Source organism: Ixodes scapularis, unplaced genomic scaffold (assembly GCF_016920785.2).
Source record: "Ixodes scapularis isolate PalLabHiFi unplaced genomic scaffold, ASM1692078v2 ptg002900l_1__unscaffolded, whole genome shotgun sequence".
NCBI lineage: Eukaryota > Metazoa > Arthropoda > Arachnida > Ixodida > Ixodidae > Ixodes > Ixodes scapularis.
Window position 1 is genome coordinate 1 of NW_024610277.1, and position 144,179 is coordinate 144,179.

Below are 144,179 nucleotides of genomic sequence, written 5' to 3' on the forward strand. Positions count from 1 at the left end.
AACGAGAATATTTCCCAAACCGGTTGGTTTCTCAACAAGCTGTGTAAGGTTCAGAGTAAGACACATGTCTAGAAAATGTGCGGATGTGGCCGAGCCTACGGATGATAGGTTTGACCAATCGATTCTCGACTCACTAGTCTCTAATATAATACCTCTTTGTACGCTGTATGTAAAAGGCTGTATATAGTTTCTCCTCACTTTTAGTGTGTGAGCGATTGCTCCTGTTGTGAGTGACCTCATCTGAATAAATATGTACGAAAGATGTGTATTAGTTTCATGAGACTGGAACACAGAGTCACTTCTTGTATAGGGCACTGCTAAGTGTAGGCTTTGAAAAAGGCCTCTACTTTGGGGAGTTGTTTTCAAATTCAAATTCGTTTATTTCGCCGCAAACAGTACATTTGTGACAGGGGAGCGCAAAAAAAAAGCTGCAGGCCTGCAGCTTGACGAGTCCCAGCGCCCCAAAGCAAGGTAAGAGCGGCACTGGCACATACAGACAAAAAAGAACGAATATGCGCACACATACATTTGCATAACCTATATTTCTTTCCCAATAAAATAATGCAACATGTTTCTAATAGAAACGAATGCCGAAATAAAGTATGACAGGGTACCCAAATTTAAGAAAAATCGAAGGTGGTGTTTTTTTATTTGCATCGGAAGTTTTCGTTGTTTGATTTTTTCCCCCTTTTGTTTGCCTAAATATATCCCAACTATCGTATCACTCTGATACCTAATTTATTTTAAAAAAAATAGCCATAATCAAGTAGAATACTACCTGCAACTTATATAATAATGATCAAAATATTTCACGAGATACAGGCCTCCAAATTTTGCCATTTGTCGTTCGAGCAGGCATGTTTGGCACTCTTTAGAAAAATAAATAAAATTTAAATAAATACCATTACTTTATATTACAAACAAACTGTACCCCCAGTTCGGTTTTGAAAAGTATTAGAATTCTTTTAAGTTTATCCTTTTAGTTATTCAGTTTCAAACGTGCTCCCCCCCCCCCCCAATCAGTGCGCATTAATACAACTGTCCCCAAATTCTATTCACCTCAAAGATAAGCGTGCATTCGATAATATCATACACTAGACAATTGCGTATAAAAACATCAGCTGATTTAAAAATGTCGACCAGCCACCCTTTGGTCCATCTTATCTGAAATCACCCTATATACTTCCTTCGCTGTCCAGTTGCAGATTGATCTGTGACATCTCCTGTGCTTCTCTTTTTTGACAAAAATAGCACATCGCGATACTTCAGTTTTATATAGCATAATGTTTTATGTTTGACAAAAATAGCACATCGCGCTATTTCAATTTCAGATGGCGTAATGTCTTATTTTGACCTAAAATAGCACATCCCGCTACTTCAATTTCAGATAGCGTAATGTCTTATTTTGGCCAAAATTAGCGCATCGCACTATTTAAATTTTATATAACGTAATGTTTTATTTGGACCAATAATAGCACATCACGCTACTTAAATTTTAGATAGCGTAGTGTCTTATTTTGACCGAAAATAGCACATCCCGCTACTTCAATTTTTATAGCATAATGCCTTATTTTAACCAAAAATAGCACATCGCGCTACTTCAATTTCAGAAAGCGTAATGTCTTATTTTGGCCAAAATTAGCACATCGCACAATTTCAATTTTATATAGTGTAATGTCTTATTTCCACCAAAAATAGCACATCGCGATACTGCAATTTAATATAGCGTAATGTTTTATTTTGACAAAAATAGCACATCGTGATACTTCAGTTTTATATAGCATAATGTCTTATTTTTACAAAAAATAGCACATCGCGCTATTTCAATTTCAGATGGCGTAATGTCTTATTTTGACCAAAAATAGCACATCCCGCTCCTTCAGTTTTATATAGCGTAATGTCTTATTTTGACCAAAAATAGCACATCGCGCAGCTTCAATTTCAAAGAGCGTAATGTGTTATTTTGACCAAAAATAGCACATCTCACTAATTCAATATCAGATAGCGTAATGTCTTATTTTGACGAAAATAGCACATCGCACTATTTCAATTTTATAAAGCGTAAGGTCTTATTTTGACCAAATATAGCACCTCGCGCTACCTAAATTTTAGATAGCGTAATGTCTTATTTTGACCAAAAATAGCACATCACGCTACTTAAGTTTTAGGTAGCATAATGTCCTATTTTGACCAAAAATAGCACATCGCGCTTCTTTAATTCCAGATTGCATAATGTCTTATTTTGACCAAAAATAGCACATCGCTACTTTAATTTTAGATAGCGTAATGTCTTATTTTGACCAAAAAGAGCACATTGCACTACTTCAATTTCAGATAACATAATGTCTTATTTTGACCAAAGTTATCACATTGTGCTATTTCAATTTTATATTGCATAATGTATTATTTTTACAAAAAATTAGCACATCGCGATACTTCAACCTTATATAGCGTAATGTCTTATTTTGACCAAAAATAACACATCCCGCTTCTTCAATTTTACATAGCGTAATGAACTATTTTGACCAAAAATAGCACATCGCGCTACTGCAATTTCAAATAGCGTAATGTCTTATTTTGACCGAGAATAGCACATCGCGCTATTTCAATTTGAAATAGCGTAATGTCTTATTTTGCCCATAAATAGCACATCGCGCTATTTCAATTTCAGATAACGTAATGTCTTATTTTGACCAAAATAGCACATCACGCTACTTCGATTTGAGATAGCATAATGTCTTATTTTGACAAAAAATAACACATCGCGCTATTCAATTTCATATCGCGTAATGTCTTATTTTCACCAAAAATAGCACATCCCACTACTTTAATTTTATATAACATAATGTCTAATCTTGAGGGCTGTGTGTAATGAGCGATAGGAACCTTTATCAGTTGCACGTGTTTAGGCGATTAGGATCGAGTTTGACGATGATTCGTGTTTCATTACATCAGTTGGAATTTGGCGCCTGTTCGTGTCGTACGTGTGTCTTTTTTCGTCCTGTTTTGTTCGCGCCATTTATCCTTTTAATTATGGCTATCGTCTTTGACGAGATTATCCAGAAGAGCGGGGATGCCAGCCACATCCTTACGTTGGGATTTTTTGTACTTCCAGAGCCCTTACAGACAGCCCTTAATCAAGAAAAAGCTATTACGATTCGGCATTTATTTACATCTCTCCGAAGATCATTAAGCAGGTTTGGGATCAGTGAATCGTGATGTTTCAATATCGTGCGAAAACAGGTTTATTCGTATTTATTGACCGCCCGATTTCCGAATTCATCCAGGGCTTATTTTGCTTACGCTTCGCGCTTACTATCTTGATGGGAACATGAATAGCTACCAAATTCAGTATATTATGTTGAACGATATCACGCGAAGTATTCACATTACTGGACACGCATTTCACTTCAAAATCAGACCGAAAAATTTATGATTTCAAACCTCGTACTCTCGTATTCCCCTTTGTAGAACATATGTCTTTTTTATTTAAGTCATTTAGGTTCTAGCCACCCAATCAGACGGTTGATCGTGTGAACGGCAGGACGTCCATGAAATGTAATTGCATTCTGAGACCGTCCACAGAACCATATGACCTCTCAGGGCACGAAGGAACGGGCGAAGAGAGGCTGAAAAAGAGGTGCCTGTGCAGTGGAAGGCGCGCGTGCAGTGATTGTTCAGGAAGGGTCCTGAAGAGGGTCATTGGATGCATCAGTCGCCGTCAGAGCTTCCTCCCCTGCGAAAGTCGTAATTGGCGAAGATTCGGCCGTTCCATCTCTTGATGCCCCCGAGGAAGCTGAGCGGCCCGCTGGAGACAACCACCTTGTGTCCCTTTTGCTCGAGGTACTTTATAGTTACCTGTGAGGTACCAAAAAAAAAAAAAATAAAGTTCATATGCACAATTTTGTAGCATAGTTGAACACAGTGCAATGTTATGTTGCGTAGAGACAAGAAACTTGAAAAAGAAGAGAGCAGTTTCTCTCGGTATGGCGGTCGGAAAACGGTATAAGGGAGGTGTCGTTGTATATTCGTGTCTTTGTACTTTCTCACTTGATTTCGACGACCTGGGCGCAGACGTCGCTACTTGCCGATTGGGCCAAACATGAAGCACCAAACGTGAAGCAGCGAGACTTTTGTTCCTCAAAAAAAAAAAAAACAGTTTCGAATTAAGCGAGTTTAATTCACGCTTTAAAATACCAATTCAATCCTACCTGTTCGCGTTGTTGCATGTGCTCGTCATGTTTGGTAGGGCTGCATGTGTTGGAATGCATAGGATTCCTGGATTCCTATTGCGGGGCCGTTTGAGCGTACCACGTTTACGCGGTGTTTTTCATGACGTTCTCTAAAGGGGCTCATTCTCGCGAAGACGTGATATTTTCCAATTTAACAATTTTAAATATAACGCAAAAATTTGCTGACACGAAGATATCTCTTTGCAAGCAAGGAACGCGTAGCTTATCACTCCAAGTCGCAAAACATAGTGCCCGCGAAAATTAAACCGTTTCGAGCATTAACCGAGAGCGCTGCTGGGCAGAGATACTAAAAGCCTATTCCAGATTAAAAAAAAAAATATATATACAGGTATTTAAGGCCGAAATAAAGTTGCCGGGATACATTTGTCTCGGGTGTAACCGGATATCCCTGAATCACTTCTGCAAGAACGGGAAAAATATCGCGGATTATAGAGACTGATACATAAAGAAATATATTGTTCAAGGAAAGGACATATAGAGCTACATTTCAGGCGATCGACACATATATACCGTATGCCATAGTGACAACGGTAAGCTAGAACCTATGATTTTGAAGTGCACGGGGCTTCAACCCGCCCACCCTGAAGATGTTACGTTTTTGGCAGTACCACTAGGTTTTGCTTGCGAAGGTTCGAGGACGGAGGAATGAAGGATTATATTAGGAGAAAAACGTAGGTTAAAATATTGATAGACAAAATGCAGAAAATTGACGGGCGAGGTAATGTAACGCCACTAATATATAGCAAAATTTAAATTGGAAATTCTAAATGTTTCTAGACTAGGTAGCGCAAGCAATAACGCCCGATACAAAAGAAACAATCCATAACATCCATCCATTTATCTTTCCCACGATAGAGAATATACGCTCGCTTGTGGTTGCCTTGTGGTTGTATAGGCTTTGGCTGTTTTTGGGCACGCAAAATAAACAAACAAACAAACAAACAATGCCTCACCAAAAAAAAGTCGTCTTTACAACACGTCTCGCTAGAGAACATCGTTTGGCTAGGGACAGAGAAACGAGGTGGGCTCCTTTTGTCATAACCAAAGGCTACGGGACGTAACGAGGTTCAACTTCATTAACTCGGCGAAATTTGATCTTTATAGAGAAGCTTCGACGATAAAGCACCTGAAAAATAAGCACCGATTTCCTAACGGTCATTTCTCGCAAGCTTGGCGCTTGGCCAGAGCGTTTCGCGAACCCTTGGTTTCAACGACTCTCCGGTGTGCTTCGTAGCCACCCATCAGCTTAGTTAACTTCGGTGAAGCTGCGGGTTCTCTTTCTATAAGGAAGTCTTGGCACTTGCGACATCCGTGGAGTCTTCATAGAGTGGCCGCCAATGTACGTTAAGCTCGAAAATCGTTTTTGATTTAAGGACTGATATTCGAAGTAGCAACGGTATTTCTATACACCCACCTCAGAAAAATTCTGTTCGACGTCAACTTCGTTAGGGAGCCATTGGTGGTGTATCCTTGGGGAGTCGATGGCGTCTTTGATGGTACGATCCTGCCACAGGCACCGCATGCTTGCCTATTTAAAGAGACGTGGAAATCCTTGCAGTTAATTACGGTCTTTATCGGTAACTGCGCAAGGAGACCACCTGACCATATTTAAAATTACCAGTCTCGTGGTGAATGCAGAAAAAAAACACGATATAAATACCGCCTACCATTAGCTCCTATGGGACTCCTAACCTATGAAACACCCGTTAATTTTTGAAAATGTCATTCGCATTAAACATGCTATCGTTTGTCTTACGAGAGTTGCAGGAAATGTAAAAGGCCATCTGTCAATCTACCTTCTCCAGCACTCACAATATATCTAAAAAAAATTGACGAAGGCATTTATTTGGATTTCAAGCGTATTAATATGCTTAGACTCTGTAAAGGAACAGTATACTCCAACAGCAAGGGACCTATGCAATTTGACTCGTTTGATGCTTTAACTTTTGTCTATGAGCTTAAATACTTAGAGGTGTTTGCTAATAAAAGGCCGAACTGGAGATTTTTCAGCTGAAATGTCCTCTTTGAAAAACTTGTATGTATATCTCGTCGATACCGGATCGCAGTTGAGCTCGTGATACGTCTGAGGGTGCGCATAAACAAATGCATTGAAATTCGAAGAGGTGGTGCAAGTCGTATCAGCGATTCAGCATTCGCCGCAATGAATAAAGTAGGACTTTGTGCATTGCCTTGTGGTCCCCGTGTCTTCGCTGACGTTTATTTCTCTTCCCCCTACTTGTGACTATAAATATTTTTTGCTGGTACAAAAAGTTTCTGATGCAGCGTACAGTGCGACCTCGCACGTGCAGTAGAACGTGTGTCTGTTTTATAGAGTCAAAAGCAAAACGAATATCCAAGAACATCGCAATGGCTAAGTTCTGAGATTGGCGCTCGTGCTCGATGGTCCTAACAGGGTCAAGGGCCAACCCTATCATGCATTTCAGAGGAAGAAATCTAATATTTTGTTCTCGCAACATGCGATTTAATACAAAAAAAAACTGTGCAGACGTAATTTCACCATCACTTCCATTAGGTTCCCAACACAGCTAGTGAGACTTACGGACAAAATGATTATAGTACAGCTGATCTTTGACCACAGTTGAGTCCTTCATTCTTGGCTGACGCTCAAGAATGAAGGACGTGTGCGGCAGTTGTTCCGCTCCGATATCTGGGCAGCGATTCATTGTGTGCTTGGGCGCGTATAATCACAGCTTTCACTGCGAGTGTGTCGATACTCGTGAAGCTGATTACGACCGCCTCGTGAAAAAGGATGTTAGCGCGTTTAAATGCGATGCGTACACGAAGCGCCGATCCTCGGAGACACTACTGGATAGTCCGGAAACGTCATCTTCGGTTCAGGTTAGTGACGAGCTGTCGGGACTTGTGACGACGGAGGTGCACGGAAGTTGGTGCAGGAGCTCTGCAGCAAAATCGACGGTTTGTCCGAAGTGCGCGCGCTACGAACTGACAACGAATCTTTGCGAGTGAACCTCGCGAGGAACAGCGACCTTTTCCGCAAATGTCTGAACGCCGACGTCCAGGGTTCTGCACATCAGGTTGCTTCAGCACGTACCCGCTTCGAGATGCTTCAGCCGCTCCGACTGTCCTACATGCGGCCACAAGTTGGCCAACTGTTTCCGAAGCTTCTGAACACCCCCCGGAAAGAGGGTATCGCCAGGGTCTACCACCCACGCGAGTAGCATGGCCACTCCAAAACGGTGACCTGCGGCAACGTCAGCCTAGTGTGCGCCGTGGGTCGGCTGGTGCCAACGCAACCGGACTCCTGACAGCGAGCTCGGATCATCGAGAGGCAGCTGGCGCAGAGTGCTCCACGAGGGCGGCCAGTGCAGTCGTCGACGAGGACGACTTCCAACAAGTCCCCCCACGTCGACGTGTGAAGATCCCCGTGGGCTCCGACAAAACCAGTAAGTTGCGTGCCATGGCGAAGCAACCAAGAGAGGAGGCTCTCTTCATTTCACGATTATATTTTGAGACAACATGCGACGAACTTTCGGAAACAATGTCCTGTGCGCTAGGCAGTCAGCGCTTTACTTGCACGAAGCTGTCTTCTAGATTTAACAGCTACGCTTCTTTCCATGTCTCGGTAAACGAGGAAGACTTTGATAAGCTAGTGTGTCCTAATTTGTGGCCGGACGGTGGCCTTTTTCGGCCCTTTTTGGGACGGCTCAGGCTCGATGACAACGAAAGTGCTGGGAACACCGCAACTAGTCATAGCCCTGACCAGAGTCGCCCTTTAGACTAATGAATATTAATGCGAGGAGCGTCGTCAACAAACCGCAAGAGCTTAAAAGTGTGCTCCTGACTTACGACCCCGATATAACAAGAATTACTGAAGCTTGGTTGAACAAGGAAATATCTAATAGTGAAGTTTTCATAGATGGGTTTAATCTGTTTCGGCGAGATCGTGCCTCTAGGGGGGGAGGGGTCGCACTCCTCAAAAACAACAATTTTGAGTGTTCAGTTATCGAACAGAACTCTGATTGTGAAATGGTTTGGGTGTCCGTCCGTTGGAGTTGTCACTCAATGCTTATAGGGGCACCGTACAGGTGCCCGCAAGCTGGTATAGAAGTGCTCACAAAATTATCTGAATTTTTGTCAATCGACCTAATTAATTTTTCACATGTTATACTGGCTGGAGATATCAACTTGCCAGATATTGACTGGGACAACATGATTCCTATAGGAAGCTGTGCACACTCAAGCCTACTTGTAGATATTGCTTTTAGCAATAACTTAAACCAGGTAGTGAGATGCCCCACGCGCCTGTCTAGTGTACGTGCTTCATTGCTAGACCTTGGGTTTTTATCAGAGGCCATTGCCAGAAATAATAATATATCAAATGTAGAGGGCATATCTGACCATGCAATAGTTGTTTGTGATTTATCTCTCCGGCAAAATACGAGCGGCACTAAAGAGCTGAAACGGTTCCGGGATTTCCCTAGGGCAGATGATGTTGGCATCCTCGATATGTTGGAAGAGGCATTTGAAGAATTTTCTGAGATAAGCAATCAGAACGGTGTATGTGTTGATAAGTTATGGCTTTTTTTAAGAATGTTGTTTTATCGTGTATTGACAGATTTTTTCCGGAGCTTTCAAGAAATAAGAAGCAGAGTTCTTAGATTACACGAGATATTTTACACCCGAAACTTAAAATACACCGTATTGAAAGGTACCAACCAATTTTAAAAAGTACGCTTCCTTCCCTTCGCCAACAACTACGAGTACTTGTGCGCACATCTAGGTATTATTTTTACAACGTCAAAATGGCAAACTTGCTCAGGGAAAACCCCAGAAAATTTTACGCACATTTGAATAAAACAAATTTAGCTATCAATGAACTTGGCCACAACGGGAACACGCTCTCCGATGAACCGAGTATAGCAAGTAAAATGAATAGTTTTTTTCTACTGTTTATACCATGAATAATTCCATAATGCCACCATTTACTCATCACCATCGTAAAATTGGCGACTTAGTAGTGTCAGTAAGTGGTATTTTTGATAGCCTTCTCCGACTGGACGTTAAAAAGTGACGCGGCCCGGACCGGATTCCTAACGCATTCCTTCACAGGTATGCGGAATGGAGTGCGAGGTATCTTTATGAAATATACTTTTGCAGCTTAAAAACTGGCGAAGTTCCAAAAGACTGGAAAGTAGCGAAAGTTGTGCCAATTCATAAAAGTTGAGATATAAAGTGTGTTTCGAATTACAGACCTGTCTCACTGTTGAGCACATGTAACAAAGTTCTTGAACATTTTCTCTTTAAACACGTTGTAACTTTTTTAGAATCCGCAGAATTTTTGGTAAAAGACCACCATTGGTTCCGACGTGGTTACTCAACAGTTACTCAGCTGCTCCACACATTCCATGAATTTGCTGCTACAGTGGATAACGATGGCCAACTGGATTCTATCCTCTTAGATTTCGCGAAAGCTTTCGACAGGGTGTCGCATCGGAAACTACTGTTCGAACTTAAGCAGATACTCGATAACGATTACCTTTTACGTTGGGTTGATTCATTTCTTACGAACCGTCGACAGTACGTGACTGTTGGAAAAGCGGAGTCCCTGGATTTGCCAGTCATGTCAGGAGCACCCCAGGGCTCGGTGCTCGGTCCTTTTGTTTAGCGTTTACAAATAATCTGCGTGTAGATAAGCCCTTGATTCAGTGCCGTCTTTCGCCCACGACTGTGTTTTTTTGCCAAAGTGTCACGCACTTTCGATCAATTATGTTTGGACAGTAGCCTACAATCTGCGTTTTCTTGGTGTCAAACATGGCAGATGGATTTGAACGTAAAACAATGCGTGCAAATGACAGTAACACTAAGGAAGCCTCCAATTGTTTTGCTATTCTATCAACTCAGTACCGTTAGAAAATGTCACTTCTTATAAATATTTCTGCATTACCATCATATCTACTTTAAGCTGGTCTGTTCACTTAGAGAACATTATCGCAAAAGCGTCGCGTAAACTGTGGAGTCGTCGAAAAACTATGCGACATTGTACCCCGGAAACTAAGCTTGTTGCGTACACTACTTTGATTCGTCCATTATTGCAATACGCGGACATTTTATGGGACCCGTATTCACAGTCATTGATTGACAAACTTGAGGGAGTGCAAAAAAAAAGGCACTGCGATTTATGTATAATGCATACGGCATGCACACGTCTATGTCATCCCTTTATGCGTTATCCGGATTAACCCAGTTATTGACCCGCATAAAACTGAAGCGTCTGAATTTTTTTGTATAAATTAATACACGATAAGATTGGAATGAAGTTCGAAGACGATCTGGTGTACAATCTCAGTCGAGTCACACGGCAGAAGCATGACAATCTTCTTCGAGAGTTTCAATGTAGAAAATACATTTTTAACTACTCTTTCTTTCTGAGAACTGCCCAAGACTGGAATGGCCTGCCTCACAACATTACAGGCAGTGCCAACTTCAACTCGTTTGTCAGCGACTTAGATGAAGTTTTAAATCCATTTGACTAATTATTTGCCAAGTGTTACCTCTGTTTATTGGGAAGCGTTTGTACTATATGCCTTTTACTTTTTCTCAACTATGTTTTTTGAAGCCATGTATAACTAGAGCTGTGCTGTTGTATATGCCACATATGTAATCACATGCCTTCCCACAAAAGTAGGCCGGCATTATTATTCAAATAAAAAATAAAATAAAGGAATGACCTTTGTCAGCTTCCACAAATCTGGCAGAGTTTTTTTTTATTTTTTATCATAGGTAATTAATATCCTCTACAAGGATAATAATAATATCCTTGTTGTAATAATATCCTCAAAAAGATGTGCAAGTGCTTCCTGTGTTACGCTTTTGTTAATGATTAGGAGGTTTGCGCATACCAATCGGCCTCAATGCATCTTCTAGTCCCGGAATACTGGAATCAAAAACGAGCTGTGAGTTAATTATTTGAGTTAATTACTTCCTCAACGCTTTTTCACTGCGGCCTACTATGATACGTCATATTCTGAAGATGACATCGCTTTCCCACATTGTGTAAGCGGGCCACAAAACTCATTCGCCACTGTAATTTCTTAGGTACTTCGCGAAAGGGCCAAAGCTCGGGAAGGTCTTTGATATCGAACTGTGGACTCCAAAGACCGCACCATATACTCCATATCATTTTGGCCTCGGTAAAAGGGGAGAATCTTGCACAAAGCTTTCTCCTCCTTTATTTATAAGATTTTGCTTAGACCGACGCATTTTAGTGTAGAAACACTGCGCCTCGCGATAACCCTTACTCTCATTAATCGCCGATGTGTTTTGTCAGCACTTCGGCGGATAGCTCGAAGCTTCTTGTATTCACCGTTTACACCACCGAAATCTCTCTGAACTGACACCCTTTTGGTGGCCTCGATGAAATTCTGGCTGATGTCCCGTTCGAATTCTTTGACTGTATTATTTTCTTCGATTTCTCTCGTGCTCAACAACAAAATATATTCCAGTTTGTATAAGGTACGCGTGACATGGTTGTTGCGATCTAAACCGGGGATGGTGATTAAGTTTTGATTAATGATCACTGCAACTGGTGTCTATATCTATGCCCCGTTCCTGTCACGAGAGATGTCCGAAGAACCCTGTGAGAGATAAAGTCAACTGGAGTAGTTGGCACGTTTTTGCTATGCTGAGTAGCCACCGCTCAGGGAGCTTATGTTATAGTAGTCCATAAATATTCTCAGTCATATTTTTTTTATGTTACCTCGTTGAGATTATTTGGCCTAGTGCAATGGCAAACCACATCTTTACGTACACTTTTTATGAATGACGTTGGCACAGAAGTCGGCCAGCACTGTGCGTCGGTTGTCCCGAATGCACGAGTTGTTCTGTCTCGCGCCACTCAATGATCCTTGCTCGCGACGCAAGGCGCACCACACTTCTCGGTCCTGCTAGCGAAGCGATGTCGAGCGTACGTTCTGCTTCAGGGGATGCTGAACCAAACATTTCAGTGTCTAGAATGTTAGAGTTATTATAATGTACGCTAGAGGTTCAAGTGGCGCTAGTGTGCTGACGCAAATTGAAGCAGACAGCAGCCAGTCCAAAATTGACTTCCGGTAATGCATTTCTATGGGTAAGAGTGAGTGCATTTCTCCCCGCGCTCGATCATAAGAGCAAATGTCCGGAATAATTCGTACGTACTTGGTAGCTTGGAACGTTTCTCAGTCAGGCCGATGAAATAATTGGTCAGTTATGGCATTTATCTTTCAAATTCATCGCATTAAAAACAGTGCTTTAACGACTCCATACGTGTATTTATGTGCACTGTCGGACACAGTTAGCGCTAACACGACGCGGCGCTTTTCAGCATAAGGGATATACGTTCCAAACGAACGAAGGACGTCTGGAAATTAAGGGAGATGGCAAGAACTACGCAGTAACACTGGATCAGTAACTACCCGTGCATGTACGATCAAAATAAATTGAAAACCACGTAATCTATTCCGATTTTAAATAACTAAGTACCGCTTTGTTCTTTTTGCTCTTGAAGATGTGCGAAGATGTTTGTTTTGCGTTGAAAACATCACCCGCACGCTCGAAATCTTTGAGAACAAGTGCCCGATAAAAGCTGCCCTTCAAAGAAAAGAATACGAAGAGACACCTTTCATAGCCCACGTACTTTATCCTTTATTTGAATGTTTTTTTATCCGCTCATGCACGACGGGGTCATTTTCAAACTGACAGGACTGGCATATTATGTATATATAAGCGTCACCGGGATGCTGGCGAGCCTTGAACTCACTCTATATTCCTTTTGATTCTTATTTTGCTTTGAATCGTCGCTTGTTTTAACATAGCTGCGAAACACATCTTTGGGATTGAAATGTAGCGAAGTTAAGCATCGTTCACTGATGAAGAACAATGCGCTAACTAAAGCAATTCCACTTTTAGAATGTTAATCAAGGTACATACTATTAGGTACGACCCAAATAAATAAAGGGTTCAGTGTGATTATCCGGCGAAGAGACAAAATGCACGCGCTTTTTCCCATAGGAATGCACAGGAGCCCCGCAAAAGTAGACTGGTTGCTGTCTGTTTCAATTTGCGTCACGGAAGTCGCATAAACACTAGCGCCAGTTGAACCTCCAGCGTACATAATAATAACTCTATGTCTAGAATAAGTGGCGCACGATCTCACGAGCCACCAGCCGCCGGTGGGCGCGAGCACACGCAACTAAGTTGACGTCATAGCTCACGCTTAAGATGACAGTGAAATAATATGTGGGCTCCAGGCGAAAGGAGAATAAATACAAACTTTTCATATCCATAGTGGGGTCTGGTCAAACTAGCACATAGCTTTCACTTGTGTGATGAAAAGGTCGTCTTGATTATCCTTTTTCACTGTCATCTTAAGCGTGAATGGAGGTCAATGACGCCAATTTCGTTGTATGTGTTCGCGCACAACGGCGGCTGCTGGCTCGCGGAAAGAACGTGCGCCGCTTATCATGGACACGAAATTGTTCAATTCAGTATCCCCTTAAAGTCTCAAGTCCGAGCGTGCAGCAATCCTCGTTGAAACCGCGAAGGGTTCGCGATGTGGCCGTTTCCCAGTCTTATGGCCTACCTCCACTCGTGATTCCGAGGGCGTATACTCCTCGGCGATGAGCGTATTTTCGCCTCGAATGGCGCATTCCGCTCATCGCCAACGTATTCTTCGCAGCGTCCCGAGAGCAATCTTAGACCCCCCCAGAGTTGCGTGTTTCCTGACGCGAGCCAATCAGTGTTTGCTGGACGTTGCGTTGAGCGGTGCGTTCTTCCGGTCCATCCTGTTCATTTGTCATCGCTCACGGCTCGATAAACACTCACGTGCCAGGATGCCAGGACGACGAAGGAGGAATCGGGGGCGCTCATTTTTTTCGCGGCATGGATGAATCACCACCGCCTACGGCACAGCTGCTTTGTTGGTGTTCCGCTACATATCAAGTATAGGGCGCACGGGCAATGAATGGTCGTGATTGATCTTGGAAGTTTTGGCGTGATCGCATTGCTAACATGATCGCCCGTGTCTACGTATCGATTCCAGTCGCCTCTTCGAGAAAATTCTACGCAAGCAATAAAACTTACTTACCTTACGACAAAAGGTGATCTGTGTGGCGGTTATTTGAGTTCTACATAAAACATTACAGTATTGCTTTGCGAAGAGCGACTGCGTCCGACACGCAGTAGTCCGACACCATTCAAACTACGACCGGCTTTAAGGAAACACAATATCCAAACACCACAGCCTCTAGAACACAAGAATCAACAGTGGAAACACAAACGAACGAAAGGACACCAGCGGGAACCCCCAAACGTGGTTAGCTATTTGTGCGAGGAGAGTAGACTGGTAACAAAACTTCGCTCGTTCATTCGAGGGGAAGGGGCGAAGCGCCGCCGACGTCGGTGCACCACTGCTTCTTTGGTTTGCGTGCATGTCCTGCTACAGAGCAAGTAGGAGACACCGAATCGTCGTAGTCTCCTCTTCTTTGAAATAGAACTTGACCATGTTGGCGCGGTTCTTCCCGTGTGGCAAAGCGAGCGCGGCGGCGCACGATACAGCGTAAACAACGTTAAGCCTACTTGTACCGAATCATTGACCGGACGTACTACGAGCGGCTCCGAGAGCTTGCCGAGAGTTGCCGAGTGCAGCAGACGACAAGAAATCTCGCGACTTCTCGCAAACGCGACGCCCCGAGAGCAAACGAGGAAACCGCAGCCGGTGGCAGAAACAGATAGATACACATTCGGTTTCTGCTGGTGCCGAATCCGCTTCAACGACAAAAATTGTTTTCGCTGGTGTAAAGGCCCATACGGACATTTGCGTTTGAGCGCGGCGCGTTCCATAGTTGCAAGCGGACGCCTAGCTTTGCAAAGAGCGCTTTCACCATGCTTGTACGCACAGTCGCGTTTGCGCGCAGTCAAGCGCGGCCAAGAGCCAATAACAACGCGCTATCGTCAATAGCGGCTCACCATAGCGAGCGAAATTCACGGCAAGAGGGTGGGTACCGGCGACGGCGTCGAAGCGGTCGATCTTGGGACAATCCTGCTGGCTTCCCCAAGATTCGATCTGGCTTGAACCATCGCAGTCTTCGAAAAAGTTGCTCGCTCGTTCCCCACCGCTTTCCGAAACGGAAAAGCAGGTTCCGCGAACGGAGAACCGGATACGCATCATCGAGTGGCGCGAGCGACCACCTCACCCTCCTTTCCTCTCTCGGCTTCTGATTGGTCGCTTTGGAAACTTGGACGAGTGAGTCTCTTGGCGTCGCGCTACCGAGCGCTGTGGGACGGCGCGCGTCATAGCGCAAGCGACCGCTCCTGGCCGCAAGGACGCTGCTACGCACTCAAACGCGTTCAAACGCGAATGTGCGTACGGGCATTTAATGCCCCATTAGCAGCGACCTGCACAGCCGCGCGTCCGACTTTGGTAGGCGCCGCCCCGGATGAACGAGCGCCAAAGAACCTCGGCCAACCTTGCCCTCGAATTGCCAGTGAAAGCTAGGGTGCCTACATGTTCCCGCCGCTCCGTGTAGGCACCCTAGTGAAAGCAAAAGCGAGCGAGGATGTGGTATGAAGCACTCCAAGCCGTAAATCGAATGCGGCACGGGTTTTCTTTGTGTATCAAATCCCCGTAACGTGTGAAAAATAGGGAGTTTTTGTAGATGTGTTTCGCCGTCCCGCAACGCTGTCCGCAACCCGCTACGATCTCCGGAACTCTGCAATCAAGGCCATCAGCGGGCAGGCGCAGTATCGGCTCTTTGGTCGCGGAAGGCTTAGCGGAGGGGGAAGGGCGGTCTACGGAACCTCCCTGTCTTACTTTGGGCAAAGGGGAAGATATTGCTGTTCGAGGGAGCATGCCCAAAATTTATAAACAAATGATAGAGCACATTCGTCCACGCACAATAGAGAATGCAAATGACAGCCACGCTTCGGTGATACTAAGATTCTAGGTATAAGTAGGGTGCCTACATGTTTCACAGCGGAGCGGCGGGAACATGTAGGCACCCTAGGTATAAGGAAGGAAGCACCCGAACTGCAAGAGGCGCGCGTTATCAGGAAGAGAGGGTTTCACTACCGAGATGTCTTTTATTGGGTTAGCATTAGAACGCTTTGACGAATACCTGGTCTTTCGTTGGTCAGTTCCAGGGACCGAAAGATAAGGAGGACAAGAGGGTGACGGCACTCCGATTGGTACAAAGCGCTGACGTCAGCACGCGTCAGCCCCTCCTTCTCCCGCCTCTCTCCCCGTAGCTGACAAAAACTTGGCCGGATCGTCGTCCAAACGAGCCCTTTGGTTTTCGTCACGCGCGCAGTTGGAGCCCAGTCAGAGAGAAAGAGGCGCCGCGCCCCCCGAGATAACAAAGCCTTAGTGCGCCATGAGTCATCAGAAAAAGTCATTTTTGGACACAGATTGGTACCGCGTCGGCTTTGAGGGAACTTTGAGCCGAACGTTGACGTAATTGTGGTGTTCAATCTGGGCCTCGTGCTTCTCTGAGGACGGCATCTTATTCGGAGGTTTTGTTATTTAGGAGCCTGCAGCGCGGTGGACTGTGGGAGCACTGGCGTCGCCAGGGTGAGCGGCACTAGGGGCCCCCTTTCGATGCAGAGCTGCAGCCCCCGTGACCTAGGGCGGTCTGCCCCCGCCTTTGGGACGCCGCTGTGCACAACTGCAGCTTTGCTATCGCCGGTTTTTCCTCGCTCTGGGTTTTCGTAGTAGCGGTGTGAGGGTCGCCATGTCTTTGTTTATTTAAAACGACGGTTCCCTCCACGAGTGGTATGGCTGTGGTTCTTTTCCCGAGTGATATGAATGAGTGTATCCAAGGGCCTCGACGTATTCTCACAGGCAGAGAGGGCAGAAAAGAGAAAATTCCAGCAAGATCCATTGCTGCATTAATCCGTTAGCATGGCGCTTGGGACATGCCCCTTTTGGGGAAACGCTGACACGGACCCCGTAACGAGGCCACAAAGAGGCAGCAAAAAAAATAAAAAATAGAGGGAGCGAAAGAAATAAGTGAAAAGTCTTTATACATTTACATAAACAGGTTGAAAGGGCGCGTATCCCGGCGTATGCGTAACCTATGTGACGATAGCTGAATCAATACACATACATTTACATCTATCTCCTTTTTCCTAATACAGTTGTGAGTAGCACCTGTGTTTCTCTTTTTCCTTGCGTTCGTTCTTTTTTTTTTTTTGTGCTTTTGACCATGGTTCAAGACGTTCGTCACCAACTAGCCCCCCAACAAGTATTTTTTTGCGTTCACTTTAGCGGAAGTAATTCGGAGGATGTTGTCTGCCGTTGCTGACTTCAGACGCTTCGTTTGCGCACCCGTCTAGAAAAACGTACTTCGTTACCATGGTTACGCTGACCATGGCAGCCGCACTTCATTGTGCGGAAGACGACAACAGTGTGGAGAGATCAGAAGCGTACTTCAGATCTTTTACCCTGATTTTCAATAGATTGAGACGTGAACAAAACGAGCTCGAGAAAATGCCTTAACGCAAATGGCTCATTTTCTTCGGCACATAATAGTTTGACGAGGTTTACATGAAAAGTATAGTTTGGCTAGCAATTGAGACGAAGAGTTTTGTACTGAGACATTTGGCTCAACTACCGATTTGTCAAGAAATTGATGTTGGGGTTTAGGGTCGTACTTTAAACATTAAAGTTTACACAGAAGGAAGATAAGAATAGGAAGACAAAAATTGAACCCGGGAAGTTTGTCCCCACTGGCTACCTTGCACAGGAGAGTGAAAAGAGGCGAATTTGAGGCAAGAAGAGAGAATAAAAAGAAAGAGTATCCACAACGCCAACACAGCAGACACACGAAACTGGATTTAGAAAGGAAACCGTCACCTGCTACATGCTGGACAAGTGAAGAGACACTACAGAGAGATAAGGATTTATGACATGGTACGTTTTCGTATACGCAGAAAAACTGTTCGGCCTGTGTGAAACTCTATTTTATCCTTGAATGGGAAACGTTTATTTTCCTTACCTGCTACCTTATCGCGACAATATATTACTATCCAGGCTGGCCTGGATGAGATCGAAATGAAGATTCCACGTGTTTTTTTACGCTCGATATTATTCAAGATTTAGGGCTGGTCGAGCAAGAAGCCGTCTAGAATCGCCGGACAGTGAGGATGGTCCATCGGTCAAATGGGAACTCACCCAAGCGACGGCGGAGGTGATCTTGGCACCCCCGGAGCCTCCGAGGACGAGCTCCACGTCCCCGTTCCGGTCGACAACGACGCTGGGTGCCGTGGACGACATGGGGCGCTTTCCGGGCCGGATGTAGTTGGGTTCCGAGGAAGACAGGCCCCACGCATTGCTCTCTCCGGGGATCGAGAAGTCGTCCATATGATTGTTCAACACCACGCCTCGGAAAACCACCTGGCTGCCGAAACTGAAAGCGAGTGAGACGCTTGACGATGAAGATTTGACGCTGGTAACCTTCCAGATTTTCGCCCCCATGAAGGGTTTCAAAGCGGCAGGTTTCAAAGGAAAAGTCCTATATAGCTACACTATAAGAAATGTCTGCGCGCCTGCTTACCCGCAAACCACTCAAAGAGCCAATCTCTGCGATCTACGAAATCAGCTCAGCGAGTGATGAGGCAGAACATCCGTTGAGACCAAAATGCTCGATAAAAGTATTTAAGTTAAGTTACTAAATACCTGCGTTATAAAGTATTTAAAATACTACACAAGTTACTTTCACTGTAAGGTATCTTGAGTAGAGCACAAATACTTAGAAATGTATTTCAGTTACTTTAGAAGATACTTCCGCATTGCTTCATTTGTATCGACGTCATTGACAACGACAATTATGCAGCTACGCAAATCTTGGTCACCAGAGTGGTTTATTAGCACGCCACAACACAAAAAAAAAAAGAAAAAAAGTATCGTAGGGCTATTTTATGCAGTCCGACTATAAAGTGCGAAATATTGACACGAATGATAAATGTTGAGGCGGCGAATAACTGAAGAAACTAAACGTTTAATGGGGCGAACTTGTTTACAAAACAAAAGAGAGAAAGGCAGGCGTCGCAGGCGTCGATGTCGGCGAAACAGCAGGAACGACCGCTGGGGCGAGACTGACTCCGGACCGCCACCCGGAGCACCTTTTGTACCCGCGTGTGTTTCTGGAACATTCGGCGTAGAAAGTTCGGCGCGTAGAACATTCGTAACTCGATCAGACGACAAAATTCTCGAACTTACCAGAATGTCAAGTTGAATAAATAAATAAAAGAGAAGTCCGCTTTCTGGTATCAAACCCGGAGACTCCGCGCGAGAGCCAAGCGCGGTAATCATTCGGCCACGCGCTCGCTGGGCAACGCACGTGGCAATATCAGTGATAGATGCCATGTCGCCATCTTTTTTTTTTTTTTTTTTTTTTTTTTTTGACGCGCGCCGCTAAATAGGGGCCAGTAAGTCACTAAACAGGCGCTACATTCGCCACGAAGTCGCTAAAATATTCGCTGATTCCCAAAAGCTTATTAAACCTTTTTAAAGTAAGTGACCCTCAAATAATCGCATCTCAGGTATCTTGAGAGGTTAAACCTACACTGAAAAACAACTAGGATGGTTGTTTCCCAAATAAAACATTACCCATTTAATTGGTAATGTCGACGGTTCGTTGCCAGCTTTGTAGGCTTCAGCTGTGCCAACTCGCCGAACAACTTCTTCTGGAAGTTTGTAGTCGAAAGCGAAAGCCAAGAGCGCAGCCGCCAGCCAAGAGCGGCTGCGCTCTTGGCTAGCGGATAGCAACGTTTGGCTGAGAGCACGTAGGTGCGTGGGCGCGGGAGAGATGATCTGCAGTGTTGGCAGTGTTGGCATTTTATTTAAGCGCGCCGCTAAATTGAGTTTATATCCAAAGCGAACTCGGAATGAGAAGCGGAAGGGTTTAGCCCGGGAGTATCTCTAAAATTGTTCAAAATAACAAGACTACGGTTGAACACCAAAGTCGCTAGCCGCTAAATTAAAAAAAGTCCGTCGCTAAATGTATAAAAAATCGCTAAATCTAGCGACAAAAACGCTAAAATGGCAACACTGGATAGCTTTTACAAAACATTTCTGGGACAACAAGAAAGAGGTCGCTTTAGCTATTGGGGAGGAGGTCAGACCGTGGCGCCCCAAGCGGTTAACTTTAGAACTAGATGGATGGGGGCAACAAATACAATGGCTCAGCGCTCGGCTGACTTAACCGAACGCGGCGTCAGCGTTCGGCTGGAGTTCGTGTTCTCCGGTGAAGGGGAGGAGGGGCTCTTTTGTTACCACTCCGGCCTGCATGAACAATGCAGCATGCACCCTGCCCAGCTCAGCACAAAAGCCCAAGTGGGTCAAGTTCGCATCCTCTGACGACTGCTCTCGGGGGAGATCCGGCACTTGACGTCACTTCACTAATTGTTGGTATTTTTTCATTACACTGTGCCCCGCGCTCTATTAAAAAATATGACACGATCATGACCACAAGGCCTGTGGGCATGTACCTTGTGTTGGGTAAGCACCGAGGTGTGGGGGTGACAACCGGGTCAGAGCGCTTTGCCAATAGTGACATCGCTGAATATCACATCCTGCGGCGCACCTCAGACGCATCGTTTAACTACAATTCATATTCCTTATATGGGGAGTTCACTATAAACGAACTTGGGACGCGGATATGAGTGAATGGATAACAAAGAGAACCCGCATAATAGCCATGGCAGTGGTCGCACCTTCTTCAAGTAGGTTGCGTTCAGCACTCAACGTTGGGGGACACTTCGTTGGCATTTTGAGAGGTCACCCAGCTCCTAGTTTGTTTCCTGTACTGTTCTCTGTTTATCAATGTTCGCTTACAGGCAGTGTTCGCAAGAGCAATAAGTGCCGGATTGACAACACAAAAACCAAACCTCGACGGTTTGCGTTACCGGGGTCAAATATACGAAAAGAAAAACAAAAATGTCTACTTTTTGGTGTGTCCTCTTCTTATTTTCTTCTATTTGTTATTTTTTGACGCTTAAGTCTGCATTGTTCTCGTAGGTCGTTTCCCGGTCTGCTTGCGCCTCAGGGTGGCATCTTTACTTCCGTAAAACCACACCTTTAGTTTGAGGATTTTTTTGGGAGAAACTTTATAGACGCTTTACACACGCGCCAAATTACAGCCGCCATGGCTGACCTTCTCTTGTCCTACCGAGATGCCGAGCAACTGAAACAGTAGTTGACGATCCTCTACAAAGGCTGATGCTTTAGAAAAGGACACAGTTGAATCTAATGTGGCAATAACCTGGCCTGCTATGGTAATGATGAAGTGAAATAAACGAAATAAGAGGAAACAAAAACTGAAGGTCAGTTATGGCGGCGTCCATGCACAGCTGCTGCAAAGCGTCTATAGAAACAAAAGATGCCTTTCGGAAGGCTAGGGGAGAACCCTCATTGTACGAACTTAGGGCTGAAATATGAGTCACAGTCGGCAAAAAAGCGATATTTTCACGAGCTCAGTTAAAGTCACCGTAGCTAATCGGAGCTAGCAACAGGATTCGGTTGCTCGAAAGAATGTTCACGTTTGCCCGTGCCACGCCCACCCCACTTCATACCGGAAAACTCGGAAAATGGCGGAATGTCAAAAATGTATTTAAGATCATGAGTACAAGATATTCGGAATTGTAATTCAGATAGAGTATTAAATACTCTCCATCAAAGGTATTTGCAAGATGCTAAAATACCCCAAAAAGTATTTGAGATACAGTACCTTGAGTAGAGTATTTGAGATAGACGCAAGTCTGGTTTAGACCTAAAATTGAAATCTGCGCTGTGGCATTACGCAATGCAAATCGTCATGCTTGAATTACGTAATGCCACAGCGCAGACATAATTTTGAGGTCTAAACAGATGTTCCGCGTCTTCATTCGCTGAGCTGATTTCGTGGATCGCAGAGATTGGCCCTTCGAGTGTTTTGCGGGTTAAGTAGACGCGCAGGCATTGTTGGAGTGTATGGTGCAGTAGGCGAAACACATGAGCTGGCTGAACCAAATACAAGCCGAGGGTAAAATACATCGTGGGATTCCTCTGGCATTCTAAGACATGGAAGAGGTTGTCGTGATATACATTTTCAAAAAGCAAGGAATATCCAGTGTTTTAACCTTCTTCACATAAAGAAGGCACATGGCAGTGGAAGTAACGACTCCTTTTGAGGACGCGTCTCGTCCGTTTTTTTTTTTTTTTTTTTTAACATCGTATTTGCAAAAAAAGACATGCCAAAGGGCGAGCAAGGTTGTCCGCTCCTCGCGCAGAGTGCCTTGAAGTCACCGAACCACGCTGTGATTGGAGGTATACCGTAGGTAGCCACAAAGTCTCAGCCCCCGAGCCCCAAACTCTTAATTTAGAATAGTGGCGGATAATGAAACAGCTAGCTGAAGTTTGTCTGCTTTTTGTAAAGAAATTGCAGTGGCGTCAGGGCGCCGAGCCGCTCAGTTCTGGCGTCATCTGCAAGTTGTGGCCATGGGCACAGTCATGATCCATATCAGAAGGCGAACATACGACTGTCGACCGCTTCCGACAACGCCACGTTCTGCCGGCCGTGGAGGCTTGTGCGCCTTGCCACGCTTGGCTCGCCGCCATCATATGGATCGCCATAGTGGCATATATATGATCGAAACTCTACGTTGCTTTGTTGGCCACAAACTAAGTAGACAATCTACAACGAATAAACGACTCACGACGGGAGGGTTGCCTGTTAACCCTAAAAGAGAACCGTTGCAGTATTCTTGAATCCACTCACTCACTCTAGGATAAAGGCTTTGTATCCTTGGCATTTGCAACTTACCCACGTCCTGCGCTATCTATGTTGTCGCGTAACGTGAGCAGCCGGAGAAACTAAGCTCCATTCGAGTAAGATTTCAAACACAGCCGGAGTCTGCTGGGTCAGAGCTGCAAAGGCGGAAATAATAAAGACAGGCTTTTCATCTCTACAAGTGAAAGCTACGCGTGCTTGTTAGACCAATTAATCGCTTACCTTTTTACACCAGACACCACTGTGCAGATGAAAAACTTGTCTTTATAATCCTTTGGCCCGAAGCCCATGCATTTCACTGTCCTCTTAAGCGTGAATGGAGGTTTTTGACGTCATTTTTGTTGCGTGTGCTCGCGCACACCGGCGGCTGCTGGCTTGTGGGAAGAACGTGCGCCACTTACTATGGACACTAAATTCCTTGGTTCAGTATCCCTTTAAGACATAGACGCTTAAGTCCTACAAATGAGGCGAAGTCTGAGATTGACAAAAAAAAACCCTTTGTAGTGTTATTCATTATATACGAGGTGTTCCTTCGTTTTACGATAGTAATAAAAATAAAATAAAAAATTATTTCTCTTACTAATCTTTTAGTCAAGCACCGGAGAAAAGGGGTTATGTAGAGGTAACCCATATTTCATGGACATTGCAAGAAGCCGTTTCGCCTAGGAAATTTTTGCCCTCAATTAAACTGAACGTTCGATGGAGACGCATAACGGCCCTTGATCTGATCGTGTTCGTTTGCTGAGTAGCGACAATTGCGCTAATGCACGAATCGCTTCCTCGTGTGGCTCCTGAAAACAAAATGTCGGCGCAGTACTGAAATGAGCACCCATTAGGTACTTTTAATGGTTACGAGTCAACAGTCCAACGTGCATTCTCTATAAATCAGAACGCGCGTGCCCGTGGTTTCGGAAAGTGAGCGAAATACAGCGCCGTGCGCACAAGCGCTAAAAATAGGGCACGTCAGAATTAAGCGCTTCAGATCTGGAGTTACCAAAGCTTTTGTTCTACCGACGTTACACGGGCGCTCTCAAGTGTTGAGTCAACCATACGTCCTTCAAGTTTCTTTGAGACAAACGAAATTGCCTAACCCCAACACCACCGCCAAGCTGCTACAAAAAGGATAACAAACAAGAATTTAGTTCATACGCACTCAGTAGTAGTGGCACCGCGGTAATTTCCCAGGTTTCTAAAAAGTATCTTGGTTGGTTTTCTGTACTTTTTTGTCTGTCACTGCTGCTGAGTGATTTTTGTCAAACGTACCCAAGCTTTGCCTGGAATAACACATGCCTTGAGTGCAATTCACTGCTTCCCGGTGATGCAAATTATCTGTTATGTTCAGTGTAAAGCTATTTATCACATTGTCTCGTGCTACGGAGTAAATATCAAACGTGCAAGAAAAAAAGTTATACTTCAAGAAAAGTTCTGAAAATGAACACCATGCAAAGGGACACAGGCGCGGAGCAGCCTATAAGCACCTCCGAACCAGACGAGGAAACAAAAATGAATCTAGAATGTGAGATCTTTGAGATGCAAACCCAACTTTTTGCGAGGCTTGAAATAGAAAAAAAAAGTGGACACAGTTCTGGGCGTTAAAGGTCCAGTTGAAGGTATTGACCGGTCATTACAGGAATTAAAAACGGTTAAAGCGCAGGCGAGCTGGTGTAAGTTATTCATGATGATTGAAAACCTGAGACTGTGGTTTGAAAAACGGAAACTCGTGGAGGAGAAAGAAAAAGGGTCAGACAATGTCTCAAACTCAGCTAAAAACTTTATTGCCGCTACGCCTTATATACACCTTTCCCGAACGTCGCCACCACCACAACGGTTGATCACCCAACTACAAACAATTCACCAAAATCACAATACACCGAACCTTAAATAATACATTACAATACATACATACATACATAAAATACACAATACCTTAAACAACAATACAAAAGAGAAGCGTGCCCTATCGTTTCCATATTCACCCAGTACACGGGGTCCAATACTAACAGAAACACAAGGTCGTCGCCACCGCACCCGGAAGGACTTCAACGCGGACGACGACGGGGGGTAGGTTTGAAACGGTCATTGTGTTTTCCGGGTGCGGTGGTGACGACCTTGTGTTTCTGTTTGTATTGGACCCTGTGTACTGGGTGAAGATGGAAACGATAGGACACGCTTTTCTTTTGCTTTTTTTATGTATTGTTTAAGGTTCGGTGTATTGTGATTCTGGTGCATTGTTCAGAGATCAACCGTTGTGGTGGTGGCGACGCTCGACGTTCGGGGAAGGTGTATATAAGGCCTAGAGGCAATAAAGTTTTAGCTGAGTTTGAGACGTTGTCTGTCCCTTTTTCTTCCTACCTCACGAGTTTCCGTTTTTAAAACCACAGTCTCAGGTTTCAATCATCATGTATAACTTACAGGAATGTTCGCTGAAGTATGATGAAGTGATGGAGCAGATGAAGGTGCGAAGTGAGGAGATGGCCGGTCTGAAGAAGCGCGTGAAATGACTCCGGGTGAAAGTAAACGACCAACATATTGTTAAACTAAGACAATAAGTAAATTATCTAGAACAATATAGCAGGCGACCAAACTTGAAAAATACACATGTAAACGAATGTCTGCTTAGCAAGCTCAGCCACCTGGAAAATGACCTCGAACATCCACAGCTTCATGGAACGGAGGCCGAAGCCATTCATTGACTTCCCTAGCGATCTGACACGCCTGCCCCCGTCCTTGTACGCTGGACATTGAGCGAAACAAGAGACTCTTAGCTCAAAAAAGCGGGATATGAAAAAAATTAAGGCGAAAAGTTTACTAAATGAAAACCCCACAGCACAGAAACAGAATCTTTTCTGTCTGATGTGGTCGGAAGCTACTGAAACAGACTATCAGTTTGCTTGGGAAAACAATGGTAAAAAGATATTTTGCCGAGGCCCCGGCGTCCAAGTCGTCAAAATCAACTTGGAGGAAGGTATAAAAATGATAAGGAGAAATACACCGGCCTTGAGTATGTTGGGGAGACGTACAACGCCGGGATGAATTGATCCCTAAAAATGATCGTCATGGAAAGGCTGCTAAAGTCTGGGTATTTCTGGAAGTTGACTGCCAGTGTTTTATTGAGCGTTTCTTTCACCTTTCTTATAGGATCTATTGGCCAGGAAGTGTAGGCATTGCTGTCAAAAAGCTAAAGCATCTTTTGGTTGTACTTCTCTATGTCCATGACGACGGTAACGTTTCCCTTGTCTGCCCGCAACACTACGATGTTTTTGCCTTTCTTGAGGCGACGCAAGGCCCAATTTTTCTCTGCCGAAATGTTAAGAGGTTTCCGCTGGACTGCCTGAGGTATGAAACCGATGGTTTTCAACCGACCCTTTTCGCGAGCAGACGGGTCTACCCCGTTAAGACCGTCTTAGATGAACGCAACCATACCGGGGACGGGAGAGCTTGCGAGTGGTTAAATTGAAACCCCGGCCTCTTGCCAGTACCAATGTCTCTGAGCGTGAGAGCTCTCTCGATGAGAGATTGCATACAAACTTTGTATCGAGTCCGCGAAGGCTGAAGGCTGAGTTGTCCGGCTGAAGTGCAGCCAGCTTCCTTGCATGCACCAGTTCTTTCGTCCGAGAGCACGTGGAAGCGGTGTCCCTGGCCAAAATATCCAGGGCCTGGAACACCTCAAGAAACAGGTGGTCCAGTTGTCGTCGGATGAGAAAGAGGTTTATGTCTTTCCTCTTGATGGGAGTTATAGAAGAAAAGTACTCGTCAGCATGGCTTCCTGAAAGGTCGTTCTGTGGAAACTAACCTTTGTTTATGTGTTCATTGATTTGTGCCCTTTATTCTCCCCCGTGGTCATGTCAACACAGTTTACTTCGACATGTCAAAGGCTTTCGATAGAGTAAACCATGAGTTGCTTATATGGTGTTTCTTCTATGCTTACCTAGATGGTTTCAGTCTTGTCTAAAAAAATTGAAGAAGCAGTCTGCGAAGTTTAAACAGCTTCTCAAAACCTTTTGTTCCTTCGTCTGGTGTCTTCCAGGGTACTAATTTGGGACCCCTATTGTTTATTATTTTAATGACGATATTGAAATATGCATAAAAAAGTCTAAGTAGTTATGCGCTGCTGATCTGAAGCTTTCTTGACACGTCGGGTGGCTCGCTGACTGTGGATATTTACAGAATTATGCGTCACGTGTCCACGAGTGGTGTTTATCCAATCATTTAATGCTCAATCCTAATAAAAACAAGGTATTATCAATGTATTGACTACGTCAACAGGTTTCTGATGACTACGTTCTCGGTACCACTCCTTTTTTACGCGTCACTACATTCCGTGACCTGTTCTTTTTTATAGCCATCTTTCTTTTTATGTACTCCAGATTGTTACCTCTAATTTAAAGAGTTGGGCATGATTCGTCATTTGACGAAGGAGTTTAGCAATTCCTTGTCTATTATTAGTCTTTCTGTTGCCTCATTCGTTGCAGGATTGACTTCGCCGGTGTTGTTTAGAACCATCTTACATTATCTGAATTAAAACAAATTGAACATGTTCAGAAGATGCTCATTAGTATGATTTATGATCGGTATTTTCATAGAAAGTGTTTTATGATTATACCTGCATTCTTAGAAATCTCAACTTTCAAACTTTGCCAAGCAGAAGAGTCGTGCGAGACGTATTATTTTTTTAATATGAGGATTCACGGTCAACTTGATTGTGCTATATTTTCTGTGAACTTCCACGCACCTATCCGTGGTAGTGGATATGTCTGTCCATTTTATCCTTTTCATCGGAAGAAGCTGTGTCATTACTAGTTTGCAACTTACTTTTAATGGCATGTCGACTAACTCAATAGATAATATTGTTAACTGCAAACATTTTAAGCGTGAAGCAGACTCGCTATTGTACACATAGCTACCATATCGTTTTTACACCTTTTTTATAAGATCGTATGCGTGGATATATGCATGTCGTCACAGATGCATAACTGTTTGCGAGCATGCTATAGTTAGTACTTATGTTTCTTATTCAATGATTTCGGTCGTTTTGAGGCACGAAGAACCAAATAAATAAATAATTACATAAATATCATTTTCACCGTCCCGACCGGAAGCCCTTTCGAGCAAGCTACGGCATTTTCGCCGAGCCCAGTACCTCGAGGCCCTTGCATAGCTGAAAAGTGGATACAGAAGCTGCCATGGCGACACAAGCGAAGTGTGAAGGCAGACAAATAGAGCTTGTACATGCAGGAGTCGGACGTTGTAACGTAAAATGAGGAGCCATAGAGGCTACAGGCGCGAGCGGTCATTGTTGATTCCGGGGACGAGCGTTCGTACTGTCTACGTGCAACTGAAAGGGAGATGCTCGTGCTTCTAGCTTTGGCTGCAGTGAAATGTACGGCGGAGAGAGAATACCGAAAGGTCACGTACTATGTGTTGATGGTGGCGGTGACAGCGATGGCGTCCCCGTTCTCATCCAGCAGGGACAGGTGTGACGTCCCATGGTCCTGCCTGAAGGCGCCCAGACCGCTGTAGTAGGACGGGCCGAAAGTCTTGTCATCTCGAATCTTCTTCCGCGTTCTGTCCGCGTAGTCGCTTGACGTCATTTGGTCCACCAACTGCGGCCACGTGAGCGAGAAACTGTTAGACGAGTCTGGTTACATTTTGCGCGGCTCCCTTTTTGCTTCATTCAATGGCCGTCTTCCGACATCCACCCCTCCGAATCTACAGGTTTGCAAGTACGACCTCTGGCAATCTTGCTGGTGGAGGCCGTCCGACTAGATATACGCTTCAGAATAACGACCGTTCGACTATTTTTACATATAAAATACCGTTGGCAGTTATAGTCGAACCTTTTTTTGAGGTCACGGAAGCTGTTTTTCGGTCTGCGAAAAATTAAGAAGAAACTAAAACTGTGTCAGAGAAGAAAAATATCGACCGAGCTTCCAGAACTGCATTGATGCAGTTCTGGAAGCTCGGTCGATATCAGTTCGATGCTCGGTCGATATCAGCAGTTCCCATAATCTACCCAGGAACCAAAAACATCTCAGCCTATTGCCTAACGGGCAAGATACCAACACATGTTTCGACACACGGGTTTGCATAATTGTACCCCACTTTCGTAGATCACCTTCTATAGATAGGCAAGCACCTTGAATGGGTTCTGGACAAAGTTTAAAAGGACCGGTCAAGAGTTAGTCATTTTAGACAACAGTGGAAGATGGAAACTGTAGAAAAGGCTTTCACCGGTGGAGGCATAAAGAATTTCGAGGAATCAGGTGGCCCCGAATAGTAAGCAACCTATTCAGATGTTTCATCTGTCGAATTTTGTACGTCTGAAGTAGAGCAAAGTTAATTTGAAGCAGTGTTCGCCGTGGATAAATACAATTTTATTTAAACCTCTTACATCTCGTCGACTATCGCTTGTGATCACTGAAAATTAATCACGATGCTTCCTTCCCTCTTCGCTTCGCCTCCTTCTCATGTGAACCAATTCAACCCTACTTCTCTGACGACCTCTACAATTCTTTTCTATTTTTCTCTCTATATATTTCCGACATATTCTGCGTCTCACCTTTGTGACGTCGACGAAGGCCGAGTCCCCTAGCTGACTCCTCTTGGCGTAGGCGAATTTGCACGACTCCACAAACCTGGTCACGGTGGGCCAAGACACGGAACGTACGTTGGAATTCAAATGCAACATTCTATCGTCACCCGCTGTCTATTTCGAGCGGGATGGACTACATTCGCACTTTCCGGCGGCATAGTGGTCACATCGTCGATTCCCGCCGACGAGCTTCCAGGGGAAATCTGCTGAAACTAGTTCGCTTGCAAAAGCAGACCACGACGATTGTCGCCAAGTCCAGGCACCGGACAGAGGATGAAAGCTGACGGGCGAAGATGCGTTTTGTCCTTCCCCATTGCTTTTGTCTTTCTTTCATAAGTTACGCAATCTATCTTTCTATCTGCGTTGTCCGCTTTGTTTGTCGGTCCGACACGTCGATTTTCGCGGAAAAAGATGCAAAAATATATACAAGGTACTTGTGCAGGTGCGGTTTTCGGTTTGTGCAGGTGAGTTATACGGCCAGGGGAACATGGTACCATGGTATAATCGTAACGATCAGTTGGTGTATAGGCTAAAATATGTAAATTTACGCTTCATTTATTTCAAATAAACATATATGGTTCTAATTATAAACTCCCTGAGCGCGATCAGAAAACACTTCATGAGTGAATATTAGAACGACTCGGAGCACGTAGGAAGCACGGTCTAGTGCTAAAGTGCGCGGGTTTTCTGTCTCGTATCATAGCCCCCGCATCGTGCCTGCTGCACCAGTGGGAACTCACTACTGCGCTTACCACGCGCTCAAAGCCTTTCTAGAAATTTCTTATATAACGGTTTTCATGGACGCTCAGCAAGTTTCTTATTGAAGCCGTGTTTTTTCTCGATAATCAAAAAATATTGAACACATATTAGTTAATTATTTTACTCACGGCGATGATTAGCCTCCTATATTATTTATTTATTTGACTTCTGGTGCTCCTACACAGCCCGTGGGCCTATGGAAGGGTGTAGCGACTGTCACAAACATATCGCATTGACGCAGAACGCTCGTTGCAGAAACAATAAAGAGCAATTGTAGCAGACTGGTGAATTGGGCCAAGTGGTATTTTGACGACATGCGCGCTGTTTGCGCGCTGTTTTTTTAATCATAAAGTAAATGTAAATTAAAAAAAAAATATATTTGACACAACGTAAACGAAATAAAAAAAAAAAAAACAACGTTACTGGCAGCGTTTGCGGAGTATGCTAGAACGTATCTAGTCAGTGTAAAAGGAAATTGCACTCAACAGAGTTGATAAAACAATACTCGCAATTACATACGGTCTGGTATAAACTGTTAAGACACGAAAACCTAAATAAGGAAATTTCACGCAGCAGTTTTCTACATAACAGTACTGGCAAATTCAAAAAAGGTTTAGCCTAAATTGTATCGCAAAATGTTCACTCCAAAATGTATCTACCTCCGAATTTTTTACCACAGCCGACGTATTAAACGCATACTAGGTATGTCCCAGGGTCCGATGTTTTTCGACTCTGCGCAACCAACTACACGGTGAACTGGGAAGAGGCGTGTTACTTACAGCAATAGAAACAAAGAGGTTAGTTTTAGACGGTTAATGAAACCTTGGAGACATTTCTGAAAAGGGGAGAAATCCGGTGCCTGCCTCCTTTCGAGGAGCTAATGCAAGTTCAAAAGTTTCAACAGATGCTCATGACTAAAATAAATCCGCCAATTAAGATGACAATCGTGAAGCAGTCGAACAAACTTTTTCTGTACACCTTCAACTTAATTTTTGTTAGCCTTATTCTACAAGTTACAAATCACACTAAAGAGCTTTAATACAGGCAAGATAAGTGATCGATACCGATGTAGGAAGCAAGAATAATTCTTACACTGGCGAGTTATTATGCTCATCGACAGCTATGTTCGGTAACATGTATTGCTCAATTAAGTCATCTACTCAGAATATTTAATTTCAGTATGTAATAAAACGCCCATATCTCGTACAATTCAAACGCTGCAAATCAAGCATTTGTTAAAAGCGTACTCAAAAGGGATTTTCAAAATTTTCATCGAAAAGTATATTTGTTTGGTTTTAGCCAAATTGTGAACCAAGTTCTTTTTCTTTTTTTAATTCTGCCAGTGCGTTTATTATTATGTCTCCTTTGCCACACACCCCACCTGTACCAATTTCATTAGTGTAGCCCTCACGACAATTTTTAATCTGTTAAGTTCATATTAAAAAAAACGAAACATCCTTAATGGTATATACTCGAATCCAACGTATATTTGAACACCGTTACCCACGCAATAATTGTTAAATTCCCGAACATCTAGCAGTCTATAACTATTCATAATTCGCCTCTTTTTTTTTTTAGGAACTGTGTACTCTTTAATAAAAACATATCTGATTCTAAAATACTATGGTAACTGGAATCCGCGAGCATACTCTACTAGCAATGTTTTCCGCAGCATTGGGGTAATCGCAGGCCACGAGAATATTGCCCCGGGGCATATCTGGGGCAATTTTATGCTTGACAAACTGACAACGATGTTGTATGTAGATTCAGCTAAGGGACAGATCCCTGAAGGCATAAAATTAGCTCGTCTAATAAGCCCGAGTGCTTTACGAATTCAGCCTCAGCTGAACACAACACTCGTGTTCAATCTGTGCTGGGGTAAACCATGGAACACCAGGGCACTCCAGATGTGTCGAGCAGCTTTTGTTGGCCGGTTCTTTGGCGCGTGTTTCACCTGTGCGCGGTGAGCGAGTCGTCCGCCAGCCTCCCAGTGGCGTTGTCTCGGTATCCGTCCATGATGCCCAGGATGTGGGCGAGCACTGCCCCACTGCCTGGGGGCGGCACCGAATGCAACACGCGTCCGCCAGAGAACCTGGCCGTCATGGTCCGGTTCCACACCACCTTGTAGGAGCTGAGATCTGCCGTCGTCATCAGTCCTTCTGGAAATAACGAAAGTGCGGTGAACCCAGATTGTTAACGGGGAGCGAACGCTCGCGCTACAGAACGCACGATGTTCCATCTCCAGCCCCGTTCGTTTCGACCTGGATCAACGTCGTACCAGCGTGCGGTCGTGCACCACTACTCCGTGATGAACGTGAAAAATCCCGGGTCAGCAATCCTACATCACTGGCCAGATCGGTTATTGCAGCGGAGGCACGAAACAGCACTTCGGGCAAACGAGCACCACACAGTCTAGCCATACACGCAATAGAATAGTAATTGTGGTGGAATCTTAGTAATGTAAAATCACCATACTTGGTGTTATTATAAAATGTACAGCAGCCAAAGCTACGAAATGCCAGGTAAAACCACGGACCAGTTGAACACAAAATTTACATTTATCCCACGATTATAAATCCGACACTGAGAACATACAAAAACGGACAACCATATGCAAGGTGTCAAACAAAGCCACTGTTGTTTTGTTTGTTTTTTCACATTTACACGATCGTTCGCAGGTAAATACTTCTCCGAAAGTCGCATCAGTATGCCGATCCACGCACACTGATAGCACGTCGAAGAAATATATCCCGTGGCTACTAACTCGCTCATGGTCGAACCTGGGGGCACGTAGCTTTCCATGCGGCCTATCCTATGATAAGAGAAAGTATTGTACGCTATAGCGTATGCGGCTTCCCCTCCCCCGATTTCCCAGCGACAAATGGCGTCACTACGCCACTCAGCACGAATACGTTATTTTTTACACAGAAAAAAAAAAGCTTCCGTTGGTCCCTTTCACCCAAGATGAATTCACCTCAAAGCAAAGCTCGGCTTTTTGCTCAATGCGCCGCGGCACGCTGCACATCGAGCGTTGTCTATACCTCACCCTGAATCCCGTGTCGATCATTGATGTTCCTTTATTCGATTCAGAAGGGCGAGTCGTGTCCCGAACCAATAGTGGTTCAAGTGTATCGGTGGTCCATGACACCCATCGGCCTTGTCATTGCCTTATATCTGACCATAGTCAAAACCACCCGAAGAAATCCACAGTCCACGCTTCTTGCTTCGTTCTTCGGACGACGGCCGTCATCAAAGTGCTGGAATCCCTGCCTTTCTTTGAAGTAGTCATCGAGAAGGAAGAAAAAGCCTCCGACGAACCATTCATTGACATCGGTATTTTGCCAATGTAGAATGCAGAGCAACTCTACAATTGAGGAAAAAAGGCTCATAGCTAACATTCGGCCATTTTATTACTAGAAAAACGCCGGTCGCAAAACCAGTCACTCGGGGCTCTTTTACTGAATCTTGTTCGATGAAGACTTAAAGACTGTCTACTTGAGAAGCATAACGAGCCGACTGGGAAAAAAGAGTCGAATTCAAAATGTACGTTTTAGGACTCCCAAAACTCAGGAAACACGTTTAAGAAAAACACGGTTTAAACGCTCAGTGGCGCGGACTACAGGAACTGGAGTGCCTTCCCGAGTTTCTGACCTCGCAGCTCTCTGTGCTGTGTTCAACTTAAAGTATTTGCTAGATTTTGATCGTTTTTTTTTTTTTGCCAATAGCTAACAGTGCAGCGAAAGAACCTCCAGCAAGCACTCGTTTCCTCCCGTCGTGTCTTGGCTGCCCCTTGACGATGAAGAAGGGAGCTGGTGCTAGACGGCTGGACGTGAGACAGCTGAAATATCTCCCTTCCCTTCCTACACTGTCCGTATAATGTTCCGAGTGTCAGATATTTTCTAAAGGATGATCACCTCTCGATGCTTCGAGTGTACCACCAGGCAGTAGACAGTCCGGAAGATTCGAAAACCAAGGTAAGGTTTGGTCTCGATATGGCCTTCATGACGTATAAGCCTCTTAGACTATAGAGTGCCAAAAACCAAACCTAATTTTGGGATAGGGTCAAGAGGGAAAATATGTTTTAGTAACCGGTGAGCAAATAAAAGGAGGTGATTAGATATCAAAAAGGTTAAACATCGGTCGACACGAGTTGCGGGGTTAAAGGGGCCGTGCAACAATTTTCGGACTTCGGGAAAATAATTCTGGCAGTTGTGTCCTTTTACGCCTGGAGTAAAAAAATGCAAAATTAGTTTTGCCCGCGCGCGTGGGTTATTTAAAGAGGTGGATAAGAGATACCCGGTCGGTTCGCTATGGCGTCGAGCCCCGGGAGGCGAAGGCAGTAGAACCTCGGTCATAGGATAGCCGGCTGGACCGCCACGGCATTGAACTCCGGTGCAAACACCTTTGCGTTGGACCCTAACGCGGTCCCGTTCCCAAGGAATGCCGGGCGGCCCAGTCCCGGCATGATTCCAAAAGACACCGGCGTCTCGAAGCTCTCAATGCCAAAGATGATCACCCTAGATGGTCGAGCACCCAGAGATTGGCGCCAGCCGCCGTGGGCTACGACACCTCGTGAGCCGGAATCACCAGCTGGCTCGTCCCAGCGGTACGTTGAGCCAAATCCACTCCCAAATCTGTTAAACCACGCATGACCGTGAATGTGCTAAATGCCCCAATATCCGCGCTTCTAGATGCAGGCGCAAACATATCGCTAATTGGGGATATCGTATTCAACTTGTGTAAAACGAAAAACGTAAATCCTCGGACGGGACATGTACATTTTCACATGGCGACGGGATCTGTACTAGCTGCTGTCGCTGCTGTGCGATTGCGAATATCCTTCCGTGGCAGAAAGAGATGGCAACGCCTCGTGTACCTGCCCGGGCTACCAGTGCAGATTATCTTTGGAAGAGGTTTTACCGTGCCGAATCGATTTTGCTAGAATTGGCTATCGGTTGAGAGACGAAATTGGGCTAACGCAATTTACGAGACGCGAGGATTACATTCTTGGTCAGACAATTCCGGCAAACTTTGCGGGGCAAGTTTCTTTACTTCGAGACAGCGCGCACAAGGCCGTGCAACCCGTAGCAGCGGCCAGAACCAGCGGCTGGAACGTCTATTGGAGCCACTCTCGCCGATGTCTGCGGAAAGGACGGGGAAAACTTATCTTCTGCGTCATGGTATCGAAACCAAGGCTGCACCGCCCCGAAGGTGCAACCCGAGATCCTCAAGTGCCCACAACCGCGAACTTCTAGGTGCGGTGCTCAAGGAAGGGATCGACACGGGTGCAGTACGTGACTCTAAAAGCCCTCACCGGTAGTCCTTGCTCCAAAAGAGGATGGCACGGCCAGACTGTGTGTAGGCTATAGGCGACTAAACGAAGTATCGATCAGAGACAGTTATCCTTTCCCGAGTATTTCCTCGGTTATTTACGGCCTTGTAAAGGCGACTGATTTCACAACCCTCGACTGCAGCGGGGATTCCTTCAAATCGAAGTGCAGTCGGCTGACGTGCAAAAGACGGCATATATTTGCCATAGATGATTGTCAGAATTCACTCGCCTTCTACTTGGGTTGTCCAATTCACCCGCCAGCTTCGTGCGCTTAATGGACGTTGTTCTCGGTGACGCACAATATGAATTCGGCATGGCGTACATGCATGACGTGGCCGTGTTTTCACGAACATTCAGGAACACTTTATACATCTCCGAGTATACTCGAACGAATGCGTCAGGCCGGGCTTACTTGCTAAGCACAGCTTAGAAAAGCTGCGCTTTTCTTTGCGTTTTATTTCTGAGGCACGTCCGCTTTGACCTTGAGCGGCGCGTGCTTGATGTCGTATTTTTATGGCCATCTTCGCGCGCAACACCGACACCGCCTTTTTGCGTAATGGGGCATATACGGCGTTCGTCTTAAAACTGCCTGTGCTCTTAAGTCATAGTGAGTCAATGGCGTTTGAGAATAATAAACCTGATTTTATCTTCTCAGTATTGGCAGTATGTAGAGCCCCCTCGGGAAATATTGATGCTTTTCAAGATGAACTTCGTGACTGCTTCGAGGCGACATTGACAATAAGAAAAATCAGCAGACTACATAGGATGCTCTCGCTTTAAAATACTATTGCATTAAGAAAAAAACGACAGAAGCGACCAAAACCCCGGATGGATTCTATTGGCGAGGCTCGCATCGCTTGCGACGTTGTGAACGGCACACACTGGTCCCGGTCACTTTGTCGTCGTTTCGGCTGCTGCGAACGCAACCGACGCAAGTGTGTAAACCAGGGCGCTAGATCGTGTACTACAAATAATTAAAGCCAAACTTTTTTTTTTTCTGGGGTAATATTTTTATTGGCCGGGAAAAAAAAGATAAATGCAAGCACAAAATTTCGATATTCAGTAAAATTAAACAGGAAGCTTTTTGGGTTGTATTTTTGAAATATCCTATCCAGACATTAGAGTGGAAATGACACCTTTTTACGTAAAATAAAATTGACGGCTAATTACAAATTAGTCGCTCTTTAAAAAAAAGGCATTTGTGATATTATTAAATGCAATTAAATGCAAAGGTGCAAGCGCTTGCACCTTTGCATTTAATTGCATTTAATAATAACCATAAATTGCAAGCTTCGCCTTTGTTGGTGTTAGAGTAGTGGCAGCTGATAAAACCCGCTTGCTCTACTGACGTCTAACCCCTGGTTAGCTCAGTTGGTAGAGCGCTCCTCCTCCAATGGAGAGGTCCCGGGTTCGATACCCGGACCAGGCGGATTTTTCGGTCGCTCACCAGTCACCTAGCTGTGTTTGGAGATTTATGTTGGTCCTTTGTTCCTCTTCCCCTTCTCCAGGGATTATTTTCATCAGCCTTTGTGATATCTGCGGTTACCAAATCAGAATAACCTTAATCGTAGCGAAATTGCCACGATGTCATTGATAGAGATTGTCTTCCTCCTCCAAACTATCAGCCGAGGCCTTTCTTCGAGCCGCATGCAAAAAGGCATTGTCTCGTAGTCGGCTTGGCAGTGCGTTTTTTTCGAACGAATGTTTGGAGGTTTCAAGAAGGGGCTGCTCTTTCCCGGGTTCCCATTACAAAAAGGATTGCATTAATGGCTCAGATACAGCACCGAGCTTCACCAGAGGGGCTTTCTTCTTGGTATCCTTCCCTCCTAGGATAAAAACCGCAGTCAAATATATGTAATAAAAACCGCGTTTAAATGTTGTAGCTTCATAGGATGTGTGGTGCTGTTAGTTCGTGGGGTGCTTGGAGAGAGTCTTTCAGTGGACGGGGTGAGTGGTGCTCTTAGTTTACGTGTGCCTAGGACAGTGCTTTGCGTGAAAAAGAATACGTTCCACTAGTGTTTCTTTGTGACGCTGCGCGCGCTTTCCTTCACCACCACCCGGTCACGAGGCCTTTGCGCTGAATTTGCTGGGACGCAAAAAGAGGGGAAGCGCGCATTCCTGCCTTCTCCACTCCTCGATCTGTGCACTCTTTTTACACCACCTGCTTCTGCTCCTCGCTTTCTTGTCCTTCCCGCCCCTCTTTGCTCCGCGTCATTTCTCACACCGCCTACTTCTGCGCCTCCCATTTTCGCGTGCTGGGTCCTTAGCTCCAATAAAAAGAAAATGGGGTCCGTAGCTCAGTGAGCAGCACGCTCGTCTTCCACGCCGGTTACTGGGGTGCGATCCATGGCAACGGTTGCAATTTTTTCAGCATCGGTGAGCGGTAACGGACGGACCGACCTGCAGATTTCGTGCGTGCGCAGCTCCTCAGGTTGCTTGGCCATATAAAGTTACCGCTTTCATAAAGCGAGTCCCATGTTGTTCGTGTGCCAACTTAGACCCGCCATCATTCCTGTCTTTGCCTGTACTTGACCAGTCTTTTCCAATTCCTGATTTATTTTGGATTTAAAAATCACAAAAAAAAGTCGAAAAAAGTTGCTGCAAGCTTCAAGTACTTAGATTCACTATTTTTACGTGTTTATTAACCTGTCTAGCATCATTGACCGCTCAGTAACTGTCTTATTTATTCATTTTTAATCCGAAAACATTTGCCTGCCAACGGCACGAAGGACAGTTTGTCTCAGATTAGTTGCGACAACAGGCTGACGAGTTAAGTATCTTTATCTTAAATTGTTGGCATAGTAAAGGCATTGATTTATTGGTTGAGTTACTTACTTTGTTTCTGGATTTCCTCTATCATTCCTTGAGCGAACTCTCCCTCGTAGAAGTAGTCTACTCCTTGCTTGGCGATATTTTCCAGAGTGTCGGCCAGGTCCTTCTGAACCAACGTTTCGCCTTCCTTGTACGTTGTGTTCGTATGTGTGTTCCAGTACACATTCCTGGGCGGCAACAAAAATACTAAAGTTATACTCACGCTGTGTTGGGAACTTCCTGCCACAGGTAGGTAATTACTCAAACAAAACCGCGCTTCTTTCGAGCTGTGTTTTGCTCACGCGCAAGAACTCGATTTAAAAAAAAAACGAAGAATCAGCACACGTCCAGTTTGATAGCTACCGTCTTCGCATAGCAAAGTTGGTATGAAAACGTCGCTAAGTTTTACTTTGAGAGGTGCACGCATACACGCAAGACTTGTTCACGCAAACTCAACAGAGCAAAAGGTGTAAAAAGGGTTATCAGCAGCCATTCACACCATAGCCCCTTGTTGATGCACTCGCCATCTGCGAAAGAGAGTTTGAGCTCACTCTTTGCCACTAGTTGCGCCCTTTAGAGGATGTGTTGGGGAGTAGCTAGACTACCCGTCACGCAATAGACCATGTGCACCAAGGAGAATGCAGGGATTGGTGTTCCACGCGCCACACGCGCACGCCTTTCCTGTATAAAAGTTTCGAAGTAAATCACCAAAATAAAGCGCTGACGAACGCGCGTGCAAGATGCCATTTGTTTTATGTATTTGCTTCAGAAAAGTTACTACTGCTGACGCCAGCACCTGCGGCACGTGGAACCCCAATCCCTGCACTCTCCTTGATGCTTGGGTAATTTAGCAACAGGTCTATTGGAGGTGAAGTCGGGAGCTGAACCGAACAGAAACTCTCGGCAGCCATTTCTTGGGGATTACAGCCATGAACGAAGACGACTTCGTTAAAGGCATGTCATCGCTTTCTTTGTTCCATCAGGGCACATACTTCACTCTGTTCCATCATAAATTGAAGGGTGGTAGTAGCTATCAACAATAACCTGTGCTGAATACCTCCGCGCTTCGGGGGTGGCTGCCCCGCGCGCCCGCCCGTGCAAGAACTGCACGTGTCGTTCATCGCTACGTGTTCGCTGCGCTTCAAGATTCGGCTTCGGGTTCATTTATGCGCCGCGCCGTAACTAGATGCGCCGTAACTAGCAAGCTCACTTTAGTCATTAGGAACAGTTGTCCATGCTGGCACGGGTTTTCTTTTTTTCGCTTGCAATGTTTCTTAACCTAGTTGATTCACTTTGACTATATTAGCGGTCAGAAACAAATTTCGGCGTCCGGTTTGTGTATTACTCTTCATGCATCGAGTTTGAATAGCTGGCGTCCTTGCAGAAAATAGGGGTCGCGACGCGACATTTTTTTAGTTTAATTGGGCCGCAGGATAGAAAAAGTTGGGCTAGGTTTCTTCGTAGCCTAACTGAAGCTTAGCTTAAAGCTTTCTTATGGCGAAGGATCTCGGTGCCACTTTTACCAGCTTCGGTTCCGCTCATGATCCACCCGCACGCGTATCGAGCGAGAACGACAAAACTGCGGCGAACTCTTACCTCATGTTCTCATTTGTAAAGATGTCTTGCTCCAGCGATTTCAGAGCGTCGGCTTGAAAGAAGCCCAGGGGGAAACCGTTCCTGGCGAGTCGAATAGCGTCTTCGAAGAGAACGGACCACTCGAGTGATGTTCCGAAGGTATCCAAGAGCGCCCTGTATCCTCGGAGCGCCCCTGGGACCGCCACGGCCAAGCCACCTGGAGCAACGAGGAGACCGAAAGTCAGAGGAGGCGGTGGGACGCCCCCGAGGATAGGACGCGCTGAATCATTTCCTGTTTGCTCAATGTTTTTCTCGGCAGTGTACAATTCGCCCTCCACTTTCGCTAACGTTGTTTTCCTCCCTCGCTAGCTCCTTTTCTATTGAACGCCGTTTGCCCGTCGGATCATGGCGAGGTTCCTAAGAGATTCGCTAGGGTCTATCCGTTCCATCGATGTCTCTCGGGCGACGCACTCCTACCCCTCTCTGATCCGTTGGTGAAAGCTGCCCAATGCTTCTCCGATTCAACCCCTTTGTATATACACCGGCAGCATATCTGTGTTTAGTTTAACACGAAGGAAATATAAGTAGGAAAGTGAAAATAAATTCTGCGCTCATGAAGCTTCAGGCACTGTGGAATTACAATAGGTATAAAGGGGACAGGGGTATATATGAAAGAGAGGGACGGTTTCTGAACCATCATTCGCCGGTGGGGTCAGAAATTTTATCTGGATTAGAAATTCAACAAAAGGCAGTGAACATATTGGCACTGCCTGGTATATGGAAACACCAAAGGTTCAGAGAAACATCGTCAGGTTGCCCTTCGAAAGCAAACGTCAATCCGTACATGGAAATTTGAACAAAGTTTAACGGAAGTGTAGGATACCTGGTAGGCACGGAAAGTGTACAGGCAATTATAAATGCAAACAATGTAGACACAGAATGTACGAACCGAATCTAAGCGTAAAAATGTAAATAGATACCGACTGGGGCTGAGCAAACAGGAGAGGGAAAAACTGGAGAAAAAAATCTGGGAGAAAGAATGCAAGAGAGATGAATATTGGCAAGGTTACAAAAAGAGGACGTAAGAAAGGATAATTCACGGGGAATATCTTTCCCGTTTGAGGCAAGAGCGGCATTGGTAATGGCAAAAACATTTGGGGCTACGGCCCGCGTCTCTGAGAAAGTTACGGAGTTCAGTGGGAGACCTGTCTTTTGGTGGCGAGGAGAAAATAACGAAAGAACAAAATATAAAATTCGGAAGAAAAAAAAGGTTAAATGTTGTCGGACAAGGTCGAAAGAAGAGTGATCACACAAAATGGGTAAGGTAAATGATTTAACGAGAGACAGAATTTAGAGCAGAATTTCAGTGGGAGAAGGAGTCACTCTTTCTAGCCAGATGGCGCAAGCTGACGCCCGATACAAAGGGTATAGCCAACACTTGCCATTCATTCATCCATCCTATAAAAAAGACAAACTGGATGGATGTTCTCTGGTCATCTTCACAATGCCTCTCAAGAAAAAAGATCGAAGTGAAGAAGACACTGCTGAGTAAAAGTGGCGCCCCACTAAGGCTCAGCGGGTTTCGTCGTGCTTCAGACGCCGTTAGAAATAGAAAAAAAAAAGTTTGGCTAGGAACAGGGAAACACGCTGGGTCAACACCACCTAACTAAGCAGAAGGCCTCTGCACAGTTGTCACAGTCAGATCCAAAGAGGCCTGAGATTGGGCACGAGTGCTCCGTCAGTGTCCGGCCGGGGCTCGTATCCAATCAACGCGTCGAATGTCGGACTCGGGCCCAATAGACGAGTTAGCGCAATCTGACTGTGATGGCGTTTCGTGAATGAAGAGGAGGCGATTCGGAGACTTTGATTATTCTAGCTGGTGTTGGCTGGGTTTATTGTTCTACCACCAAGGGCTATGTGAAAGAACGAGGTTTCTCTGAATTTAATCAGCGGCCTTCAGGGAAGAGACGTCCAAATGGTCGACGTAGTCTGCAGCGAAGCACTGCAGAAACAGCCCGTTTCTTAACGTGCATCGATAGCCATATTCCTGTCTGACACGCAGCCGCGTTGAGACATGCAGCTGTATAGCGGCGAAACGTGCATTAGGAAAATTTTGAAAATGCAAGATTTTACTCCCGCACGCTGTTATCTGACAGGTTTTGGGCATGTGCAGTAGCTCTCTTCCTCGCCACATCCGATGACCGTGCCTGTGCCCATACCCCTCTGCCTCAACCTTTTTTGTCTGGGCGCGTTGGAAAAGTGTACATACAAAAAAAAAACCTTCGTAAACTAGCGTGTGGTCACGTTAACCCGTGGCCGCTGGACATATCCAGAAGCCAATTTCAGTTTCCCAGAAGTGCTAGAAAAGCCGAAGCCACGAGCATTAGCACGCTACCCCCAACTATGTCAAAATACCACATTCCAACTCTGTTGTTTTTTGACAAAAACAAACTCACTCTATCCGAGTATGTTTTGATTTACTGTGGTTTCACTGAATTGCGGGATTTGCGGCCTGGTAGGCTGAGCGGCTAAACCTTTCCTGTCTGATCTTGCAGTATTCTTCGAAGACCGAGCTAGCAGAGCGCGGCTGCCGGCGCGGTGTTGGTCACAACCCACAAGACTACTCGTTCGTCGTCGTTTCGAACGGCTTCGCAAGAAGAGAGAACGCCGGCACCGATCTGCTTCTGCTTCACTGCATCGTCCTTCGGTTTATCTGCACCTACGTCATCAACCAGTTCTACAAAAAGGACTATCGCACCATAGTTCACTGGGATTTGCGGCCTGGTAGGCTGAGCGGCTAAACCTTTCCTTTCTGACCTTGCAGGTGAGAACTCTGTCCTACTATTCTAGTTAGTCAAACTGTAATGTAAGGCTGCAGATCCCCTGTGTTTCCTGTCTTCGCGGCATGGGTGTTGACCTGTCCGTTTATCGCGCTCGCATAGGATGTTTTTCCTACTCCCTCTCGCACGGCTCAAGTCGACGCTATCTCTTTGTTCCGCGGGCATTAGCGTTTGTCCCTAGAGCTCACGTATTGTTATTGGCTTTGTGTCTGTGCAATGTCTTGATCCTTGCCGATGATGTGGAGTTGAACCCCGGCCCCGGGGACTTGGATAAACTTCAGAGCAAGCTTGAAAAACTTGTTCAGTCTACTGAGCAATACCAACGGGAAAACGCAACAAAACTCTCTAGCATTGCAGATGGGGTGAAAGATCTGAATGAAAGAGTGACTCATTTAGAAAAAAGGCTAGAGGATTTGTTAGGGGTTCAGAACGACGTTGTCGATGTCCAAGCAAAAATAGCTACTCTGCAAAATGAAGTAAAAGCGATATCCGCTACCTGTAACCACCTAAGTAGTATACCAACTAGTCTGGACGCGCTGGATAACCGACAACGCCGGAATAACCTGATATTTAAGGGTCTTCCAGAAGAAGACAAAGAATCGTGGAACAGGTCCGAGCAAATTGTGAAGAACTTTATTCAAACGCACCTTGGAATTGAGGCAGGAGAAATTGAGCGCGCTCACCGTCTGGGAGGAAGGCGGGGGGACTACCCTCGTCCGATCATTGTTAACTTCGGTAGCTTTAAAAAGAAACAGGAAATCCTTGAAAATGCGTCAAAGCTGAAACAACTTGAGAACTTACGTGTTTGGATAGACGAAGACTTTTCACCTAACATTCGTCATGCTCGAAAAATGCTATGGGAATACGGTAGGCCCCCTCCGTTCGTCCCAGACGCGTGTGCGCCTCGTTTTTGACAAGCTTTTCGTTGGCGACCGTATGTTCTTTTACAATGCCGAATCAGGTGATGTGATCGAACAAGAAAGAAGAAACTTTCTGTCCACACCAACTGAATCATGACGTCGCGCAAAGAAGCGCCTTCCCGGAACTGTGTCTTTTCTTGTTGCTAATTTTAGGAGTCTTGTTTCGAAGCAAGATGACCTTTTGTGTTTGATCGACATCTGTAATCCGCATGTCATACTTGGAACGGAAACCTGGCTTTCCAGTGAAATTGATAACTGTGAACTTGTTATTGATAAAGATTATCTGGTTTATCGGAAAGACCGGTTGCACTCAAAGGGTGGAGGGGTGCTTATCGCTGTTAAAAAATGTTTCCACTCTGTCCCTGTCGAATTAAAAACCGAACTCGAAATGCTCTGGGTTCGCGTTAAGTTTTCGTTTTTTTATGTCTTGGTTGGTGTATGCCACAAGCCGCCTCATGTTACCGCTGATTTTGTCCGGGATCTTTGTATTAGCCTCGATGACGTTATTTCTCGTTACCCCGGATGTCCCGTTTTTCTTGGAGGAGATTTTAATTACCCAGGAATTGACTGGATTTCTTGTGAACCAATACCTGACTGCAGACATGTTTCCGAGTGTTTAGAGTTTTTGAATGTTTTTAAATCACTTTTCCTCTCTCAAGTTGTTCTTGAACCTACCCGAGGTACCTCTATTCTAGATCTATTTTTCACGACTGCCCCTGACTTAATTAAGCGCGTAAATGTTCTTGAAGAAATTAGTGATCATAAAATGGTTTTAGTCGAAGTCGAAATGACGACTCAGCACCCCCGTAACCAGTTTAAAGAAATCCACGACTACTCAAAGGCAAAAACTGATGAAATAAGCACAACTATGAGGATCTTTTTTGATGACTTTGAGCGGTCGTTCCGCCTACGGTATGTTGAAGAAAACTGGATCGCATTTAAAAATCAGCTGAATTATATCCTCAGAAACTTCGTTCCAACAATCAAAATTCCGAACAACCCTTTACGTCCGTGGTTTTCTAAAAATCTTAAGTCTCTTTTGAACAAAAAGAAACGCTTGTACAACAGGGCTGTGGAAAGGAACACGAATTTGTCTTGGGACTTGTATAATTCCCATTCATCTATATGTGCTTCCGAAATTAAAAAAAGCGAAAACAACATTCTACAGAGATGACCTAAATGGCCTTCTGAAGTCAAATCCAAAAAAATTCTGGAGTTGCATAAATCCACCGAAAACAAGTTGTGATCTTAACTTTACGGATGCGGAGGGAAATAGATGCACTGACCTTGAAACTGCCAACAATTTTAATGAATGTTTTAGTGAAGTTTTTACCAACGAATCGTTTCCGTTACCTTCTTGTGAATTGACCTATGACCACGCTTTCTTGGAAAAGATCACTGTTTGTTCACGTGGTGTAAGTAAACTCATCGAAGACCTTCCTTATCGTTCCTCGTTAGGCATAGATGGCATTAACACTAAACTATTGAAACTTACGCAGCCGTTCTCTAGCGACATGCTAGCTTTATTGTACCAGCAATCCCTCGAAGATGGGCATTTGCCGAGTGATTGGAAGCATGCAAAAATAATTCCGGTTCACAAGTCTGGTGACACTTCATGCTTAAATAACTACAGGCCTATATCGTTAACGAGCATCCCTTGTAAAATATTAGAGCATATCCTATATAGTCATATTATTAATTTTGTCATGGAGAACAACATTCTTTTTGAGGGACAACACGGCTTCAGAAAAGGCAAATCGTGTGAGACTCAACTTTTCGAGCTTGTAACCGATCTTTATGATAACGTTCATTCGCTTCAACAGACCGACTTGATATTTCTAGACTTTTCCCGGGCTTTTGATTGTGTACCGCATCAGCGGTTATTACAAAAACTTGAAACGTTGAATATAGACCCCTCACTGATATTTTGATTTAGACAATTCCTTACGAACAGAACTCAATCCGTTGTAATTTCTGATCAGTTGTCATCGTCCACTGATGTTAAGTCTGGCGTGCCTCAGGGCTCTGTCCTGGGACCCCTTCTCTTCCTTATATATATAAACGATCTCCCTGTTAGCATTTCTTCATCGATTCGACTCTTCGCAGACGATTGTGTATTGTATAAAAAGATAGTACATATAGACGACACCTCGACACTTCAAACCGATTGAGCTCTATTGCTTCGTGGTGCGACAAGTGGCAAATGCGAATTAACATAGATAAAACCAAATATATGACCGTGACAACAAAGAAAACATCAATTAACTTCAGCTACTCTATCAACGGTGTCCCTCTGGAAAAGGTAAATAAATATAAGTATCTGGGTGTTTTTATTTCTGATAGTCTTAATTGGCATGACCATATCAACTACTTAGTTGGGAAAGCAAATCGTTCTTTAGGATTCATTAGGCGGAAGTTGTATTTAGCTCCCCTGAAACTCGTTTGCTAGCTTTTAAGTCCTTTGTCAGATCGCAGCTCGAATACGCCAGCATCATATGGTCTCCCCACCAGGACTACCTGATTGACCAAATTGAAAGAATTCAAAACAAAGCCGCGCGCTTCATATTTAGTGACTATTCACCTTACACGAGCGTTTCGGCACTGAAACAAAGGGCTAATTTACCTTTATTAAAAGTCAGGCGCAAAGTCTCCCGTCTTACCTTCATTCACAATATTTATTACTATAATGTTAGCCTTAAGGAACTCTGATTACCTCCAACTCATCGCATCTTTCCCAGACATGATCACCCTCACAAAATTCGTTTATCAAATTGTCGCACTAACCAGTTTCGCAACTCGCCATTACAGCTTGCCATTGCAGAATGGAACTCTTTGCCCCACCACGTTGTAGATATCATAGATAAAGATGAATTCAAATTATCATGTGAACGTTTGTTTCACTTTTCCATGGAATGAATCGCGGGATGGTGTCTTTCTTGTTTTTCATGTGCAAAGATGGTCTTTTCTCTCTCTTTTTGTAGCCTGGTTGGCACGTCGTTTCCTGTTTGTGTAAGAGTGTATTCCTTTCGAGTGGGTGTATTGCATTGTTTCTTGTTTATTAAGCAAATATGTACGATATGTATCGTTTCAATATTTTTGTCGAAAACCTTGTACTCCCCCCCCTCATACAATGCCCGAAAGGGCGCTTTGAGGTAAATTAAATTTAAAAAAAAAATAAAACGACAGAAGTTACGTGACCCCTTGTACGTTCAATATTACCGTGACTTTTTTTTTTTAATCGCCATCATGAGCCATCATTTAGCAGACATTCAGCTTTTGCTGCAACCCTCAGGGTTGTTTTTTTTCTCAAGCCCTTAGTGTCTGCTCCGCTTAATGCTACCTTGAGGTGCAGAAGCAAGTCAGAAAACGGTAAAAACTTGGGGCTCCAATCGACCCTTTGAAGTTGGTTGGTCAGCGAAGCTGTGGTATCACCTGCAACGATTACCTACTGCACTATACGAAATGTCGCCGCTGGTCGTATAGCCGTTTCTTTTCCCTTTGCCGCTCCTAGTATTCACGCTGCTCCTCGGGAGTCCTAAGTATGCGTGGCCTATTCATCGCGGTGCTGCAGCAACAATGAAATACGGACCGGATGTTAGAAGCCATCGGAGCCGATCGGAGGCCGTGTGAGTGTCACTGGCCTCACTTCACACGAGGGCTTCGAATGACGTCAACCCCTTTCGAAGCAGCTGCAAACCTAATCTTTACCGGAACGCGTGGGCGGGTGTTCCTATCGGTCACACGCGCCTTATTATCTATCATGTGGTTTTGATGCTTGTTCTGTGGTTTTCTTTAATGAAACAAATACTAAGCTGTATGTTGTATTCCTGATTTCAAAGGAGATATGCTGTTTTGCCTTCAATTGTTCACCGGGAGTGTTTTTTTTTTTTTTTTTTTTTTGCTTACAACGACGACACGAAAATTTTCTTGACTGGTAGAGGTGTACAGCTTCGTTGTAAAAGAATTCCGCTTCCCGTCAGGCAACAACAATACTGCGAAGGCGAGAAGTACTTGACTTGCGACTTGCCATTATAAAAGGAAAAAAATCCCAAGCCCAATGCAAAAAGCAAGCTTTGTAATGTGAACGTATTTCACTGGTCTCCGCGTATCCTTCGTCGCCTCGCAGACGATCAGTCTGCTTCGACTGACCTTCGTTTGATGCAAACGATGCTTGGAAGACGGCTGCTTCTGAATAACATTTCTATTGTTCTATTGTAGTGCTTTCTATTCAAAATTGCCTCGATTCTTACAAAGCGTATTTGCGATTTTGATCACGTGATGTTTAACCTACTTTCAAGGCTTCATCGTTGGACGCTAGGCGAAAAAAATAATCTGACTGCCTTGAGAAGGCTGCGAGCAAACCTGCCGCCGCAGTTTTCTGTCCAGGCTGCTAGGTGCCGTCGACTTCACTGGAGTAGCCGATACATCAATTTAAGGAGAAGCTTTGCATACGGAATTGGAGCTACGAATGTCCGGGTGGCTCATAACGCAGTTTAGTACCCGATTCACACGGCAGTGCAGAGCTACCTTTAGCACGGGTACCTGTAGTAAAAGGAACTGGAGATCGTGATCACACGACGCATAAAGGTCCCTTTCGCTAAGGGAGGTCCTGTGTTAAACGGAGCTCACCAAGCTCCTTTTACAGCTACAGGGGGTAGCCTCGGACCCACGAACTGAAAATAAAAATCGCAGATATATAAATATAGCCTGTTTAATGCATTACAACAAATTGAATATATATAAGTAGCAAATTATTAAACGATTGTGAACACAAATGTGGTGGAATAATACATAATTGAGGAACGCATACTCCAGCTAGCAGGTAGCAGCGGCGCCACGTGAAAAACAATGTCTGCTACCAACCTGAACGCGATGGATCATTAAGAGCTGCGAGCTCTTTTTCGAGGTTTTAGACGAGTCGTCCGACTCTCTGCCCAGGACCTTTTATCCTCGTCGTCGTCCATCCCTTCTGATAGCGTGACTGGCGTAACCGTGAGACTACGATGTAGTTCGTTTCTGCCGGGCACTATTTATCTACTTCAGTGGCAACTTTGCGTAAAAATGAAGCTGCTAAACAGAAGAAGGTCACCCACCTCGTAATGGAAACACGTAAACGCAGATGATGTACGGCCAGTGTGGCCAGACGGATCGGACGTTTTAAAGCAAGACTAATTTAGGTGCGCCCTTGGACTTAGAGAATAAAAAAAAAATAACGTGCCGCCAAAGAAAAACAAGTAATATTTAGGTTTTAAAGGTGATATTTCTAACACAATAATCAAAAACTGCGCGTCAAACCGATTTCGAGGAACAATTGTTTATCACGCGCCCCTCTCGCGGTTTAGCTGGAATGCAATCGACATCAACTTAAAGTGCTCCGTTTATTTATCGTGCGATCAAGAACGCCGTTTACTACAGGTACCTTCAGCTAAGGGACCTAAGCTAAAGGTTCCTTTACTCTGCCGTGTGATTTGGGTATAAGCCAGCACTCTTGTGCGAATGGGCCCTCAGGTGGTTGTCATCCAAATTTTCTTGTTTTTCTTGTTGATTACATTGTTCTTTTTCTGCCTTGGGGCACATAAAAAGAAAACACCAATGAAGCATTGACACCATGGCCTTAGATAGGTGTGTCCCTTGATGCCCCGAGTAAGAGAGGTGCATCTTGCCGCTCAGGTAGTAGGAATGAAAACACATACAGCCTTAAGCGTTTTCAATTTAGAGAGTGATTGATTTAATATCGAGTAATTCTTGTAATTTACCGTCAGTTCTGTTTGTCTGCATTGACCATTCGCAGAGTTCACGTCGACTTCCAACTGCCTTAAAAATCGTCTTGGGAAACTCATTGATGAATTCTCTGGACGGCTTATCAGGCCCGCAAAGCATATGTCAAGCTGCCACACGTTCGGCGGAAAAGATGCCATAAACAAATATATTTGTAATTTGAATTGGACCGCTGTCCAGGTGATAGGGCCACGCCTTGGCGATGGACTTCCCGAGAGGCGGCAGGAATTGAGAGCGAGTCGTGCCTGGCGTTACGAACACCATTGAATAGCAACGGAATTCAAAATTAAAGGCGCGCAGGACGCACACACAGTCGGAAAAAAAAGAGAAAGAAATAAGGAATAGAAGCGCAGTCGCGGAGATCCAACGGGAACGCGCGTCATCTGTACCGAGGGTTCCCAAAATCATCTGCCGTCGTGGCGCCGTACGTATTGCAACAGATCCATCCATGCCGCGAGTAGACGTGAACTATGTCATATCATTATTACTGAGCTGTCTTCATGTCCTCGCATGCAACCGTTTGCGTAGTCAAAAATGCCACCGTCGCGAATACTGAACTGACTTCGCGCCGCCACCCGCAAGGAGGCACGGCTCACATTTTATTATGCCGAACAGTTACGAATGGACCGGCAACCGCCACATGAGATTACTGTTCCGTTCCAACATCAAATGTTTAATTTCTGTTACAGCTTTGTTCCGGTTCACTTAAGAATAACCGTTTTGCTTCGGGTTTTCGTTCGAGTTCAGTTCCGCACCTTTGTTACAAGCTAGGTGATAATCGCCCATGATTACAACAGGCGCTTTATCGCGTCTTGCGACTCAGGAACTACATTCTCACCGTCTACAACTATACAATTTTGGTTGCTTCACTGACGGGGCGGCGCATTTTCATTCTCAAAAAAGCGTAAGCCAGTGAGACAATCGAGCCGTCAGTCACATTCAGTGCAATGATGCCGTTTCAAGAGCCACTCACCACGGGCTAGTGAAATGCGCCATCAGTCCGTAGGAACTAGTTGAAAATCGACATATCTCGCATATGAACCTTGTCACTTCCATTCCCACTCCATTCATTGCAGAAGGCATCTAATTCCTCTCCTACTGCACTCCCCCCAGCGCTGCCACTATTTCATTCCCATTCAATTCGGGGTGGCGAAAGTGCGGAATAATTCCGGAATCATTTCAACTCCGGAGATGCAACTCCGCGACACCGGTATCCACCCACCGCTCATTGCCGCACTTGGATTGTCCACAAACATGTCCTTCGATGCTCCTCCGGGCGCAGTTTCTCTGGCGTTCAGCGCAAATTCCAGTCCACTCGACCTGGTACAAGACAATGAAAAGTCCGAGTTGCGAATTTGCATAAAGAAGAAGTTCTTGTTTTCAAAGCATGCCCGACCCTCAAATGAAATCTTTCGTTCACAAATTTTAGTGCAAACAAAGAAAGAAAAACAAAACATAGGTATGCGTAAAATAAGGTGTCATTATTATGGTAATCCGTACGAAAATGTCAGATATGGCCATATATTATAATATATGGAGTCAAATATGGCCATATTCCGCCATATATGGGAGCTAATACGGCCATATTCCGCCATATAAGTGGGCATATACTGCCATATATTGCAATATACGCGTGCAAATACGGCCATATGTCGCTGTATAAAAGTTCAAATATTGCTTTTATAGCCCGTTCGCGACATATACGGGTAAAATATATCCCCTGATAAAAATATTAGGGCCCGTTTCGGTTGTGCAAGCAAAAAGTTATATGTACTCGCGAAGACACTGGTTGATATATCTATATATATATGTATATATATTGCATGAGTCTCATGTAATTGGTTAACTATTGTTAAAATCCTTAAAGTTAAGTTATTCCAGATATTTGTACCAATTAATCAGTTGCTCATTTTGAAGACTGAAAGACAAATGAAATTTGGTTGCATGTTTCACGTGTAACAATATGACGAAGTGCATAAGATCGGAAAGCGAGTTAATCAAATAATGGGTTTTAGATCGCAGCTCTTAGGCGCCCGTTTCCGCGTTAAGTAAAGTCGGCATAGCCGTCGGCATCGGTGTAACCACCCCGCTAAATTTAGCGGGAAATTGAATTGGTGCTTATGTCACGTGACGTCAATTTTCCCACTAAATCTGGCAGTGAAACTAATTATTTTCCATGTTTCTCCGGTAAATATAGCGGGAAAACACAAACCGTTAGCTTACTGAAGATGCAAGACGCTACTTTGACGTCGCGAATCCTTTTCCCTTCGAACGGCTGCGAAGCCGTAGTGCCCGTAGTACCCTACGCAGCATCTTTCAAAAACCGTTCGCGCAGCATCGCAACCTTCCGTTTGCGAGCGTGGGCGATTCATCGTGTGTTGAAACTTGAAAGTCGGAAGATGGGCTGTCCGTGGTGTCTTTTATGTGTGACTCTTTTGTTAAAAAAATTGAAGTTCAAAAATGCGAACCTAACAGCGTACACATAATTTTAAATTTATTGGTAAATATATATATATATATAAAGGGTGGTTCAAGTCACCAGGCTCGATCTAAAATGGACCGTAAAAATCGACGCCTGCAAGTAGCCATTTAAACTTTTCGTCAAAGGTGTATTTCACAGGTCGGTTATTTCTTGTAAAATTACAAAGCGTAGTTCTCTTTTAAAAGTCCAGTAGCGGGGTGTGTTTGGCGTTCGTATTGATAGACGGCGTCGAGAGCAGCGTCTGAAAGCGCAGCCGACCAGCGAAAGAAAGCAGACGACACGCAGACGAAATCCGTTGACAGCAAAAGCGCCGCCGTTATGCAGACACGTTTTTCTTTAAGTTTTGCTTTTATTGTTCGCATTTATTTTTTAACCGAAGGTACATTTCAAGAAGATTATATTCATTTTAATAAACCACGGTGGTCGCGAGCCGTCGCGATTAATGCTAGAGAGGCTTTAGCCGCGATAAGGAGGTAGCGCCATCTATCAACACGAACGCCAAACACACCCCGGTACTGGACCCCTGTTGTCTGCGTTGCTGCCCGCCGTAGACCCTGGCAGGTTTCTTGGCCTTATTTTTTACAGAAAGGGAGCTACGCTTTGTAATTTTACAAGAAAAAGCCGACCTTTGAAATACACTTTTGACGAAAAGTTTAGATTGCTACGTGCAGGCGTCGATTTTTAGGGTCCATTTTAGATCGAGCCTGGTGACTTGGACCATCCTATATATATATATATTTATTTGTGGACATCGTGCGCAAAAAATAGTCGCGCATAGTTTTTCATTTAAAATTATATTTTGGGCTTGGACAGCTTTTCGAAGTTCAAAAGCTGGACTTCATAGAGCTCTTCTGTTCACTCGGTATTGACAGCAGGGTAGACGCTATGCGTGTTTTAGGCCAATCGTGTCTCCGGTTAGGGTCACGTGCCTACAGTCTAGAAGCTGGTGATAAGACAGAACATGGCACCTGCTTCAAATCCAAGGCCACACATAGTTTTCACTGCAGTATCAACCTTGGGTACAAGTGACAAATCCTCTTGTTGTGGTCATTGTTGAGAGCCCCAGAATATAAGCCGATAAGCCTTTTGTGTGTGCACTCCCGTTCCGGCCTTTCCTTCTCTCCTTTTCTCTTTCTCCCTAAGCTGAAAGCGTGGTAGAAGGTTCGTGGTCGCGAGGTTTCACGGATGACGCATTAGCCATTGGTATTCTTGGAATGCGTTCTGCCGGACCTAGTTTGGCGTGCGTTGCGCCCTGCGTGGCTGCTGCGGATTTCTGCTTCTGCAGTAAATTAGGAAAGTCCTACCCGTATATCGGGAACAAGCAATTAATAAAAGTTGGTACATGCTCAATATCCAGTTGGTATTTTTCTTATACAGATGAGAAGTCATTTTTGGTAGTTATTTGTAGCAAACAACAATATACTGTTTTTTTTTTTTGTTCTTGCAGATTTGTTTTAAAAAAAGCCGTGAAAGCTACACGTATGCGGTATCTGCGAGTGAGTTTTACGCCCAGAAGGACATCATGTGGGTGGCTAATTTTTGCGATAAGCCGGCTAATTAAATAAAATTCACTAATTAACTTTTTAATTAGTGAAAATAGACTAATGGTTTCAAGTGAAACTTGCTGAGCGTCGTTCAAAACCCCTGAATTGGTCATTTTTAGAAAGACTTTGAGCGCGTGTGAAGCGCAGTAGTGCGCCGAAGTTACTACTCGTGGAGCAGGTACAAGGCTGGGGCTAGATCAGAGTCGGAAAAATTGCACGGGCGCCTTACCGAAACCGCTAGTCCTGTACCTGCTCCACAAGTGGTAACTTTAGTGCACTACTACGCTTCTCACGCGCTCAATGTCTTTCTGAAAATGACTGATTTAGGGGTGTTGGACGACGCTCAGCAAGTTTCTAAGGTTAACCATACGTCTATTTTCACTAATTCAAAAGTTAATCAGTGAATTTCAAATATTACCCGGCTTTTAGGAAGGATTAGCCATTCACATAATGTCCCCCTGGGCGAATAACTCACTCGCACAAACCGCATAAATGTAGCTTTCAAGGCTTTTAAAAAAAAAAAAAAAAAAAAACAAGTCTGCAAGAATAAAAAAATACACCCTGTGTATAAAGGTTGCCATATTTGATTGGGGCATATCTCGCCTGATATGGGAGGCAGATATACCCCTCTTTGGCAGATCCACATATAGACATATAAAAAATTGGGCATATCCGGCTAGATAAGCCTTATATAAACTGATATGCTTTATATGGCCAGATATGCCATTTTATATAACCATATATTTTTTATATAAGTCCGGATATGCCATTTGCGTAAGGGCGATGTGGAGTGTTAACACTCCACATTGCGTTATAAAGGAATTGAAATGCTGAAATCCCCAAAGAAACCATTTCTCGCGGCACAGATAAAACGAACGAGCGTTGAATAATAGAATTGGCAAATTAAATAAAATAAAACTGCCGCGTTACGGTGAAACGAATGCATAATAGTACCTCTTGTCAAGTTTAAAAAGAAATGGCCGTGGCCGCCGTTCCTCAGCTAAGAAAAAAAAAACTCGTCAAATATCCCTTTTCTTTTCTCGGTGCCAGCGCACTGTGCTATGTACAGCTGCACCAACCATCTTTTTTTTTTACCTTTAAATGAGGGCAAAGCTTTTCGCGAACTGAGAAAGAACCACCGACCTATAAAGGAACGCATCTCTGTTACGTCACGGCGCGGTGGTGGCGCGTCGGGCGCACTTCCGCGTCTGGGGCTGTGGGCAGAAGTCCTTATGTGAGACGTGTATTCCTGTGTTGTTTTGGAAAGAACAAGACAAAAACCTGCCTTCTCGTCAAAGGCCGCGGCTGTGACTGCAAAAAGAGTCGAGAAAGGTTGAAGGTCAGTTTTCATGTGCTCGTTTTGTCCGAGAACGTGGATATGTACAGTGAAAAGGGAAAACCATTCGCCGTCGCACCACGATTGGTTGGTCGGGGAGCACTTTGGGTTGAAATCACGGATACTTGTGGTCATCAGATTTATTTGTTTTGTTGCAACATGAACGCCGTAAAACCGTCAAGTCGTACGGACCACATGCAGACTGCGTTCAGTGCGTCTTCAAGTTCGAACGGTCGCTTGATCGTCCGAACTGTCGTCTGCTCTTCCAAACGTTTCTGCTCGTCGTCTGCTCTTTTAGACGAAAGCGGCCCGTAGGCCAAACTTTGGCCCGGTAGTTCGGATACGAAGTAAGTGCAGGCCTCAAAAGACTTAAGTTTGAAGGTTGGTAAGCAGGCTCGATGTAAACTGTAGAAACAATGAGTTTGATCATTGTTACCAGTGCCCATCACCGACTTGTTATGCCTGATTCACTTGGTTTGATTCTGCTTACGATTTTCAGTGTCGACGTCGACCATCTCAGCTACTGTTCGCGCTTTTGCAAACCGCGCGACGTGGCGACTGAAAATAGCGAGCGAAATTTTATCATGCGATTCAGGCTTAGTCTCCATTCTCCGGCGTCCACGCGGAATGAATCGCCGCATGTCACATTATTCACGCGAAGTTTTGCGGTGTAACGAGCCTCGTTAATTTCTCTGAAGCGGCTCAGGTAGTCAGGCATTGCCCAGAAAGACATAGAATCAACAATTCGAACGCGAAAAAGGGCAAGGGGACTCACACCGACGCCGACAAAATCGCATTTCAATGGTTTCTTTATGGGCGACGCCGAGCTTCTTGCCCACACTCCATCACGCATGCGCGGCGCCGGTGGCGTCCGCTAGGGGCGCTCCGGTTTGTTTGTAAACATGAGTTGGTGTACCGGTACTATAGGGTGCTGGAAGGCACATCGCGGTTCTCCGAGCCTGACACAGCTGAAGCCACCGGGGGGTCGGCACTTGTTCCGGAAGTCGGGCGTGCATTGGGCTTCTTAGTGCATTCAGTCGATGTTTACGTTCATAATTTCTCGTGTTTTTTCGTGGATTTTTACAATCCCGTTTGGAATTAAATCCCGATACCCAGTAATTCGAACGTGGGAGATTTGCACACTTGGCAAACAAGAATCTCTTCTCGGCTCTGCATACTGGCAACGGGCAGGCTCTTTTGAGATGCCAAGAAAAAATTTAGCGCCGTGGACGCTGTTAAGAGCAGCGCTCGGAAGAGTTGAAAAGCCAGTCGAGCGCACGCTTCCGGGACAAGCAGCTTTCTTCCGCTGGCTTCGTACCTGTTTGCTCAGTGTGCCATTCAGCCCCTCGGTGGAAATCGGTAGTAAAAACCGCGGATAGCATTCGTGAGGAGGTATAAGTCAGACATCTAACCGCTCCAACCGAACGAGCAGATCTGTTGCGCGCATTTGATAAAGGGTTCGTCGATTATTCTGACGAGTTGCTCGTGCACCGTAAACTATCGTCGCCCAACCGTTTCCAGCTTTATACCCACAATGTCGCAGCTTTTGGGGATGTACAATAAGTGGCAGCAGCGATTTCGGAAATCATCAAGTGGTAAACTCGGCATCCAGCGTAAAGACCGAGAAATGTATTTGCCACACTGTTAGCGAAAATGTAATATTACGCCCGTTTACACCCCATTTTCACTCGCTAGCATATTTTTACACGCTCTGCTAGTGATAAATCGTCAAAAAATTACTTGGGGTAGTAAAAATTGGTGTTTCCGTTTCGGTTTACACGACTAGGCGTGTAAGCAACGCTGAAAACACCCCAGCCCAACACCCCAAAACGTCGAGCGCCATGTTGCTTCTGCCTTGAAGCGGTACGGCGGACGTAGCAGCCGAAGGTGAGTGTTTGATCTTTTTTATCAAGTTTGTATAGAATGCAGCACGTCTCAGATTTTTATTACGTGCCGTTCAAGAACGTTAGATTTGCTTTGAGCAAGCCGGCTCAGGCGTTAAGCCCGATTCACACAACCGGCGTTTAGCCACCCCGTCGATTGGAAACAACTCGACTGCTCGCCGGTTCTTTTGCGCGAGCTTTCGCTCGGGCGCTGTGAACCCTATGAACTGTGGTGCTCAAAGCTAGCACAATTAGGCACGGCTAGCGTCCCGGTGGAAGCTGCAGAGAGCGGAAACCGAAGACACCGTCGCATAAGAGTGGCGAAGCCGCGATCTTGCGCTGATCGTTGTCCCGCCGCTCTCTCCGGCAATATCGACACTTCGTTGCTGGGTGTCTCGTATTTCGACGCTGTAGAGAAAATTGGCAAGCGCGAGGAGTCTCTATATCGTTTTCTCCGTCGCCTGCGTGGAGGAAACACGGTGGCGATAGAAATATATGCTCATGCAGTCAGTTAGTCAACTTGGACAATCCCCCTGTTGTCCCTCAATCCTATCGCATTCTTTGACTGCGTTTGTGACAGCAACAACGTTTCCCCAGTGTGAAAGCTTTCAGACACAACGGGCTACAAACTGTGTTGTGCATTGCATGTAGCCCCGAGGGAATTCTTCGCCGGAGACACTAGCACATTACTTTCATTGGTAAGGTGACCGGCCATTAACGTGTTTGGCAAATGAAGCGATCACGGGTAAGTAGAAATGCAAACAATGTTGAATGAATATTAAGGTGGTTGTAGCCAGAGCCTGCCAGTTGAAATTTATAAACAGCAACCTTTAACAGTATAGTCTGCGGTAACTTCTTTCACTTGGGATTGCAAGTTTGAACACAAAGCCACTCCACATAGCTGTCGAAAATCGTGTAAACAACAGCAGTCATCGTCCCCAGTTCGGATGAGCGAAGCCTTAGCTTGATGAAAAGAATGGCGGTCTATACTTCTTGGTGGTTTCAATCACAACCTCGCACAGCTGAACACACAAACAAATCAAGGAAATATATCCCGCGCTGGCTTGCAAATCACAGCACACAAGCAGGGTACATAGCAGAGCAGAAAACACTGGCAATGAGCACTCGGAGGCATGCAGCTTCCTTTCTTTATCCCTCGGCGAATGATTGGTTTGCTGCAGCATTCCGTAAGCACGTCGACATTCAAAAGTTGAGCCTGATCTGTCTTGCAGTGCCTTGCGGAACGGCAAGTATCGCCCACCATTCCACAAGGCACTGCAGGACTCGCAAATGTGTCAACAGTGCTTTGCAATAAAGGCCATGATCGGGCAGCAGGTGCCCATCTAAAGACATTTAATATTGATTGGCATTGAACTAAGCTTTGGGCTTCATCACATAGCAAGCATGGGGGAGGTGTAATTCAAGAACATTTAATGTTCGACGAGTTTAATACTTTGTGGTGCTTCCCCATCTGTTTCGGTGTAAGGAGTGGGGTTCAAATTAATAAAAATAATTCAATGATCCACTCTGAGGATAAACGAGAAATTACGGGAAAAGAACAAAAGAGCTAAGTTCGACCAGTGACTAGCGCCTGGTGTATAATCAGTAGAGAAAGACGATGACACAGGGATGATAAGCGTACAAAAGATTAGATTTAATAAAGTGAACTACTAAGCTGTACACGGCAATAGAGCACTCAACACAAACCATGCTCCAGCTCAAAGCTATGGAGCCCCGCGAGCCAGAAACTAATACTAAAAAGACTCGACGCTCATAAAACCGGAATAAGCCAACAAAACAGTGACGAAAACCCGACACTAACAACGAGAGCAAACCGAGATGGAACTCGAACGTTGCCGTTACACACATGGGATAATCCCCCAAAACGGTCGTGACAGAAAGTAGCACTGCGTAAAAATCTTTCCTATGTTGAACAGTTCATACTTCAGAGCCAAAGGATGAAGTAGACAAGTCGTAGAAAACCAGGCTTAGCTTTCCGGTAGGTGCTGAGTCCAGAGTAGTCCGTAGTCTGGAGTTGTCGGCCGAAGAACGACGTCTCGGAGTCCGGCGGTCCGGTTAGAAGCTTGATGAGGTCGACACCGCGCACCACACAGCCACGCAAGCTTCAGCACAACAAATTCGAACACTTGCCCGACAGACAGGGCAAAAGCCAGAAATTACACATTCCAAGACTCATCTGCAGGGAGTAACCGCGTCGAGCAGCGACCCGGCCAGCTCTGGGGTTCGACTACGTCCTTTGTTCCCGAACCCCCTTTTATAGGCTCGTCTACCGACCAACCTCCCGTTTCCCCGCCTTTCGGGTCAGTCAACTTCCCAGAAAAACAAAGCTGCCCGGCATTGACCCAAATGGAAAAACCTATTACATTTTTCCAACAACCAAACATATGTGCCCATCCATTCCCCCGTGTGAGTCCAAAAACATCAATTATCGCCGATACGTAGAACACGATAACCACGACAGGTGACAGACTGGGCAAAGCCGCTGCCTTCAAAAAGCACGCTAGCCAGCGTAAACATCTTTGTATCCCAGCGGCACCCCCGCATGTCAAATCGGCACCATATGCGAGCCAGCATACGCACCCCTCCGTCCGTGATGTCAAAGCCACAAACTACGCGCCGGGATGATCCGCATTGCCCGTCAACAAAAACCCATCCCGCAAACGAGCAAACCTGTTGGGGACTTAGAAAGGAACTACGACGTGACGAACTGAGATTAAAAGTGGCAGCTGACCGTACCGACACTTAGAGTGGTCCAAAAAAAAAAAAGATCATAAAAGTATTTAAAAAAAAATAAAGAGAAGCCTGAATTTGTGACACCCGGTTTCTCCATCCTGTGTTTTTTTTTGTGCTTTTTCTATTACGAAGCAAGACATTATTCCAGCCGTAGGCACCAGATGTAATTCCCGTCTGCGATCATAAGATTATAGGATCCTAACTGCCGGCAGCTAAGTGTCAATTACATCCGGCTTGTGCATACAGTGCAACATCTTTTGCTATTCAACCGATCATCACTTTACAGCCTAGGTATCTGTTCTTGTAAACGACAGTAGTGCTACATGTTAAACGGCTCTAAAGCGATAGAATAAACTCACATCTCATTATCTTTTAGCTGAATAAACTGTTTGTTTGGTTATGCTTGTTATCCAATCTTTGTTTTAAATTTAATTTTCTCATATAAACACCTTACATTATAGAAAAAAAAAATTTTATAGTATGGAGGTGTCCATATTAAGAAGACGTGACTGTATCATCTTTGAAACTAGTTTGCCACAGCCAGTGTTATAATATGTATTGATTTTTTATGCAGTGCCTGCCTTTCCTTGCCCCTTGTGAGGACGACTGAGAAAGCGACTTTGCGCCACAACGAGGGATGGCAAGTATCCCAAGTGTCGTCACCTATAGTGGTCATGTGCTATGTGTTTGCAGCATTGTAGGCCGACCGTGGAGCACTTTCAAAAGGGAACTTTCGCCGTGTGCACAGTATGACCGTGTACAATACGGGGCACGTATAGTCAGAAGAATTATGAGAGGGAACATGCAGGCACGTGTCACTTGGTGCAGGCAGAGCAGCCTAGCAAGTGTCATGCTTGTGCACTGAGGGGCCCCGGTTTGAAGAGCCGAGGCAGAAATTTCAGCGGCGGTGTCACCGCCCTGGCGGCTTGTCGCCGAAGCAGAAACTAGGTTAGCTAGCTTTGCTCGTGGCTGGCTTGGTGTAGTGTGTGTAGACCGGGAACGAAGGCTTATGAACTTCGGCAACAAGAATACTATGCGGCTTTGGTGTTTTGGTTTGAGCAACAAACGTGACACTATCTGCTACGACTAGCTACGACCACCCACCGCAGCGGTGAAGGCATCGAAGAAGCAGAACCTGTGTATTACGCCGTTGCCGTAACCCAACAGTGCTCATTTGTCATGGAGGGCTTTCCGCCCAGAGACTTTGCTCGTCACAGAATGTTATTTCCCATGTTTCTCTTTGTGTGCTCAGTGGCTGGACGGGCCTTATACAGCAGTTCTTCAGGCTCAAAGGTGACTAAAAGTTGAGGGTGGATGGACTTGCAGCAATCCCCTCGGTTGGTGCGTGTGACAGAACCTTTGTACGGCATCATCGGGAGGACACTGTTGTAAGTTAGCAAGTTGTCCAATTGTATGTTCATTATGCTAATATTTGAAAAATCTTGTTTAAAAGGATGCTGGACCAAAATTTGGATTTCATAAAATAAGGCCGCGTAAGCTTTCAATGGGAGCTCTACAAACTCCGAAACATCACTCATACATTAATATCTCAAACGGATGGCCGTATTCTTGGAAAGGAAAAGGCACAATCAAACAAGAAATGTGACGTCATACTTCTCCTGGTACACTTTAGAATGAGGGGAAGCGGCCTCGCTTCTCTCATTCCCGCTTCAATTCACCTGCTTAAGGGGATGAAGCCTAGAGGAGAGGGAATGAGAATTGCGACATCACATGTCTCGTCGGCCTTGTTGAATCCCACATGTTTCCAAAAATACGGCCATCCATTAGAAATAGTGCTCTATGTGTGATGTTTTGGGAATTTTGCAGCGTCCCGCCTACCGCCCCAGTGTTGTTTTGCAAGCTTCGAATTTCGGTTAAGCATACCTTTTAATATGTATAATTGTGTTATCAGAATGTTAGAACATGTCAGTTCTACACAGCTACTCTCAAACATTTTCGAGTGGCCTCGCCTGCCAGATTCAAAGGGGGGGGCAACATGTACATGTTTTTATGTCTACAGCACAAATAGTTCCTATCATGCACTGTAAATAGCTGTCAATTGACAGACTGGGTAAAAGAGTGAGCACAGACAAGTCCAACTACCAACAATGCCGTCCATGGCGAATCTTGGACACCATGTCTTACGTTATGTGGCCTCAGCGGTCTTTGTATAGTTCTTTTCATTGTTGCCGGTAGAGCAGCTACCGATAGGGGGGGTTGCGAGGACGTCAACTTTGAAATGCAGTTTCTTCACATAATGTTTGCATTTTGGGAAGTTTCTACACATATACCTTGAAGTCGCTATTGTACAGATGAAACAACTTTGTAAAAGTGTCTATGAACACTTTGGCAGGGTTCTCTTTAACGTGCCTGACTTACAACAAGGCTGTCCAACTTGAGAAATTTCACTGGTGGGAAGCCTATTTTCATATAAGAATGGTGTACTTCTTCACAGCGCTGTATGCATGCAACAGAAACTCCAAATGTGTTCAATAAAAGTAGCATTTGCTAATATTGTGTTTTCTGTGTATCTGATGCACTAGGTTGTATTTGTTTTGAACGCTTGCTACGTTTAGGCTATAAAAAATAGTCTAAATGTTATGAGCATTCAAAACCAGTTCAATTTAAATCCGACAAGCTTATTGAAAAAGAAGTGTTCGGTCTGAATAAAAGATTCCAGAAATTACTCTAAAATAAATTGCTACTTGGGGTAGCAAAAATGGTGTTTTACAGTCGACTCTCATTATTTCAAACTCCAGGGCCCGTTTGCTCGAAGTGCTAACCGCGGCTGAAGTTAGCCGCAGTAGCTAAGAGAGGGATTTTCAAATCACGTGACTGGCTCGGTAGGGATGCGGGGAAGCGTGGTGGTGCCCCGGTGAGTGAGCGCCGCGCGCTTTGAAACTAATATGTCGTTTTAGCTGCAATATCGGGCGCGTTAGTCAGCAACGAATGGTGCAGGAGGCTTTCGCTTTGCCTTACCTCACTTCATCACAAAGCATGAGCAAGGCTCTCGCCGCATTTTTTAGTCTTTCGACTCTGGCCATTCCTAAGCCTAAATGAATGCGGTAATTGTCGGCTTGGCAACATCTTTGGAAAGCGGATTGTCTTGACTCAATCGGTCGGGTATTGATTGCACACAAAAGCAGACAGCATCCCTATAGACCTTTTTCTAAATTACCCAAGCATCGAGAAGAACGCTGGAAGTATAATTCTGCGGTCCGCACGCACTGACCTTCCTCTTATAAAAGATTCAAAGTAAATAATCATTATAAAAATTTGACCAACGCACGTGCAAGACAAAATTTGTTTTAGACTTTTTGCTTTAAAACAGTTACTACTTCAGACGCCAGCACGTGCAACGCGTGTAACTAAACTTGTAGCATGCACCTCGGTGCTTGCTTGGGAAACTAAAAGAAAGGTCTATTATGGTCTATTGGGACGCTGTCTGCTTTTGTGTGCTATTAATACCCGGCCGACTGGGTCAAGGCAATCCACTTTCCAAAGACGTTGCCATGCTAACATTTATCGCGTTCATTTAGACTTAGGAATGGCCAGAATCGAAAGACTATCTAAAAAATGCGGCGAGGTCATATGCTCATGCTTTGCGATTTAAATGAGGTAAGGCAAAGCGAAAGCCTCTGGCACCATTCATTGCTGACTAACGCGCCCAATAGTGCAGCTACAACGACATATTAGTTTCAAAGCGAGCGGCGCTCACTCACTGGGGCACCGCCATGATCCCTGCATCCCTGCCGAGCCAGTCACGTGATTTCAAAATCCCTCTCCTAAGTACTGCGGCTAACTTTAGCCGCGGTTAGCGCTTGAGCAAACGGGCCCTGGAAGCCACACACTTTAGTTTGAAATATCAGAAGATTGAATTATCAAAATTCATCTAAATATTGTCACGAATAAAAACATACTTATTTATTAAACTTAAAATCAGTGTGTAATGCGCCAAACTTGTGCTGAGAAACATAAATTAACAAAGACCTTTGATGGTGTCGGAAGGACAACTGCCTTAAGCAGCCATGCGAAGGTACTTTTGTAAGTGCGTGGGTATCTAAAAGTTTCTGAGCTCGAACAAAAAAAAAATTTAGAGTCATCTCATCATTCCAGTCACGCAAACAAAAGAAAGAAGGACATGCGCTGGTGGGGTCAGCGGCATGACAGTCGGTCTTGCTGCTGACTCGGCTATTTGCACGTGGCATTACTCCCCTCTTGTGAAAGACTCATCGTCTCTATGCAACACAAAATTAAATTAACAGCTTAAACAAGACTAGGTCAAAATACAGAGTCACGTAAATAGCAGATTTTCACAGTCCTACCGAGCATACCTAGTTCAGTTGAGTCGGAAGACGTGAATCGCCTTCGAGTCGCAGAGGGCAGCGTGACAATGTTGATGTGCCATTGGCCAACGACTTACAACTAGGGCTCCGTGTTTTCGGATAAATCCGAAAAACTCAGAAAAACACCCGCCGGTAAATATTTCGTCAATTCGGATTTATCCGATAAACTCCGAATGTTTTTGTGCCAATGCCGCCCTCCCCCCCCCCCCCCAAACAAAAAAAAACAAAAAAAAAAACTTTTTTTTTTCTTTTTTTAACAATTTGCTTAGCACGGAGTCAATGGTCCTGTGAAAATGGCACCATAATTATCTTCCAAATCTCAGACCGTTGTCAAAAGGGGTCTTGCCGCTTGTCTCGTCGAGGTTGATTCATGGCAACAGGTCATTCATTGTACAATCGGGTCACGTCAAAAGCCACTCTTGGTTTCCAGTTGGAGCCATCCGATTTGTGATTTGAAGAAAGGAGAACTTATGTTTTTGTAACAGTGAAAGCTAGGGACCATAGAGATTGTATAAAATAGGAAAGAGGGGCAGTTGAAACTTCTCTGTTACATCCTTAACCACTCCACCTCGCGCGGCTGCGGGATAGATTGGTGGGATGACTACGAGCTTCCTTGTGGCTACCTCCGGCAGTTTATTGATTTTAAGTTATCGAAGTTTATCGAAGCCACACTTGTGTGCGACTTTTGTCGTGGCACAAATTAATAGTGACACGAACGTCAAATTCAACTGAAGAAATTTTAATCGATACAAGCGCGTGTTATTTTTTATTTGGCATACGTTTACATCCGGTTATTATTTACATATTTATTTTCAATAGGAAACACTGTGAAATTAAACTCCGAATTTCGGAGAATTGGCAATCAAACAAATGTAAACTCCGATAAACTCCGAATCTTCGGCAAAAAATAAACTCCGAAAAACACCCTCCGATTTTGACGAAAAATAAACTCCGAAAACACGGAGCCCTACTTACAACTTAGGTCTCACGTAGCGAATGACATTGAGGTCGAAGCACCACTTTAACAGTTTCTTGCTGCGACAATGAATTTGTGTTTAGAATCAAAGTGGGTAGCCAGGCTGAAACTGGGCGTCGTGGCGACAAAGATTGTAGCAGTCATCGTCGGGAAGTTGTGGCTTGCATCAAAATGCGACCAAGCTGGCAAACTTCCTCCGTTCGTTGAGTGACATACCAGGCGTCGTCGTCCTGTTCGTCTTCGTGGCAGATACCACACTTGCCGTAGATATCGTCATCGGGTTCATCATCAAGGTCGCCGTCAAGTTTGTAGTCGTGGTTCTCGTTAAAGGGCAACTCCGGACCATACTTTCAATTTTGGGATTATGACTGTTTTTAGTGCAGTCAGCGTCCCTGAATTGCAAGGTGTAATTTTTTCCTCGTTATTGTGCGTAGTTTTAAAGATATAGACGCCTCAAAGTTTTGTTTGGGGCACGGCCAACAAAACCGAAACTAGCCGCTCGAGGCCCTGGCAGCACTAGAAATCAGCCGCTATGTGAACGTGGCGTCAGGATCGTTCTCGTTCAACAAGTACGCAGGCCGAGCAGCAGCTACTTCTGTTGCGCTAGCCGTCTAAAGGTAGGAGGTAAGCTGATTTTATTTTAAATCTGTATACGTTGTAGTTATCCAGCATATGTAGGAAGAGTTAGTGCGTATACCCAAAAGCTAGCGACTGGAAAACCCGTAAACTCATACAGTGCCGTACTCGGCGGCCGCTGCCTCCGTGCATGCGCCATGCCGTACTTGTCGCTAGTATACCCAAAAGGTAGCGACTGGAAAACGAGTGAACTCGTTCAGTACCGTACTCAGCGGCTGTCGTCGTGTGTGCGGTCTTCCGTACTCTGTCGCTAGGCCTAAATTGTCATCGGGGCTCCGTGGATGGAGCGGCGTTGCTCTACGACGCGCTGCCAGTGAAGTACAGTATTGGGGGCCCTCTCGCTTTCGCGCTGCGGGTCACTAACAGACACAAAGCTTTGAGGCTTTCCGGCACGGGCTGTTGCGTTAGGGCTGTACATGTCTGTTTTTGCGTTCTTTTTTCCTTGGGCGCGTAAAAGCCAAAGTCCACTCGTCGAACAGCGTTTACCCACACCTTCTTCAATTCTGGTACGTTGGAAACTTGTGAAAAAGCACCTCCGGGTTGTGCAGCGGGTTGTTTGAGCAGCCCACAGCACTACAAGTTGTACTCGGCATCCTTCGAGGAACAGCTGGGCAGTCTTGGGCGCTACGAGTTGCTCGCTAAAACCAGTCTTTGAGTCCTCACAAGCAAATAAACAAAAGACTATACCGAAGCTACACGGGCTACAGATAAAAGCAACGGCCAAACATGACAATCACAAGTCCAAGTAGCGGTGGTAGCGGCTCAAAGAAGCTCACTCCGCATAACGCTCGGACTGGAGGAAAAAAAGAGAACGATACTGACGTCACGGCCCAATGTTGCTTTAGTGATCGGCAACCCGCTAGCCGCCCGCTAAGGTGCAGCGGCTCGCGGCGGGTCACATTTTTATTATTGGCATTAGTTGAGAATGCGGCATCCCACGGACGTAATATTTTGGCTGGGGTCGTATCTTGTGTCACTACAGCGATACCAGTAATTTCTTTAATTTCGAGTTTTGGCCGGAGTTGCCTTTTAAAGTCATCGTCCGGATTGTCCTTGGGTAACTGTCAAAACCGTAGTCGAGATCGTCTTCCATGAAATTGTTTGAGTCTTCGACTGGGTCATCATTAGTGTCGTCATCAGTCTCGTCATCACGGTTGAAGACTGTTTGTCATCGAGGCCGTTGTCAGGTTGGTTGTTGACATTGTAGCTGGGTTTGGTCTTGGGAGTTGTCGTCCGTTTCATGATCAGCGTAGAAGTCGTCATGATGTTTTCGTCTAAGTGTGGTAGCCAGGGGCTTTGTCAAGTTCATTGTCCGGGTCGCTTCCGAGGCCATAGTTGAAGTCGTCGTTGATGTCACAGTTGGAGTCGTCCTCGGATGATTTCAAGGACGTCGCCTTCACGATCGTCGTCTTCAGAGTTATCGTGTTCACAGATGGTACGCTTTATGGGCATAGACTGCGTTACCCTGCACATCCACCAATATATCATGAACAAAAACAAACTTGATTAATAAAACTTCAGATCAATGTTAAATGCAGCGAACTTGTGCCGAGAAACATAAAGTAACAAAGACCGCACATACTTTGACAGGGACAAAAGGACGACTGACTCGAGCAGCCATGCGAAGCTCTTTTTGTAAGCCCGTAGGCATCTAGAAAGTTCCGAGCTCGAACAAACAAGATTCTCGAGTCATCTCAAACATTCTAGGCATGCAAACAAACGAAAGATTCCCCATTCCACCCAACTCCATTCCAGAGAATTAGAATTTTCTAATACTAATTCCATTCCTCTGAACTCCTGGAAAGGAAAACCTTGGGCCCATCCCCACTCCTGGAATGGCTGAACTGCTGCATTCCATTCCTCTCAATCCCTCCCAATTGTGAAAATGGCACTTGATAGCTAGTACTAAGTTACCGGAAAATAACGTCAGCGTAAAGCTGGCGTTGTGAAATGCGTAGACAACTGCAAAATTCAAAACCCTACCCGCAATCATTGATTTTACTAAGTTGAGCGTTGGTCGCACATAGCACTAGTGGCAATTGGTATGGGGGCACTGCAGATATCAATCACACCACCAGGCGTAAAAGCCTCATAACAGAGAGGAAAACTAAGTCACCCATCTTTTCCACAAAAGAACCGCATATGTCCTCCACTTTTACGAGATACATAATAAGTGAGGAGTCACGTGTATTAACGAAATGCGGGCGGCGTGACATTCTCCCTGCCTGGTGGCCTGCAACTGGTGCTGTAATCACACATGGTCCCAACAGCCTTATGGTTGCATCTCGCAGCGCCAGGAACGACACTTTGGCTGTGTTCCAAATCTTACCCAAATGGATCCGAGTTACTCCGGTGGGTCGTGTCACGTGACAACACAGATTGAAAAGTGCTGGGCATGGGTAGGTTTTGGGAACGCCGAGGTACAAAACCCTTACCCTGGAGTAAGATCGAGTAAATTGCCCTTGTCCCGCCTACAACTCTACAGTTTGAGTTGCTTCACTGGGGTTGCCACTTTCATCCTCGAAGGAACATAAGCAGTCAGATAACCAAACCGTCAGTTGCCTAAGTGCAATAATGCCGTTTCGAAAGCCCCTTTGACGGCATCGACGCAGCTCGCATTAGAACAAAGCCTATTCCATTCCTACTCTATTCTGGGCAAAATGTAACTACTAATTTCATTCCCATTCCATTCCAGTGCTGCCACCATTTTATTTGCATTCGATTCCAGGGTTGTGGAAGTGCGGAATCGTTCCAACTCTGGTGTGGCAACTCCTCAACACTGGTGATAGTCACCAAGGCACTCAGTTCAGTGCGAATGCTGTCCTCACAGCCCATCCAAAGCTGTTATTACTGTAACAGACTCCAGTACGACGAAGTAGTTGAATTCGGAAGCCCGTTGTGCAGATTTGTACCTTGCATTGTTTCCGGTATTTTTTATTTCTTTTGTATTTTATAATGGACAACTCTTCTTTGTTAAGAGGGTAACAAGCGTTGTAATCTCGGTATTGTTGCCAAACCTGAAGGTTTTATCATCGGTGCACTTTTAAATAAATATATGCCACAGCCGCAGCTCAGCGATGAGCTCTTACACTGCGACTTAGGTGTTTCGTAAGTATTCATTTTGATTGCGCGATAATGATGTTTGTCTTCTGTTAGAATTAAAAAAAACCAAAACAATATTCAACATGATGGATAATTTTGGACACCCGCAGCATGTGTGATCTGAGCATTTGTTCTTTTCATCTGAAGTGTGTCTCTTTTGCTTACTACCTATAGAGTATACGATGTTGTGGACGGAAAAGATGCTGCGACCGACTCCGTGCAATAAAAACATTCTGTTTATTCTCATGTCGTTGAGCTCGTGGCAACGAGTATGAGTAGCATTGTCATCTTTGGCGATGCCAAGGCTGAACCGATAGACTCCCGCAGAGCTATCGCCATCAGCTCTGCACTGTGAGGAATGGCACGATTTTGTTGAAGTGATTGCGGCTCCAGAGAGGTGTCGTTGCTGTTGACATGTACCGCAAGCAGGATGACATACTAGAGAGCAGGAAAGAGCGTTCGGAAGCCGTGCATGGTAGTCGACGCCGAGGTCAGGAAATGAGGCAGCAGACGGGGGAAATCGACCCTGTCATGCTTTCAGTCCGGCTCGATCAGTTTGGAGTGTACAGCCTCGGACTGAAAAGGGGATGCTGGCCGACTGCGGGGCCGATGCAACATCTCCTAAGATGAGGAACCGAACTGAGAGCGAATGCCTGACGGGGCAACGATGAGGAGACCCTGGTCGGCTAGCAACATGCCTTGTGAACAGTGTGAAAATGTCGATGAATATTCACTTGCCGAGCCGGTGGGGCAAGCAAGGTGGTCGCAGCCCATTGCTGGGAGATGCCGGCGCTAGATGCGACTGAGCAGAGGCGGTTGCGGAGGCGCTGCAGATGTGGAGGCTGAGAAAGTTGAATATGTGCCTACTGCATTTTCGTCCGAAAAGGCAGAGCCGTTGCCGTGCCCTTGGCCACGAAGAACATTCCCCTGGATAGCAGGTGCTCGGAGTCAATCATCATGTGCAGGTCACCGATTTGTAGCACTTTCGATCTTGAGGACGGAAGAGACGGTGCAACAGACTCCGAGTTTAACTGTGAAAACATTCTCTTTATTCTCGTACCGTCAAGCTCGTTCCGACGAGTAGCTTGCTTTTATAGACTGCAGTCATTAGCATTATAGTTGATCTAAGTATTTTGCAACACTATTAATACGGCAGATTGGGCGAGTTGGTACAGCATAATTACGAACCAGCGCACAGGTAGACAGTTACTCAAAATCCAAATACACAAAAATATACACTCGCACAGCGCTGATGTGAGTTTTTTGTGTTTGAATTTTGGGTAACTGTCTACCTGTGCACTGGTTCGTAATATTGCAACACTGCCATCTTTAGGCGGTGTGGAGGCTGAACCGATGGACCACCAGAGGCCCATATCTGTATCTGTTTCATATACTGAATGCCTTTTGCACGGCTCTGTGTTTACCTTTGTCTTCCAGATTTTTACTGCTCACTTGTTTTTGTAATTTTATTTAGAGGATACTACAGGCCATTGAAGGCCCAAGTAGGAGTGGGGTACAACATATGCATTCACACACCTACAACAACAAACAAATAACACGACATTAAGAGGTTTACAACAACTAACCAGCAAATATACAGGATATATATATTTAAAGCATGTGGGGGGGGGGGGGGGGGGGGCAGCACAGCACGCATCAAGCAGCATGTAATTCAATCATTTGTAATAATAGATGTGAAATTTAAAACTCATATTTAGGATTGAACATTATCAAACAAATGTGAATTTAATTAAGCTATAAATTTTATATAGACTGTTACTTTTTATACAATTTTGTCTAGATTTGTCAGGATACAATCTGCAAGTACACATAAAGTAACTGGAAAGTTGAAAGAAGCAAATTAGAGATTGCAAAACCTACTTCCCAAAGTATTTACGTGATAGTGCAGCTGAATTAAGGCTCCTTTTTCAGTTTTTTTTATTTGAAACACCTTAAAAATACATTGTTTTCTAAGATTTTTTATTATTATGTTTGGAAAATTAAGTTACCGATTGTGTTCAGTTTATCCTAAACTATTTATATGAAATGCCAGAGTGCTTTTGTGCATAACAGTGGCTAGATAAGGTTTTTATAATTTCTGATAAAACAAACTGACTAGTTTCTCTTTAGTGACCGTTTCGCCAAGGTGACAGCAGAACAAGTAACGGATCCCGACGTCAAACTGCAGGAATTTGAGATATATGTTTTCTTAGCGAATGCACGCCACTGTTGTGACATATTTGAATATCCTTATCGCTTGCTTGGGCTCAGCGGGTAATGCAGGTCGGCACTAGCGTGAGTATAGGTTGTTTGCACATGACGTCAATCCGCCATTTTGTTGTTTGTTTGTTTTTTCAAACAAATTTACTACATTGAAGGATTACATCGTAACCGGTTGAAATGATGTCAGCGGTGCTTACGCATTTGAGAAGGCATGCAAATCCTTTAAATCCTCAAGTTTGGCACACGCCAGACAGATCGCAACAACAAAATGGTGGACGAAATTACGTCAGTGAAAACATCCTATAAAGGCTGAACTGCATAAAGCGATTTAGCGAGCGACGGCGACAGCGACGTATTACGAAGATTTCTTTCTATCGCTCGTCGCGTCACTCGGTTTTTGGATTTCTAGAAGACATCGTTCCGCTTTCATGCGGCTTACGTCGTCGCGCGAGTGACCGAGCGTCAGCGAAGCGGGTCGCCGTCGCTGTTCTCGTCGCTCGCAAAATCGTTTACATTCGGTTTATACTTCACGCTGTCAATAATATCGACTCGACCGGGCATAATTTCATTTCCACGGGAGCGCGTGTAAATCAAACCCTAAACCAAGACGGGGGCTGCAGCCAGCAGCTTTGAGAGCGTCATACAATGGATTATAGTTCGACAGAAGCAAGCACACACTTCGCTAGCGCATTCCAGCCTTGAGCGCTCGAACTTCCGAAAACGAAACCAGATTTTGCTACATTTTGGCTAGCTCGAAACATTTTTTTTTAAATACAGGGTGTCTTTTAGCTATAATCTAGACTAAGAGAAATGTGTACCTTCCCAAATTATATTTATGTCGCCGTACTATGTAAGTAATAATTGTGTAATATCGTTACGTTCATATAAAATAGGGGGGGTGTCACCGGACCTTCGTCTGAAACAAAAAGTCTGCTATATATACCGAGCGGGTTTCTATTACAATTGAGTAGGAGTGTCGGGTCGTTAGTGCATCTGTTCGTTGTTTGTGTATGTATATGCTTGTATGTTGATCTTGTGGTATGTGCTGAGATGTATGTGTTGGTATGCTGCCGTCCGTGTTCGAGCGTGTCACTTCCACAAATGCCGAAATGTCTTTCATTTTTGTAGTTTTCCGCATACTCACTAGATGGCGCAAGCAGCCGCCCAATTTTATTTTAGCTTTGTTTGTACGTAGTCCATTTAGTGTGTAAGGAACTACACCACCATAGCTACAGTCTAGTAGAAAAGTAACCGGGTGTTTAAATGGCGCATAGCGCCGGCTTTAGTTCATCTTCGTGCGCTGGCCGTTTCGGTAGCAGATTCGTACCCGGAAAGCCGCAAAATTTGCGTACACACGAGATATGAGTGGATACGTCGAAACGTCGCGTACAACTTTGCTCGCGGTAAAGAGGTGAGCGGGACGTCGGTAACGCCGGTCCGGTCGGTGTCGGAGCTATTCGTCGTCGCTCACGGCAAACGGGCTTTTTCAATAAAGTTCATGTCTGTGCTCGCGAAAAGATAACTCCTGTGGAAATTACGCGGCGTCGGTGACAATGCAACCGGCTTGAGGCCTCGGCGATCGGCTGAACCGCCACGCGAACGGGACCTGCTTGATGGGGAAACACGCTGCTGGATGCAGTCGATGGTCGCTCCCACTGTCGCGTAATCGCCATAATGGATACGGCGTCGGCGCTTGGGGGTGAATGCCTGCGGTACTTCAGCACGTATGGACGATTACGAACGAACACGTGCAAACTACGCTTTCGCTGCGGCGAAGAGCCGTGTAAAGCGCTGGGCCTCGCCCGTAGAACCCGTCTTACGTCAAACGGCCGCCATTGTGAAAAAACACCCCTAGACGTGTGACCGCAGAACGAAGTACACGTTCAAAGATGTTCATTTTACACGAGACCTCGGGTGCAAACGAAATACACCGAGCCTCGCGTGTAAAACCAACACCATTTGGGGAGTCCGCCCTGGGACAACGGTTTACACGTCCAGGGGTGTACTTTTTCGCTGTGTGTGCACCCCAAATAAAGGACAACGAGAGATGGCGTGCAGTTTCCTTGCATTAGCAGCGATCACCGGCCAGACAAGCGGATCGATGAACGAAGCTCGTGGGAGCTTTCTTCATCTATCAACTCCAGCATGCAGGAATTCGCGGCTCATCGCTCCAGTGAGGCTCCCAACGGCTGATCTCTCGTCGAGCGTCCTATGCGAGAATGTTTAGCGCTCCAGCCGGTGTTACATTGAGATATAGCTCCCGGTGCCGCCCCATTTTTCTAAACTTAAACAAACCATCTGCAATTCATCGTCCGCCTTTTTTTTCTTCATAAATGTGTCAGACCAAGGTGGTGTGACGGCGCCCCTAGGAAGCTGGGTATACCGTACCGCTTGACGACGGTGGCAAGGAATCCCCCTCCGATGCCCATGGACTCAGGGAGCACCACCCCCATGCAGAGGAGCGTGGCCACGGCCGCGTCGGCCAGGGTGCCGCCCTTCTGTCGGATCCTCCTGCACAAGGGAAATTAGAGAAGTGTCCGACTGGATCCACATCGAAATATAAATATAAAAACAAAATAATGGGGAGGGAGTTCAAAATCCAAGCTGCCTTCATGTTCGCTTTGCCTTTTGTGGTACCAACTGTAAAGTAGCGTAGATGCTCCGCCCAAGTCATAATGCGCCCCCTCTCGGAAAAACGTTGTGTCATTTGCTGCGCGCCATGAAGACATGGGCAACATGGGTTGTCTGCGCGAGCGAAGCAGCGGATTGCTCATTGAGCGGGTCTACGTCGTCGCCAGGCGAGGCACGGCTTTGTAGGAAAGAACTGGAAGTTTCGTGTCGCCGAGAATGACTACAGGACACTATTGTAACTACGGCAGATGGCGCCTTTGTACGAAATAGTAGCAGGACGAGACAGTCAATGCTTAGTCGAATTATCATGCAACCAATCGCATCGGCGACACTTGACAAGAACGCCACGTTTTACGTACGAATAAATACTTCTTAGAGGGTGTAATTATGTGGCACCCTTTCTTTCTTAAAGCCGGCAAGGAAGCGGGCGAAGCGCCGTGAAGCAGCACGGCGGTCGCTCCACCAAAGCCTCTTCACGTTGCCCCGCAGTAACGGCCGCGAAGAAACGCTTGAACAATCTGGCGACGTGATTTGAGTAAAGAACGGGGAGCGAACCCACGAAGTCATATTCACTGACGAAGCGTGTCGACCGTAATATCGGGAGCTCCTATAAGCCTATTCGCTTGACCAAGCGGGTATATCCACTGAACGCTTCTCCTTGTTTGGCAGGACGCTTCTCCTCATGCGTTAGGCATAACCGTTTCGCTAATTTCCGGATCATGATACTCCATCGCACTTCGGAGAGGACAGTGGAGGTGATCGTCTCGCCTTCCACGGCGTCCTGGCACCAGCTGGGGGAGCCCGCAGGCACGGTCCTCCGGCGTTTGATGTCGGGGGTAGCGTTAGGCCTAACCTAATCTCGACCGTGTTGGAGTCAAAAATTAACAAATTCTGCGGGGTCGTAGCCCACCTGGGCAAATTTAATGTCGATCGATGCGGCGTGCCTCGTCGCATCTGGCAGTGTGCCGCACGGGTCAGTTACGGTGGCGCTTACCGTCGGGGCGCTTGCGGACGCGTCCGTACCGCTCGGTGGCTCGAGGGCAAAACGACAAACTTATTGCCCAACAACATCTTTTTTATCGAACGGCCATTTTTCACCGCAACCGATAGTTCAACAGAACAGCAAACCCTTCCTGATCTATCTCCGGCAAGATGGAGGTCTTGCTAAAGACATGGATAACAGATTATAGAAGGTTTTCAGCTTGGGCTAGTTGACTGAACATGATTATAGGGTTAAAAAAGGAGGCACCAGTAGAAGAGACACACATCACAGAGCGCACCACACAACGCAAAGCGAGCGCTCTGTTGTGTGTGTCTCTTCTACTGGTCACTGGTTTTTTAGCGCTTTTAACCCCTAAACATAGTTAAGGACGCGTGATTCTTTCGCGTAGCGTTTTGTAGACCTTTGAAGCGCTTATCACCCGAGCGAAATATTTTGAGTCAGTGACCTGTGGACGCAAGCACAGCGTCTGATACACCGTGAAACGGAGCGCATGGTTAGAAGGCGTCTCCTAGCCCAGTAAACAAACATGCCAGCGCACAGAGAGCGATTTTTGGTTCAGGCCGATACGACAAGAAAATGGCATTTAAACTTGGTGCCTCTTAAAGGTATTCATGAAGTCAAGCCACCGACATGACAAAATTGTGGTAATACCATCTTGGACGACGGCCAATTGATGCTTCCCAACATCGCTCGAGAGACTTCGTACAGTCTCTCGAGCCACAGCCGAAAGAGGAAGCAATAGCATGAAAGAAATCACGGACGAGCATGCACACGTGACATTAACGAATAAAAATAAGCCACAAACGTTTTATAGCGGAAAGCCATTTTTGGAAGCCGAAAGCGCTTTACCTAACCGAAAACGTCGTCGTCGTTCTTGAACTCGTCGCTGAGTTTTCTGCATATCCTCTTCTGCAGCGTCCCGACGTCCTTCGAGGACACTCGAATTTTACAAACACACGAAAGGACACCCAGAGGAAAACGATTGAATATTCCGAGTCGGTGCAGCCATGCGGTTTCAAATTCCGAGCCTAATGGCGTCGGCAACGCGACGACAGTCGACCTCTGGGTCGAGGCAGTTATCAATAGCCCGATATGGACTAGTTGGTACATCTCTACCTTTTCACAAAAGCGCCACAAGGAAGGGTCGGAAAGTAAGAGACACAACACATGCGTCGCTCTCAATTCACTGTTTATTCAAGCGACACAAACTCTTTATACACTCGATCGGGCTTCTCAAGGAGGAATTCAAATTTTTTATCGGTTAAATGATCTGTCGGGGCACTCATGCATCTGTCACCGCCTTCCATTCCAATGTTGAATGACAGATACAGTTCTCCCGAGATTTTGTTTCTTAACTTCACCAAAATGTTGTTTTTCAGTTCTTGTGCCTTGTCAATGAGATTCAGTGACAGGGCACGAGATCACTCGCTGTCAGTAAGGAATTTCCTCTCGGGCAATTTTCTATTGTGATAGATGCACTTGTGCCGCTGAACTGAAGAAAAGAAATTCTTGTAAAGTTAAGAAACAACATCTCGAGAGAATTGCATCAGTCACTCAGCTTCGGAGTGCAAGGGGGTGACGCATGCATGAGTGCCCCGACCGTTCGTTGAACGGATAAAAACTATGAAATCCTGCTTGATGAAGCCCAATCGAGAGTATATATAGTTTGTGTTGCTTGAATAAAGGGGTATTCACACGAGGGAGAAATCCCGGGGATTTCTCCCCGGCACGCGCGCATCACGAGATGAAAACGCGAGGCTTTTGCACATCGCAAAGCCTGACGTTTCCGTCGTGGGATGCGCGTGCCGGGGAGAAATCTCCGGGATTTCTCCCTCGTGTAAATACCCCTTAAGGAGTCAGTCGAACGCGACGCTTGTGTTGTGTCTTTTACTTTCCGTCCCTGCCTTGTGGCGCTTTTGTCAAAACAAGCGGTAGTTTCGTTTCTTTCGTTGTAGACAAACTTGCAATCCCAATCTCGGACATAAATCGAATATATCGCTCGGTTTTTATTACAAAAACGCAAAATTATACAAAATGGTAAATTTAAAATTATTGTTATCAACATTTTAAGTACAGCACTGCGATTACTACGACGTTCGGACTGGCAACTTTTTGGAAATAAAGGGGAGCAGAAAAGTGGGGTAACACAAAGAAAAGCCTCAGGAGAAGCCCAACTTCCAAGATTGCCCGCTCCTTCTGACGTCAGTGACGTCATGCCTCCAAGAGGTACAGCCTTGCCTCTAGATGGTGTTGCCTCCATCCACTCACCCTCCTGCGACGCCCTCCCATTACCTTCGTCCCCACCTCCCCTGCGGCAGCCGTCGAAATACCCAGGTGGTCCCGCATATCGGACACGCACCCTCGCCTCCCAACTGCCGCCGCACAGGTTCCGATCTTGTGTTTCTCCTCTACAGAACTGTTCGCGCACGTGTGTGGTGGAAGAAGCAAAACTAAAACAAAATTGGAAGCTGTTACGAGTTACTGCGGGTGTGTTCACCCGCAGTGTGTTCACCCGCAGTAGGTGGCACACTGTGTGGTCGTTTGCATTCTTCTTTTAGGAACTTTCACGAGTTATAAATTTGTCGGTTCTATGCTAACGAGAAGCACAATGAGGAAGTCTAGTAATGCCTGGTCCTTCGGCTGATGAATGCATATTCTCAAATTCCCGCGATTGTAGGTGGCACTGTCCTTTAAAGGGACACTGACAGGGTAATTATGCTCGCCGAGGTTTTTGTTGTACGTGACATATGAGAGCTCAGCTACCCAGAACAGAATTTGCGGCTCGAAATTCGGTTTCTTTCCGCCCGAAAACCGCCGATCAAGAACTGGTCGGTTCGAGTCTCGCTCACTCTCTTTTTCGCGGTCACGGGCCGTTTTCTAAGGTATCGATGCGACCACCAAATTTAATCAAAGTCGTGGGTCACTGAAGGCACACACTCAATATTAAAAATAGAAAAAAATATGAAACCCATTTTTTGTGGCTTCTAAAAAGCTGTAAATACGTTGATTGAAAAAAAAAAGTTCCACAGAGAACCGGAAGCATTCTGTGCGTTCGTCGTTTCGCGTATGGTGGGACTCGCGGGGACGGCGATGGCAGCGGACGGCGGGCGTGGGACCTCTATTTCAGAACTGTCGTTCGCGGTACCGGCGAATTCTGTCTACCGTTAAAAGAGAAATGTGGGACTGATCAAAAGAATTGGTATTCATCCCGTACGACACGCCCGGCCACCAAGCCGATTTGCACGAAGACGTCGCCGAGCCGTCGCTCCCTTCTCGTGGCTGAAGACATCGCTCGCGCAAACGTCAAGCACGACGTGTCTACTTCGAGTTGAATATGCACGCGTACGATTTCTTTACTAGGTGCGAATGTCCCCAAAGCGTGGTGCTTCCCGACCTCGACCCGGGAGTGCTTTTGCTAGAGAAAAATCGACAGCAAACTTTCCAACTTACAGTTTGCCGGCTGAATTGTTACTAAGGAAAGAGATCCGCCAGACAAGTGATGCCCCAGTAGCTCAGTGGGAAAGACGTCCGGTTCAGACGCGGTAGGACCTGGTTCGATCCCCCGTGAAACTTTATTTTTTTTTTTCAAACATTTTCCGATGTTTACATATCTTTTTCTTTTTTTTTTACAATCATCACTGAAGAAACAAACAAAAAAAATAACACACAAATGTTGTGGACGATACTTTGCTGAATTAAATGGTATGGAATTTCCGTTTTGACACCTGCGAACTCAATGTAATCACTTTCCACAAAATGCAAGGAGCATATAAATCAGGCATCGTCCGCTTTCCGAGGTGCCCGTATATGTTCTACAGGAATTGCAGCCAGCCATTGGTCCCGATCCCGTTGATCTTTCGGAAACTCTGTCGCACAATGCCACTTTTTTTCGGATGCAGGACATGTGAGCCAGCTCTTCACGCAACATCTTGGGTGTATTCTTTTCGGAGCCGATCATGGAAATTCACCACGGGCGCTCACTACTCATCTCCAACTCCTCAATGTACAAAACAACTCATCTTGGAGTACAGAACAACGAGCGGAACAAACATAACTGCAAAAGAATCGCGCGGCGAGCAGTTCCCGCACGGTGCATCGCACGCCGCATGTCGTGTCGTCTGCTACAGAAAGGAAAAAAAAAAAAAAAAACGCGCGGTCGGGTGTAGCCACGTGACTTCCGCCGCTCACTCTCTTCTCTCCACTTCTCCGACCTCCGTCGGGTTTCGGTTTCGGTTTCGAGCAGTTGCGTCTTTTGGCTTTATTAAAAAAATACGGTACTCTGTTGCAAAATATTAATTGGGTAGTCCTCCGATACCATAATGAAGCGCCTGGCAAAAAATAAAAAAAATATTTTGGGGGGTGTCAGTGTCCCTTTAAAGGGACACTGACAGGGTATTTATGCTCGCCGAGGTTTTTAGTTGTACGTGACATATGAGAGCTCAACTACCCAGAACAGAATTTGCGGCTCGAAATTCGGTTTCTTTCCGCCCGAAAACCGCCGATCAAGAACTGGCCGGTTCGAGTCTCGCTCACTCTCTTTTCCGCGGTCACGGGCCGTTTTCTAAGGTATCGATGCGACCACCAAATTTAATCAAAGTCGTGGGTCACTGAAAGCACACACTCAATATTAAAAATAGGAAAAAATATAAAACCCATTTTTTGTGGCTTCTAAAAAGCTGCAGATACGTTGATTGAAAAAAAAGTTCCACAGACAACCGGAAGCATTCTGTGCGTGCGTCGTTTCGCGTATCGTGGGACTCGCCGGGACGGCGATGGCAGCGGACGACGGGCGTGGGACCTCTATTTCAGAACTGTCGTTCGCGGTACCGGCGAATTTTGTCTGCCTTTAAAAGAGAAATTTGGGACTGGTCAAAAGAATTGGTATTCATCCCGTACGACACGCCCGACCACCAAGCCGATTTGCACGAAGACGTCGCCGAGCCGTCGCTCCCTTCTTGTGGCTGAAGACATCGCTCGCGCAAACGTCAAGCGCGACGTGTCTACTTCGAGTGGAATATGCACGCGTACGATTTCTTTACTAGGTGAGAATGTCGCCAATGCGTGGTGCATCCCGACTTCGACCCGGGAGTGCTTTTGCTAGAGGAAAATCGGCAGCAAACTTTCCAACTTACAATTTATCGGCTGAATTATTACTGAGGAAAAAGACACCCCACTTTCGATATGCCTCAGTAGCTCAGTGGGAAAGACGTCCCCTTCACACCCGGTAGAGCCGGGTCGATCCCCCGTGAAACTTTTTTTTTTTCTAAATATTTTTTGATGTATACATTTCTCTTTTTTTTTTTACAATTATTACTGAAGAAAAAAAAAAAAAAGAAACAAATGTTGTGGACGACACGTCGCTGAATTAGATGGTATGGGATATCCTTTTTGACACCTGCGAACTCAATGTAATCACTTTCCACAAAATGCAAGGAGCATATAAATCAGGTAGCGTCCGCTTTCCGAGGTGCCCGTAAATGGTCTACAGGAATTGCAGCCAGCCATTGGTCCCGATCCCGTTGATCTTTCGGAAACTCTGTCGCACAATGCCACTTCTGTTTCGGACGCGGGACATGTGAGCCAGCTCTTCACGCAACATCTTGGGTGTATTCTTTTCGGAGCCGATCAAAATTCACCACGGGCACTCACTACTCATCTCCAACTCCTCAATGTACAAAACAACTCATCTTGGAGTAGAAACACCGAGCGGAACATACATAACTGCAAAAGAATCCCACGGCGAGCAGTTCCCATACACCGCATGTCGTCTGCTACCGGGAAGGAGAAAAAAAAAAAAAAAAAAAAAAAACACGGTCGGGTGTAGCCACGTGACTTCCGCCACTCACTCTGTTCTCTCCACTTCTCCGACCTCCGTCGGGTTTCGGTTTCGGTTTCGAGCAGTTGCGTCTTTTGGTTTTATTAAAAAAATACGCTATTCTGTTTCAAAATATTAATTGGGTAGTCCTCCCACACCATAATGAAGCGCCTGGCAAAAAAATTAAAACAAAATTTTGGGGGGTGTCAGTGTCCCTTTAAGTAAAACGCAGCTTAAACATGTTTTTCAACGAGCTAGTTTTCTTGACACGAGCATCTTCTCGGAGTTGCTGACGCACTTGTTGCAAATCCCCTTTGCCCCGGTATTTTGCTTCTCGTTTAAAAATTAATCCGCGCTTTCCCTGTCGGTGGTCGTGAACACACCCGCAGTAACTCGAACCAGCTTCGAATTTCGTTTGCCGAAGTCAACTCGTCCGCGCTGCAGTGAATAGAAGAGCGAGCTCGTAGCAACGGAAAGCTTCTGGCAATGGCAGCAGGCGTGACACGCTCGATATCCACGACAGGGTAACTACGTCGCTTAGAAGTCTAATTGTCGTGGAATTTGGGAAGTGTAGCGCTGGGTTACAGCCGCAGTCAGTGTTTCTACACGCCTCATTCTTCCCACTTTTCAGCTTCAAAAGGCAGGTGGGATGATTGTGGATAAATGTTTTAAACTGTGTCGCCCTATCGCGTAACCTATCTCGTATTAAAGTGGAACGGGTAGTATGTACATACCCCTAGACCGTAAAATTTGGCTGATACATCCGAAAAGATCACCACCCCATAAAAACTATGGGATGGTGATCTTTTCGGATGTACCAGCAAAATTTCATGAAAAAATCATTAACCATTCCACTCTCTGAAGGTGGATGACGAGCGAAGATGTTTAGCAGACGACACAGACCCGCCCCGAAGAGCCGGAGGAAACTAGACACGCGCGACGGGACCGCCACCCCGGGAGAGCGGAGGGAAAGGAAACTTAACCCAAGCAGCACATAAACGTGAAGAAAACGTCGAAAGAACGTCTGTAACGTGACGTCGTAAAACGTCGAAGGTCCGGACGTTACCTTCCTTCGACGTCGATGAAACCTTTAAATGTCCGCGAGAAAAGGTGCACAGAAGGTCGAAGGGACGTTCCAAATGACGTTTGTTGCACGTCACATGCACGTCTCAGTGGGCCGTTGCGTCCTACCTCGACGTTTATGATACGTGTGTATTTACGACATCCGGACTACCAACGACGTTCACAGAACGTCGAGAAACCTTTCCAAATTACGTTCCCTAGCCGTCGTGGGAAAATGTTGTGTCCCCCCCCCCCCCCTCAAAAAAAAAAAAAGAAGTATTTTTTTAGTATTATTGCGAAGGCAAGTTGCTATAATGCAAGTACGAAGGAAGTAACTAAAACACAGGTTTGGTACGACCCGTTTATTTGAGCATGTTCAGACACGAGATGCAGTACGGAGCGCCTCGAAAAGACGTCCCTGGATGTGCCAGCCTCAAAGATATAAAAGAACAAACAAATTCACGTAAATAAATGAACAAGAGACAATGTCACGCGGCGCGGAATGTTCCGCCGCTTACCTCGTTCTGCTTCTGATTAATGCGCTGACGCGCGTGCTTTAGCCGTCCCACTGCGCGTAGCTGGTATTCTCGCTGGGTGCACGGGAATGGTTTCAGAAGGGGGATCCCGTCTGCTGGGAGTTCTTGATTAGGATCGTCGGAGGCGTCTGAAGGGTCTTGATCGGAGACTGGACTTGACGCGCCGTTATGTGCACTGCCACTTGTTTTCTGGGGGGCGTCATTCATATTGTCACAGGCACCTTGATCCGAGCAGTAGTACGATTCAACGCGTGAAGCGTTATGGCCTTGAAAAAGGTCCTCGAGCCGTGACTGAATACGACGGCCGTTTTTGGCGATCACCGACTTCTTCATTGGGGCGACTTGAACGACTCATCCAATCGCAGCACTTATACTGTATGCAGACTCGAAAAAGAAAAAAAAATCACGGAGACATAGCAGCTTGCTTCGTAGACCCGTAGACGTGAAGGCCGGTGCTAGTGACTGGCTTTCGGAAAAAGCGGGACCGGGTCCCAGAGCTGTTCTCTCTGGGCCAATTCGAAGAACAGAACATTCAGTTAAATATTTTGGGAACGACTGAGAAAATACGTAAACCCGGAACTTATGCTTGTCAATTGTTCGTCGTCGCTATTAGCCCCGAGAGCGAACACAAGCGTCGCTGCGGTCGCCGCGCCCTGATTGGGTGAGGTGTACCGTGACGTCAGGGCGAGTACCCCGCTCCGCGATCTCGCATCGGGTCGCTCCCCAGCGCCGGTTTCCTGGTTTGGCGTTGTGTGCCGCAAGCTCCTCGAGGAGCCGGACTTCGTTTACCCGGTGTACAAGACGTTGAGTTAGGCCGATATTAACGTGCTTCCGTACATCTTATAAGCCTGCTTGTCCCTTTTACCTTTAAAATTGGGTTACAAATCCCGAAAACTATCGGCGGAGGCAATTACGCCGATGAACCTCCCCGTCCGTCCACACGACGCAAGGCAATCTTGAGAGGGGTCGGTGAAGCGGTGACGCAAGTGTTTCAGACGCTGGAATTCTGTTCCTTGCATGTTCATGATTTAGGACGATATTACATCCCGCTTTCAAGGCATCTGAAGCGGCCTTTATATCATGAGCCTTTCGGTGGTCGGCAAATTAGCTCGCGACCCCGACTCTGCGCTTCCACTCTGCATGCGCTGGTTTGCAGATGTTTTAAAGGCCCTGCGTCTGATGATCTTTGAAGTGCTCATGAAACAGGGTTGTTTTACATAAATGTAGCTTCTTCCTGAATTAATTATATAGTTTATACGCTTATGCAGGCATATTTCTTAGAGGATTCACAATTACTGGAAATTAGTTTGTATGGTAGCAGCAAAAACGGCCGAATTTCCCCCAGTTGGCTCTATGATATGCAGTAAACTGCCCAAAATATGCACAGCAATAGTGCCGTAATTTGGGATGTTTATACTTTTTCCTGACATTCTTTATTCCAGCCTTTGGTATTCGGAAAATGCACCGTTTAGTCTGAATTGTCATTTCCATTTAAGAGTCACTGCCGCAGGTCCCCAAAAGCTTCCTCAGCCTCCAAACTCCCTGCAACTGGACTCTCTGACAACAGAGGAAAACAGGAGTAAAAGCAAGCATTCGAACGTCTGTCCAGTGGTAGATGCAGCACTAGTAGCAGAAAATGTGGAACCTGTGAAGGGCGACAGTCTGCGTGAGAAAAGCTTCTGGTACTTTAGCTTCAGGACAATTGGATTTAAGTAAAATCTAAATTTTAGGGCTTAATGGACTAATAACGAGCTAGACACCCTAACTTATGTTTGTTATATATTACTTGAAAATTGATATAAACAAGTCCACAGATACCATCCGTGTAGTTCATTGAAATACTATCCGAATCCAGCAAAGGTCAAGTGCGAGCAATGTATATAATAAATGTTCCTTGTGTGTTTTTTTACTTTGCCCCTGCACTTGGGCTGTCTTACTTGTGATTCTCTCCCCATGGCCGAGACTGTATTTAGCACGTTGCTCGATCAGCATGCAGCTTTTCTGCTTCGGCGATCTTGTTTAAAGACGAGAGATACAAAAAAAAAAAAAAAATAGTATACATAACCTGCCAATTCATTCGGACCATCAGCAGCGTTTATTGTGCGAGATGTAAATCTGTAGTGATGCCCCTGCAATTGTGGCCATATTTCTTTATTTTCACATACCAGCTGTGGTTCATGCGTTGCCTGGCCTGTCAGCCATGCTTAAAATGCTCGTTGAAGTTTCGCCTGTAGCTACAGGCAATACCTCAATAAAGGCGTATATAAAAATTTACACTTCCTACGAAAAGCACGCCAAAAAAAAAAAATTAAATAGAAACGACCGCGCCGACAGCTAGCGTCGTCACAGCGTCCACAGGGCGAGCGGGACGAGTCGGGGAAAAATTCTCTCCTCGCCGTGACGTCACCGCGGTTCGCCGTAAGGGGGCGCCAGGCGAACTTCTCGGGGCTAATCGTCCCCCACTTTTCTCTCTCGCCCTCTTCTTGCCGAGTTTCCCGACGCATCGCATGGGGCTCTATGGAGATGCCATCTCCTCTGCCTACCTTTCCCCCTCTCTCTCGCACCGTGCCGGCTGGTTTTTTTTTTTCTTTCTTTCTTTTTTTTTTGGCACGTAAGTGCGGACTGGGCTTGACCGCTTTTTGGACTGCCATCTGGGCCATTCAGGGGTTGGCATCATGAATGTCAATTTCCACAAACCGCTGACACTGCAGTATCTACCGGATTTCGTCATTGCCGGGCATTTTATTTTTTTTTTTTTGAGTCAACTCCAAAAATGCGCAAGTGTGCAGTGAAGTTGTGCTCTGATATAGTGTGTGCTGGCATGCGATTTTCGTTTGGGTACGTCACCAGTGGCAACGAAAGCCAGATCTGTACTGACAGTCACGTGACAAGACTTTGCGCCCCGATCTACCGAAAGCGCTAAGGCGCTGGAAGTTGGTGTTATGGATGAACTGAGATGTTGATGCGAATTTTTTGGTTGAGCGCAGGTGAGCATGGGTTACAAAATACGAAGAGAAATTGACGAACGTTAAAACAATCTCGGGTGGTCGCGGAGCAGTGTAGATGCTCCTAGGAAAGGGTGCAGACCTGAAATCACCTGGAGAGGAGATAGTGTGGCGGCGCCCCTGAGGCGCGTGCCAGGGCCCAGGACCCATGGAAGACGACAACGCGCGTGCAAAATGCAAGAATGGTACAATTCGATCCGTTGTAGACGTTATGGGCTTCGCAAATTAAACCCGTAACAATATTTTAAACAAACCAAAACTATAACAAGCACATCCTAAAAGGTATGATATTCCCAACATGCTTTCATATTTTTTTTCTTCCGTGTACATTGAGTTTTGTAAATACCCTCTTTAGCGTCATCGATGTGCAATTAATAGCTTTTTGAAATACGCAAATTAATGTATAAATAATTAAACTTCTCAACCTCTCAAAAAATAAGTTTTGTTTGCGGCTCTTGAGCACTGTCACCTTGACCACAGTGATTCTGCGGCTGGAGATTGAGCTGGAAAATCTAAAAACGACGAACAAAACGTGAGTGGTCGACGTTGCCAGCACGTCTTGTATGACGTTTACGACATTTAGGTGTGAACGCGACGTCGCAGAAACGTCACTGACGAAACAATAATGTAACGTCACCATGGACTTTATTTTAACTTTGAAGACACGTGAGTGTTTGACGTTGCTAAAACGTCTTGTCTTGACGCCGTGGCGACGATGACGACGTTAAAGTTGAAACGTGACGTCGCCAGCACGTCACGGACAGGACGATAATGGAACGTCATTTATGAACTTCAGTTCAACGTCAAAGAAACGTGAGCGTTGGACGTTGTGAGAACGTCGTGCATCGACGTCGTGGGAACGTTGACGACGTTTGAGTTGAAATACAACGTCGTCACAACGTCACTGATTGGACTCTAATGGAACGTTATATAAGGACGTCACCTCAACATCGAAAATACGTGATTGAAGTCATGCGGTACGTCACGGACGTCCGGGACTTTTTCTCGACGTTTCCACGACGTTTTGTGCTGCCTGGGAACCCGCAAGCGCTTCGAACAACGACCAAGAGAGGGCGGTGCGAGCGTAGACATGGCCGACACGAGTCGCAGAGCGGCAAATCTTTCAGAAACTTTTATTATCGACCTGAGAGTCTAGTGATTTATAAAAGGGTGCCCACTGATAACTAATCTACTGAATAGACCTACTGTTAAATTATTCAAGCTGTGAGGACAATGCAGGGAATGGTGTACCACGCGCCGCACGTGCCGGCGTCTGCAACAGTAACTGTTCTAAAGCAAAAGCCTGAAACAAATGGCATCTTGCACGCGCGTTCGCCCACGCTTTATTTTTGTCATTTACTTCGAGCCTTTTATTCAGGGAAGGCTTTCGCGTACGGCGCGTGCGGCGGTGTGAGCGTAGAGGTTTTGGTCACGCACACGAGAAATCCACCTAACACTGGCCATAAACAGCTTCGCTGTAAGATTAGTGCTACAAGCCACTTGAAACGTGAGCTGACACCGCAAATGGCGGACACGGCCGATTCGGGTTATGACGTGTGATCAACGCGCCGGAACTCGCTGTGAACTCTCCTGTCACTGGAACTATTACCGCAGAACGCGAACGCAGCAGGCTCGCGCCTTAATGTTGTTTTAGACGGCATCGTCTGACTGCGTTTGACTGCGTTTGACTGCGCTAAGACTGGTTGTGTCGAGCTGCTGCAATGGCGACTCTTCCGACAAGGCAATGGGGAACCGCTGTGCTGCACGAGGCAACGCAGCCCAACGTGGTGCACGAAAGTGTGTGAGCGCGGCTTGGAGGTGCGATAAATACGCGAGAGCCCATTGCAAACTCGGACGACAAAGTGACTGATAGAGCACGCGCAGATGGCGAAAAAAAAGGCGGGAACCCTCTACGAACTCGTCTGTCACCGAAACGGACACCTCAGATTTCGGACGCGGAGGATTCACAATTCTCGGTTCAAGAAACACGCGGAAAACCGCGACAAAGTCGCGTATGACGGGAACCGATATCGCGCGCAGGTCGCGGACAAGAAAAATCGAGAACCAGCTAGGAATTGGCATATCACGAGGACTGACACCGTGGATCGCGGGCAGCATGTACGCGTGTCATGGTAAGACAAACACGAGGAAACACTCTGCCAAGACGCTTGTTGCACCGACACGGATCGGCACCGTAGATGGTGCGGTTGATCTGGTTCCCGTCGGACACCGCGTGTTGGACATCCGGCGTGCGTTGGGGGTGGGCGATGTTTCGGATTTTTTTATTTTATAGGTACTCGGCCTAAAAAACGGGGTGGACGATCTCCGGGGATTTGTTTGGCAGTTGCGGGTAAGTGCGAACATGTTCCACGGCCGCGCATGCGTAGATGCTCGTTTGTGCGCAAGCGCAGTGCCTGGCGAAAGAGGACTGGTTTGTAAGCGACGTGTGTCTTTACCTGGAAACATTGGCGCAGGGGGCGGCGTCGGTGGCAACGGCCCACTGGGAGTAGTTGCCCAGGACAGACGGCGACGGCTCGGCGGCCGAAGAACAACCCGAACAGCCTCGATGACCCTCAGATGCCCCGAGCAGGGCCGCGAGGAGAACCGCCGACCTCAGCGCCGCGACCATCTTCGCCCCGAATGTCACACAGGTGGGCGCGACCGGCCTTTTTGTACAGTCGCGGCTCTCGTCGCTTGTGACTGATGAGCGCTGGGAAGGCCCAGTGAACGGATGCAGGTGCCGTGCCTGCGCCAGCACTCTGCCTCGTCTCTGTCGTTCAGTTACCCCACGGAGAGCGCACTGTCAGCTTCCTTTGTCGACGTTATATCTGAAATAATCGCGTCGCTCGGAGACGCAATAAAACTCCGGTATAGTCTTTGGCACCTGTGACCCATTTAGTTTATTTGTTCTGTTTTTCGGTGTTTCTTGTTATCTGCCTCATTCTATCGACACATGAGGGTGATTGTCCTGACAGTGGAATGACGGCGTGGGGTAGGGTTTTAAACAATCATCCTGTTATCGTCGCTGCAATCGAACAAAGCGTTACATTACAAAGTAATGAAACAAACCATGCCTTTCGAAAAACTTACTCTTGCGAATCCGCAATGCAGGCGCCTTGCATTCACCAGGATAACCGGTTTTGTTTGTTTAGAAACGACACGCGCCTAATATTTAACCGTAATGATTTAATTGAGGCGAAAATACAGCTACCCGGATGCAGTCCCAAAGGCAATCAAAATGTTCGATAAAGCACCAGCCACCTCCCGTCCCCTTACCACGAGATTCGGTGCATGCTCAACCCTATATTTACATACAGCGAACAAAAATAACAAATATATGCACTGCCCAACAGGGGAGGCCGTATTATTCCATTGGACACCAAAGCGAGCTTTTTTATGCTACACAATTATCTATTCGTGTTTTCTTCCATTACTTTGGAATAGAACGCTTTGATTGATTGCGGCAATGATAACTGGATGATTGTTTAAAACCCTACCGAAAAACCCAAAGTAACTTTTCACTATCTGGATTATAGAACTGGAAATCTAATTGGAATTGTTTCTGGACACCCCCAATTCAGAATGCAGACTAAGAAATAATTCCTGAGAACCTGACATCCAGATGGAATCCAGATATATTTCCGATTCCATATTCCAGATGGCGAAAAGTTACACTGGGTTTTCCGGTAGAAAAGGTTGGAAATTCAGTAAGACAGTTCCTGCATGTGAGGGGGGGGGGGGGGGGGGGGGGAGAGAACGAAGCGCAGCGTGGGGCCAGACATAATAAAGACGCATATGTTGTTGGTCTGCATGTAGATCTCAGCTGGATCGCGTCATTTGTTTTAGAAATGACGAGATCCAGAATTCAAAAGAACTTATAGTTCTTTTGAATCATGAGTAAATGAAGTCTATTCCATTTTGAGGCATCAAGCAAATTTACAACTTTATTATATACACAAAAAATGCAGTCTGGCGCAAGTTACTTTTAAACTGTGATTAGTTACAGTTATAGTTTCTCATAAATGTATTCAAGTTAGAGTTACAGAAACTTAAAAATAAAAGTGATACGTTACAGTTACTTCCTCATATTAACTTAGTTACTTTCAAGATACTTTTTTTTTTAAATTTAACTATGAAGATAATAATGACAACACACTATGACTACAAATTCTATTTATTTGTAGCTAGAAAAGAGAGTCTAATTTTACTTTTTGATTTATATATTATTACCGTCGCACGACTTTGTTGAATCCAAGCGTTTGCTGCTTCAATGCAAGATGGACTAAGTGTTAAATTATTTAGTCCCTTTTATAACGCAGCAGCAACTGCTTTTCAAACATACTTAACTTTTACACGTATTTGGAAAAAAACAAAAGAAGACAACGGACCAAGAAGGGCACAAACCCGAAACGTCTCAAACGCAGCTACTAAACTTTGTCGACAAAACCGTTTATATACCATCTCTCAGAAAGACACGTCTCCCGGAATTCGCGCAGGGTTTTGTGGTCTTCCACCACAATACGACGCGTCGTGACCTCAATTCAAAGAACGACCTCATGTCCCGGACAAAAGGAAGACATACGTCTTTGTGACCTTCAACTGCGGAAGAGACCTCTTCTCGTACAAAGCAATGTTACAGACCACTTTAAAGCAACGCAACTACCCCAACGCGCACCCTCGTACGTTTGCTCACAGGTCCCCCATACTTCCGCCTCATAAAGCAAACAACCCATCACTAAAAACAACAACAAACAAAGCTATTACAACCGCAAAACCTTTCATGGCGCATCATCTATACTCCGCGACAACTTTTCTTGGCAATGCAGTGGAAGGCACAGGCCCGCGTCCCCTTTCCCATTTTGAGTGTGCGCGGGCTCTCCTCCTCTCGCGGAAATGGGGAGAGGAGGAGAGCCTGCGTACACTCAAAATGGGAGAGGGAACGCGGGCCTGTACCTTCCACTGCATTGCCAAGAAAAGTTGTCGCGGAGTACAGTGCTATCGACGGTTGAATGATACAATTTCCGTCGGACGAAACTCTGATTGTCTCCTTCGAGACTATTTTTCCATAATCTTCTTTGCTCAACACCACAGTTTCCCTCCAATCAGGCAAACAATGATTGCATTCCTGCACATGTTTACCGATCTCAGTATTCGGAGATCTGCTCTTGACCGCCCTCACGTGCTCAAGAAATCTGTCATTTAGGCGCGTTTTCGTCTTTACCCGGTACAAAAACCCACAGGACATTGGGATAGCCTACACTACTCCAACCTGGCAATCAACGGCGGTTTCCCTATGCCGTTTTTTGACAACCCTGTGGTCCACCCAGAAACGGCGTAAGCATGCTTAACTTAAAGTCGCAGGAGAAAACTACCCCAAGCTGGAACCGCCCGGCCACCGCCAACAGGTTGCGAAAAATTTTGAAAAAAATGAAATGCTCACGACCCTGTCTAATTTCTTTTTCTCTTTTCTCACTACTTCTCCGAATCTTTCAAGCACTTCCTTGTGACCCCCTTCACAATTTTACTCCCATGTCCCGCCTTCTTTACGCATATCAATTGCCTCCTAACCGCTTCCTCTACTTTGTGCCTACAAGACTTTCTTAGAGCGTTGTCAAGCAAAGACATCGCAACACTTCATTTGGCAAATTTCGAATGACAACTTTTGCATGGCAACAAGGACTTTGCCGCGAGCTTGCCAATTCACAGCCCAACCCGTCAAGTGTTTTCAACCGAGGATCGAAATACTGCAGCTCACCTTCATCAGGCTCCTCACTGCTAAAAAACCGTCAACTCCGGCGCCGCCTGTACTATTACTTCTTTAATAATGTGTAGAGCCACTTTCACAACCGAGCATAAAATGTCCCCAACGTATCTCTTCATCAAAACAGACCCTTTTGGTTACGAGTGTACCGCTTGCCCCAAGGCCATGTCCAACGAAGCCAAATATACCTCGGACAACACCGGTGCCAGGGACGGACCGATGCAGTTTCCTTCTTTTCAAGCGAATTTGCACAAATCAAATTCGACCGCTGTGGATCTCAGATAAAGTTCTGCTTGGTTCAAGAAACAACCTACGTCTTTGCCAGACCGCGACTAAACCGAACCATATTTGCCTCTAACGAGTCCCTTACCCTCGAGAGTAGTAATGATTGACGGAGAACAAAAATATGGGTCTTCAATGTCAAGTGACATTAAAACGCACCTTTTAGGTAGAAAGACGTTAAACTGCTTAACAATTCTATCGATTTTCTGAGTACGATTGCTCTGGTCATCTCGATAGACGGTAGGCAGCTTTGGAAGAATATCGATACAACCTTCTGTCAAGTGCCATTTTCATTTACAACCACCCTGAGTGGCTTGTGGTTTTTTAGAAAGAACTTTGCAGATAAGGAATCTCTCCTGATCTCTCCAACCTTTTTTGCGGCCTTTTTATCTTATACTCATTGAGTATTTACAACACATTCCTTTTTTCTGCTTGAGATGAACTTTGAATGTTTGAAACAAGCCCCAACCACTGCTCTATATTTCTCTTTAAACATGAGCTCAGGCAGAATCGCAAACTTTCCTGACTTGACTGCCTGATGCAATGAAATACTGCCAACTTCTAGCTCGCTTTTAAGCTGCCTTACTGCCGTGAAATTTTTTTTAATATAACTCTTTGGTTTGGGCTAGTTGGTACATATCGATTAAAAGGTTAAAAGGCTCGAACAAAACAGGAAGAAAAAAGACACACGTACGACACGGACAGGCGAGAACTTCCAACGAATTTAATGGAACACGAATTATCATCAAACTGTCGACCCCATTCGCATAAACACATGCAACTGATCAAGGTTCCTATCGCTCGTTACACACAGCCCTCAAAAAACATAAGGTATTTGTTTAGTAGATAAAGAGATGGCATGCTTACGCATCTGTCAGCCGCTTTGTGTACACAGAAAGATTCGATCAATTCTCTTTCCATCTTCTCGTTCTCTTTCTTAATAAACCTTGTGTGCTCTAACAAAGATTCGCACCCACAACGTTTGCAGTGCTCCGCAAGATGCCCACCCGCGCTCTTTCATCAAAGCATCGGCCGGTTTGACCGATGTAAACTTGGCCGCAACTAAACGGAATCTCATAAACCAACTTCGTCACGCATTCGGTGTATCTTGTTACATGGTTTCTTCAGCACGCTACGAAGTTTCATTTCGACATTGCGGAAAATATCTTTGAAAGTTTGCACAGGGCTGAGAACACACGTTAACCCTGTGTCTAACAGCCATCTTTCTTTAAATTGTAGGGCATTTTGGTGCAAATATGGTATCACCTGCACTGGCATCTCGTCTGTCTTTTCACGAAATTTGTCAACGCCCTCTCGTTTAATTTTCTGTAGGAGCCTTTCACACACACTCGTCACTAAGCTCTTCGGCTAACCGGCACTCGTCAAGCGAGCTACCTGGTGATCAAAGCTGACCGGCAGTCTATGCTGGCAGCTTTTTGTAATGGCTGCGTGAAGGCAGGTGGATGCAATTCCCCATTTTACAAGCTTTGAGTGGGTACTGCTGAAATAAACTGAAAAAAAGAAGTGCGCTGAACGGCAGTGCAGTATGCAGGCGTAAATGAACTTTCCTAAGGGTAGGCAGACGTTGGAGCTGGAGTGTGCTGTCGAGGTGTCAGCCTTCCGTCGTTCCGTCTCCATACTTTGTGCTACTGTCCAGAAACATAAGTCCGAACTCCCTTCGAGGTACTGGCGGAGGTTGGAGGAAAAGGACCTCCCGGCGGCGTATATTGCTTTGCATTGTTTTCAGCGAGCAGTGAAGTTATCGCCACTATAGCCAGCCGGCAACCGCCTGGCGGCGCCAGCAGAGTCAGCCCAGGCTTATCCTCTGCCCCACCGTAACTTGGCAGAGAGTGAACGTTAAGCCCAACGTGCGCTCCGTATACGAGCGCAACGCACACATATTGGAGCATGATGCCGCAAAAAGCCTGATACTTCTTCGCGCTAAAAGCGCATTCAGGTGATACATGTTCCGATTTGCCCGCCAGGGCTGTAGCTTTCTCTGTACTGGTATGGTACGCGATCATGGCTTCCTGGCCTAAACAAATTTTTCTTTTTTCAGACACTAGGCTAAGCGACGCCACCAGAATAATAGCTCACGTTTGAACAGTGCAGCCGTCACTCTTTCTTTCTTTATTAATACGGTTAGCCTCTTTCGAGGTTGTTACGAGAGTGGCTGAAACATAATATCACACAGGTTGCACTTGCTGCAATAACTTGGAACAAAAATCTAAAAATTTAGTAGTATTTACAACATCAAGTGGCACACCATTCCAATCAATAATTGTTAGAGGAAAGAATGAGTATTTAAATGCGTCGTTTTTATAACTATATGGTTTTATTGTTCTGCTGTGAAAATGCCTAGTAGACCTGAGGCAAAAAAAAATGTAATGTAATCATCTTTGTCTATTGCAAGCTCGTCGTTAACGATAAGGCAGATACATTTTAGAAGATTCATTCTCCTCCTTTCATGTAACGTTTCCAGGACCGCCTCAGTACAAAGTTTTGTAGGGGACACTCAAGAGGAATAACATTGTACACAAAACGCTCCGCTGATCTCTGAATTCTCTCGAGTTCTGAAATACAACATGACGTGTGGGGATCCCAGATGACACTGGCATAGTCTAACATTGGCCTGACCGAAGTTTTATATAATAATAACTTTGTCTCACGGGAGCCATGCTTTATATATCTGCGAAGAAAACCCAACTTACTCATTGCTCTACTACATACGCGACTAACATGTGTGTTCCACCTTAAGTCGGATATTATAGTCAAACCCAGATACTTATATGAGCAAACTCTAAGAAGGCTATAGTTACCAATAAAATAATTAAAATGTAAAGGACTTTTCTTGCGAGTAATAGACATACAAACAGTCTTTGATAAATTCAATGACATTTGCCAATTGGCACACCATTTAGACAATCTTTCTAGCGAGGAATTTGATACTTCACTCTCTCCCGAGACTTTTGATTTCCTTAAAAACTACACAATCATCTGCAAACAATCTTATCTTGACTGGAATTTCACAAACAATATCATTAACAAATATTAAAAACAATAGAGGCCCGAGAACTGATCGTTGTGAGACACCAGACGTAACGTGTGTAATACTGGAACACGCGCTATCAAATTGTACAAATTCTTGTCTCATAGTCAAATAACTTTCTAACCACTTAAAAATATTAGTATTATTTAAGACAACCGCCAATTTTGTTAGTAGCTTCCCATGTGGAACGCGGTCAAACGCTTTCGAAAGGTCCAAGTATACAACGTCAGTTTGCCCTCGAGTATTAATTACCGACGCGAACTCGTGCACTGTTTCGGTCAGTTGGGTGATGGTAGACACTTTTTGTCGGAAACTATGTTGAGCTTTAGTAAAAAAAAACTATTTTGCTCCAGATATGCCGATATGCGTTTAAATACAATATGTTCCAAAGTTTTACTACAAATACTAAGCAAGGATATAGGTTGATAATTGGAAACTACCATTGAGTCACCGGATTTTAAGGTGGGAATCACTTTTGCTATTTTCCATTTTGAAGGTACAGTGTAAGTTTCTAGCGACTTTCTGAATATTACAGTCAAGCACTTAGCGCTTCATTCCGCATACCTTTTCAGGAAAGCATTGGATATTCCGTCCGGCCCAACTGCCCTTTTAACGTTAATATTCAAGATATAATGTAGAATACCTTCCTCCGAAATTGTTATATCTGGCAAACAGTTCCTAGCGCAATCGCTGTCTCCTCGAATTGCATCAAATACCGGACTGCGACCATTGTCTAAACTGAAAACGGACGTGAAATATTTATTGAAAGCATCGGCAATATAATACGGGTCATCCACAGTTTCATTATCAATATTCAACTCGTTTACATTTTGTTTAGAAGGCGATATAAAGCGCCAAAACTTCTCAGGCGAGGACTTGAGTAAGGAGGGCATTGTTACATTAAAGAATCGATGCTTGGCTACTCTAAATGTATCCTTAAACTTGTGGTTTAATTGGTCAACGAGGTTCGCGCCTTTCGATCGTTGGCGAACTCTAAAGAGTCTACGGCGCATTTGAATGATTTCCCTATTTATGCATGGATTTTGTTTATTCGTATACTTCAATCTTTGGCACAGATTTTGAAATTCAGACAAGAATATTTTCAAAAATCTTCCACAAGAAATTAACATCGATCTCATGTGTTTTGGAAGCACTGAAGAAGTCACTACAGGAGAACGCTAGAGCGTCAATAACGACATCATTTGCGTTGGAGAAGTCGAGATATTCTTTGCGACTTCGTGCGTCGCAGGGCATATTATTAATGGAAAAAGTAAGCAATACTATTCGATGATCTGAAATGCCCTCAAGCGCCTCAGTACTTTGTACTCTTTCTCATAAATTCTGGGTAAGGAAAATTAAATCAAGTATAGAGTCCTTTTCTTCGAATTTGTGGGAGCGCGTACGATTTGGTTCAGATCATAAAAGAAGGCCAGCTCTACTAAAGCCTGCGAGATATGACACGCTGATCATGTGCTTTCCCAATCTATATTAGGCAGATTAAAATCCTCAGCAAAAAGAATTCTAGAATTGGCATGTACATTTTCGGAGAGATAGTCGTTTATTTTTACAAAATCATTGCTACTGCTAGGTGATCTGTAAAACGCACCAATGATAAGAGATATGGAAAAATGCAGACACGAATCCACAAAATCTCAACGCAAGTGATATCTGGCATTCGGTTATAACGCATGTTTTCTTCCAAGGCTATGACCACGCCTTCACCTCCGGTATCTCTGTCCTTCCGTATGATTTTATAACCTGGGGAAATAATTTCCGAGTCAGTAATTTCAGTATGTAACCACGTTTCTGTGACCACTGGGATATGTGGGTCACGTGACAGCAAAACATGTTCGAAATCAGTAACCTTATTCATAAGACTTCTTGCGTTCATGTTCAAAAATGTAATATAATCCGTGTGCTCCCGCCTGGATTGTCATGTCTGTAGCGACGGTCTGGGATGAGCTAGTGCTACACGTGCCTGTTTATCACTGTCCCAGACAAAGAGTGTGTTATTTATTTTTAACTTGTTATAAATTAGGCTGAACTTATCGCTTTCTCTTCGATTTTCCTCAGAACTGTCCCACAACTGCTTGCGAATGTTGCGAACACGTACCAAAAAATCTTCTGAAACAGAAATTGTCGATCCCTTCAACTTAGGGCAGTTTTTAAGAACTGACTACTTCTCTGAGAAATTAGGAACTTAACCGCTACTGGCCTAGTTTTGTAATCTGAATTGCGTCCAAGTCTATAAATTCTTTCTATGGTTGTACCTGGTAAGCCGAGTGTTTTACCGAAAATCTTGTTTACTACTGTATCCTGAAGTAATTCCGCTGTCTCACTAACCCTCTCAGACACACCATAGATGAGATTATCTCGGCGGCTTCTACTTTCTAGGTCATCCATCTTAACCTAGAGGGCACCTATTGTGTTTTCGACGGTAGCAACTCTATTTCCACAATCAGATAATTGATTTGCTGTCGCCTCTAGGGCTGTCAGTTGGGTCTCAAATTTTTCCAGTTTTTGGTGAATTCGCTTGAATGTTTCTTCTGCTCGTGGGACCAGGGTTGGTTTCAGTGTCACCGCTTATTTGCACGAGTAAAGCAATGGTACCAGCAATACACGTGAAAAAAAAACACTAGGACACGGCAGCATTATCAAAAAGAGGTCATCGCTTTTGTACGAGGAGTCGAAACAACCAGCATGCCCGAAGAACAAAAGCGGGTTTAGACGCATGTTCGTGTCGATGCTGCCGCGTCCACTGGCGCGACGTTGTTCCACCGCCGTCTTTCTAGCCGGTTCTGCAAGCGTTGATGACGTCGGTGCGCCTGATGCGATGTTCACCAGGGGTAGATCCGCAGCGACATTGGACGATAACGGTATGATGATCGGAAGGTCACCGAGTAAGCAGAATCCGTTTGCCTGATGACAAAGCTTGGCAGCAACAGCGCACACTGCACGAAGAACAAAAGCCGGTTTAGCCGCATGTTCGTTTCCCAGGCATACCCAATATTTCTTCCTTCAGTCACTAGATAGCGCCAAACCAAACAGCATTGCGGGTTGCCTATATTCGACAAGGACAAAGTGCAGTTCATAGCCGGGCCATGGTAACACCTGCAATTCCTAACTCATAACACCTTCTCGTATGAGCAATAACGTTTGATTACTATCAAACTATTTTCCATCTTTCTTGCGACGTTTTCTCTCCCTTCCTCTTTCTTATTCTCCTTTTGCAGCTGACAGAAGAGAGAGTTTCGAAGAAACAGACTGGCCCATTACAATAATAGAGAGGGAAGCAGAAGGGTAAACCAAATGGAACTAAATAAAGTTGATAAGACCGTTAGTATCATACAAGGAAAAAAATAACAAACAAAACAATGATGACATTAAGAGCTGGGCTGGTTGGTAGGGGTTAAAATAATTAAATAAAACGGAAGAAAATGTCCAAAAGAACTACAAACCGTAGAAGACAATGCGGATTCTTCTACGAGTTGGTACTGACGCTTTGAGAACATGACAGCGCTAAAAGACAGGGACGAGAGTGGCAACCAGACAACACAGTGTGCTAAGTTCAACTGTTTAATCGTCAGAAACGCAAAGGTATAAATGATCTGCATCATCGCGCTACTCAACCGATCTCATGCCACGCCAATGATCGCAAGAACTGTGTCTCTTTGTCGCCCAAATCGATCGACGCCACGCTGACAAATCGATCCCCGTAGTTTTCTATCGGGTCTGTCTTTATGATTTCCCTTACCGTCTTATCTCTATGTTTTCTAATAACAGTGCACAAATTAAATTCAGGTTTGCACCCACAGTCATGACAGTGCAGTGACAAATGACCGTCACGCTGTCCGCTCACCTTTTGGTTGTGTTCGCGCAATCTATCATTTAGACATATTCCCGTCTGTCCCACGCACTTTTTGCTGCATGTCAGCGGGATTTCATGGACAACTCCTTTTGCGCATTCAACAAACGAGCTGCGGTGCTTTTTCACGCAGCCAACCGGTGGTTTTTTCTGCACCGGGAAAACTTGCCAAGTTGTGCAAACTGACGGACCCTTACCGCGAACCACAGGTTGGCTGCGTGAAAAAGCGTCGCAGCCCGCGTGAGCAAGCACGTGCATGTGCAGGCCTGCCAAAGCTACCTTCACGCGCATGCTGCACTTGCTTGTAGACATGGGGCACCAGTCGGGACGCTATGCTTTCAAAGGTGGACACAAGGCTGTGAAAGCTACTGGCGCGAGTGCGTGCCTTCATCTATGGTTTCGCTTGCGCAAGAACGCGTGCCAATGATCTGCGAGATAAAAACCCATGGTCGCGCCAGCAGCTTAGCCGGCGTCATTTCCCGGCAAAATATTTTGCCTCAGCTTCAAAAGGGCGTTCGCGGGGTCCTATGCTAGCGAGAGCGCGCCGTTTCAGTGGCGCTTTCAGGCGTGGGCCATCGAGTTATTATAATAAACGCTAGAGGCTCAGCTGGCGCTAGTGTCTACGGGACTTCCGGTTGCAAATTGAACTAGGCAGCAACCAGTCTACTTTTCCGGTCTTCCTGTGGATTCCTAGGCGAAAACGTACGTAATGTTTTTCTCTTCGCCAGGGAATAATAGAAATCAGCGTAGCTTCTTTACTCGTAACATGCACTATATAGCCTTATTTCCATTATAAAGGCGTAATTTATGTAGTTAGTTGGCCTTTTTTATTAATGAGGGATTTTAAGTTAGCGAAAACTGAAACTATATTTTATTACTTATGCATGACCAGAAGGAAGGAGACAAAATTTGCTTATTTTAGAGCAAGAACAATCGTATTTATTTCAGAGAAACAACACTCGGTTACTGCTTTATGTTGATCATTCATTCACAGATTGTTACTAATCCAGTAAGTGCTCTTTGTTCTATAACTCCATGCTTCAGTTCAGTTCAGTTTATTATACCTCAGGCATTTCAGATGAAATGCATTACATGAGGGGGGATCAAATGACATATACAGATAGCAGAAGGGTGGCGAGAAGGTAAATAATAGGAAAACGCAAAAAAACTACCACCTAATACGACAGATATCGAAGCATAACATGTTGAAAAAGTAATTAACAGATAAACATGTTAACGATCAACACTTTTCAGGTGTGCCTCGCAGAGTTTACGGAATGTTTTAGGGTTTGATTCACGTACTATAATTTCAGAAAGGGAATTCCAGTTAGTAATAGCAAGAGAAAGTGGGAAATTTCGAAATTTATTAGTTATGACGAATAGAGGTTTAATTTTTATGCTGTGGAGATGTGATGTGGTGGGTGACAGTTGGTGTTTCGGAAATCAGAAGAGGAATAGTAAGTTTCGTGAAAAAAAACAAGACGAGCAAGTTGAGTTCTTTCAGATAGAGGGCATAGGTCGAGGTTGAATTTTAGTGCAGTTACGTTTGACGTTCGCGAGTAGTCATGTGTTATAAAACGCAATGCCTTCTTTTTTTTGCACTGATTCGAGTTTAGAAATGAGATATGATGGATGAGGCCACTAAATAAAGTTGGCATGGTCCGATTTTAATCGAACGGAAGTCTTATAGGCAGTTAGTTTAACACAACAGGGAGTGAGCTATAGGTTACGTTTTATGTATCCTAGAGATCTGCATGCACTAGCCACTATATTGTCAATATGAGTGTTCCAAGTTAGGTGTTCAGAAAATGTTACGCCTAAATATTTGTAAGTTGGTACTTTTTCGAGAAGCAGTGTTAGTAAGGTGTAGTTGCGTACAATAGGCAATCGCTAACCAGTGAATGCTAAAAGTTTGCTCTTGGTTATATTGACCTTCATCTGCCACGTGTTACACCAATCAGGCAGAACATTTCGATCCTGCTGTAATAGTATTGAACCTTCAGGGAAAGTAATGCGACGGTAAATTACGCAATCATTCGCGAAAAGCCTAATAGATGATGTTATCTGGTAAGGAAGATCGTTAATATATATAAGAAATAAAAGTGGACCGAGAACGCTGCCCTGGGGGACACCCGACAGTACAGGCAGGCTTGGGGACCTGCTATGCCCAAGGTGAACAGCTTGCTTACGGTTAGTTAAGAATTCAGCTATCCAGAGTATATTAGATGGATGGATGTTAAGTTCAGAAAGTTTGTATAGAAGTCGCTGGTGAGGAACCGTGTCAAATGCTTTATAGAAATTCATGAAGATGGCATCAGTAGACTTAAACGAATGAAAGTTGTTATGCAAATTGATTACAAACTCGAAAAGCTGGGTTTTGCATGAATATTCGGACCTGAAGCCATGTTGGTTTTACATGTTAATATATTTTCCGACAAACAGTTCATAATGTGGGAGTAGACGACATTTTAAAAAATTTTGCATGGCACACTTGTCAGCGATATAGGTCTATAACTCAAGTAGTCCTGCTTGTTTCCGGATTTAAAATTAGGTAGAACTCTCCCGAATCTCCAGTCCTCCGGGAGGGTAGCCGAGTCAAGTGATTGTTAAAATAGACTACAGAAAAGGTAAGATGATGCTTTGTTACTTTTAGAACTTTAGGGCAAATATTGTCGTCGCCAGGGGCTGAGCTGCGAGAGAGTTTTTTTATTGCATTCAGGATACCACTTCGGTCAAAGACAATACGTTCGCAAGAAATGTTAAGTAGTCTACAGATCGGATTACAGGGTACTGGTAAGTCTTCTACGGTGAACACGGACGAAAAATAGTTGTTAAAGACGGTAGCTGATTTAAAGTTTATTAATACTTAGCCGAGATCGTTTCTGAGCTTAGGGAGAGAGTCATCTTTCTTTGAACATATTGTTTTCAAAAAATTTCTGAGGATTGGTTAACAACAAATTTAGCAAGCCTTGCTTGAAGTATTTGTCCTTTGCATTTGTATTCTATTTTTGAATTCCTTAGAACAGTTCAAGTACTTTGACATATCAGATACAAGGTTTTTTGGGTTTTTTTAGCTTTAGCAAAAACACTTTTTTTTATTATTTAATTTTCTTAGTGCATTCGTAAACCAGGTTGATCAGCATCGGTTTTAACACAATTTGGGGTAAAAATCGAGACTTCAACTGTTTAAACTCGTCTTTATTAATTTCCAGTTTGACTTCACAGATATTTCATAAAAATGGTGCTCGTACTTTGAAGAAAACTGCTCAAAAGCCTCGTTTAGGGCACATTCTTTAACGTTGCTGTATACATTGATGAGTTTGAGACTTATCTTCCTAGTTACTAATGCCAGAGACATTTCAACTTAAACCATGTTGTGATCGTTGATCCTGTCAAGAATACGAACTGACCGCACATCATCCGCACTCAAGGTGAAAGCAAGGTCCAAAACTGAATTTAATCGTGTTGGTTTGTTTACAATTTGAGTGAAATCAAAGTTATGCATCAGGTTAAAAAAATTTGAAACTTCTGTACCCTTCGTACAAGAGGTAGGACCAATGGGTTCCTTCCAATTTATACCTATACTTTGTTTCAGCTTCGGTCCAGACGCAGCCGATGCTACAAGCGCGAGCATGTGGCCCAGAACAGTGCTTGCACTGCACGAGCGCGCGTGCTTGGCGGGGATGCTGAAAGCCCGGAGCTCGCGCTTGTAGCTTTGGCTGCGTCTGGACCGAAGCTGAAACGAAGCATAGGTAATTAAAATCCCCGCTAAAAATAATGGTACTACCGAGAAATAGACAAAAAAACGTGCTGCATAGAAACGTACAGCTTATCAACGAAAGTATTGTCACGGCCAGGAGGGCGATAACAGGCGCCAACGATATCTGGAAAAGAAGGGTGATCTAAGCGTACCCACAAAACTTCAAGGTCACAATCTACAGAAATAAGCGATGCATCCATGGCCTTACTGCTAGCAATAAGTACGCCGCCACCGCGGGAATGTGTGCGGTCGTTACGAAACATATGAAATGATTGACTAAAAAGAACTTCGCCATCGCTAATCCCCGTCTTTAACCACGTTTCAGTTCCTAGCACAATCTGAGCACCTGAATCTTACACAGTTCACAAAAAATATCTTGTTTAGGCAGAAGGCCGCGAACGTCCGCGACAAGTTCATATATATCAACACAATCCTGCCTAGCTATTTTTCTAGACTGTCACGTCATCGCTCGATTCACAGCTTGAAATATTTTAACTAAAATAATATCATCAGACTCGGGACAATAAGCGTACTGCTTTCCACCGACATAAAGTTTGTCGTACACAAGTTTAACTTTTATGTTTTGATTTCTGAACTGCGCACTGAACTGCCACAGCTTGCTCCGGTGGCGGCAAACCCTAGGAGAAAAGTCTTCTGAGATAGAGACGTGAAGGAGAGTGTTTGAGTTTGATTGCATTATTCAATACGTTCTGCTTGCCTCTGAAGTCAAGAAAACGCACCACAATCGGCCTGGCTGCCACCCCTGCTTTCGGCCAACGCGATGGGCACGTTCAATCTCTTCCGGTTCTATACCCTGGTGGTTCTGGATGAAGCCTCTCAAACAGTTCGCCGTATCTTTTCACGTTTCATTTAATTTTTCTGGGATACCCCTGACTAATAAGTTACTGCGTCTCATTCTGTTATTTAAATCATCGATACTAGAGTCAAGGGTGCAGACCTTATCATATGCGAGTAACGGACGTCTCTTTGAACGCCACTGATGGTATTCTCAACCACGGCAAGTCTGTCCTTAATGACGCTAACATCCTGCATTTGTTTCTCTAGAGTACATATCTTATGTTTTAGTTCATAAATTTCAGGACTGATAGTGTCCAGTTTCTTTAGGGTTTCGTTCTGGTGTCTTTCAGCAGTAGATGCTAGGTTTCCGATTAGCTCGCCCAGTCTTTCAATTTCAAAAGGACCAGGATTAAGCTCGACGTCTTCAGACATCTGCAATACGTCTAAGAAAGGAAGGCTACTGTCGTGGGGGAACGAGAGCAAGCAGGTAAACACAACAGAGACAACGCATCTGTAGAGTGTTAGTAGACTCTTTCTCTGGATGGGGCACGACACATTTAAGAGCATTACGTTGTTAAACCGATAACGATTCGCGTAATGCAAGTAACGAACCTGAGTTACGAAGCGTGTTAGCGTCGGCGTCGCTGTGTCATGCCCCCTTCGTTCTTATCGTGTCTTTCAATTGTTTTATTTGTCATATAATAACATTCCTATGATGTTTTGTCAAGCTAATTCACTCTCTGTGCTTGAGAGCATGGACTATATGAGTAAATACGTGCACTATAATAGCAGTCTCTAACGCCAACATGCATGATACGTGTGTATTGGGCAATTTTAGCTCAATTTTCGACGCCATGAATTCTGAAAAAAAAAAAACGCTCTGACAGATATTTTTCTACATCCGTCTGTGAAACGTTCAAAACCATTTATTCTGTCACAACACAAAGCAATATTTGTTCTTGTAATCGAGCGCGACGAGAAAACGAATTTGCGCTTTTCCATAGGAATGGATTACCGGAAATCAAATTTAGACTGCTTGCTGTCTGCTTCGAAGTGCAACGGCACACTAGCGCCGCCTGAACCTCTAGCGTTTACTGTCAATAACTCTATGGCGTGTGCCGGCAATTTACCGGAACACTTTTCGCCCAAGCTCCCAGAGGCCGGGCAGCTTGTCTGGCAGACTGCACCCGCTATCGTCATATCCGAATCGGAAAAGGCAACCCAACGAAACAATGCTCGCCGATAGCGGGTTCGATAAAAAGCAAACCATTGAGACAAACACCTTTTTTTGTGCATCGAAAAAAGACGCAAAAACAGCGAAGATAAGGAGAAAATATTTTAAACGAAGTTTCCGCGAGGTCAATTTCCTCTGGGACACTGCGTGTTATCAAACCATTGTAAAAAGTGCATTCACAGTGCTGGAGCTCGACACTTGTATGCCCATTACAATATTAAAGGGGTGGGTGTAATAAAAAGACTGAGAATTCCAGAAAAAAGTTATATCAATAAGAGAGTGTAAACAGCGACGCTGGTAAGCCTTTTTGAAGCCTCGTAAAATGACAACAGCTTTTCGGAAATAATATTTAAAAAAAAAAAAAAAAAAAACTTTTTGACCCATGTGTTTTACACATATTATTCTGCCCTCCCATTAAATAGGAAAGCTCGCGCGCGACCCAGGCACACAGAACAGGAAATTGCCGACGCTTTGCGTTCGGGCGCAGAGGGTCACGTGGCGCGCCGCTTGCGCGGTTTTGGAGACCGGTGCCGCCGGCGTGGGCACGCCTGCCATTGACCACCCTATATAGTAGACTACTTCCATAAAGCCCTGCATGCAACACGGCGCGCGTTGCACTCTGGGAACTAGTTGGCCAGGGAGGAGAGTGGCATGGTTTCGGTTTGGATCGACAAGTCGACAAGAGATTATACACAGAGCGTGGGCGATAAACGGCCGTTATCTCATATTTTCTGGTCCCGAAAGCGTCATTTGTGGTCTCTAAACTAACCTAAATGGCCATACCTCGAAGCTTTAGCACAAGCTCGAGACGTATAGCTTGTCTTAACATATGCTTGTTGTATTTTTGTACTTGAGCCTTTCTGTTAGCGTTTCGAGGTATGGTGATTAGACAGTGCTGGGAATCTCGACGCTGCGAAGCTCGGGGATCTTGCTTGTGTACGAAGCAACAAGCTGTAGACTCCAGTAAGTAGGCATTGGGTAGACATTTTCCGTGTTGAGCGTTACTTGCCGTTTTTGGTTACTGCTGCATGCGGTGTTCCTTCTTTTTACGCGGGATGAATGTAACGGATATGATTGCACGACGCAAAGTTCAATCCGTGAAGTGTTCATGATTATTGAGCCACAGTACGACACACCACGGGTTCTTGAAATTTAGTTTTTGTTTTATTCTTGTTGTTTCCCTTTTTTTTTCTATAGTAATGCGTTTGGGGGTGGGGGGGGGGGGGAGGAAGACTTGTAGAGTTGGACTGCCCGTTCTCACACACAAGCACACATGTGCTTAAGTGAGACGATTCTGGAAAATGTATTTTTGAAAGAAACCTGGAATAAACTATTCTATTCTATTCTATTCTATACATCGAGCTCGCGCCTTTACATTAAAGTTGTTGATCAGGAAGTTTGATTGTTTCGTGCGTCCATCGACGAAATATAACTTTTTGCAATTACTGTTTTTCTTAATACGCCTGAGTACGCGAGGTAAAACTCGGAGGTGCCATTGAAAAGCTCCATTTGAACACACTTCTCATCGCTTATCTGCAGTGCCCCCCCAGCACTGCACGAAGTAAAGTCCCCATCCGCTTGCATTTCACTAATATTCAACATCGCGTATACGCATAAAGTTATCCTGGCATCATATAGGCCCCTTCGCACATACAAACCGTTTAAAGAAAGAAAAAGTCGAGCACTTCTCGGAAGAATGTCGCACCATTCGGTGAAGTGCGCCGGACGGGCATGAACCCCGGTGCACCAAACAAACGAAATTATTCAAAGCGCATTTGACGGTTGCTAATGGCCATAATATTTGTTATGTGTTTGGTTTCTTCCTCACTGAGTATGCCGAGATAATTTCAGACACACCGTTCAGGCACAGATCTTGGGCGTCAGTAAAGGTCGTCCAAAAAGGGTTAGCGCGGCCGTAACAATTGTTGCGGCCTCCGTCGTACCTAGCCGATCTCAGCGTTTGAGAAAAATGAATCTTATATCAGCATAAAATTCGAGTGTGAGATATGTGATGACACAAGCAAGACATCATAGTAACTTTTGTGCAGTAGTGAGGTCGAATTTACGGCGTCGAATAATGCGCCTACGCTGGCTCAACTTTGATACTCCTGTGAGGATGCGGCTTGCTTTTCTCCCAATGAAGTAACAAGAAGCGGACGTTTGTCAAACAAATACGTGTAGGGCTCAAGGTGACCAAATTTCAGTTGTAGTTCACTGGTACTAGACGGGATTACTGACACGAGCTCAAAGAGGCACTGGTAGGGTGAGGTGACTACGTCACGTCTTACTACGTTTGCATACGCACGCACAATACACGGTGTTTCGGGAGCCAAGGAAAGTGCTTCGGCCTTCGTTTTTGTATAGCTCGAGAATGAGTGTATTGTACAGTCGGGGACAAAAGTCTCCAGGACACGCGAGCTGCGACTGAAACGCATTGTTCTGCCATCTGCCGGCGGGTCGCCTGGTTTCGAGATCACAGAAAAGCGCATGCGCGTCCTACTGTGCGTGCCAACATGTGCGCTTTCCCGCTCTTCTGCGGCGCGGCGCCTAACTCGGAATCGGGCGCGGGGTACCGCCTCGGAGATAGCGCTTACTGACATGGCACATATAAAGCAAGAAGTCACGGCAGCTCAACTGAGCGATAAAATCAACTGGTTATAAATCAAGGTGCGCTGACACGGCGAAATGCGGCGCAATGCCCCAGGCGGTATCTCGTGTTTCGGAATGGGTAGCAGACGCTCGTAAGCCGCCAGCGCTATCTCCGAGGCCGTACCACGCGCCTGATTCCGAGTTAGGCGCTGTGCCGCAGAAGAGCGGGAAAAAACACATGTTTGCAGACAGAGTAGGACGCGCATGCGCTTTTGTGTGATCTCGAAACCAGGCGACCCGCAGGCAGATGGCAGAGCAATGCGTTTCAGCCGCAGCTCGCGTGTCCTGGAGACTTTTGTCCCCGACTGTACATTCGTAAAAAGTCTGATAGTCGAAAACGCACGCAGCGCGTTCGGTCGCGGCGTGATAGCATGAGATGAAGCTGCTCAGTCGAAACCGAAACTGAGTGGCTAACTAGTTCCCAGAATGCCCTGCGTGGTATTTCGCCGCGATGGGGCGCGTCGGTTTTGGAAGTAGTCTATTCGCCATTAGTAGGAAACAGAGTGTGAGCATAAATCAGGTTGTTAACGCTGTGGCCTAACTCTGCGATAACGCCTCCGCTTCGCACGCAGCGGAACCCAGGTTTGAATTCCGCGGGTGGCTGGGGATATTTTTCGAGGATTTGGTAACACCGAAGACAGACGGCCTACAAGGCCAACTACGCCAACTACAACATCAAAAACAGACGTCAGTTCCTGAGGTGGGAAGAGTCTATAACAGCCATAGTTCTAAAAAGAAACTATAGGACACGCACGCCACGCGTGCCTGGAAGGCTAATACTGGAGCTGGCGTTCGCTGCATTTTTCACAAAAGTAAAAAAAGGAAAGCATTCTGCACGAGATAGCACTGAAGACGTCCCACAAGAAAGTGTCCTAAGCCCGCTACTGTTTAGCATAGTGGTGGCTAGACTCCTTCCTGCCCTACCTCAGTCGAAAACATTCACAATACATTGCACGATCTACGCCGACGATATACATTGTGGTGCACTGGATACGCCCCCCCCCCCCCCTCCCCCCTCTTCCGCAGCAGAAGCCAGACTGCAACGTGCCCTCGATGTTGCTACATCAATTTTTTACCCCGTGGGGCTACAAATATCTACAGAAAAAATAATTGCACTAACCTACCGACCACGTGGACGCCTTCGAGGTGAATATTCATTCTTGAAGCTAGATGGCAAGCCGGAGTAGGAGAGAAAACACCGTCAAATATCTCGGCGTCATAATTCACAACAGAGTAAACTGGCAGCCTGCTGTAGACAAATTCTTATCAGAGGCTGAAAAGCTTCTCGGTGCAATCGAACGTATCGCCGGCCGTGACTGGGGAAGCAGCCAAGATGCAATGCTAAGCCTTTATAGGGGACTCATTGTATACCACTTCCTCTAGGCTCTCCCTTTTCAGACAATATAAAATGCGCCATGAAAGAAGCACGAGCTCTTTCACAGGAAAATTTTAAGCGTATGCTTACGCCTCCATAAAACTTGGCAGTGCCTACTTACAGTACTCGAAGCAGGTGATTCACCACTTGAGCTGCAGACCCATGAGAGGGCTCTGCGACACATCACTAGACTTTACAGCACCCTGTCAACTTCCAAATTAATCGATAAATTTGCACCCCGACACCATTCTTGCTTTGGTCAAGTGGCCAAAGCTTTCTGCGACTCAATCGGCCATCCGGAAAACGTCCCACGCGCGCCACCACAACATCAGAAATCACTTTTCAAAGTTGCCACGGAGAGTCCTGACCTACCACCACGTCGGCGGGTAGCGGCGATGGTATCGAGAAACATTTCACTTGAACTATACACACATAGAATGTTACATATTTTAGCCAATATTTACACTCATGAAAATATTAAGAACAAGACAGCTACAGGAGCATACTGTCCCAGAGATTGGCCTGAAAAACATAGAACAGCTTGCTACTTGCTTGGACACCAGAACAGCTGAGTTAACGGCTATCTGACTAGCTACCCTACCACCAAGACACCCTTCCCTGAAGCTCCCCGATCGGTTGTGGCATTTACGGATTCAAAAAGGAGCCTTGCGCCAACTCATGAGCCAGGAAGATGCCTCCCCTCTTTCTCGGAACGGCAAGACTTGCACGAACTGCAGACAGAAATGGAAACACCTTCTATTTTCAATGGATTCGTTCCCGCGTCGGCGTCCAAGGTAACGAGGATGCCATTGCTCTTGACACAGCTGCCCTACTCCTAACCTCACCAAGCCTCTCTGTGCACACATACAATTCGGAAAATTCCTTTATTCAAAGAAGCAATAGAATGCTACACCCTGACGCTGAGAGAATAGCAGGAGCTCGTCCACATCTTTTTCCGAGGAAAACATTAAAAAAAAAAGAACAGGCGCTTGTTCGTCGACTTGGAGTCGGAAGCGCCAACACCAAAGCAAGACCCCATCTCATGGGGCGCTCCTCTTCTCCGCAGTACGAAGCCTGCAATGTGCTGGAAGACGTTGAGCGTATTTTATGGACGTGCCCATTACTTGCAGACCATCGTAAAATTTTGCTCGAAAATGTCACCATCGCCGCCATACTTTCTCCGCATACGACAAAGTTTTTGTTCCCAATGGGATCACGTGCAGTGCGAACAAATCTTCGAGCGATCCTCGACTATTTGTCAACATCAAGACTCGCACCCCAACCTCAGCTCTGTCCCTCTTTCACCCCACTTTCCAGCAGGATGATACAGGTGTTTTCTGGGAGACTAATTTATCACCGTGCATCCCTGCTCTTCCTCGGTCTTATTTATGAAAACCACATCACCACCACCAACCGCGGATGTCAGGGTTCGATCGATAGATGAAGAGAGAACTGAAGATTGTAACGTCACGTGGCGTCAAGTAACACCATGACACCACGGCGATTCCTGACGTCGTCTGGCTGTGACTTTAGGATGTCACGTGGCATCCGAATATTAAACAACGTTACTAGACTAGCTCACTTGTGTAACTCCCGCGGAGGGGCTGCCCCCTTCAGTCCGCCCCCGTCGTGTTCCTTCGAGTCGGGTGAATCGCCGTCTAGACGGTGTGCTTCAAAGCATACGCCGTTCCGTACAATACACAGCAGTTAACGTAGCAGCCATCCTCAAAACGGTGGCGTCGGTGTGCTGCTCATAGAAGCAGCGTCTATAGACCTTTGCAAAAAGGGCGCTCTGGCCGCCGCCATTTTGCGAATCGAGCGACCCCTATCAGCCAGAAATTTCTGGCACCCGCCTGAGCTGTGGAAACCCGGTCAGCGTGACTCCCCACCTGCATTGTGCATTCGGAGTTCGCCGGCTTTTCTTGGAAGTTTTTGCTTTATTCGCCTGTTTAGGATGCTTATCCTTTGTATGTTATCTTCCACTGTGAGAACCAGAGAATACCAGGGCTCGTAGCCAGCTCGGCCTTCACAGGAAACGAACGAAGAGAGCGAACGTCAAGCAGCCCGCGACGCAGGCAGTTCGACGTTCTTGGAGGATTATTTTCGTTGAGATAATCTCCAAAATGCCTTCCCGGTTGTGTTCCGGGTTTTCGCGAAAAATAGCTGATAGGGTCGGGTCCGGGGTGTGGGAACAGAATAGACACGTTCGTTCGTTTGCTTCGAAGCTGTGCAAAAAAGCTGCTCTCTTCTACGTGTTCCCAAAACGTGCCGGATTCCGTCCGATTGTCGTGAAGTGACTATCGTCGACACTGTATATTGGATATGCTGTGTTATTTGAGACCATTCTCAAATCCTGTTCGGATAACGCGGCAGCGTGGGGTACGTACAATATATGTTGTTCGATTGATGAGACTCATTGAATTTCATGTTGTGGGCGGGGAATAACCATGTAGTTCGGATATCCTGTGTGGTCAAATATTTTGACCTGTATAGATTGACACGACTGAGTGTACGGTGCCGTAAAACGATGAACATAAAATGAAACAAACATTCCAGTTGCATTTGTTCTGTCGCGCACGGACTCACCAAAACAGCTTTCATTTCTTTGTTTTTGTTCCCAAAAATAGAGCACTGCTTTCTTAAATGCCTCTATAAATTATGTTCGCCACAGAACACAAAATAAAAAAGAAAACGCGGCAATTCAGCCGCTACCAGCGTCCGGAATTGCGCCTACGCAGGCTGGCACAGCTCACTGACGAGAAACTCCACAGCTCAGCGCAGTCGGGCAACACTGACGTACACTCTCAAAACCAGGGACGCGAGCTGTAAATCGCTTCGTTCGAGACTGCCGCTGGAAAGGTCTATAGACCATTCCATTTAGCGCTCCCTGGCCGGCACCATTTTGTTCGACCGCAGCGCCCTCTCCACACATCCGGGAAGTTCAGCGGGTTTGGCGGGGTAAAACGAGAGAGAGGGCACGTCGCCGACTCCGCTAGCAGACGACAAACCGGGAGGTTGCCGTTCTCCATCTTTGGGCTGTATCGGCGGGCTCTACCGAACACCGAACTCTCGCTCGTGGCTGCCGTTGTGAAGTGGTTCGCGTTCTTAGGATAGTTGTGGCTACTCCAAAATCAGCCTATAGCTCTCTGTTGTTCTATTTTGCTAAATGATAAACTACACTCTCAAGAAAAAAGGGTGTCAAAAGGTGTATTCTTACACCCTTTGTCCCATATAATACACCCCAAAATTTCAATTCGGCCTACAGCGCCCTACAGTCGAACACACGGCCTGAAATTTTACGAGGGACTTGATAGCCTTGTGGTACAGCATTTTAAATAGCTAAAGTACGCATCAAAGACCACATAAAGGAAACACTGCGGTTTTGCAGTAGGGCCAAGAAAACCCGAATTATCTCTTTAGTGGTCAGTAAAGCGTACATTATCTATTTTAATAAGTTGTACCACACGGCTATCAGGCCCCTCGTAAAATTTCGGGCCGTGTGTTCGACTGTAGGGCGCTGTACGTCGAATTAAAGTTTGGGGGTGTACTATATGGGACAAATGGTGTAAGAATGCACCTTTTGACACCCTTTTTTCTTGAGAGTGTAGCATATCTTTTTTCCGTTACTTAAATAGCAGTTGAGTCAGCCGGCAGTACTACCCTCAACTACTGCGTGTATTGCGGCAGGAGAGCACGTTTTTATTTATTATTTCAGACTTCCACTCATGGTCGCTAAAGGCCTACACCCGTACGAACTTTTGTATAGTAAAAAAGGTACAGCAACCGGATTTTCTTTTCGCCAAAGAGACCGGCCAATCTGACACAGTTTTCCCTATTTTTGTTCTTTATTTGCACGCAGGTAACAGTGCAATTGGACCCTGTGAGTCTTTTTATCTAGCATAGTATTACACGATAACTGGCATACCAAAATCTGCGCATCTGCGCTTGAAAGTTCCAAAATGACGCGATTTTAAACAGAGTTTGCACGTCAGCCGGACGCTAGCTACAGCCCACTCGGCGGAGTGGACGGCTTGCGGGGGAGAGGGGGTGTGCATTTTTTTTCTCTTTTGCCCTCTCTGCTATGACCCTGATGGAACGGTCTATAGATTAGTTCAGTTACAAAACCTAGCTGAGCTAACCTAATAACATCAATGTCAAGTGACATCATGACGTCAGCTGATATTTCAAGATATGACTTCAGGATGGCACGTGGCAGCCTGGCGTTTATCAGGTCACATGACATCATTACGTCACATTATCAGCTCACGTGACGTCACGATGGTGTCGATTTCCATCGTGACGTCACGTGACGTCACCATGGAAATCGACATTACGCTTTCGAGTGGGGAGAAGAGCCCTTAACAGCTAGCGCTGTCAAAAGAGTACCTACCATTTTGAAAAGAAGGCGCGAGGCGCGACAAAAAGCCCTGTGCTTCGTACGAGAGGCTGAACAAAAATGTCTCAATTCGTCAGGGTTGAACATGGCGAAACTCCACCACGAGTCCGACGCGTCGTACGATGCGCCGGGAATTCATCGTGGATTCTTCGCCAAATTAGGCAATCTTCCTTTTGGTCTGGATGAACATCGGAGAAGCGCGTAACGGCCGCTGGCTGATTCAAGACCCAGAGCTCCGACAACTTTGCATAGGTATGTTTTATTTCATTTGGTTCCACGACTTTATATATATTGTCACGGGTGGTGACCAGAATAACAATAAATAAACAGGAAGAACTAAACGTTTAATGTGGCGAACTTGTGCCAAAACAAAAAGAGAATAGAAAATAATAACAAAGCGTCGCGAGCGTCGAGGTCGGCGAGACAGCAGAGTCGAGCGCTGGGGCGAAACTGACTCGACAAGGTCGCGGGCGGCCTCTTATCTAGAGTCAGTCACTATCTCGAAGATTCGGCGGAGAAGGTTCGAGCGTAGCGCGCTCGGGGCGAGAATGAACAAGCACTTTCTAGAACAACAAAAACAAGGATGAACCATAGTTATGTCCGCAGCAAGAATGAACGAGAACTTTCTACAAGTCCGTGACCCTGCGCGCGGCATTATCCCCCCCCTTTAAAAAGTGCATCGTCCCGATGCAGCACAAAACGAAGAACAACAAACAAAAACAAATCCAAAACAAAAGGCAGCAGAATCGCGAGTCGCAGTTCACAGTTCACCCGACGACGAGAGTGGAAAGTTCTATCGTTCGTAGTACGGCTTCAGCCGGACGACGTGCACCACCTCGGGTCGCGGCTGACGTCTTGCAGATGGGCGCGTTCCGTCGGGTAGAACTTCGTAGTTCAGATCGCCGAGGCGTCGGATGATCTTGTAGGGTCCGAAATAGCGTTTCAGGAGTTTTTCGCTGAGACCGCGACGACGTATTGGTGTCCAAACCCATACCCGGTCTCCGGGTTGAAAGTGGACGTCCCGGCGACGAAGGTTATACCGGCGTGCGTCGACTCGCTGTTGGTCTTGAATCTTGACTCTTGCCAGTTGACGAGCTTCCTCCGCGCGCTGGGAGATGAGTTGAGCGTCGTCGTTGACATCACCGGTTGGAACGTGAGGCAGCATGGCGTCGAGCGTCGTGGTAACCGTTCGGCCGTGTACCAGTTGGAACGGTGTCATTCCCGTGGTTTCTTGAACCGCTGTGTTGTACGCAAACGTGACGTACGGCAGAACCTCGTCCCATGTCTTGTGCTCTACGTTGACGTACATGGAAATCATGTCGGCGATGGTTTAGTTGAGTCTCTCCGTCAGCCCGTTGGTCTGCGGGTGGTACGCCGTGGTGCGACGATGGCTGGTGTGGCTGAGACGAAGGACTTCTTGCGTCAGCTGGGCCATGAAGGATGACCCGCGATCTGTAATCAGTACTTCAGGTGCGCCGTGTCGAAGGAGAATGGACTCGACGAAAAATTTGGCGACTTCCACGGCTGTTCCCGATGGCAGGGCTTTCGTCTCGGCGTATCGTGTAAGATAATCGGTCGCGACGATAATCCACCGATTTCCTTGCGTCGATGTTGGGAACGGCCCAAGCAAATCCATTCCGACTTGCTGGAAAGGCCTAGTCGGGGCAGGTATCGGCTGCAGGAGTCCTGCTGGCTTCGTCGGAGGCCTCTTACGTCGTTGGCACTCATGGCACGACCTTGTGTACAGATGGACTGTTTTCGGGAGTCTCGGCCAGTAGTACTTGTCACGAATCCGGGCGAGCGTCCGGCTGTAGCCAAGGTGTCCAGCCGTCGGGTCGTCGTGGCATGCTTGAAAGATTTCTTCTCGCAGGCTGGCCGGAATAACCAGCAGCCAAGCAGGGTTGCTCGTTCCGAAGTTCTTCTTGAAGAGCACACCTCGCCGCAGAACGAAGCTTGACAAGTCTCGAGCCAAGACTCGTGGAACTGAACTTCCTTGGCCTTCTAGGTGTTCGATCACGGCGCGAAGTTCCGGGTCGTCTCGTTGAAGTGCTCCCATGTCGGCATCTGTCACTGCACCGAGAAAACGGGCGTCGTCGTCGTCGTCAGTGCTTTCGGGAGGAGATTCGACTGGGGCCCTAGATAAACAGTCGGCGTCGTTATGCTTGCGGCCAGACTTATGCACAATGGCCACGTCGAATTCTTGCAGTCGCAGACTCCAGCGAGCGAGGCGTCCTGACGGGTCCTTGAGGTTGGCGAGCCAACAGAGAGCGTGGTGGTCCGTGACAACGCGAAACGGGATCCCGTACAGGTACGGGCGGAACCTGGTTAACGCCCAGATGACAGCGAGACATTCCTTGTCGGTCGTCGAGTAATTTTTCTCTGCCTTAGACAGTGCCCGGCTTGCGTAAGCGATCACCCTCTCTGCTCCGTCTTGTCTTTGGACGAGTACCGCGCCGAGTCCGGCGTTGCTGGCGTCCGTGTGAACTTCCGTTTCCGCTGATGGATCGAAGTGTCCGAGGATAGGGGGCGACTGGAGTCTTTCCCTCAGTTCGTTGAACGCTTGTTCTTGCTCCTCCCCCCACTGGAAGTTCACGTCGTCCTTGGTCAGATGCGTGAGCGGTGCAGAAATCTTGGCAAAATCGCGAACAAAACGCCTGTAGTAAGCGCACAGTCCAAGAAATCTTCTTACGGCTTTCTTGTCTGATGGCTTGGGAAATTCTGCAACAGCAGATGTCTTGGAAGGATCAGGGCTTACACCCTGAGCACTCACGACATGGCCCAGGAATTTGAGCTCGCCGTATGCGAACCGACATTTTGACGGCTTTAGTGTCAGTCCAGCATTCTGGATAGCCTGTAGAACGGCTCGCAAACGTCTCAGGTGCTCGTCGAAGTCGCTTGCGAATACCACGACGTCGTCGAGATAGACGAGGCAGCTTTGCCATTTCAAGCCGGAAAGAACGGTGTCCATTACGCGCTGGAACGTCGCCGGTGCTGTGCACAGTCCGAACGGCATCACTTTAAATTCGTACAGTCCGTCCGGCGTGACGAAGGCAGTCTTCTCACGATCCCGTTCGTCGACCTCGATCTGCCAGTACCCACTCTTCAGGTCCATCGACGAAAAGTATCGGGCATGGCGCAGCCGGTCCAGAGTGTCGTCGATGCGTGGCAGCGGGTAGACGTCCTTTTTCGTTACGGCGTTTAGTCGGCGATAGTCCACGCAGAACCGAAGAGTCCCGTCTTTCTTTTTCACCAGGACTACCGGTGAAGCCCACGGGCTGCTTGAGGGCTGGACAATGTCGTCATCGAGCATTTCTTGGACCTGCTTCTGGATGACTTCTCTTTCTTTCACGGAAACACGGTACGGCGACCGATGCACAGGAAGCGCGTTGTCTTCAGTGACAATTCGATGTTTCGCAACGGTCGTTTGGCGCACCTTTGACGACGTGGAGAAGCACTCATTGAACTCGGCGAGAAGGTCACTGAGTTGTCGTCGTTGAGGGGTAGGCAGGGCTGGGTCGATGTCAAACTGCGAAGGCGGTGTTGTCTTAGGCGGCCACGAAGAGAGGTCTTCTGATATTCCGGCGATTGCGGCTGCGTCCGGGAGTTCCTCGGCGTGGCCCACGGCGGTGCCTCTCGTAAGGTGCTGGGCCTCCTGTCGGAAGTTCGTTACGAGTGCGACAGTAGTGCGTCCGTCTTGGAGCTCCGTGACGCCTCTTGCGATGCCGATCCCTCTTCCTAGAAGCAACTGGAGGCTTCCTTCGAGCAAAACGTCGCCACAGAAAGTCTCATCGACCCCGACGGGTACGAAAACACTTGACTGCGGCGGTAGGTTCACGTGGTTTGCGAGGACTCGTACCGCGGATGACGTCATTTTGGGGTCCTCCTGTGGTGGAGCAGGTTTTCGAAGCGTCAGCCGGTTTGCTCCGAGGTCGATGACGGCGCCATACTCGCAGAGAAAGTCCATTCCGAGGATAACGTCCCTCGAACAGTCTTGCAGAACGACGAACTTGACAGGGCACGTCTCACCGTGGATCTCGACGCGAGCAGTGCATCTCCCGACCGGTGTGATGAGGTGCCCTCCGGCGGTTCGTATCTGAGGTCCATCCCACGGCGTCGTGACTTTCCGAAGGCGGCGGGAGAGCCTCCCACTCAAGACTGAGTAGTCTGCTCCAGTGTCGACGAGCGCTGATGCGTCGTGGCCGTCGATGACGACGTTTAGGTTATTGGACACTGTTGCAGGGGCGTGGTTTCGACCTCTGGTAGCGTTCGAGTGGGGGCCCTCCGACGTTCGTGGAGGATCTTGGCGTCGGTCGTCTTCGGCAACTCCACCTCCAGGGGTTGCCGCGCCTAGTTTCCCCGGCGAGGAGCGAGGGGCGACAGGCTTTCACGTCGGGGTCGGTGCATCGGCGAAGCTGGACGTCGTGGCGACGGCGACCGGAACTCTCGGCGGGACGTAGGCTCGGGGGACTGAGGTCGTCGCAGGTACTCGTCGATCTCCCGAGGGCGTTCACCATAACGGGGTCGCGGGTCGTTCGGGTGGAACCCGCGAAGCCCGAGTCGTCGGTATGGGCATCGGCGGTAGGTGTGGTCCGCTTCCCCGCAATGGAAGCACAGAGGGCGTCGGTCGGGCGTTCGCCACACGTCGGTCTTGCGGGGTGCGCGAGGCTCCGGGCAGGCGTACTGGACCTGGTCGTCGTGGTGTCGGTCGTGCTGCGGCGCAGGAGACTGACGTCGGGGCGGCGCGACATAGGTGCGACGAGGAGGAGGCGGTGGCCGTCGAGCCACTGCGGCGTAAGTCAACGTGGGCTCCTCGGGGGCTGCCATGACGACGGGAGCCTCTTTCTGGAAGGTTCTCTGGACTTCTTCCCGCACAACCTCGGCGATGGAGAGTGAGGCCGGGCGTACTGCAGCGGGCAGGAGCTTCTTGAGTTCCTCCTGGACGACTTCACGGATAATTTCACGGATGCCGGGGAGGGTGGTGCCAAGGTCGGATCCGGATGTCGCCAGAGTGGTTACGCCGGGGTGTCGCTGGTAGTGTCTGGCGCGTGCTTGTAGGGCCCGTTCCATATTCGTCGCCTCCGTGATGAACCCGTCGACGGTTGTCGGGGGATTGCGAATGAGGCCGCCGAATATCTCACTTTTCACACCCCTCATCAAGTGGTGCAGCTTCTTCTCCTCGGTAGCCTGAGGATCGGCGCGGGCGCTCAGGCGGAGAACATCCTCAACGAAGCTGGTGACGCTCTCATGTAGGTCTTGGGTCCTTGTTCGCAGGAGATCTTCGGCCCTCTCACGTCGGTGTTGGCAGGAAAACGTCTTCTTTAATTCTTGCTTGCACACCTCCCACGACGTCAAAGAAGCCTCGTGGTTTTCCAACCAGTGCCTCGCAGTTCCTTCCATCGAAAAGTAAAGGTTCTGCAAGCAGTGCTCGGCTGACCACCCGTTATGGCGGGCCACCCGTTCATAGTGTTGCAGCCAGTCCTCGATGTCCTCGTGTGCGTCTCCGTGGAACGGCGTCGGAGTTTTGGGTGCGACGGGCAGGTATACGACGGCAGGAGCAGCCGGGGCCTGCGCCTGGTCGGCCATCGTCGTCTTCTTCGGCTTGGGCTTGTCCAGTAGCAAACCGTATTCAGGATCCTCTCCCTTGATGTGCCGGCTGGTCCGAGTTTCGGGTTCCGCGGGGAGTGGTCTTCTCACTGGGCTTGGTACCGGACTTGCACTGCGGGATCTTGGAGGGGAACGCTGTACAGGCATGCGGTACCCAGCACCTCCACCAAAATGTCACGGGTGGTGACCAGAATAACAATAAATAAACAGGAAGAACTAAACGTTTAATGTGGCGAACTTGTGCCAAAACAAAAAGAGAATAGAAAATAATAACAAAGCGTCGCGAGCGTCGAGGTCGGCGAGACAGCAGAGTCGAGCGCTGGGGCGAAACTGACTCGACAAGGTCGCGGGCGGCCTCTTATCTAGAGTCAGTCACTATCTCGAAGATTCGGCGGAGAAGGTTCGAGCGTAGCGCGCTCGGGGCGAGAATGAACAAGCACTTTCTAGAACAACAAAAACAAGGATGAACCATAGTTATGTCCGCAGCAAGAATGAACGAGAACTTTCTACAAGTCCGTGACCCTGCGCGCGGCAATATTGTGGGTGCGCTCAAGTCCCAAAGAGGTGTGGGACAAGAAACGCAGCATACTTAAAGGGGCCCTGCAATGACTTTTTGACTGGTTTTAATTTGCACCGAACCTGAGCGCACTGAACGTAGTAACTTAATGAAACTTTTCTTTTCTCAAATTTCGCTTTATTTTAAAAGTTATAGGCGAATTAGAATTACAAAAACAAGCAAAAAATAACCTCCTGCATCACGTCTTAGGTCCTGGCTTGAGTGGCCGTGAACTACAGGAGGGGTAGTGAGCTCATCGAGCGTTCATGGTTGCCGCACTCCGGGTCGACGGCTCGAGAGGGCGCCACTAAAGCATGTGTTGGATAGGCTCTATGAAGCGGGCGGCCGTGGCGGCTCGCATTGCATTTGCTGCGCGATTAAAGACTATTTCGGCATAACACTTCATTGGCCACAAACGACAGCAAACACGGGGTAAAGATCAGATCAGAACCGGAGCCACTTCGCGCTGCCATGCCACCAAATGGCCAAATTGCCAGCAGGGCCCGCGCCGAAGGCTTTCGGAACGCTCGGAACCGGTCGGATCGTCGAGCCGGTATACGACCGCAGCGCCGCCGCGTACATCCGGGACTTTTCTGCGCTGGCCCTTTGCCGTAGCCTCATCCCACTAGTTCTTTCTAGTGTGCGCCGTTTTTTCCGCCGTTTGGTGGCGGGTATGTCAACGGGTCTTTTCTTGTTTCCGTACTTTATAAACTCTATTTGTTTCGTTTCTGATCTAAAATACTGAACAAAAACTTCGTTTATAAATAATTGAAACGGTTCGCGCCACTTATATTTTGTATTTCGACTACGAAAAAACTTTTAGCGGCTCTAACCAGTAGTAAGCCTAGGACCAAAGACGTCACATTTTGCGCGCTTTCGGTACCGCGGGTCGCCCTCGTCGTTGGAGGTGGTTTCCGCGTCGTCCGGTTAAAATATGACGCACTGATATTTAGTTACTCTCTCCGTGCCCGCTGGCTTGCGCGAACTCCAAGAGACGTGGGAACCGCAAAAAAGGTAAACGCTTAAATATGATTGCAGGGCCCCTTTAAGCGTAGATAGACGGCAAACATATGCATTTGCAGCATTAAATAATACATTAGGCCACTTCAATACGCATTACGTAACGTTGCCTAGAAACCTAGATATGACGGTGCGCAATATTATAATCCAAATATTTGAAACAATGTGCTTCAATTTCCAAATCAAAACGTTTTAAAATTTCAACCAGATATCGCCAGCCATGTGATCATGATTATGTCACTGCACAGATAGAGATGTTTAGACGAGTCAAGTGATGTTTCATCGGAAGGTGATCTTCGTTTTAATTTTTCCTACAATTTATGTCACATCAAAGTTACATAGTATGTGAGAACAGTGTTTGTGTTCGTCATATATATAATTATATGTAATCGCATCGCCAAGCAAACAGGCTGTATCGCCGTTATGCTATCTCAGGGACTTGTCAAATATAGTGCACATACCGATGTTCCGTAGAGCGACGAAAATGTTCTATAGTTTATTAAGAAGCAATATGATAGTCTGACATGTGTAGGCTACGAGACAAATAATAAGAAAATCGGTGACGTCAAAAAATGAAAGCCGTTCGCAACTCCCTGTAACGCCGGTTTAGAGCGCAGCTCTTGAGGAGGATGGAAGGGTATTGAGGCATAGGTGACTCCCTGAGGTCACGTGACATCGGGGGGTCACGTGACCTCAAGGTGGTCACGCGACCTCATGGGGATCACGTGACCTGAGGGGGTCACGTGACATCAGGGGTCACGTGATATCAGGGGTCACGTGACATCAGGAGGTCACGTGACCTCAGGGGGTAATTCTGATGACCCTCGTTAGGGTGACGCTCGTGAGGGTAACCATCGTGACCCTCGTGAGGGTAACCCTCGTGAGCGTAACCCTCGTGACCCTCGTGAGGGTAACCATCGTGAAGGTAACCCTAGTAACCCTCCTGAGGGTAACTCTCGTGACCCTCGTGAGGGTAACTTTCATAACCCTCGTAACCCTCACGAGGGTTACGCGCGGTTACGCCGACAGCGACGCCGCTCAAGCCGGAAACGGGCGCCTAAGAGCGCAGCTCTTAGGCGCCCGTTTCCGGCTTGAGTGGCGTCGCTGTCGCCGTCGGCGTAACCTTGTGTTGCATGCAACCGGCGCATTGCATGCAGCCCGCGCGTCGCATGCAGCCTGTGTTGCATGCAACGCACATACCAAACTTGCATGCGACGCGCGGGTTGCATGCAACCAGCGCGTTGCATGCAGCGGCGTAACTGCGCGTTGCATTATCGGTAGTTTCCCATAATGACGTCACGAGGGTTACTCTCACGAGGGCTACGAGATTACCCTCACGAGGGTTACTCTCACGAGGGTCACAAGGGTTACCCTCACGAGGGTCACGAGGGTTATGAGAGTTACTCTCACGTACCCCGCTCCCCCCCAGAGGTCACGTGACCTCAGGGTCACGTGACCTCAGTCACCTATATCTCAGTACCCTTCCATCCTCCTCCTCAAGAGCTGCGCTCTAATCCGGCGTTACAGGGAGTTATAAACGGCTTTCATTTTTAGAGCGCAGCTCTTAGGCGCCCGTTTCCGGCTTGAGCGGCGTCGCCGTCGGCGTAACCAAGGTCATCCCAAGGTCACGTGACCCCCAAGGTCACGTGACCTCTCGTGGTCACGTGACACCTCCCAAGGTCGTTTCAAGGTCACGTGACCCCCACGTGACCTCCTGAAGGTCGCGTGACCTCCAAGGTCACCCCAAGGTCACGTGACCCCAGGTCACGTGACCCCCGAGGTCACATGGTCCCCTCCCCAAGGTCACGTGACCCCTCCAGGGCCCGTTTTCTCGAACGCGAACCGTGGTTTAATGTTAACTATTGTCCCTAGAAGGGGAAATTCCAGGTCACGTGACTGAGAAAGCAGGGGCGCCGAGGGAGGAGCAGTACCTAGAAGCAAAATGGCCGCGGCGTTGCTTAATGAGGGCTAATAGTTCTGCTTGGTTCTGCTGAACATTCATTTCGATCTGGCTGTTATATTAATGACTCACCATCAACCAATTAGCACGTCAAGCAAAGCGATAGTTCAGAGGGACTACTAAACTAACCGACGGCAGCATTCCGGGAACGCATCACTCTTCAGCAGTCCGGGATCCAAGACATATGACGGTACATAAGCCTTGCAAGTGTTTTTATGGTGAGTAAAAAAAATGTTTTGCGAACGAGTGTTGGTACATATTTATACTAAGACGTTTAATTTGTTACACTATGCACGCCAACTCGTGAGCAGCGATTACTTTGCGGAGAAAGGGGGTTATCCTCAATAAAGTCTTCGTTCCGGGTGAACAGCTGAGACATTGTACTGTTTTTTTTTTTTTTGTCCACAGTGCGCCGACAGTATGCCGACAGCATTGAGGCTTCTAGATATCCCCGGTGGCCAGCGATTCACCGGTGACGAGAAGCTTAGCTTCTCGTCACCGGTGAATCGGTTGGGCAAATGGAAGAGAGGGCAAACAATTGAGATCAGCAGGAGTCGCAGAAACGTGCGTCGCGCAAAACGAAAACGAGACTACAGTACCGGCGTTGCCAGACTGGAAGGCACACGGGAAAGTTATGCGTTGTTTATGGCAAAACATATTGAAGGAAATGTTTCTTACATTTTCGAATATTCGTCGACAAACTCTAGCCTAGAAGCTAAAATTTCTTCGTACCATCGGAAGCAAATAAATTGGTCTTCAAGTACAACATTACTATATTTTGACTTAAAATACCATACTAGATCGATGACAACCAGCAGAAAAAGAGGATAAACAAAATGACTGGCTTGTTTCACCGATAGATGGCGCATCTTATTGCCCAATCAAAAATAATTATTGTTGTTTTATATCCAGCCGTTTTTAATAGTATCTAGGTACTTTTCCCTTCCTAGGCACCGTGGTTTACCAAAATGGGTTTACCATCGCTTCGAGAAAACCGGCCCAGGTCATGTGACCCCCTGAGGTCACGTGACCCCTCCCAAGGTCACCTCAAGGTCACGTGACTCGCAAGGTCACTCCAAGGTCACGTGACCCCCCAGGTCACGCCTCCCCGAGGTCACGTGACACCCCCTCCCCGAAGTCACGTGACACCCCCCCCCCCCCCCGAGGTCACGTGACACCCCCCGGAGCAAATTAAAGAATGAGGGTAGGAGGAGGAGAAGGAGGAGGGGTCTACCCTCCCCTCAGTACCCTTCCCTCCTCCTCCTCAAGAGCTGCGCTCCAATCCGGCGTTACAGGGAGTTGTAAACGGCTTTCATTTTTTCTTGTTTCTTCTCAAGATGGAGACCAAACATGACGAGTTTAGCACGTGCTGTTCTTCTAAATAATCCGCATTCAATACTCGTATTTGAAAAAAAAAAAATCTTTAAAGTAACACGCAACTTGGTTTTCTATGCCCGTTCTCACCGAAAAACCCAGATTCCGCACGATACGTTTGCGCGAGGGCGGGTCACAGATGATTAGTCTGGATAAAGGCGAGGAGCTACGTTGTTTCAGTTTAGCCCTGGAATAAAAGGGAACAATGGATATGACAATAAGTCGTAAAGCGATTGAATTAAATAGCGGCGGCTGGGCTCCCCGAGTGTGCGCCGTCGTGACTCCCGATGGATGCCCCAAAAGGAATCCGCTTTCTGGGGCCTTTATTTCCAATACCGCAGAGCTTGATATATTGTGTAGGCTACAAAGGGTTCGTACGCTCCAATCACGCGCATTCTCTTGAGTCGAATCAACTCAGATGCTACCACTCTGAGCCTCAAATTCCGTATCCAACTCTAAACAATTTTAATCGCCTCGAATCACGAAATGAACAAAAAAAGCCCTCCGCATGGTGAAACTAAGCATGCACCTTTTGCGCGATGCTTCGAAACTCCAGACAAGCGAAGGTCTATGCGAGGGATAATTGTTGGAGCAACGAGGAATACGACGACGCTTTATCGTAGCTGGTATTGCGCTTCGAGGTATGCTGACAGAACACACGCTGCTCGCTAGCTCGGTCTCCAAAGTGGGCTTCCCATGTTCCAAGAGGTTCGTCCTCGGGTCCTTGCGCCGAAGCTTGACTTTCTGCCCGATTTTTAATATGTCTAAGTAAATTAGAGCCTAGGATAAATCCACTGGTCCTAACTAGACATCTAAACGCGCTTTTTCCAGCAATCAGTTACTCCAGATCAACGCTGAGATGAAGATTATATTAGTCGCAGTCCTCTTCTTCGCGGACCTTTCCTCAGGTAAGTTATCTCCTCTTACAAAACCTGCCTCCTATACTTTTGCACTCGTACTGAAGTTCCAGTTTATGCCTAAAAGCACGAGACTTGTACTAAAAAAATTTTAAATAGTTATTTTTTTACCGCAAAAATAAACTACGCGTTGCTGAACGCTTATTTTCCTCCCAAATGTAGGGCTAGCGGTCATAACCAGATGCCGAAAAATGAGAACGAACCGTTATATTAAATAAAGCTTATAAATTAATTTATGTAATTTTCCAATGTCAAATGGCAGCCGACGGGGCTCTGCAATACATAGAGTTGAATGTCACCAGTCATTAAGAACGGCCCCAATATCCCGGTGAAATTTGAAGAAAATCACTCGTAACTCTCGATTGAGATAACGGTAGTTTGAAAATTTGGCTTCTGGTTCCGACCGCTAGCCCTAGATTTGGGCGGTAAATGAGCGTTCAGCAAGGCGCTTATTAGTTTTGCGGTTAAACGGACCCAGCAATTTATTTTCTTCTTTTTTTTTTCATTTTTCTTTTTGAGGGGGGCGGAGGCCGTGCTGAATTACATATTTTATTTTTGAATAAAGTTCAAATTGGCCTAGACTTCGACAGGAAATTCAAAGCTTACTGTGGGACTAAAATCTAAAATGAGCCAAATCTATGCCAAGGTTGGCTTTCAAGCAACACACTGAAATAAACAAAAATTGATCTAAACTTATGAACAAAAATTGAGACGTTCGTGTACTAATATATCGTACCACTTACAACAAATGCCTTCGTCACATACTTTTTGGGCATTGAATACGGCAACGTTTTCTGATATAGCAGCTTTTGCACATGCTTAGAACAAAGCTGAGAATTGTATCTTTGGAAATGTATTAGGGATCATGGTTCGACTCGAGAGAATGCAAAATTCTAAGAAATTTGCAACATTTCCCTTTCTCGAAAAGCAGCTTGGAGAGCACTGCAATCTACGCAGGGAGCTTAGGGGAACGGCCGACGCCATTGTCACTAATGATAACTGATGAGTCGACCAATAGCTGAAGGAAACTAAACGTTTAACGGGGACAACTTCTGATCAAAAGAAAATAGAAGACTAGCGTCGTAGGCGTCGATGGCGGAGTGATCCAGCGCTGGGCGAGACTGACTCCGGCTCACCACACGGAGCCCTTATGTCCACGCGTGGACTTCTGGAACAATCGGTGCAAAAGGTTCGGCGCGTAGAACATTAGGACCGCAAACAAGCAACAGGGATCTCGAATTTACCAGAACGCGACATTTACAGAACTAACAAAATGGTGCGTCCGCTCCCAGGCATCGAACATCGGTTCTTTAGGTGCAAGCCAAGAACTATAACCATTCGACCATGGGAGCTCTCGTTCGGAGACGCGCGTGGAAATATAGCAATAACACTTCATAATGTTTCGCCACAATTTCGGTAATCGGATAAATCGCTGTAGCACAGACTATGGCGTTCCATCGTGCTCCGTGTCATCATAGTTTTATCATTCGCGGGACTCCCTGCTTAGATTATATATATGCTCTGCCAAGTCCCTCGTGGCACAGTAGACGCTTCCGAGTTTTTAGACTTCCTTCGAGTGTCATTGTGTGTGTAGTGATAAATAATTTATCTTAAAATAAAATGTTTCACCGGGTGTAGTTTTCATAAGGAATAAAACACGGGCAATAGATCATATGGTTCGAAATATTAGACTGCCTAAACAGTATATCGAGCCAAAAATGCGTGAGCGGGAATTTCGTACTATCGGGTTCGTGAAAGGAAACGGAATCCTGTTTTTTACCCGCATAAAATATAGTTAAAACTATGTGGTGATATGACTCTAGCATGTCAAAATGCGAGACATGACTTTTCCAGATTTAAATATAAAGCGGAAAAACAAACTTTCTTAATGAGCCATTGTCTAGCTAAACCTAATATTCACCGCACCAAAAATGGTATTTTGGCGCCTGTAGCATTTATTTCGGTAGAAAGAACTCGACACCGCGAAATAAACTTGCCAAAATTACTTTTTTTTTCTTACGAATGTTTTTCACCGAAATGAATGCTACCGGTGCCCACAATGCCTTGGTTTGGCACATATTAGGCTTATGCAGACGTTGGATTATTAAAAAGAACAGTTTTGTTCGTTTTTTTAGATCCAGGTGACATAATGTTATCAAAACTCTCGCTTTTTATCAACGCACTTCGCGTCATTGCAAAGTTTCGGGTTCTTGCGATGCGTAGTTTATTTATGGGTGCCGCAAAGCAGGATTTAATTTTCTCTCGTGGTTCCGGTAGAACTTAGCGCTTAAAAATATCTACCTCAGGCGTGCTTACTACACTCGAACTGTTAACCTTGTACTGAATTAACTTACAACCACCGCTGCTGTTCCCATATTTCTCAGTTCTCCAACTCTAACTGCGAGGAATATTTCTCGATAATAAAACTTTTATGAAAGGTACATGTAAGGCTAGATTTAAAGATTGTGCAATAAAATTTGTGGCGCACAACTCGGCGTGCGCTTCCTGACCAGCCTCGAAGCGCTCAATCGTGGTTTGCCTTCCCTCGAAAACGGAGTGCGAGCAAGCTGAGACGCGAGTCATCGCCTTTGCCGTAGTTCACGACGTTCGAAAAAAAAAAATGCGGCTCTCAATTGGACAAAATCAGGCTTCAATGTCTTTAGCGCAAATTTCGAACGGTCCGTAACCCAAGCCACGACTACTTCACACCGCAGAACAATTTCGCCACGCAGTCACCGAATATGGAGTGTGGCATGCCAACGACTCATGGCAGCTCTAGGACGTTGTCTATGAGATTTCCTTTAAAATCTCGCAAGACTATACCGCATTTAGCTCGCATTTTTGTTCGTTTATAATCCCTTAAAATTATAATTTAAAAGATGGGGCGAGTAGTATACAGGCTGTCTTTCTTATGATTCACAAATATGTTTAAAAGAAACCGCGAAAGCTACTCCAATGCGGTTTGCGCTTGTGAGTTGTACTGCCTGGTGGACATAAAAGAGAGTGGCAATCAGCGCGATAATTTGAATAATTGCCAATATTCTAACTAACTCTTTAGTTTTCGAAAATAAATATATGGTTCCTATCAGAAACTTGTTGATCGCCATCGAAAGTCACAAAGTAAATAAACTTAAAGGTTCGCAGTGCGTATAGAGAACGATGGTTCGCTAAAGTTCCCACTCGTGCAACAAGCTTAATATAGCGGCTCGAAAACATGAGAAATTGATCAATCGTAGTTGAATTACGTGTTCCCAAAAAGCTTTTAGGCTTAGGTATCTGTACACTCACTCAATCTCAATAATAAAAAAAACATCGTCACTTGCTCGTTGGTACAAACAGTAAAGATTTTTTTTTTTTTGCATTGAACAATGAGCAGGAAATCAAGATATGTATTGTCGTACGTATGATAACTGGGCTGAAGTCTAAACAAATAAGTGTAATAATGCACATGAAGAGAATAAAATATCGTAGACCTGTTTTGACTTTAAGTAACATTGAATAAAATCCTTCCCTGAAGAAAATGAGTCACTTTCAGCGTCAATAAACGTGTAAAGAAACACCAAGCCACAAACTAATCGCCTTATGAAAAGAGGTGAGAGTCTAAAAGTTGCTAAAGGACGTGAATCATAATAAAACTGTAATGAGATATTGAGATTATACACAAGCCTGACAAAGCGTCGCTGGACATATTTCAATTCAAGCGTTTGACTTATACGTATGGGATTCTAAATGTTTAACTAAAATGCCAGCCCTGACAAAACTAACGAGCAGAAAGACTGTAAACTCGACACGAATAATATTGAATTAGAGTGTAATACGAGAGATTACTCCCAACATTTGTATGGATTCATTATTAAGCTTTTCAAAGTGAGCAGTGAAAAACAGGCGAGAATTAACAAAAACATCCAAGATCTCGCAAAACCTAAACCATGCTATGCCGGAGTTGTGTAATTGATAATCATAAACAATAATCGTAGTCATGCACGAACGCGGCGCGACCTTAGTATTTACGGAATTTTTACAAGCTATTATTCTTACAACGAATTTGCAGAGCATCAATGTCACGTTGCAGGAGCCTAAAGTTCGCTGATGCTCAAATACTACAAAATATTTTAAGTAATCGGCAGACTGATTCACATCTAAGTTTCTAATGCGAGAGTCAAAGTAGTTAGGAATATATTGAAAGACAGCGGAGGGTCAACCCTTGAGGCACTGGAGATCTTAAAACCTAAGGAAATTACCTTTGCCCAAGGTAAGATACTGCGTTCGAACCACCAAAGACGTAACTGCCAAATCAGTCACAAAAACCAGAGGCAAGACCAAGCTTAGCAAACTTCATTAACAATAAACTGTGATCCACAAGGTGGAAAGCTTCAGATCAGTCAAAATATAGGGTGGCTCAAGTCACCAGGCTCGATCTAAAATGGACCGTAAAAATCGACGCCTGCACGTAGCAATCTGAACTTTTCGTCAAAGGTGTATCACAGGCAGACTTGTACCGTACGCATTACAAGTAATCAAATTACTTGTAATCGATTACTTTTTAGAGTAATTTTGTAAGCGGTTGATTACTTTTATAAGGCAGTAATCACAAGAGTAATCTGATTACTTTTTGAAGTAATAAAATTACTTGTAACCGTTACAATTTGTCCACAGGACCCCCCCCCCCCCCCCCCGGCACAGGCCTTTTTTTATAAAATGACAAAAATAAAATTTGCTTCTTTTTTTTTCGGACGGAAAAAAGAAAGATTCTTGCGGAGATGTAGGAAACGAGGTCATCTCTCTCTATGTACAGTTTCTGTGAAATGACCGTTTTTTTTTTTTTTCGAGCTGGGATTGGGAGTGGGAAGCAACAGGCAAGCCACAGTGCGAGACAAAGGCCATTCAGGGTGAAGTTTGAGGAAGCAGAATGTAGCTTTGTGAGTCCTTCGTTCCAACTAGCCCCTTCACGCACACACACACACAGAAATAAAAAAAATTAAAAAAATCCTGCTTAGGGTACCTACTCGCATCCCGTAGGAGAACCAGAACCGAAGAATGCCTAAAGAGGATGCAAAATAAAACAAAGGCAGTTGAAATATTTCCCCATTTCCCCTACGTGGTGTTTGTGACAAGCAATGTTTCGAGTTGAGAAGTGGTCGGGGCGATCTCTTCCGCTAATGGATACTACACATGATCCGTTTAAAATCCTGGATCTGCTACTCTTTTGTATAACATGCGAGCTCATCCACATGTGAATAAAAACATGAGTGACGCAAACTTTGAGCGACAACCCTTGCTCAAGCGATCTAGAAACACCCCCGCCACCCACACACAGACACACACTGGCGAACGCCCAAATCATTAAACGTCTTCAAACGAATTCTATGCTTCTGCCCGCATTGTGAAGGGGCAGCGACCACGAAGAGGGAGCCAGTTTTTCTTCTTCAATATTTGTGCAAATGTGAAATATAAGTTGGACGTAATTCATTGCTATGAGAACTAAAGATGTGACTTCACAGAATAAAGTAATTGGAAAAGTAACAATTACTTCTTTAAGTAATGTCCAATTACTTTTGCCGTCGAGTAATCAAGTAATCTAATCAAATACGTTTTAGCCAAGAGTAATAGTAATTGTAATCGATTACTTTTTTTTTAGTAACGTGTACAAGACTGATCACAGGTCGGTTTTTTCTTGTAAAATTACAAAGCGTAGCTCTTTCTGTAAAAAATAAGGCCAAGAAACTTGCCAGGGTCTACGGCGGGCAGCAACGCCGACGACAGGGGTCCAGTAGCGGGGTGTGTTTGGCGTTCGTATTGATAGATGGCGCTACCTCCTCATCGCGACGGCTCGCGACCACCGTGGTTTATTAAAATGAATATAATCTTTTTGAAATGTACCTCTGGTTAAAAAATAAATGCGAACAATAAAAGCAAAACTAAAAGTAAAAAAAAAAAAAACGCGTCTGCATAACGGCGGCGCATTGCTGCCAGCGGATTTTGTTAGAGTGTCGTCTGCTATCTTTCGGTGGTCGGCTGCACCTTCAGACGCTGCTCCCGACGCCGTCTATCAATACGAACGCCAAACACACCCCGCTACTGACTTGGTCGTCTGGGTCGCCGCTCGCCGTAGACCCTGGCAAGTTTCTTGGTCCTATTTTTTTACTAAAAGAGAGCTACGCTTTGTAATTTTACAAGAAAGAACCGACCTGTGAAATACACCTTTGACGAAAAGTTTAGATGGCCTCGGGCAAGCGTCGATTTTTACGGTCCATTTTAGATCGAGCCTGATGACTTGAACCACCCTATATGTTGTGTCAACCAACTTGAGGGTTTGCGAACTTCATGAAAGTAACAAAATTAGTTTCTACTGAGCGACCACGACAAATTCCGAGCTGGATCGAACATAGCATAGGCTTAAAATATTAACTGTGATGCTTAAAAATAGGCTTTTCGAATACTTTAAAAAAATAAAGCAAAGCGCTAGGTCTGTAATTAAACAATATTCATGGCGCTTACAGTCTAACAGATTGGCATTCACAGCGCATTCTTCCATGGCGAAGGAAATAATAATAATGTTGCTTGTGTGTGTTTATACAGCTAGAAATTAGTCAAGCTCACTGGGCGTCTGGTGTCTCAGTTGTAGATGAGAGCCGTCGCAGTGCATCCGCTAGCCTGGAGTCTTCCCCGTGCGCCACGCAGTAGTAATCCACGACCGCGCACCGGTACGATGCTCATCAAGATCGTAACGGGCAGGGGTGGGGCTTGAACCCATGATGGGTTGTGCAGCGTATGGCAAAAAAAAAAAAAAAATACTCGAGAAGTATAAGAGACGGAAATAGCGGGCGCTTTTCTGGCACACCAGGGTTGCGCCTTTTGCTCCAGTGGTATATCTAGCACACTCCTGCTCTTCTCACGCAACCCAAATATTTCTAAACTCTACTTATGTGGTGGTTTTCGTTGTAACTCACTAAGTTTCTAATTGGAAAGTTATATGTCCTTTCCAATAACTAATAAAGTTTAATCAATAAATGTAGCCATTTAATCGACTTATTTTGACGATTTTGGACCTTTTTTGTGTCACCCACCGGTCGTATAACTCACCTGCGCGGACTGCATTACTTTAGCTTTCATGTGTCCTTTTACAACAATCTACAAAACGTCAGTAACATGTTTTATATAACGCAATGTACAACGAACAAACCTAGTAATAGATCAGTAATGCCACCATTTAATGGATTCCAAATAAAGCAGGTACACTGCGCGATACTGCTAATGCTGACAAGCGATCGCCGTCTTTTTAACAGGAAACGTTCTTTGGCTAGGTGTTCGGCATTTCGTGAAGCCCAGATAAACGCCTGGCCGTGATGCTGGACACTGATTGGTTGACTTTTGGGAGAGGAGGCGTGAAGTGCACGACGCTGATTGGTTAACATGTAGGTCATGTGACCAGAGGGATAGGAGAGGGGGAGCTCCACCACCTGTGCATAGTGAGGGAGAGGAGCGTATGGAAGGCTCTGGAAGATCGCCAGGTTTATCAGCCTGATTAGCGGTAGCATCTCCTCATTCTAGGTACGACTATCTAGTGTACACACGGTACGGGTTCATCTATTTGATGAAGAGCGCTATGAACGTAGGCGCCTTGTGTCTGGAAACTCGGGGTGTCGCTAAATTCTTAGAATGGATGCTCGGGCGAGTTGGGCATTCATGTTGTGGGAGAAGCGCTAAGTAGATTCACTCACCCTCAAACTCACACTCACACTCACACCAGAAAAACGGTCATTCACGTCGCGCTGACTTTCAACTCAAATTGTATTTTCGTCTTCTTTCGTTTTTCTTTTACCCGTCTTAAAATTGTCATCTCACTTCATTCTCTTCTGTACAAAACAATTAGCAATGTCTATCGCACATTACCTTCGAGAATCGAGAAAAAACAATTCTTTTTCCGTTAGCGTTATGGATGGACTGCTAACACAGGTGTCACTTCTTTTTATGATGTGAGCTGCCTCTATTATCTCACGTGTTAACTGATGATGGTTCTTTGCGATTATGGTGCTATTTTCGAAGTCCGCGGCGCAGCCACAGTCACGGCAGTGAATGCCCAAAAGTCCTGAGTTAGCTAATCGGGTGTTGTTGTTGTGTTCCCTTAATCTGTCGTTAATACATCTTCCAGTTTGTCCTATGTATTGTTTGCCGCATGATAGAGGAAAGGAATAAATCACTCCTTCTGAGCAAGGTATGTATGGGGTTTTATGCTTTTTAGTGCAGACGGTATTAGTTTTTGGTATGGCGTTAACTTTTTTACAAAGGCCTGATAGTTTGATGGGGGCAGAAAAGACTACGTCGATGTTTGCGCGAGGTTGAGTGTCCCTTGCGAGTTATTGTGTCAGAAAGAGACACCTGGCAAAAATCCTTGGCTATATTTTTACAAAAAAGACTTAATTTATTAACAGTTGATGACCCCTTCTTGGTAAAAAAACTCATATGAGGTCATAAGCTTTTTACAAGAACACAGCGCCAACCAATACCAGGCCTTCTCAATTGACATCAAAGACTTATACTATGCTTTACCTCAGGTACGCCTTTTAGAGTGCATTGAAGACAGCATTGACTCGTATGGTGCCATAGCTTTCCAGAATACCTCAGGACTTTCCCAAAGCAACTTTCTTGATTTGCTCAGGTTTTACCTCAGGTCTACCTTCGTGTCTTGGAACGGTAACACATACCTTCAAAAAAAAAAAGAGTCTGCATTGGATCCTGCATAGCGCCTATTCTCAGTGATTTATTCCTAGCACACCACGACAGACTGCTTCAAAAAAGCTTAGATTCCTCGACTGTTGTGAAAGTGTTCCGCTACGTTGATGACTATTTGATACTCCTGGACACCAACGAAAAAGACCTCCCGATTCATCTGCCCAATGTGCTCGTCAAGTTTAAAACATGCTTAAACCCTTTGGAGATTACGCACGAGCTTCCAGAGCTAGGATCCCTAAGATTTCTGGACCTAAGATTGTCCTTTCAGCCCCGTCATGTCTGTTGGTCGTATGAGCCAAGAGGGAAAAAACCACTCCTCAATTATAATTCGGCGCATTCCAAATTGGTAAAGAGAGGCATAGTTAATCAGTGCTTCAAAAACTCTATTTTCAAGTCCTGCCCACATTCAGGTACGCCTTCACAGGACAAGCTTCACAGGACAAGTATCTAGGATAGTAAGTGCGGGATATCCTTCACATATATTAACTTCAGTCGCCGAAAGTATCCTTAAACAGATTAAAAAAGGTCAAATCACATCCCGCAAGCCACGCGAAAGATTCAGTAACCAGAGACCGGTAGTCATCCCCTACATTCATAACATTTCTCATAACCTGAAGAAGATTGGGAATCGCGCAAACATCGACGTAGTCTTTTCTGCCCCCATCAAACTATCAGGCCTTTGTAAAAAAGTTAACGCCATACCAAAAACTAATACCGTCTGCACTAAAAAGCATAAAACCCCATACATACCTTGCTCAGAAGGAGTGATTTATTCCTTTCCTCTATCATGCGGCAAACAATACATAGGACAAACTGGAAGATGTATTAACGACAGATTAAGGGAACACAACAACAACACCCGATTAGCTAACTCAGGACTTTTGGGCATTCACTGCCGTGACTGTGGCTGCGCCGCGGACTTCGAAAATAGCACCATAATCGCAAAGAACCATCATCAGTTAACACGTGAGATAATAGAGGCAGCTCACATCATAAAAAGAAGTGACACCTGTGTTAGCAGTCCATCCATAACGCTAACGGAAAAAGAATTGTTTTTTCTCGATTCTCGAAGGTAATGTGCGATAGACATTGCTAATTGTTTTGTACAGAAGAGAATGAAGTGAGATGAATATTTTAAGACGGGTAAAAGAAAAACGAAAGAAGACGAAAATACAATTTGAGTTGAAAGTCAGCGCGACGTGAATGACCGTTTTTCTGGTGTGAGTGTGAGTGTGAGTTTGAGGGTGAGTGAATCTACTTAGCGCTTCTCCCACAACGTGTCGCTAAAGGTTTGGAATGCTAGAACGTTTCAAGTATGCAACAAAGTTGCCGAGATATCCACTATATTTTTTTCTGTTAAGGGCTGTCATCAAAACTACTATGGTGGTAAAAAAAAAAGTTCACCTAGTTTACACAACAAGGGGCTACAATTTGGTGTACGATGTTACGCTTTCGAAATAAAATTTAAAGGCATGCCGATGTCGTGTTTGCGCTAAGTGTCACGCAGTGCACACAAACACGAATAAAAAGCGAGCCCCCTAAACCTACATTATTAAGAGCGCTCCGTTCCCCAGGTTTCCTCTCCGCCGTTCCGTTCAATGTCAAGGTTCAATGTTTCCTTTTCTCCCTTTATGTCTGCCACGTAATTGTAGACGGTGAGTGGAAAACTAGAGGCTTCTAGCCATTTACAAAGCAAAGTTCCACGACTCTCGACCAAATGGGAGTGCTGCTACTTTTCGCCTGTTTCTAGTGCTCGGATGTCAGAACGACCCTCGATACATGAAAGTTGAAGAATATTACACGTGTAAGTATCGCTTAATTTTATAACTTTCTAAAACTCGTTCACCGGAAATTCTGAAGGCGGACTATAGAAAACCATGCCAATACCACCGATGAGTCGGGGGCTCATAATCCATGTCTTACATCATCTTGTACAGACGTATTTCCAAGCAGACGCAAGCAGTGAAAAAACGCTGGTTGGTGAATAAAGTCCATAGTGAAAACCCCAGACTGGGAAAAAAAAAAAATACCGGATAAGTACACACACCGTTGTGACACGGTGTGTGTACTTATCGATTTCGTTTTTTTTTATGTTTGGGGTTTGGATGATGCAGATGCAGGCCATGTTGTATTAGCCCCGTGTAGGACCGATTGGAGTGGAGAAATCGCTCAATCCTGACGTAGAATCGGTTATCACGCGACGGCGCGATATTTTTTCCGCTTTGCTTCCCTTTGGTTTTGCGAAGTATCGAATATCTGCAGAAGCTATTCTCTCAGAGTAGGCCAGTGTCTGCTCGGCTTCCATCCACACCGCCATGTTTGTTTTTGCTGACGCCACGACATAGTAGGAGGGGGGCCTTCGATTTTCGCAAGACTCCGGTGTTTTAGAAACGTTCGCACGTAATACAAGATATTAAAAGTAAACATTTGACAGAGATCTGTCAAATGTTTACCTTTTAATATTAATACAAGATATGCATACTGAAAAGGCTCCAAGAACAACACCGATGCCAAGAATGCTCTAACAGGCAAGAAATATTGCATTATGCGCAGCCCCTCTCTCCACAAGAGCCTGCGTTATTATTTCCCATTTTTATCGCTAGAGGCTAAACTTTAGGACCCTGGCTTACACTATAGCAATATCTGCCATGTGTTCTTCCCACCACTGGAAATGACGTACGTCATTTCCAGTGGTGGGAAGAGCACTGGAAATAGAGTACAGCCCTTCCCGCATGTGGCATATATAGCTTGGTTAACGTGCTAACCTTCATGTGCCTTTGCTTAGTGTAATTACATCTGATCCTATTGTTCCCGACGCTTTTGTTTCTCTTTTTTTGTTTCTGAACTCGAACAATCGCATTTTCGTGTAGAAGCTGTTGGCATTGACAGTGCTACAAATTTACGCTTAAGAAATCGGGAAACCAATGTGGTGAAATGCTTGTTTCAAGCTGCAGGTATCGTGCCGCGAACGAAATCTACTCGGAGCCACGGAGTAGCAATACGTTACCATGTCAACAGTTACGACGTATGTTTAGGCTTAGGAACGGCCATAATCAGGTACGATCTTTAAAATGGGGCGAGGCCACCGCTCATTCTTTGTGACTTGAGCGAGATGAAGCCAAGCGTAAGCTGGTTGCAACATTCATTGGCAATGAAATTGACTAATACTGCAGCGACCATGACGAATTTGCTCCGAAGCGAGCGGAAAGGGCGCCGCCATGTTTGCCGACATAACCCTTAGGGGCCCCACGCTATTTCTCGAATTTCACATTGGGGGCGCCCGCCAACCCAAAGCCCCAAACGGAGTTTGGGTTCTGCGCATGCGCAGTGCTGAGCCCCTATTTCTTTGGGGCCCCAAAGCTTTGGGACCCCCTATAAAACTCTCTATAACTGTCGTGCTGCTTCAGCTACAGGATGGGCTAAAAGCAAGCTACACCTACCAGCGTCGTGCCTGTGACCGGGGAATGGCCCCGTCGAGTTCGCAGATAATTCCATTGACGCACATGATAGCCTGGTATTTGAGGGCGTGCACTCACTTATGACAAGAGGAGTAAATCTTGATTCAGAGACGGTCGGCTAATGGATCTCGCTGTGCCGTTCCCAACTGGTGTTACCCTCCCTATTCTTTGAACCGCAAGCCACAATAAAGTGTCGTTTCAGCGCAAATGTTTTGCGTTTTAATGATTTTTCACTGTTAAGAAGTTCGTTCGTTACATGTCCACAATGGCGCTGCATGCGAAAAAGGCGAGCGTGCCGCGTTGCGTCGTCACAAACCCTATTCTATAAGCATTTAAACACAGGGCCGCGGTATCGCGGCAAGCCGACCACGGTACAACGTTTCAGGCACGTGACGCGGTGCGAGTCGCGCATGAGCACTCGGGCCTTCAGGAACAGTAGCACGCTAACGGTTGGCTAAAAGTCCCTAATCTTTTCATGCGCGTTTTTGGACAGCCAGTGCTGCGCTTGCAGCACAAATAGAGGCTTTGGGGCTCCCTCGAGCTTCCCACCAACCCCGGATTATTCGGAAACCGCTTTATTTTCACCGATTAAAACGTTAATTAACGGGCTTAGGTAATGATTCAATTTATCGTGACGATTATGCATCGCGTTCGCCTGGTCGAATAAATCGCCTGCTCAAACTGCTATACTTTAGTATTGTAGTTTGAGCAGGCGATTCGGACAGACCATTTTTTTTTAATAAGTCTGTCCGAATAGACCGATCTCACTAAGTGTTCGGCGTATGCGAGACGCCGCCATACCTTTAGTTCACAGGAGGCAGGCGAACGCGCACGCGAGGGATCGTGCGTTCTCGTGCTTTACCCGCGCAGAGCTCCAGCGAGGTTGTTACCATGCAAGAAGAGTAAAGTTACGTCGATGCATTGCGGCAGCGGTGGCGTAGTCAAACTGGCTGGTGAGATCGGTCTATGAAGATCAGACAGCCTGAGTATTCGACGTCAGCGCTCCATGCCAAGCTCTGCCTCGAAGCTCGCAGAATTCAGGGCCAGCTAGTCCGAAGGCATCGTGTTGCTGGGAATGGGAGAAGCACGGCCGCCGCCCTTCTGTGCATAGCGTTACCCGCAAAAGCAGGGTTCCGGCTGGTGCTGAAAGCTGAGCCTCTCCAACAAAGCGGCCGCCTCTGGCAGCCGTTAACGCCCCTCTATCCTGGGAAAAGTGGCGCCATCCGTTGTGGAAATAGTCGAGACACGTGCCGCGCGCCCCTTCTGTGAAGAACACGGCGTCTGAAATCTAGCTCAGTGCTGCGCTGTGCCACCATGATCTTCCTAAGGCCTGCACGTTACACGTGCCTCGTGCATCGACGCACCTTGCGCTACTTTTGAAACATGAAGGGGCTTTAGAGATTGTAGCGATCCTACGCCGCCTAGGAGAGTCAATGCCCGTTCACACACCTGCGTTCGGAGCGACCAGTATGCTTACGAACGAATGCAACCGCTGCGACTTCAAAGACAACTGTGCGCGACGTGTACACACACATGCAACCGCATGCAACCACACGAATCAACAGCCAATGAGAAACGAGCTTCAGCTCTTGCTCCTAGCCAATAGGAAGCAACCCAGCTACGCTTACAAACAAGGCGGACGGTTTCGTGCCCGATGCCAGGTCCTCACCGGAGCAGCCGGAGGTTTCGGCTACGGCGTACAGTCACGAAGGTCTGCTGTGCGCCTACAATAGCTGTGTAAAGGCTGGTCCAGATATCTGAAACGAACCCGTTATCCATGACTGCGTCCGTTGTGACCGGAACGACCGCTCTGCGCCGCGCGTACACTCCTGCAACCACCGCAACAAGCGCAGCGGGTCGGCAGCACGGCGACCGCCTCTCCGCCGCCGTCAGCTGTTTCAGCGGTACCTCTAAAAAGAAGGGGACGCACTGCCACTCACTTGCGTAACAGAAAATAGACAGACCGTCTTCTATGACCACAAACTTTATTTTTATTTTTACCTTTCAGGATACGCTTGGAGGGTAATGCGTTAAAAAAAAGCAAAAAGGTGCAGTACGCCGTCTTGCACGATCACGACTTTAATACACGACTTTGCCAACAGTACAAATCTCGCCACACGCCTTTTCTGCGATTATAAAAGACGATGTAATCTTAGCAGCGATATAGCAACGTAGAAATATAATTTCGTGATCAGATAGGTGTTGCGAGCGTTCAGGGTTGCTAACACTAATCACCTTTCTCGGACGATGAAAACGCGTGAAAATTTGCATCCTTTATACGGTACGCACTAGTAATACCTTGAACTTGAACACACGCATGGAATGCGCCAAAAAAGAAATCCGGGCGATGTTCGAGGATACAAATGCTAAGAAAGCACCACTGCAGTCGAAGTAAACAAACATGAAGGCACGGGCGTTTCTGCTGTCTTGAGAGTGCCAACACGAGATCGCCGCACGAGTAGGTGGATCTTCCTTTCTAGTACGTGCTGGGTTATCATAACGACACACGACGAAAATTCACAGTCAAGGATAGCGCTTTTACGGGGAACGATGAGCTTCCACCACGCGGTCCACGTCGACGATTACCACCGACGCCATGTTTGCAGCTAGGAGGAGGCCGGCACGGCCGGCATGCAACGCGCGACCGAGCTCTCCTCGACCTGTGATTGGTCTGTCGCTCCCGTCGTTCCCGAACGTAACGAAAAAGTTCAGCCCGGCTCAACTCCTTGCGTTGCGAACGAACACGAACGAAACGACCGTTTGGCGCTTCGTTGCTATGGCAACTCGTCGTTCCAACCGGTTGCATTAATTCGTAAGCGTAGTGGTCACTCCGAACGCAACTGTGTGAACGGGCCTTCAGCCCGTTCACCCCGCCATTTGGAGGAGGCGTGGAAAGTCCAGCCTCGTTGGTTGGGCGGACTGAACGCCTTCGGCTGGTATCTCGGTATTTCCATCGTAAACCGGAGACACGGAAAAATAAAAAAACGGACAAAACAACAACAAGTCTCAAGAGACTTGTTGTTGTTTTGTCCGTTTGACTATTGAGACTTGTTGTTGTTTTGTCCGTTTTTTTATTTTTCCGTGTCTCCGGTTTACGATGGAAGTTCTTCACCAGCTCGCCTGTGCTTTTACCCTATCTCGGTATATTTCCGAGATTGTATAAGCCCGATTCACGCCTAACATGTTACGCCTTTTTCAGTGCTGTCCGCAAACAATAACTTCTTGTTATTTCCAGACCAGTACCACGGGTGCCCTTTCTATCGAGTCTACTGCGCAGACTACTGCCGCACCATAGGTGGGAGCACCGGCGAATGTGGGGACCTTCTCTTCCGATGCAAATGCTACCGATACGTCCCACGCACCTAGAGACGCATTCCACGAGCGGTTCCGAATTAAAATACCCGTCTCCATTCGTGGCTCGTTTCTTGCGTCGATCACTGTCACAGCGCTGTGACCGGTCACAGCGTCGGACAGCTGCTCGAGTGTGCCCCGACTGCGGGCATCCGGTCCTCTCTGCTCGGGCCGCCCATCGTCGTGACCACGTAACCTGGCGCTGCCATTCGATCGACATTCTCTCCGGATCTGAAATACACTCCCTTCAAAAGTGCGCGCCATCTTGTGGCTGCTGAGCCATTTACCCGAGTCGGCATTTGCTCGGGCACGTACTTACTCTGATCGCCTATTGGACGCGAGAGCTACGTCAGTGCTCAGATTGAACTCGGCTCAGCCCGTATCCAATACGAACGCGGCGTCAACCTTCGGCATGGACTCGGATCCGATCGGACGCTTGCTGGCAACGTTCGTCCCCAAGAAAGGCCGACTACCGATATTGCTCTATGGGCTTTTGCAAAGGGTATGTTCCCGCTGCAGTCGAAACGACTGTCTCAAAAGTACGACCTAATAGTTTTGCATAAAACAAATCTCAAGTGCGCCCTCGATAGAATACGTCAAAAGTCTAAATTATAATTTTTCGCTTCTTCAGTTTTTTTTTACCATATGTCGACTTCACTCGGACTACTACCATCTTTTTTTTACGCAACGAGGGCTATAACAGGTTATTTCGAGAAAGGAATAATGTATCCCTAGCCTTTATGGTAATTCGCTTTCTCGCCAAACTGCATACTTGCTACCTGGAAAAAAGAACGTTTAAAATTTATATAGCTGTTGAATATAAACCACTAAGGATAGTGACATAAAACAACTATCAGTGAGTAGACTGTAAAAAAAATAGTCAAATTACGGGATAAAGCCTCGCTCACTCTTAATGGCATCGAGTAGTCGTAAATCTTGCGTAAAGCTATAGAAACCGCTGTGACAGAACGCATTCCCAAAGCAGCATAGCGAGCAGACGAGAATAAAGGCGAAGTATCTAATTACAGAACTGAAATCGCAAACGCGGCCCACGGTATATGAACCGTTAGGTATTTTGCCTTTATTAAAACCGGTACTCAAGTGCACGGTAAGTGAGCCATAAAGTAAGAGTGCTAGGGCCTGATGCCGCAAGTTTCCTAAACCTGTACAGCGTGTCCCACCAAAACATTTACGGGGTTGTTTTTCCGCAAAATTAAAGTGTGCCTCACCCAATGCTATTTCCGCCCAAATGTAGCCTTACAGGTCCAAATCAGACCCCACATTTTCAGAACATACCGTTACATTGTTCAAATTATACAAGCAGCTTTTTGGAAGTTTAGTGGAAAAATGGTGGCTGCCGAATCCCTCGAACACATGAACCTGAAAGGCGCCGATTACCGACAAAGGGCCATAATTTGTTTCCTTAAAACGTTCAGTAAATCGTTTATGATTTTTGAATAAGACAACGGTTGTTCTGAAAGTTGGAAATGTGGTTTGGGCATCTAGGGCCACATTTCCACGAAACCTAGGCATTCTAGGATGCATAGTGTATTTTTTTGTGGTTAAAAACCCCTGTAATTTGTTCAGGGGGACGCGCTGTTTTTGTATAAAATTAGAAATGCAGGCAATGCTTGTCTCAACCCCTTACAGATAAATGAAGTATTGAATTACAAATATTTAATTTTTTTTTTCAATTCTAACTATTAGTCAATTCTCATAAATGCCAAGACATCGGGGTTTTCCAAACTGAATACTGTGTGTAATGTGTCTGAAAAACAAAAAAAAAATCATTTTGGAATTGAACTTTGTTAGAGAAGATACAAATGCTAGCAGCGAATCCGTTCATTTGTTGCCATCAGAAAAGCTAAAAAAAAATTATATTCTCAGTTAGTTTATGGGTAAAGTCCATCGAATAACGCATGCAAGGGAGTGCACAGAATACCATTGTTCCAATGCTTCGTAACCTTTGAGGCCCCAGCAAGATCCAGGGCCCATGACCTTGCTCCGTTCAATGGCTCAGTGTTGTCTAGCTTTCACGACTTCTACCCACTGGTTACCTGAACAAATATAAAGAAGACACTTCACAGATTTGGCTAGAAATTGAAATGAAATGGCCTTCACAGAGAATTACTTAGAACAAGGCTTACTGGCCTATACGAACATAAAAAGTGAAGTCCACCACTCATTGAAATAAAAAGAAATGCTGAAAACAAAAATATATTCTCATTTTTTTGATTGGTAAAGTCCACCAAGTAACACATGCAAAGTAATGCAGATACTGTTCAGCTCCCTGCAAGTTCCAGGGCCACGATCTTACTCCTTTTGGTGGATTCCTGTCCTGTAGATTTCACGACCTCTACCGAATTTGTACCTGAAATAGATTTAAGGAGGACACGTGACAGATTTGACTTGGGAGTCAAATGACGTGGTTTTCACAGCGACTGACTTACGTCTTACTGGCATATCAACGCACATAAAAAAGCCGAAGTGAAGTGCCCCCCCCCCCCTTCACCCTTCTCGTGAAATAAAACAGGCTGAAAACGAAAGTATATTCTCATTTAGTTGATTGCTAAAGTCCACCAAGAAACACTTGCAAAGTACTGCACCTACTGTCGATGTCTCTGCAAGCTCCAGGGCCATAACCTTGCTCCTTTTAGTGAATCTTTGACATATAGCTTTCACAGACTCCATCTGTTGTATCAGAGTGCCTAAAAAAAAACATTTTTATTCAGCTGGCTGGTGAAGCCCACCGAACAATACGAGCAAGGTAAGGTGCGTACTCACCTTGTCTCGTTTTTTTTTGATTTTGAGGTTTTTGGCAATCTTTTTGGTCCTTGACGTTGAGTGCGGCTTCTTGTCGCGTGCCTTCTATTTGTGTAATGCCCTCTTGGTATCTGAAACAAATATCGGGGAGAGGTTTGACAGATTTCACATGAAAAAGTCAAGTGGTCTTGAGGAATTTATTTGAGATAAGAGCGTCATATTTCACATACAAGTTAGTGCTCAATGCGTTACCTCCTAAGATATTGAGGTGGGCTAGTTGGATATGCATGATATAAAAATTAAATAGCACAAAGGTTAGACAAAGGACAAAAGACAGAACATGTAGACAGGACAAGCGCTTGACCTGTCTACATGTTCTGTCCTTTGTCCTTTGTCTAACCTTTGCGCTATTTAAATTTTATAGCGTTACCTCCATAGGTTTAAAACACAGGTTTACAGCTTACTTTTCTAATAATTTTGAAGCAACCTTTAAGCTATATAAAAATGAAAGTAGACATTTTTGCGGGTGACTGTCGTGTGCACTGAGCAAGTTAATGCTCAGTGCAAGCAAACCACGCGCCACGTGCATGGACGCTAAATAATGTAGGCACGGTCATCGGCGAGAAGCAAACATATTAGCGCCGAGCATCGTGGTCATTTGTAGTGGGCACGTTGGAAAGGCTGAGAGCTAGATTAGCTTTTTTTGTGATATTTGACTTTTTTCTCGGCACAGAACAAGGGCACACATAAGGCTACTTCTATAAAAAATACATTAAGCTTTGTTCTTCTCTACTACATTTTCCTTCTTCCTAAAGTAATATTGTCGAAACTGTACACTCGGCTTACTGGAGCAAGTGCGTAATGAGTTCACGGAACTCACTTGGTGGCGGGTGTGTTTTTCGTTGAGTGGCACAAAACGTTGTCGTGCGACATTGCACAAATGAGTCCATTTGACAGGGATATTACATGGGATGTAATACAATAAGAAAAATAAGTCCTGTAACAAAGTAGTAAACTGGGCAGGTTAGTAACAATTAAACAAGGCTAATGAAATGAGATTTAAAAAAAAAACAGGGACGAAGAAGGGAACGAACACGACAGCTCCGTCCTGCTGCGTTTGTTCCTTTCTTTGATCCTGTTTTTAAGCTGATTTTCATCCACCATATTTAAAAGCAGCCCTCCGCATCAACACCACAAGAAGATGTAATCTAAATCAGAAATTGAACCATTCTGTCCTGAATTTAAAGTTTTAAAACACGAAAATGAATTTACATGTGTGGAATGTCAGAACAATATATCCTTCAACACACGTTTATAACACCTCCCTCAAGTTAGTCTCTACTTTTCACATGAGATAAAAAATACCCTTGGACAAACTTTACTGTTGTTCCTGCACACTCTAATATTTACTGTTGAGGCAGTAATACAAAGCAAAAAGAAGCTCTACTGCCTGCAGGAATCTCATTTTTTCTATCACCACTTGGCGGTCCACATACAACAAGCAGCTGCACTGAAAAACGACTGGCATAAAAAAACAAGGGTAAACACAAGAGAAAACTGTAATAAGAGGAGAATATCTACCCTGTCATGAAAGCGAGTGTGTCCCCTGGTACACAAGTCCACTGAAACGAAGCAAGACACAAAACGCTGTATCTATTACAAATATGTCACTTCTCTGAAGTACACCAGAGCCCGGTGGGAAGTGTACTTGATGGAGTTGGAGTAGCAACCCAAACCCCTTGAACAATTAAAGATGACTATTGGAAAACTTCCTACTAGTCCACGAATTTATTCAGAACGTTAAATCGAAGACTATTATTAATCAAATCGACCAACAAAATAATTAAAATATGGACACTTCTATCGTGATAATTTGGCAGTATACCGGGAACCGAGTTTTTATTTCTTTATTTATTTCATACAGCGCCCCGAAGGCCATTACAGTAGGGGGAGTCACAATACAAAAAATTGATTTTTAACACATCATAGGTCATCAAGACACATAAGTACGCAAAGTAGTAAACAAAATCGCGCACGCATATAAACATACATAGAAAAGAAACAACCTTAGTCTGCATGGAAAGAAACACAAATACATTGATAATATATTTACACTCAAATATATTGTTCAGAGACAGTGCTCGAGTTGCGAAAAAAACGAATCTGGACTTTGCAAGGAAACAATCTCGCTTGGCAAGCAGTTCCATTCTCGTTTGTGGGAAGAAAGAGTTACGAAACAAATCAGACTGACGTGTACTTCCAAACTTTTTGGTCATGATCTACTCTGCGCGATACATA

At 45.7% G+C, this 144,179-nt stretch overlaps 1 protein-coding gene and 1 non-coding gene across 2 annotated transcripts; one reads left to right on the forward strand and one right to left on the reverse strand.

The window, feature by feature from the left end:
* Window positions 1-1,716: 1,716 nt before the first annotated feature.
* On the reverse strand, window positions 1,717-87,733 carry LOC8039382 (scoloptoxin SSD14). Its single transcript, XM_029995156.2, has 11 exons — window positions 87,433-87,733; window positions 73,313-73,435; window positions 50,865-50,962; window positions 40,126-40,321; window positions 38,554-38,717; window positions 32,341-32,545; window positions 29,595-29,670; window positions 28,451-28,638; window positions 18,439-18,673; window positions 5,668-5,781; window positions 1,717-3,858 (listed from the first exon to the last, which is right to left on the reverse strand). Exons 1-11 carry the CDS (start codon window positions 87,603-87,605, stop codon window positions 3,712-3,714), a joined length of 1,719 nt encoding a protein of 572 aa, XP_029851016.2. The 5' UTR covers window positions 87,606-87,733; the 3' UTR covers window positions 1,717-3,711.
* Window positions 37,075-37,147, forward strand: Trnag-ucc. The gene has a single exon. It is a non-coding gene; the product is annotated as a tRNA-Gly (tRNA).
* Window positions 87,734-144,179: the final 56,446 nt, after the last annotated feature.

Coding starts and splice junctions, on each gene's coding strand:
- LOC8039382 (XM_029995156.2), bottom strand. CDS start 87,605: ATGGTCGCGGCGCTGAGGTCGGCGGTTCTCCTCGCGGCCCTGCTCGGG. Junction 40,322..50,864: donor TCCAAGTGCGGCAATGAGCG/GTGGGTGGATAC, acceptor TCGTTGCTCCAG/GTGGCTTGGCCGTGGCGGTC. Junction 5,782..18,438: donor TCACCTCCGCCGTCGCTTGG/GTGAGTTCCCAT, acceptor CTCTTTAAATAG/GCAAGCATGCGGTGCCTGTG.